General features: G+C 41.2%; 2 protein-coding genes across 3 annotated transcripts; one reads left to right on the forward strand and one right to left on the reverse strand.

Annotated features, from left to right (window-relative positions):
* Positions 1 to 44,934: 44,934 nt before the first annotated feature.
* On the reverse strand, positions 44,935 to 45,986 carry LOC148758462 (uncharacterized). Its single transcript, XM_088796473.1, has 2 exons — positions 45,724 to 45,986; positions 44,935 to 45,324 (listed from the first exon to the last, which is right to left on the reverse strand). The coding sequence occupies exons 1-2, from the start codon at positions 45,739 to 45,741 to the stop codon at positions 44,968 to 44,970; spliced, it is 375 nt and encodes a 124-aa protein (XP_088652599.1). The 5' UTR covers positions 45,742 to 45,986; the 3' UTR covers positions 44,935 to 44,967.
* Positions 45,987 to 46,247: 261 nt separating this feature from the next.
* On the forward strand, positions 46,248 to 119,862 carry NPR3 (natriuretic peptide receptor 3). Of its 2 annotated transcripts, none has more exons than XM_019737286.3 (8): positions 46,248 to 47,496; positions 56,638 to 56,760; positions 70,887 to 71,053; positions 104,282 to 104,417; positions 109,790 to 109,884; positions 111,567 to 111,702; positions 113,284 to 113,368; positions 114,415 to 119,862. In XM_019737286.3, exons 1-8 carry the CDS (start codon positions 46,689 to 46,691, stop codon positions 114,524 to 114,526), a joined length of 1,662 nt encoding a protein of 553 aa, XP_019592845.1. In that variant the 5' UTR covers positions 46,248 to 46,688; the 3' UTR covers positions 114,527 to 119,862. The 2 variants fall into 2 exon arrangements, with proteins under 2 accessions (XP_019592845.1, XP_019592844.1); XM_019737285.3 differs by having other exon boundaries at positions 46,249 to 47,496; positions 113,281 to 113,368.
* Positions 119,863 to 144,179: the final 24,317 nt, after the last annotated feature.

Here is a 144,179-nt window from a genome sequence, read left to right on the forward strand (position 1 = left end):
CTTTCTATGGCCTCGGTTTTCAAATGTTTCAGAACTCGGACAGTCTTCTGGGACGGAATATATTTGAAAACCGAGGTACCACTGTAGTTGTAAGAATGGGACAGAGAACTCCCATATATTCCTTCACCCAGAGACCCCATTCACATGTTGCCAATTGTTCCAATGTCTGTAGAAAAAGCTTCCAACCCATTTGATTGTTGTTATATCTCTAGTCTTAAGTCTGACACACAGTTCCTCAGTTTTTCCTTGATTTTTACAACCTTGACAGTAGTGAAATTTGGGTAATTGGTAGGTTAGTGGTGATGTTGAGAAGGGTGGGAAAGGCAGAGGCTGGGTGAATGAGTGGAGTCTCAGCAGCTTGGTTGTGAAGGATGAAGAGAAATGGGATGGTGGCTGTGGAAGGACCTTGGCTGCAAGGGCGGGGTGTGTGATTGAACACAGTGTCCAGCATCTAAGCGGCAGTGCAGACTTGGCTGCGTTCAGTACATGTTTAAGTTGACCTTTGGTGTCAGCTACGGTTACACTCACTTCCCACTTTTGTTTTCTGGTGACTTCTTCCTAAGTGCTACCAGGACTGTGAGTAATTTAAAAAAAAAAAATTTATACCTACTTCATTTTAACACCAAGAATCTGATCATTGTGGTTCTCAGAGCACTTTTGCCTCCTACAGCTGAGCTTGTCACATGTAGACCACGGGCTTGTCCAACAGTGCATTTGAGCGTTGTAGTCAGGAGCCTCGTTCATTGTCTGTCAGGCTTGAGCTTTGTTTCCTCTAGTCACTGCTTGGCCTTGGAAGATGGAAAGGAGAAAGGACGTTTTCATTTGTTCACACTTCAGTGATACAAAAGGATGAAAGGGGTAGTGAGAAAGGGATATAACAAATCTGAAGATTTTGAGGTATTGGAAGATTTCAGCCTTGATCGAGGATCAAAAGTTTTCTCCTGGTGTTCAAGTTTGAGGACTATATTATTAATTGAAAAATAATTTCAGACGTCCTCTGGTTTTCCTTAAATTTCTTTATTCGGAAATAAAGGTCTTCTGGTATCTAAGCACTCAGGTATTTTTCTTTCCCCTGAATATGGAGAAATGCTTCTTGCTCACTCTCGAGTTATTAACTGGTAGACAGAGAAAGCCCTTAGAAACAATTGAGGACATTTTCAACACACTGGAGTCCTGTAACGGTGGTTCTTGAATTTTTAAGTAGAAAGGAAACTGTTGCTTGCTGTGAAAGGTATTCAAAGCAATGTCAGCAAGTCCTTAGAAAACTGCTTCCAGAAGCTTGATGGATATGATAACTAAAATTTAAAAATGCTTTGAAGTCTGAGTTTTGCAACCTTTTCAATGCTAGCAATCTCCAAGGAGGGTAAAATTCATACTTAAAATTGTCCTATAAGTATTGAAAAGAATTTGGGCTAGACTCTTTCGTCTTTGGAAATGTCTTAGGAGAGGCAGAAGCACTGTGCTACAAGTTTATATAAACCATCCCTTACTATCAACTACCCAGTGGATTAACTTATTTTCCCATTTAATATTTATCATGCTGTGGGAATGCACTCTTCATACTCACATTTTACAGGTGGAAATTGAGGTTTCCAGAGACGAGTTGATCTGGTTGTAGTAACACAAGTGGCAGAGGCACAATCTGAGTCCACATCTGGCTAATTCCAAAACCTGAGACCATGTTTACCTCACTATGTCCTATGGTATTAACATAGGCAAGGGTCATGAGGACTATTTTTACAAAAGAAAAAACTAAGAGGTTGAATTCCAAGCCTGCTGCCTGCGTGCTGCCAGACACAGAACCTGGGCAGATGTTAATGAGTCACACAGAACAGATCATCTGAAGCCTATTGAACAGAGATTCCATTATGTCCATTCCTGTAATTAAACCGATTACATACTAGCCACACACTGTACCTTACAAACGTTAAAGTTACACCTGCCCCTATTGTACCTTGCAGAGGTTCCCCATACCAAGTTTTCTATGGAAACAAGAAACAGAAACCCTAGCCTGGTGGAAAGGGGGGGGGGGTCTCTCCCACTAGCGATTAGAGACTGCCGCCCAGTCTGTGGGTGGCCTTTCTTATTTACTCTGCCAAAACTTTCACTTTAAACTCTGTATTGGCTCATGCTTGAATTCTTTCTTGTGTGAAGCCAACGATCCTCTTTTCCCATAAGAGTATAGACCTTGAACAATGGCAAAATTCACTTGGTTTGTTGTTTTAGCAGTGACTCGACTGCAGTAACTCTCACCCTGATTTTCACTGGCATCGTAAGCTAGGATTAGCCTCTGACCCAGTGACTCTTGTTTAGAGTTTCTTAAAACCGTTTTATCACAGTCCCAGCAGCAACAGAAAGGGCAGTTGTCCACACTTGCTTCACCAGCCCATGGTTGCAAACTAGGGTTAGGTGGCTGTTGAACCTTTAATCAAGGCTAACCTCGAAGAACGTCTGTGTTGACTTCATCAGTTGGATTTCGCTACTGGCCAGAACTGAAAATAGAAGTAGATTAAATTATTCTTGAGTTAGGGACTAGGATTTCCTTTGGCCTGGTCTCTACCAGTTTCCGGGCACCATACGCTTTGTGACTGTGTAGGAAAAACGTAACTAGTAATGAAAATAATACTGGGAAAAAGAAGAGAATTACATAAAATCTGACCCTTCTCTCTTCCCTCCTCCCAACTTTGTAATGGGTAGTGAAATTGGAACTATACATAGGTGTCTCCTGCTACTCAATGTCGAGGCTCGCTCTGCCTTCTGGTGCTTCTCCAGATCACTTCCCACCCTCCAGCCCTGGTGGGCTGGCCTGCGTGGACCCAGCGACAGGTTCCTCTGCTCTCCGGTTGCTGGCTGAGTTTGGCCAGTTCAGAGCCGTGCTAGAAAATTGGAGAGAGAAGAACAGCGGTCAGATATTCCTCTGGCTCCCCTCCCTCTTGTCAAGGTCATCTTGTGTCCCCCAACTAAAGGTGACCTCTTAAGGGCCCCTCTACCCAATTCTCTCCTGTTTCCAGTAATCACTCCCTTAACCTTGTCCCTTTGGGCCTAATGGGTTAACTCTCCCTGCGTTTTTCCCATCCTCCACTCATATTTGTAAATGGTCTTTATGAAATCCTCAAGTTGTGATTTGAGTGTGCCATCTGCTTTCTGTTGGTACTGTGATTGCTACAGTCATAGGTACTGGAAACAGCCCCAGGAAACCGACCTCTAAGATAGTATTCTGGGATTAGGTGGCACCTACATTTGGAGAGGACAGGGCTAATGTCAGTGTAGGGGCAACGGGACAGGAGTAAACTTGGTCTATGGTGGTGTCACAACGACTTAAACCAGTCAGCGTGATAACATGGAATGAAGGGCAAGTCTGAGGGCAAGACTGACAGACCAAATGGCTGTGGCACTTCACCGTGGTGAGTTGTGACTAAATATTTGGCAGGAATCTTATTTCTGACAGCCGGAAAAGGTGCAAAAGAAGGAAAAAGTAAATATTATGAACACGAAAGGAAGACGCGTAAAGAGCTAGAGAGCCTCCATGGTAGCTTTGAAGGGGGGTCTCATCTCCTGTGCTCACAGAGCCGTTGAGCACCAATGAAATGCTCAGTCCTGCTAGATCTCTAAGGGCACTGAGGACAGGAGAGGACACTTGGGCCGAGAACTCCAATTTCCCTGGCCTTCCATTGTCTGCAGTGACAGGCCACTCTCCCCGCTACTGCCTCCAGCTCCATAACCAGAAGTAGATCCCAGTATTTCCCTGTTAGAGTTACAGGGCCTGCTCCAGGAGGAGAGCCGGTGAACAAAGAAAGGAATTTTAACACTTCCAGTCTATGGGAGGAGCCCGGAGAGCATTTGTGGGAGTAGCTCCTAAGTGTGTTAGACCCGTGGGGTCATAGATGGGAGTGGCCCTGCTCTGTCTCTTAAATCTGGGATGTTTGTGTTTGGACTTGATGCCCCCTTTCCCTGTTTTATTTTAAAAATTTTCAAACCTATACAAAAGTTGAATGAACAGTAAAAGGAACACCTTTATAGCCTTCACCTATTATTTCACATTCTGTCTCTTGCTGGATTGTTTGAAAGTAAAGTACAGATACATACATACATATATACATATATAAACATATGTACATATATACACATATACACATATATAAACATACATATATAGACACAATACATGAATCTTTTTGGATGAACTATTTGAAAGTAAACTGTAGACATTTCATTGCTACAGTATGTATTTCTTAGGAATAAAGACATGTTAAAATAACACTTTTTAATGGAAAATAATCACATTTTTCAAAACAAACAAATGAAAAAATTAGGGGCGGCCGGTTAGCTCAGTTGGTTAGAGCACGGTGCTCCTAACAACAAGGTTGTTGGTTCGATCCCCACATGGGCCACTGTGAGCTGCACCCTCCACAACTAGATTGAAACAACTACTTGACTTGGAATTGATGGTTCCTGGAAAACACACTTAAATAAAAGTTTTAAAAAAAATGAGAAGACTTACATTATTTTACTTATTACCAATCTCTTTAATAGAAGATAGCTGGATTCTGCTATCTGCTGCAGATAATTTTTTGTGATACGTTGTTTAGGTTAAAGTATGTGAAGAAAATTCAGCGTCACAGAAATCTGTCGTTGGAAAATGGAAGAGTATTTTAATAGCCTTTTCAGATAATTGTGGTTATTTTTTTGATAACAACCACAGAACTTGACAAGTGGTATTTTCTTAAAGATTAGTTGCACTATGTAATTTTTGCTTGAAAGCTTGAATTCCACCATTGGCAGCAAATGCTGTCAGTTGTTTTCCTTGAAGTGGCTGGCTCCGTTTGTTCATTTCTGAGAAATAGCTGCCAAATCCACATGTCTTCAGAATCATAGTTTGTCAATCATTCTTGAAAGTAAAAATGGTGGTCCATGGAAAAAACAGTAGTTCAGTTCACAATCCAAACAATTGTGCTTATGCTTTTCATTGAGACAGTCATTGAATTTCAATATGCATTTCCCAAGAATAAAGACATTCTTCTACCTAACCTCACTATTATCACAACTTAGAAAAATTCAGTAATTTTACCTACCATTCAGTTTAAATTTCCCCAGTTGTTCCCCCAAATGTTCTGTTTCTTTCCCTGATACACTATCTGATCAAAGTTCCTGCCTTCATTCAATCTAGAATAATTATCTACTGTTTTTGTTTTCCGTAACATTAACTTTCTAAAAAGAGTCTAAGTGTCTTGTAGTATGTCTCACATCCTGGATTTGTCTTTTCTCCTGGCTCAATTCAGGTTAAATATCTTTACAGGATACTGCATAGGGGAGGTTCTGTGCTTATTGCATCACGCCGTAAGGCATATCAGGCCAGGCTGCTTCAGTCTGATCACTAGGTTAGTTAAGGTAGTGATTGCCAGATCTCCCCATTTTAAGGACACCTTCCTCCAACCTTTTAATTCTTTGAAAAGTATGTCAGTTTTGGGGACCTGGTGTGGAAGGGAAGAATGGTTCCAATGAATTGGTGTGTTGATTGCCCTTTGGCCATCTTGGGCTTCTCAGGCCACTGAACCAATAGGCAGAGTGTTTGTGTGGACTGAGTTGATTGATCTTTGATTGTCTGGAGGAAACTGGGCTGTGGAGAACTATGGAAACCAGGGGATTTTTTGGTGATCTTTTATATTCCCTTGACCAGTTGTCCGGGTGAGTGAAAAACTGCAATAACTCACAAAGAAAAGTAGAGTTTGGACACCCCATCTGGTAAAGAATGCTGGTCCAGCCAAGATGCTGGGAGAGGTAAAGGGCTACGCAGAATGGGCAGTGGGAAAATGCAGCCACAGTGACCAACACAGGCCTCACAGAAGTCAGGAGTGTCACAACAATGTTTTGTGTAAATTATTTCTTGTCTCCCTCTGTTTTCTCTGAAATGAATTATATGGATAACACCAATATTGGCTAACGTTTGAGGTTTAGGTGGGAGTATTGAGAAAATTGATACCAACTTGCAATGACATACTAGGTGATAGAACTTCATGTCCACACTATGCTGGGGACTCAATCTTTCCACCAGATGAAGGACCAGAGAGGATGCTAAAGGCAAGAAGACTTGGGTGGTGCTGTGTATATATTCTGTCTGCCCCACCAGATCCATCAGAGCCATTGTACATTGTTCTCTCTCGGGAGGCTGATGTGTTTGGATTACATCAATGGGCTGTGCTCTCTAGTTTCTGGTTGGGCTTGGCCCATGGTGAAAGGAGAGGGAGGTGGAGTGGGGTCTCCTCAGGCTGGCTGGGTTTCTCATCTCTACTCCTTTCAAGGTGACTTCTACGTGAGTTTCCGTTTTGGGTTCCAGTGACTGCTCCTTCCTCTCACCTTTTGGCGATGGGATGGTAACAGTTCCTCCATTAAATTGGGAACCTGATTAATGGGCAAGTAGGATTAGCAGAGAGATTATCGGGGATGAGAAGTCTGTTATCTGGCCCTGAAGACTAAAGTCAAAAGTCAAAAGAAGAGCAAGTGAATGTGTCTTCAAACCTGTCTTGGGCCTGGCAAAGCACTTTGTTCAGTGGTTTAGTGTGTTTGTTCTCCTTGGGCAATGTGGCCTCTAAAAACAGTCATATTAATGTAGGGAGATCGTCTTTCTGTTGGCTGTGGATCTCAGGCAGTGGTCCACGCAAGGCCTCCGGCCTCTTGAGTCTGTTCTATGGACTGATTTCAGCCAGTTATTTTTCAGAATTCTGTTCTGCCATTTCACGTCCCTGCAGATTCTGGGAGATGTGGGCTTTGAGAAGGATTTATAGATTTCCTTTGTAATTTGGCCTGGATGTAGTTGGCTCCTGTAATTATTATTGGGTTGGTGCAAAAGTAATTGGGGTTTCTGCAATTATTTTTAACCTTTTAAACCGCAACTACTTTTGCACCAACTTAATATTAGACATAGGGATTTCAAATAGAGTTTTCTTCATGGCAGTAATGCTATGGTGTATAGATATGCTTCTATTTACTCAGAAGCCTAGCAACAATTTGCAAAACATCTTTTTTGCTATTTGTATACGTCAACTTTAATATTTGTAAATGTCCCATACAAGGGAGACTGAATTGCCTTCTCTGTTGGCTTGACAAATAGGAAAGGTATGACAAATCTTCCAGACTGTGCTGGAGAAGTTTGTAGTAGGAAGTGCCTTATTCTCAGTTGGGGGTGCTATGCCAAAGGGTCTGCAAGCGTCTGGGAGAAGATCCTTGGGCCCCACCTAGTGGCTATCTAGGGAGCAGCAGGGCAGCTCAAATGCTCTGTCAGACGTGTCATTTCCAAATGGTTGTGGACCAATATTTTTGTAAAATAAAACAAAAAATTATTAGAAAAATTATATAAAAACATATACAAAAAATACAAGTCTCAGTTTTTATGATTATAGTCAAGAGACAAAGAATAACTTAAATATAATCAGAACAAACAGAATGTAGGGAAAAAGAAAATAAAAAATACACATTGTTCATTGAAAGTAAACAAAACTAAACAAAAAGAGTGAAATAGCTATTTCCCCATACTAAGTGCCAAAACACAGTTTCCGGTAAGGCTGGTACCCACCTGGCACTAGATATAGTTATTACAATATCATTGACTATATTCCCTATGCTGTACTCCTTTACATCCCCATGACTGTTTTGTAACAACCAATTGGTACTTTTTAATCCTTTCATCTTTCTCACCCAACCCCCCAAACTCTCTCCCATCTGGCAACCATCAGTGTGTTCTCTGTATCTGTGAGTCTGTTTCTGTTTTGTTTGTTCATTTATTTCCTAAACACAGTTTTGAACGAACACCATATGTACCAATATTTAAGTTCAGTATCAACTATTTGGTACAAATATATACCGATATTTAAATTATGTGTAAATACTAAGTTTTTAATGTGACAAATAAACTTTTTTCTTGCTTGTTAAAATATCTAATGTAGATTGAATTGATGACAATGTTACTCACGGGATAACACTTTGTTTTAATAACTAACACAGTCAAGAAACCAGCTCACAGGGGCATATTAGTGGGAGTGGGAGAAAATACAGAAATTGCAGCATGTTCAGGATATTAATTTTTATGCAAAACGAAGCAAGTGTCATATTTTCAAAAGTCATCTTCAATCTTCATGAGTAGTCAGTTCTAATAGGTTATCTTGTGTTGTTACAGTTAAATTATCTTTTGATAAAATAAATGAATTCCAGATCCATTTTAATCTTTTGATGGAAAATAAAATTCAAAGCACTCTATCTAGTATCTGAAGTATTGGTAATTGTTAAATTATGGTAAATTTTATTACAGTCTGTATAAATTTTGCTTTTCCAAAATATAACTTTGGTTTTTGCCCTTAGATCTTATTTGCCGTTAGAGAACATGTTGCATGAAAGTATTAAAATCTTTAAAAATACTGAAGTTATCAGGCAAATAAGTAAATATGGTTATTCAAGTATCATCTTTAAAAAGTAGGAACCAACTTGTAAACTAAGAATTTGTTCCTAAGTTCAAACGTTCTCAACAGAGCTCTCCCTTCCGTCACCTGTGTACCTCAGCAAGCAATATGAGTGGTTTCTGATCTGCTTCTAGATTATCACGTATTACAGAGAATATTCTTAATGTCAAAGCATTAGCTTTTACGTCATTCACAATTTTTGCTATGTCAATAAACATTCGATCATCTGACTTTTTAAAAGCAAAACCTTCTCAATGAAGGGAGCAGTATATTGTATTGATTTGCAAGGGGAAATACAAGAGTGTAATGGATAAAGGAACGTTGATCTCTAGTGATTGAGGGGAAATTTTTTGTATACACACCCAGACAAAATTATAGAACAGACTCACGAAATGTTGAAAATTGGTGAATCTGGATAAAGGGTATGTGGGGATTCTTGCCACTTCTCTGGAAGTTTGAAATTATTTCAAACTTAAGAAAACACGTAAAAATATATAATTATTCAACTGGAAAGTAATCAAACTGCCAAAAACTTATGTCTACTATGATTATAAACATTAAATTCTTTAAAACAGTAAAAATAACATAAATGACTTCCTTTCTTGAGCTGGTCGTATAAAAACACAAATTAAAAAACATTAACCTGATTAAAAATTGAAATAAGTGTGAAAATGATAAGTTATAAAAAGAAAGACTTATGTTTTCTAAGCTTTGTATATGCTTTAGTTTATAGTGACAAAGAAATGTAAACTAGTACAGGCTGTAATGTGGTCCTGCGGCCCACAACTCCTGCTTGCCTCAGGCGTGCAACCTCACCATGTGAGACGGACAACACTGAATGGTCTGTGAGTTTTGCAACAGACCCCATGCTTGGCTGTTGCGCCAAAGTCCAGTTACTGTAAGTGTTTCTAGGCCCCTGCTTTCCATTTCTGTACTTAATTGATTTTGGACCAATACTACACTTTGATCAGCACTGGTGTAAGAGATTTTCTCACACCAAGCAATTTTCCAATTCTCTATGAACACCAACTAGGTGTCCTATCATTCAATTCAATTCTGACACTACCTGGAGTTAGTGGCAGATCCTACAGGTTAAGGGCGCAGTACCATCGACTACCCCCCCCCCCCCCCACTGCAGGTGAAAGCAAGTCCGGGTTGTCACCTGTGTGTTTGACAGACTGGTTAGAAATCAATGGTTCAATAATTTGCTCAGTCAAAGATCATAAGCTGTTCGTTATTTTTCCAGAATGTGGTAGCATAGTTACAATTAGACCTTGGGTAAAAATTTTCGAAGTGTCAATACTCAGTGAAAACTAAATGAAAACAAGAAACAAGAACAAACCAGGAAACAATGTCACCTGCTTATTTAATATTTGATTTTTATCTTACAGTCCTTTTTCTGGAACTCAGTATTATTGAAATAAAAGAAAAAGCTGTAAAATAAATATGATTCTTACTCCTTAAGTTTGATGAAATGAATGATTACTAAAATTCTTTAAGAGTCAAAGGCTCTTTATCAAACTAAATTTCTACTCAGTCAGTAGTACTGTCTACTGCATTAAGAGGCTGGAAGTGAAAGTAAAATTAATGGTAAACTAATAAAGTTCACTGCATTCTATACATTTTCACAGTGGTATGCCATTTGGTGTCAAATTACATTATTCAACACCTTCTCCAACAGGAAAATGTTGGGAATGAGAAAACCTACGCATTATTGGCATAGTTGCCGTTTCGAAAATGAAAAAAAATTAATAAAATAAAAAGATGAAGAAGAGAACTGAGTAAGGAAAATATTTATGTATTTTCTTCTTACACGTCTGTTTGGGGAGTTGAAAGATACAGGATGGGAAGGAGCAGCCTGTTAATAGATGCAGTATCTGTCAGTGGTGATTGAAATTCGGCCCTGCCTTTGGCAGGACTGGACTTGGAAGGTTTCTTTTAGCCTGAAAATTCTGTAATTCTATTTCCACAGAACAAAATTCCACAGACGCCTCTGGCAACAGAGCCTCAGTTTTCAATGTCTCACAAGTCTTAGAGTCAGGAAATTTTTCGTGGAAGTCCTCAAAGATGGTATAATCCATGGCGCACTTCCAAGCGTGTGTACAGGGCAAAGTTTCTTCCCCATGTGGAGATGTGGGCTGTGCGGAGCACCAAGAATTAATGTTCTCTGCATCTATGAACTCGTTAAAAGCGAATTCTCAGCCCTGCAATTGGGATGTTTTAAGGCGAAGAGGAAAGCCTCTGAACGTGAAACTCAGGTTGCTGCACACGCTTTGCTTCAGAGCTACAGGGCCTGCCTGACGTCTGCACTGGGAGACTTAGCTCCCAGGGGTTTCGGACGCAGTGTGGATGCCCCGTAGTTAGTGCAGAAGCCACACGTCCACCTTGGTGCTTGACGTGGACCAACCCTGCCTTTCAAAATGCCAATGTGTTGCAGAATGCCTTAGAATGCATTCAATGGCGTTTGCTTTCAGAAATGGCTCCATGTTTTACCGATGCTTAGCTTTGTTTACTTGTATAGTGTTGTCTTCTTTATAATATCCTCACCATGACACACACAGGACTTGGGGTCAGGAGACCTGGATTTCAGGCTTACATAGATCTGCCAACCCTTACCAGGGAGTCAGGACTTTATCAAGCTGCTTCACTTCTTGGAGCCTCAATTTTCTCATGTGTGGAAAGAAGATGCCATTAGTAATAGTATTGAAGTGAAATGAATGTTTTCTCGTATATGAGTGTGTATAGTAAATACAGTCTAAAGGATTATTCTTGTTTTTCTCCTTCTGGGAGCTTAGGACAATATAGTAAGACAAGCGGTAATCAAACCAGCCACATTCCCAGTGTCCACCAGCTTGTACGCCAAGGCAGTGCTGGCTGGCATCTGTCTGAGACATATTTTAGGAGCAGAAGGGGTCAGTAGAGAAAGAGTTTCTGTTCCAAGCATTTTGATGGAAACACAAGCAGCCGCCAGCTTTAGGAAACCATAGCATCCTGTCCAGGCGGGGTTGTAAAGCACTTCTGCCTTTGATCTCTCCTCTTGAAATACCCCTCTACACCTTGGGGACTGTCCCCTCTCCTGCTATTGCTCTTCAAGGGTCCCTGCCTTCCTGATTAGACCCTGGACTCTCCTAGGAAAAGTCCTAAGATCAACTTTTCCCTCCCATAGAAATGCCTCTTGTCCCTTTCTCTCAAAGGATTACTTTGTTTTCTAAGCTGGTCCATAGAAGACATGTTAGCACAGTTTAGGTCAACAAGTGAGGAGGGGCCAATGCATTCTGTCTCCCAGTTACCCTCCGTGCTTTCCCACAGATATCTTTCGTCGTCGTGAGGGACTTGAAGGCAAAACGGCAAGCAGGTAGGGAAGGACTGCTCTGAGACTTGGGCACTTTTGTCCCCTCTCAAATTTCAACATGACAGCCTTGTGATTTTCTGCGGGCTGCTCATTGGAAGTAGAAGTGAGAGGATTTTGAGTCATTGGGCCTGATCAACTTCTCTGCTCAGAAGAGGTGGAGTCCTTGTGGTAGAAAGGGCCTGAGAAAGAGCACCTAAGATGGAGATGCCTGCTCTGATCCTAAGGAAAATAAGAGAAGACAACATTTGCAGGTGGGTAATGAAATCTTTCAATCTATCGTTTCTCTTGGTCTAGACCAGCACTGTCCAATAGAACGTTATGCCATCATTTTAAACATTTATCAAAAATTAAATTTAAAAAATCTGTTTGTGGTCACACTGGCCACATTGCAGGTGCTCGGTAGTCGCCTGTGGTTAGTGGCTGCCATTTTGGACAGTGCAGGTTTAGATTAGCAGCCCTGTGAATGCAGGGTAGGTGTTCACGTGCTCACGTGATCATCTTGAAGCAGCAGGAAGTCATAGCCTCAAAGGCCTTCAGGAGCCAGACAGGTAAAGAAAACCAGCACGGTGAGCCGGTTGGCTACGGGAGTAGTGGGGCCCGTGTCAAGTCCAACGAGCGGCTGTTACTCGGCTTCCGCCAATGGTTGCCATTTGGAAATGAAGGCCCAGAGGTACCAGATCTTTCTTTCTTTCTTTCTTTTTTTAAATTTAATTTTTTATATTGATAATGAATTTTAAAAATTCAACATTGTATATGAATAAAAACAACAAAAGCCAATAACATCCCCCCCAACCTAATCACGGTGAAACCTGGATGTAGCCCATGAACCACCAAGTTTCAAATTCTGCAAATGGACCAAACCATTGCACCTGAAACAGCTTTTGTGGAATCTGCTTCCAGGTGGAGTGAGGAGAATGTAAGAATGCTGGCTGTAAGAGGACGGAACTTGGGTGCGAGCATCTAGAATTGGGCAGACTACATAAAGAAGATTGTGGTAGGAGTGAAAACAAACAAACAAACAAAATCTTGCTTTTTTTTTTTAAAGTGTCAAAACTCAGAGACATTTCCAATATACACACAGGCTGACAGAGAACAATGGCGGGGACTGGCCCCCAAATGTGAAGGATCCCTAATTAGAGGCAACGATTTTCCCCAATCATAAGTTTCATCGTGTCAACATTTCATAAGTGCTACGACTCATCTCCGGCAAGGAGAGGGAAAGTGGTTTCATGTATCAGTGCACATGCCGTTGTTAGTTGCCCCCCAAATCTTCATTGTACGACTCCAAAGTTAAAGCACAGGAACATGCCTCAAAATAAGAATACAAACATTTCGATAAAAGGAATGGATGGGAGGAATAGTTTAGTTTAGTTATAGAGACTTCCGTTACCTTAATGAATAATCATTTGATTATTGAGCTCACCTGCTGTTCTGTGATGAAAGTTATTGCATATCCAATTCAATCCATTGTTTTCACTTAGGTTAGAGACAGCTTTCACATGATGAAAAGTAAAGTGCATCATGCAGAAAGTATCTATTTTTACTAATTCAACACTGCAAGAAGAAATAACTATCTTAAAGTTTCAGTCTTTCTAACCATCTGTATTACTAGATTATATGTACTATCTATCTTTGGTTCAGATACTTCAAGAAAAAAGTGGTTTATTTACATTTCAAATTCCTGGGTCCTGTCTTAGTTATGACTCAGATGTTCTGCTGATTGTCTTAAGACTACTGTTTTATAATGTTTTTCTGACATGATGCCAGGAATGTTGCAAAAAACAAAACAAAACAAAACAAAAACAAACCAGACTAAGAAACCTTAGTCAAACTGAGGCAAACATGAGCAAATTTCATCCAAATGAGAAATAATTCTGTTTTTAGCACATATTTCAAATGGCTGCGTTTTTGTTTTGTTCAATTTCACTGCATAAGCCAACATTTATTGAATGACGGTTGTATACCCTCCAATAAGTGCCCTTGGGTTGGGATATAGGGATAAAATCAACACTGTCATTCTTTCCCTCAGCAAGTTTGAAATTCAGAAATGCAGTCATTGATATTTTCTTCTGAAGTTTAGTTGAAGTTGACAAATAATGACTGAGGGCCTAGTGTGTGCCAGGCAACAAGCCAAGAATTTGCAAGACCCCCACAGGATGCAAAAAGGAATACATAGCTTACTGAGTTAGACCATACAATGCCACCAAGGTGTTTACAGACACAAGAATTAAATTCTCTCTCAGAATGCAGATATTTTCTGCAAAAGGAAATGTTCTTAAACCACAAAGGTGCTATTGTCTTTTGATCATGGAGTCCCTTTCCCCTTGGAGCCTTGGAGCATGTACTGTACTTTGTCCAAACCATTAGCAAGTTTGCGGAGATGCCTGTCTCCCCGTGGAAAACTTGCATTAGCCCATGAATACATTAAATTTAAAGAGCACCTCAGCCAGGAGCAACACTGTTCCAGGAGCCAGAGGCCTAGCCTTCTGTAGTAGTCTGCTTGGACTGTGATAACAAGATCCCATAACCAGGGGTCTTAAACAACAGACATTTATTTTCTCACAGTTCTGGAGGCTAGAAGTTTGAGATCAAGGTGCCGTCAGGGTTGGTTTCTGGAGAGCCCCCTCTTCCTGGCCTGGTAGATGGCTGTCTTCTGGCTGTGTCCTCAGATGGCCTCTTCCCTGGGCGCTCAAGGGAGAGAGAGAGAGAGCTCTGGTGTCTCTTCTTCTAATAAGAACACTAGTCCTACACCCATGTGACCTCATTTAACTTTAATTACCTCTTTAAAGGCCCTACATCCATTGAGGAGTGGGGGCTTCAACACATGAATTTTGGGGGGACATAGTTCAGTCAACAACTTCTTTTATTTTGTATATCAGATCACTTCATCTAGGAAACAGTGGTGCCTATAAGGAATTGTCCTCCACCCCCAATTTTATAAAAAAGTCAATAACCAGATCCCTCAAGGTTAACACTGGAAAGAGAATTTCCTGGAAAGGAGGAGCAGCTGGATCCAGAGCCCTGTTGGTTGCCCTCCAAGTTCCGCAGTGCTGCGGGGATCTCTCATAGGCAGCCCAGCCACCATCTCCACCCTGGATGGGGGTAGGGGTGGGAGTGGGGTGTATCATTTCCCTTTTAACAAAACTGGCCTCAATAGGGAAATGTGACCCTTCCACTCGTGCCCTGTAGCACAGCTGAGCCAAGGTTATATCATTTCAGAGAGACTTTCCTAAGAACTAGGAAGCAACAGAAAGCAGAGAATTACTGAATGCAACAGGAAGGACAGTAACCCTTTGGCCAAATCTTCCCTTTATGGTCCACTGGAGTGAGCTGTCTTGCTCCCTAGTTCCTGGGAGTGTTAAAGATACCTAAACCTTCCACGTTCTCTCCCGAGAGAGAATTCCCAAACTCCTTTTTCCATTTCCCATTCTCCCACCCCGCCCCAGCTGGTTACCCCAGCAGTGACCACTCCTCCTCTGTAGAGGAAGTCATGGAGGGCAAACCCCAACATGATAACCATGTCAGAACACAACATTTCCTAACAGGACGGCCCTTTGCTGGGAGCCATCCATGGGAGTTCATGGATGTGACTAAAGGGTGCGTCATCTTTATCTCCCCAGTGCTCCAGATTCAGCACCAAGGTGTGCGAGGCAGCCTGTGTGGAATAAATGGGTCACATGTCATCGTTCTGTCTGGGTCCTATATGACCTCTGCCTTAAACTTTGATCTATTCATTCCTGCACCATTCTTCCTTCCTAATGACAGACATGCAGTGCCCCCAATGAAGAAGTCAAAAGAGACAAGACCAAATAATTACATCAGCTCTTGCTCGGAAAGATTTTTCATAATTAGAACACAACCTCACACAACATGAAAACCGACCCTGATCCTGATGGACTCCCCCATAGACACACAGCAGTAACGAAAGGACGAAAACACTATTATTTACCCGTAGGCATTAGGGGCATCTAATCTTTGTTACAACATTAAAAAAAATACAATTTTGCACACATGAATTTTATCCAGCAAATAAAAATTGATAGGAAATGTTTTCATCTAGGAAAGGAGAATTTTAGCAGCAAAAGCCGAGGGTTCATTTATTTGTCTAAATCAATTGAATCTATAGGTCTCAGCGTTCTGCCATTATTCTTCAAAGCAGGTCCCCATTCTGAGATCTGGGAGATGATGCCAATCACCAGCTCAGCTCCTGACCTTCAGCACACAGGATTCTCCTTTGAGCACTCCCTTGAAGAGAGGTAGCCCACTTCCTCAAGGAGAAAATTACAGAAACTGAGCACAGGGCTGTGATCTTAGTTGAGACATGTTCAAAAGGAGGGGTGTGTGTGTGTGTGTGTGTGTGTGTGTGTGTGTGTGTGTGTGTGTTTTAAAAGACAATGATAGAAAAGACCAGGAAGACAGACTCAATATTACTTTGAAAATTTTAAATTTCCCTGTCTCTAACTTTGGGTACCTGGGCGTTCACTCAGTAAGCATTTATCAAGGGCCACCTGGTGCGTAGCTGTGCACTAGGTAGATCCTGAGAAATGCAGAAGTGAGAAGTGATGCTCTCCTTGCCAACAGAGGGTATACAGTTAGGACCTACAGTGGGGTGAACATTTCCCTCAAGGAATCCATTTCAGTAACATGGCCAACTTGGTGGCCTTTATGGGGAGAAGGGTGGCTGCAAGGTTTAGAACAAGTTTGGAACAAGTGGAGTTGTGCATCTTTTAGGATCTGAGCCGTGGCTGATGTATGGTTATGTGACGTAGGATGTGAGGGAGACTATGGCTGTGTGGTTGCCCAGGTTCAGCAGGAGAGGTCAGAAAGAAAGTTACTTAGATGACTCACTCAGTAGAAAAAAGAGATAAGAACCCTGTCTTGATCAAATATGGCTCCTTTTCAAGAGAATAAGGCAGGAGAGGAGAAGTGGGGAGAAAAGCAAGCATACGTACATCAGTGCAAATGCAGAAGAGTCTAAAAAGCAAATGGAATTGACTAGAAAGGGAAAACCTCAAGGTAGGTGCCGTGGGAATGGGCTGATGGAGCTAGAAAGGCTCTAATAGAGTGTCTAGTAGATTTAGAGCACCTCTCCTGGAAAAGACTCAAAGGACTTTGTAATATTATCAAATTAATTTTGATTGTCTTTGAAACTCTATAACGCTGTTTAATTTCTGCCATCTCTCCTCTGCTATTAATCCATCCATGGGAAAACTTTCTCCTCATTTAGCATTCTGATGAGTCTTCAAAATTTGTCTAATTCTTGTTTCACCTGTAAAGTGGCAGTATGTAACACAGTCAGTAGATGTCACTGTCGAATAGTTAAGGTGTCCACACAGCCAAGCTCTTAGGTCAGAAGCTTCAGGTTCCCTTTGATGGATTTACTCCCTACTTGGTTGGCTCTGTAAGATCTAAAATCTGTGCATAATATTTACTTCAGACAGTGCTGTAGCCACCTCTCCGTTTCAGACATGACGTTCAAGACATGATTTGCCCAGGCTCTGTGATCACTGGCTTTCACCGGCCTCCAGCTGTAGCACATTGCCTCATGCACTAAGAAGCCACAGTTGCCCTTCAGGGCTGATTCAATGGTATCTACCCCTGGCCCATTGCCCTCTGGACTTAGATCTTCAAGTTGTGGCCAAAATCTTAGCTCTGAAGATGGAGACGGGATCAGGTACCACATGGTCCTGAGCGTAGGAGCCAGTCTGAATGTGTCCTGTCACTTGATAGCAGACAGACACTCTTCATCAGCTACTCAGGACTCCAGGCGCCAGGAAGTAAGTTGAGGTCAGGGAGTTTGTTTTATCTACTGATTTGGAAAAATATTTAGCCTCCCTGGAACAGAGATGTGCATTCCGTGTGCCTGAAGCCATGAAATTTGGCAAGTCTCATATCAGATGCCTAAAACTGTTATACAACGCAGTCTAATTTAGATTATAAGGCTGCTAGAGAAAACCAGTCTCTCCCATGGTCCAAGAGTCCCCTCTGACAATTATTAGGGCCCTACAATCAATCTCAATCTATACTACTACTACTGATGAGGATGAGGATAATACTATCCATTGCCCAGATTTGACCTACAGTTCAAGACACACAGCTTTGGATAATCAAGAAGCTAGAATGTGGCCCAGGGACATGTGAGCACTTGTGCAATAATTTGGCCATCTTACGAATGAAGACAAAGGTATCTGACAGTGTGAATTAGAATGAAAACATCTCCCAGGCTAGTGTTTCTTCCACAGTTGGCGCTGGCAACCAGAAAAGAAATACCATCTTTCTTGTAGTTTTTCAAAGAAGAGGCCATTGCCTGTCTCAGACAATTTTTATTCAAAATTGCCTTAAAAAGATTTAATTCTACTTAATTTTATATGGGCTATGTGAATCTTCAAGAGCAAGCACTTAAGACTTTGTTCTCTGGGAAAGTAACCCTGAACATGGATAAGCAAAATCAAACCCAGCATGTGTAACACTTGCTTTCCAAATGGTTAATGACCTTGTGTTTTGTGTATGCATTCTGCTTGGAACTGTGGAAAGAGCATACGTTTTCGATTCAAATAGATCTGGGTTCAACTTGTCACTCAGGAGATTCTTCAATTTTCTCATCTTTATGTTCTGTTCATCACACCAAAGTATATTCTGTGGAATGCTAATTTTGTAGAATAGAAAAAACGATACCAGGAAAGAAAATGGGAACTGATGTTAAGTAAGATTGGAGAGTGCTAGGCTGACTAAAGTTCAACTGGCTTTTTAACTGTAGGGTCATTCAGAGCCTTTAATATATTAGACTATAATGAGACTATCAAAGAGGGAAGCAATATACAAATATATAAAACACAATGAATATCCAAGAGTTGCCAAAACTTATCTATGGAAATTTTTTCTCCTAGAGCATCTCATGGAATTCAGGATTTTAGGGCAATAATGACTACCGTATTTTGCCTGTATAATGTGCACTTTTTTGCCCAAATTTGAGAGAAAAATAAGGATGCGCATTATACATGGGTTGTACTAATTCCGTTTCCCTGAAAGTTTGGGCCAAAAACGTGGATGTGCATTATACACGGGAGCGCATTATACACGGGAAACTACGGTGCATTCCTTAGGACGCTCCAGCTTGCAAATAATGGAGGCCAAGCCGTAGCTTAGGCAAAAAGGAAACCATTCACTCGAGCAACCAAGTCAAAGTCAGGACAAAGGCGGGGATAGCCTGGAACAACTGGAGTGGCTTATAATAGTATTTATTGTGTGATGACCATGTGCCAGGCACCGCTCAACATGTTCAATCCTCACAACTGCCCCACGAGTTAGGTACTATTATTACCTTCTTCTTCTTCTTCTTCTTCTTTTTTTTTTTAATAAAAGTGGAAACTCAGGTTCAAGGAGATTGTTTCCCAAGGTTACGTAAGTGGTCTGACTCGATTCCATTATGCATTGTGCATCTCCACGGATTTAAATGCTGTCAAAGTTTACTTTCTTCGTGTGATTCTTGGGTCTATTTTATTCTCTTTAATCAGCCTTCCTTATGAGATTAGCCATCTGGCTTCCACCTTTTAGCTTGCCCCCTCACCTTCTTCCTAGGAAAGGGCTCCTCCCTCTTAATGTTCTGTTAAATACAATTTGGAGAAGGGCTGTGATTAGCCCGAGTTGAGGTCACGTGCCTAATCTTGGTGAGCAGGTAGGTGGGGTATTCTAATCAGCTCAGCTCACGGGCCACTGCTATGGCTGGGAGAGTAGAGAACAGTGATTAGCTGCTTGACTATATCATCATGGTCTGAATGGGGTGATGGGGGTCACTTCTCTGAATGAAAGAAGGTGTGTTTTCCAGAGGAGGCCTTGGGCACTGATACTCCATACTCTGACACACCCCGGGGTATTTTAGGATTGAATGGGATGTGTATGGGGAGTTGCCAGTTCAGGTTGTAGAAGAGAAAGACCCTCTTTGTAATGGGGATGCTAAACAAAGCAGGTGAAAGAACTAGCTGGGAAGTATGCCTTGTATAAAAGACAGAGAGTTAGAACAAGAAGTGATTGTCAGGGCAAGGTCTAGGTCTCAGAGGTCAGGCCAGGCTGCAGGACAAACAAAACCAGGTCAGAACTCCAGGGAATGGAGCAGCATGATACAAAGTTGTCATACAGCACAGACATGCTCAGACAAAGCAGGCGAGGAGTCAATATCCAGAGGTCCAATCTAAGTGAGAGGACACCGGCAGGAGTCCAACCAGGCAGGAGGTCCAGCGTGAAGCAAGGTCTGGATGGATCCACTGGGGATGGAGTGCAGGATCCCAGCCGGGTGAGATCAGGTCAGGGAGCAGTCCTCAGATGTAGAACCGGGAGACAGAGAACAGTGCCTCAGATTCCAAACTCAGGGATTCACTGTGGAGCCAAATGAGGCTAGAGAGAATTTCCTCCATTTCCTAGAAGGGAAAGTCACACAACACACTGATTTACTTCAACCAACTATACCCACAACTTCTAAAGGTCGTCTCAGACTATGTGCATGAACGGGTTACCAAACTACCAATAGTGCCGCGGAGCATTGTAATGTACATGGATTCAGTCCTGCCAGACAGTCTTTTTCAGGTCAGTCTGCATAACCAGCCAGCTTGGTTCATAGGACCAGCAAGGAGGGGTGAGCCTCCTCTTTCGTGATGACCCACATGGTGGGTCCTAACCCACCACGATTGGTGTCAGTTTCCTACTGCTGCTGTAACAAATTACCTCAGACTCAGTGACTTAAGACACGGATTTATTATCTCACAGTTCTGGAGGTCAGAAGTCAAAAATGGGTTTCACTGGGCTAAAATCAAGGTGTGGGAAAGGCTGCGAGCCTTCTGGAGGCTCTAGGGGAGGATCCCTTTCTTTTTCCTTTCCAGCTTCTAGAGACCACCTGCATTCCTGGTTCATGGCCCCTTCTTCCATCTTCAAAGGTGGCAGCCTAGCATCTTCCAGTGTCTCTCTAACCCTGATCCTCCTGCTTTCCCTTTTATAAGGACCCTTGTGATTACACTGGGCCCTACTCCCCTTCTAGATCCTCCAGGATAATCACCTCTTCTCAAGATTTTTATCTTACTCATACCTGCAAAGTCCCTTCTGCTATGTGAGGAAACATATTCGCAAGTTTCAAGAATTAGATGTGGAAATCTTTGGGGGGGGGGGGCCTGTTAATCAGCTTACCACCACTATCACATTCACTTTGAATCTCTAAGCAGCTTTGGCTGTTTGTCACATGCACACACCATTTTCACAGTGTTTCCATAGGTCTGTTCCAGATTTTATAAGCACCTACCTGGGTACCTGCAGGATGAGAGCTGCTCCTTTGTGGAGGAGAGACAGGGCTGGTATAGCTAAGCAGACTTTATGGAAAAGTAAATGGGACGATAGATCTTTCTGGAAAAACTCTCATACCTGTGCTCCAGGAAAAATTCAGGAGAATATTCATCACAGTCTTTTTGCAATGGTGCAAACTTTCAAAGAACGAAAATTTCCTTCAGTAGCAGAATGGATAAATACACTATTGATAGACCCTATGGTAATACACCATGGATGAGTTAGAAGTATGTATGTTGATATGGAAAAATATTCAAAATGTAATGTTAAGTGAAAACAATTGAATTGTATTGGTTATATGCATAGGACATAAAAGTGTAAAAATATGCTTGGGATGGACGCTTCAGCTTCAGAAGAGTAGATGTCACTTCTGGATTGGAGGAAAGGGACTGACATGGGGTAAGGCCCCATAGAACAGCAGCCACATTGGTAAATTCCACTTATTTAACAACAACAGAAACAAAGAACTGAAGTGAATAAGGCAAAATTGAAATATTTGTTATAGCTAAGTGGTAGAGACCATGTGTTTATTATATCATTCTTTATACTCTTCTGTATATTTTGAAATATTTAATAATAAAGCAATAATTAGTTTAAAAATCTAAGCATAAGATATAGTGTAGCTATTGGATTACTTTTAAAAGCAATTATTTTCTATAATTTGATGTTAAAAAGAAATTTTTTTTAATTTTATTTTTTAAATTTATTGGGGTGACAATTGTTAGTAAAATTACATAGATTTCAGGTGTACAATTCTGTATTACATCATCTATAAATCCCATTGTGTGTTCACCACCCAGAGTCAGTTCTCCTTCCATCACGATATATTTGATCCCCCTTACCCTCATCTCCAACCCCCCACCCCCCACCAAAAAGAAATTTGAAATAGTTCCATTATGGAGTCAAACTACATACTGAGCCAATGAATGAGTTATAATTTTTCAACACTGTTCCCGAACTAAAAATTGATTTAGCATTCAAACTTCAAGTTTGTCAATAATTATATGATTAGTAATTTGTCTCCTTGTCTTTTTAAACAACATGGTTAATGAGAATGTGATCTCTTGTTTTTCTTTTAACATAATTCCACTTGAAAAGGGGACAAGGGAGGTTAATACCAGCACTAATTCTTATTAAAAGCTTCTAACATGATAATTCCAGCATGAACTTACAGGGTAAAGTCAATGTTCCCGAATTTTTTTCCTCCAGGGACTTGTGCAACAGATATTAATTTTCTCTATGGAACTAGATGGAAACATATGCTAGATAAATCTTTTATAATGAATACAGAATTATCTCTTCACTATGATAATACTGAATATTGAATATAACTTTATCCAAATAATGATATGAGAATCCAACTTCACCAGTTCTACATTTCTGCCATAAACAAATGTTTAAAAGTAACCACCATTGAGAAATTTAATCCAATCCTCCTGCCCATTCTTTTCTAGTCACCTAGTACTTTGTACAGTCTTTCCTCTGCAAGTATCATGTTGTGCTATTTCTCCAATCTTCTCATCTGCATGAGAAACCTGGCTCCATTATCTTCACTTTATTTACTCCTTTGATCAATCCCCTGGTATGTAAACAATCTACCATCTCTCCTGCCTAGATGTCCTCCTTACTCGTAGGTGCTGTCACTGTTTGTTGGGCTGCCTTGTCACAAAGACATCCTTCTCATCCCTGCCCCAATATCCCGCCTGGTGTCTCCCCTGTGGGGATGCTCTCCTCTTCATGCTAGCACTCTGACACGCCCCACAGGGCGGTCCCCACGTGTGAACACTGTTCTCCTTACTGAGCTCTGACACCCTGCTGCGGCCACCATGGCTCTTCCCTGTCTGGTGCAGTAGCCACCTTGTTTTGCCTCACCTGATTGCTTTAGGCCTGAATTGTTCAAGAAAGAAAGGGAAGGGAAATGGAAGGAGGAGAAGTTATATGTACTATTTAATAATAAAAAGCCCCTACCCCTAACCCCACTAAATAAATGCTAAGCCATTTTAAAAATAGCATTGATTTGGAGACGTGCTACACTGTAGGCCTTCCCAGGGCACTTTGTGTCTCTGCTCAGCCTTGGCTGTCAAGCCCTCTTATGTATGTCTTAGTTCCTTCCTTCTGTGCAACCCCAGAGTACAATCCTAAGGAAGTAGGCTTCTTTCAGCTTCCTTACCCTCCTACGGCTTCATTGCAGAAATACCCTATGATTTACCTTCATTTTCTATTTTCAACAATCCCACTTCCACCCTCGTTCTTCCTTTTCTAAATATGCCTATCAGGAATGACTTGGGTTTACTGGAATCAAAATTCTCAGGCTTGCCAAAGAGACGTATAGCAGTAAAGCTTTGCTGCTAGTATTTGTTTATCAGGAACTTGTGACTGATGTTCTATAAATGTTTATTCCTGAGGCTGGAGCTTCCCCCCCCCCCCCATAATTAGTTTTGTTTTCATGACTTGGCATTGTACCTGACACATAACAGGCAATCCGTGTATGTTTGTTGGATTGCAGTCAGTGAGCCTGATGGATAGTGCACGCCACAACGTTTGAACACTGGATGCGCTGAAACTAGAAAAACTGTCATTTTCAGTCTCCTGACTTTTAATTTATTGAGTGGGCTGCTCTTTGTTCCAGGGGAATTAGTCAGGACAGGCCTTTAGTAGTGAAAGGTGGAGCAAAGGCCCTCTTCCGGAATGGAGAGATGTGAGCCAAATGGTTTGTTTTGCACAAAGGGCCATTACTGCTGCCTTGCTGCTGTTATCTTTCCTTTAGCAGAGGTTTTGCTAGGTCCACATCCAGGCCGTGGTGTTTGTGTGTCCCTGCTCCTGACACTGGAGCTATGTGTGTTCTTGCTCCCATATCAGGAGCAGAGACCCTCAAGAGTCTGGGAACACCCACAGGCCACAATCTTCTTCCTTATGTGGAGGAGAGGCTATGCCAAGGACCTTTGTTTAGACAAAGGCATCAGGATAGGATTACGGCTGATCCCACATGGTGTTATAAAAGCTTGAATAACTCACGTGGCAAATATACTGATACAGTAATGTGTTCTGATGTCTTTTGGGGCTAAAGAACAATACTACAGTCCTGGGGGTGGAGGCTGGAGTTTCCCCTGAAAGGAATAGGCAGTCTGACCACCATTTGTCCTGGGAAGAGGTGGTGGAAGAAAGTCCTTTTTTCCTCTGAGGCCTCAGGTCCATTAGGCCTGGATGCTGGCAAGTGGGGGTGTTCAGAAGCCTCCTGTGGTGGTGGGGTGTGCTAGGCCATGTGCCCTAAAGGCAGATGAAGGGGGATCCAAGACAAGATGTAGCATTTTAATCGATTCTCTATGTTTTGCTTTTTTCCCCATGATTTTGGACACACACTGTGGGGACAGAGTCCCAGAGGTCAGTTTCCAGGCTCTCGGCCTCACCTGGAAAGGTGCTGGCTCAGTTATTAGATGGCCATCAGCTGTAATCAGATGGCCACTCACTGTGGCTGGTTGGTGGCCATCAGCTGTTAGTAGTTAGCCATTAGCCACTAATATAACTGTCATGGCTACGCTAGGGGGTTTGTTGGTTGGTGGAGAAGCAGACGGCGGATTGCGGCTAGGAAGCGGCGTTAGCAAGCGTGGATGGCAGATTGCGGATCGTGTGTGTCTCGCCCAGCCGCCAGCGAGAATATAGTGGTATGACTCCCCTATCCATGGCTCCGTTGTTGTTCCTTTTTGGCCTCACCATATCCTGCGTTCTTGTGCGGGGAGTGGGACTAGAGACCCTGCATTACAGCCAGAAAAGAAACCAAGTCCAACTCCTACATGGAAGTCTTATTATCCTTTTTACCTGGATTGAGAAACAAGTTCAGAATGGTTAAGGACATGCATAAGATTTAGCCCCATGCCTGGTTGGTTTCAAAACCCACCCATTATACTCCGTCCCGTGATTCTCATAAGCTAGCTCCCATCCCGTTAGAAAATGAAGACCCTGATATGCTTGACACTTTCTCCACTCCCAACTTACAACTAACCAAGGGATGGTCCACAGATTTTCTGATATTTCTAAAATTTTCTAATTTTCCTCTTATGAGGTAGAAAAGGTGATATTTTAAAATGATATAGGATGCAGAAACCTCTAAAAAATATTTCTTTTGTTGTTACCCATCTATTAACTCATTTTGAATTGTGCAAACGATTAAACTTGTCCAAGTCATGACCTGGCCCTGCTGTCCCAATGTTTCCCAGTGGATTGAAGGGATAAAAGTAGTGGGAGAATTGAGTCATCACAAGGCATGCAATAGTGCAGCAATGCTGAACTCCAAAATGCCTGTAATATAGTGGTCACATTGGGAACAGCAGCTCAGTTCCAGAAAAATATCATCTGGCAAGTTAAAGTTATGTAAGTAATTTGAATTATATTGCTTTTGTCATTTTGTTTGAATTGAATTTTAAAATTTGTTGTGGCTTTATAATTTTATAAGTGCTATAAATCCAAAGGTTTTCCACCCCTAATTTTATGTTTGTACACATCTAAGTAACGTAGTAAAAAATAATCTAAGATAACACTAGATGGTTTATGAGAGTTTTTCTTCTAAAATCTTCTGTTATTTTTTAAAATTAAAAGCGATCCTATTAAGAAACAGTGCTCTAAACATTTTGGAGCTTTTCTTTAGAAACTGCCTCTACAGTGTGCTTCCTTGAATATTTTCAATAGTATAAATCTTTCTCCTCTGATCACGAACGTGTTCAAGTCATTGCAGCAGATGCTTTGTATTTCCCTGACTAGCACCCATGAAGCTGACTTTTGATTACTGTCCCTCTGTTTTTCTTTCTTGAATGCAGTCTTGGTGGAACTGCCAATCACTGTGCCCCATCCCTCCTCCACCCTTATTCACTGGCCTAGGGCTGGACAGTGGATCCAAACGATGTCAGTCAGACTCTCACTGGTATTTGAAGCTTGAAGCAATGTGACACAAGGACTGAAAATAGTTGAAGCTGATTCATGCCAACTGTGGAGGCCCAAAGAGGCTGTCTATTAGTTCCTGCTACTTTATTTCCTGGTTGTTACCTGGATTCTGTCTTTTCCCAGATGTGTCAACCAGTTGTTGTTTTAATTCTATGGGCTAACCTTTATCTTTCAACAAATCCCTTTGTTTTTGATTAATATACCCATAGTTGGTTTCTGTTACATGCAACCACTGATGCAGTCATAAGAGTGAATTCTGGTTATTGATAACGACAGGAAGTTTTGTTTGGAGTCAACAAAATAATGTGGGAATAGTCACCCCAATAAACTTTAATTAAAAAAAATAATGTGGGAATGAAGTCATATGTGTAGGATTTATTGGGGCTCCTCATCTGGCTCTTCATTCTATAAACACTTATTGAAAGAAGCCGTGGAGTCTAGGGGTTTTAGAGCCAAATATGGCTGGTTCTCTCACATACCAGCTGTGTGTAACCTTGAGCGTGTTACTTAAACTCTCTAAGCCTCAGCTTCCTCACAGGTAAATTGGGAATAGTAGTGGTAGTAATAGTAATAATAATAATAGAAATAATAATAATAATATATAGTTGTGAAGATTAAGTGAGATAAGTCATATAAAAGGTACAGAAACATTCAAAATATAAAGTATTATTTTTGTTATTATAATTTTGATGTGTTCTATGTGACAGTCATTAAACTACATGCTGGGTATGCAAAAATAATGAGAGAAAAGAAATTAAATCCACCTGTATTGTTCTTATAAAAAACATTGACTTTGAAGAAGTACATTGATGTTCTGTTTTAGGTGGAAAGCAAGGAATGAAGCGCCCCCAAGGTAATGCTTAATTGGTAGTCCAGTAAGGATGGGAAGAGAAGAGAAATCAGCCAAAGACAGACTGGAGATTTTAGAGTGAAAAGTGATATAATCTGATCCAGTTTATGTAAAATGAGGGAACAGTTGTAATCTGTATTTTATTTCTGGCATTCTCTGTGGGATTATTGACAAAGGGACAACACCCAGTTATGACTTCTATTAGTTCACTTTATACTCAGAAAACAGACGCTTGAGACAGGATTTGGGGATTGGGTTGTGCATATGTTCAAGAAACAGAAATTACTTCCTTGACAGGAGGAGGGGAGAATGGGACGTGGATAATGCATGGCCTATCGCGGCATCGTGACCACTCAAATTATCGCTGAAGGATATCAAGAAGTGCAGGTGGAGGGCAAGGCCTGGGGAGATCATGTAGCTGTGGGACTTGGTCGCTATAGTGACCAAGTGTTTGTAAAGATTGTGGAGTCACCTGGCTTCTTCTGAGAACCCTAGATGATACAAGAGAAGTGAAAAGCTATGAATGTAGACTTAAGAATACACATATGGAACCAAAGGCAGCTTTGAAGGATCTTTTGTAATTGCAGGATTGATACAGCTGAGGGGTAAAGGGTGAAGCGTTATCTCACCAATTAAAGCAGAAACCTGCTGGGGTTCTGACCTAAGGGTAAGGGCACTGGTAGGGCTGGAGTGGGATGTGAGGCAGATAGGAACAAGGCTGAGAACTTTGAACCTGTAAATTCCACTTAATTCCCTTGCCAGCAGAGGAAATCCCACCCCTTTCCAAGGGAACAAGACTTCCTCTGCTAAAAGCTTTTTAAACGGGAACACCTGGCAATTGCCTCCCAAACTAATGTCACCATTCATTGCCTCCAGGCCCATAACAAGAGTTAAAACCCAACAGAGCCCCAGTGGAGAGTCACAAAGCCCGGTCTGGGAAGAGAGCTTATACAGAGAGTTTTAAAATGTCACTGATTGGTGTTGGCAAGAGTCTGGGGAACATACGTCAGAGTAGATTCGAAAGGTGTTAGACCAAAAAGGACAACATTTAGAGCTCTTTTGGCCTGAATTTATTAATATTGGAGCACTCATCCAGGATTCCAGATTTAATGTGTTGGCATTCGTTTGCTAAATTGGGTAATCCACATCTGGACCCAGACATAGTGTGGCAGATTGTACTTTCCAAGGTGTTTGGAATATATGTATATGAGGTCTGACAATTAAGTTTGCGAACTTGTTGCAATGCTGTTGCTAAACTTTTCTGATATCAGAGGGATTATTCATTATGAATTTGTACCAACTGGACAAAGAGTTAACCAAGTTTACTGTTTGGAAGTGCTGAAAAAGTTAGATGAAAATGCCCTGAACTTTTTGTCAACAATTCATGGCTCTTGCATCACATGGCACTGTCTGTGAGGGAGTTTTTAGCCAGTAAACAAATAACTGTATTGGAACACCCTCACTATTCACCTAATCTGGCCCCCAATGACTTCTTTCTTTACCCGAAGATAAAGGAAAATTGAAAGGAAGACATTTTGATGACATTCAGGACATCAAGGGTAGTATGACGACAACCCTGATGGCCATTCCAGAAAAAGAGTTCCAAAATTGCTTTGAAGAGTGGACTAGGCGCTGGCATCGGTAACTGTAGTGATATTCAGCAATGAGGCATGTAGCACTTTTTCTAGGATGAGTTTGCGAACTTAATTGTCCAACCTCATACATATAAGGGGGAAGAAGATGGGTGAAGCATCTATCTATCTGTCGTGACAATAATGTGCAACTTCCTGAACTTAATTATACTTCTGTGATTTAGATGATTAGTTCAGTAACACATCCCACCAGTACTGAGCAATGTCTGGGACACAACCACATGGAGTAACCACAGATTGTATAGATTTCCTCTTGTATTTTTGATAAGAGTTGATGAACATCAAATAGCAGTTCTACTATGACATTTCGTTTTTGGTTAACTCTGCCTAAGAACAACTTGTCTAATAGTTACCTTCTGTATTAATCATGACTTTTATTTTCTATATTTTATAATGCTTTGACATCTTGGGGGGCTTGCTAGCTGGGGAGAGGCCGCTCCTGCGCAGGGCTAGCTGATTGTTAGATAGCAAATAACTCCCCTGTGAGCACGCCTTTCATATGCAAACCTACCAATCCAGAGCCCATATCCCCAACCACCTCCGTTATCTAATTCTCTCAATCCAAACCAATTTTTCTCCTGCCCTAAATCAGGTACCAGGCAACTGGAGACCACGCCTGTAGCCCATAATCTCACAACATTATTCAGATGATTCAATCCTAAACTTTCTCATACCTGTTTTCCCATTCCTTCTCTGGAAAACCACTGTAAAGGCTCTGGGCTATATTTTCTCCTTTGCTCCTCTACCTCCTGATCAAGGACCTTGGGGCTTTCCCATGTAGCCTTGCGTGATGTTGCCTGCCCCCTTCTCTTGGGTAATGTAAGTAACAAACTCCTCTTTCTAAGGCAGTTGTGTTATGTCTGTCACCTCACCATTCCTGACTAAAACATTTTAGAATACATTCCTTCTCTCCTTATCATAAACATTGTAAAGCTGCCCAGGGTCCCAATTGTATACCCATTCTCAGTGGGCTTTCGCCATTTATAGCAATATCCATGCAGGGCCAGTATGCATCTGAGGTTTTAGGATTGCCCAAGCCCCGAGTCTCTGCATGGACAAAGGTTTTTTTCCTACAATGTTGAATGCCCTTTGGGTGTTGCAATTTGTTTTTTATTTTTATTGTTTTTTAAACTGGGTTTTCATGTTTTTTCCTTGTTCAAAAGAAGAAGAAAACAATCCATTATTTTGTTTCATCATCTTTGAATAGATGCATGAAACAAAGAGGCTCCCTGGATTTTATAGGACGAAAGTATGTCTACGCTACTCATATGTAAACTTTATATAATGTGACTCTTTCCCCAAAGCCCAGTAACTGGACATGTGAAGGTGGGTCAACCAAAGCCTCTGCTTGATCTCCATAGCCATGGCAGCTTAAAAAGAATTCCTGTTGAGAAATAGAAGCATCCCTGCTCACAATGAGACTAGGAAAATAAGTGATTCACTAGGAGAGAATAAATCAAATAGAAATAGAACTCAAGGAATTAAGTACATAGTAAAAATCATTCTTACCTTCAAAATAAGCTTGGTAAATTTTTTAAAAAATGACTTACCTGATAAAATTTTGAGTTTAGAAAATTTAGGAAATTGAGTCAAACACTAAATCACTGAGTAACACCTCTACACACTTCAGGCTCAGAACAAAAATCTCCAAAGTTCTTAACATAATGTATGATACACAATAACACGTATCATACTGAGGAATGAGAGAGTCATGATACCTTGGTTCTTGGCTTGGCTTTATTGGTAGCAATGGATATTCACTTAATTTTCCAGTCCTTCATCCATGAAATGAAAGGATTGGACTGGCTGAATTCTTTCACTTCTGATATTCTAACATGTTAGTAATTTACTTGGGATTCTTTCTATAACTATTCCAGGCCCATCTTTAGGTTTTCAAATAGAACCCTCCAGCCTCAATCCCTGTGGAGACCTTTTTCTTCTTAATTTACTAGCAGTACCTACGATTTTTGATATATGTCAAAATATAGATGCATGCACTTACATTTTATAATCTAGAAATGAATAAAAGATTAAAGGCTAAAATGGAAAACTCTTTGACAATGATTTCTCAAAGCAATGGGGGTAGCTGGTGCTTAGCACAGTTATGGAGTCAGGGAATCCATCATTTAGGTAGGCAAATGGAGGCTCAGAATTGCTCTCCAATATGGGAGTGACAGTTGACATGGGCAAGTTCAACCCTTGTTTTGGTTGAATCCAAACCCATTGTTTTGTCTGTGGAATACTCCTTAGGAATATGGGCTTTAGAGTTAAACTACTAAAATCTCAGCCCTGTCACATATTAGCAGTGCAACTACAGACAAATTATTCCATTTTTTGAAGGTTCAGTTTCATCATCTGTAAAATGGAGCTGATAATAATGCTGACGTCAGAGTTACTGTAAGGATTAAGTGAGATAATGCATGCAGAGCTCCTAATGCCTTGTTCTTACTGAGCTGTGCTCACAAAGTAGTAGTGACTCATGCTATCTTGTCTTCTTGGATCTCAGTCTGTGCCCTAATTTTCTAGGAAAATTAAAGAAAAAATGAGATATAATTTACAAGTGATATGAAGGAAGTTGGGGAAAAATAGAGTGTCTAATATTTTAGAAAGATGAACTATTTTGCAAATGTACAAAGCAGATCCCAATAGGGTTTACAACTTAAGAAATGACAGATTACAGAAAAATCAGTATCAGATTGGGAAGGAACATAACATTTTGACTCCCATGAAATATTAATGCCATAGACATCTTGACAAGCAGAGGGCAAGCAAAGGTCTGATTGTCATTGATAGGTAACAACAGGAAACAGTTGATTTCACACACTCTTCATGACGCTGGAGAATAAAATGAAATCGATGTGAAGCGAACTAGGTCTTGTTTTACTTGGAGTGGACATTTTTTTTCTTTTTTCTTTTTTTTCTGTCTTTGGAGAGCTCAGCCCTTCTTCACAATAGCAACCAACTCACATGACAAGTCTGGCCGGGTGGCAGCACTCACCTCCCACCTTGGAATCCAAAGGGAACATTTTCTCTTTTTCAACCTGCATTCACAGGCAGGCCTTGACTTATGCTCTGCAAACTGGACTCATCTCTCAGATTTGGGCTCTTCCTTGAGGGATACAGTGACGTGTGGCTGGGCTCCTCAGCTGCAGGTCCTTGCCAGGCCTACCCCTCTTTAGCTCCTTGGATTGTCTAGTTCCTAGGCCTGGTTGTGAGCTCTCTCTCCTCTCAATACTTTGAGCCTCCAATAGCCCTCCAGTGAAATCCCTTTCCGCCAAAGAGAACCTGTTTAGCTTGGTTTCTCCCAGAAGCAGAATCCAAGAGAGGAATTTGAATGCAGGTAGTTTATTTAGCAGATGTGGGAAACGTTGGTTAGAAGAGTGGAGAAGTGAGATGGGGATTAGAAGGCAGCTAAGAAAGGGAATGAAATCACAGCTGCTACTGTGGGCTCCTGCATGGATCCCGCAGAGGAACTCTGGGAAACTGTGGGAACAGGGGTCAGAGTTATCTTGCTCAGCTAGGGCGGGCACTGGGGTATTTATGCACCGACTTCTGTTAGTTCTAGCCTCAGGACTGCTTCTGGGGGTGCTCCCTGTCCAGCCCCTCTGGCTGCCATTAGCGCAGGCAGGGTAGCCTTCTCCTACTTTCGGGAAAGCCTCCAAAGAGATGCAGGTACTGGCAGTTGGCTCTGGGCTGGAGCACACAGAGGTGGTAAGACCTGGGTGACATAGGCAAGGTGCTGACAGCATCTGCTACAGGGCCACAGCTAGTTCCAGTTGCTTGAGAATCAGAACCAGGACTGAGACAGGCCATAAGTAGGACTGCAGCCAGACTGGTCACTCCCAGGTAAATGATGCCGGCATTACCTGTCTACCTGACATGCCCATGTTTTCCTAATGGTTTCCGATGCCCAGGTGCCCTCCTTTCAGATTCCTGGTCCTGGGTAAGAACAGGCCAGACAGTTGTGTGCTGGTTTCCAGCAAGTGCAGAGAAGAAAGGCTCTGTCTGACCAGATTTCCGCAGTGGGAGGCAGTGCACTGAATCACTGAAACCATCCTAAAATTGGGAAGGGTGGGGAAGGCCAGGGGTGGGGTGGGGGATACAAACCTGACAAATATTCATTGCAGCTATCACTTTGGCATCTCAAGTTCCAGTCTCAATAGTATCCCCGTACTGCACAGCTAAACCAGAGAATCAGCTGCCTACCATGATGACTTACTGCTCAGGTGGCTAAAACTGCACTCACTCTTTTTCCTAAGGAAGAACAACTGAAATCACATCGGTTATGGTAACCTGCTTGTGGACCAGGATTTTGTGATCGGGTCCATCATTTCTCCAATTCTGTGGTGATCCCATCTCAATATTTCACAACTGGTGGACCATGTTGAAAAGCTATCAACACAACATACCCTAAATATGACTGGATTATACAGAGAGAAAAAAAGGAAGACAGGTCACATATATAAACATAAATGGGATAGAGTGAGGATGGAAACAGGTGTAGAGATTAGAACCCTCATATCTGTCCCGAATCAGGAGGCTGTACTTGGGTTTAGGGGACTTCACCAAGGCATGGTCCCTTTGTCTTTAGCCAATATGTCAGCTGGTTGCTGTGCTTTACCCACCAAGTTGACACAAAACCTTTAATCCACAGGGATCTGAGCACCCCTGTGACTCAGATATACAGCCTGTGTTCCAGGGGTTCTGATAGTTATCCATTGTCTTATTGTTATGTGAGGTGGCATGTGGTGGGAACACCTGTATTTCCTCGAATTCCTTCCTGCTCCTGCTGTGTTTCAGCATGCCTAGTCCCCCTTGATAGGTTCAACATTTCTAGAAAACTTAGCCCCAACTTAGGACTCATCCTTTTTTGCTTGTTTGAACAAGCAAAAATTTCTGGCATGAATTTCTGATTGCTTTTGTAAATAAAGTTTTCATTGGAACACAGCGATATTGTCTACGGCTACTTTCATGCTACAGTGGCCAAGTAGTTGAGACAGATGCTGATGGCCTGCAAAGTCTGAAATATTTATGATCTGGGCCTTTACAGAAAAAGTTTACTAACTCCTGGGTTGGAAAAATAACTTGATAGTCAATAATTGTATAACTGTTTCCAGGGGCTGTTTGGTTTGCCAACATCTGTTTAGACAACTACAGATGCCGTCTCCACCTGATTAAACATCAAATAATTCATTGTTATTTTTCCAAGATTAATCTCTGCATTTCAGCCAAATTGGACATATAAAAGAACATGTGATAAGCACCATCCTCTTTGTTCACATATAAAAAATATTTCGTTCCGTGTGGGTCAGACCACTTTGAATACAATGATGGCTTGACTGTCCAGAATAGCAGGAGTCGGAGGAAGGCAAGGCAAGCAAGGTGAGTAGGATGCATAATTTAAGGAGGCACTCACTGTCGGGGTAACGTGTGTGCTAAGCCCTTCCTTGGCACAACCTTGAGAGTAAATGTCTCCCTAGTTGCCCTGATTGCCTCAGCCTAGACCTCGTCCTGTATAATAGTAATTACATGTTTCTACTTTACCTCTGATGGTGAAGTACTGATTCTTCATCTCCAACATCTCTAACATGTCGCATTCTTTCATTTCTGTTGGTATCGAAGAGATGATTTCACCTGCAGTGTTTCCCTGGCTCTAGTGAGTGTGTGTTGTGCTGCCCAGACCCTACTTTAGGACACAGGCACTCATTCCACCAGATGTTGGGAATGTTGGGAGCTGAGGGTTGTCCACGGAGTTGCTCTCTAGGAATTGCTTTCAACTGAAGAAAACCACCTCATCCAAGATCACGCCCATCCCTGAGGTCAGCCGTCAAGGTGGAGCTGGACACCTTGCTTCAAAATTGGACATTCCAGCTTCAGAGCTCTTGGTGGGATTGTATTACAGTATATCCCCCACCCACTGTCTAATTCTCCTGCCTTCACTCCCCCACGGAGGTTGATCATGAGAACATTTACCAATAAACTTCCTGCATGCAAATCTCCTCTCAGAGTGCCTTTCCTGGTGAACAACATCTATGACCATTGGTTTCAGGTGTGGTATGAGGAGGCTGACCCAACAATGAGATTTAGGAGCAGGGCCACCTGCCAGCTGACTGGCACTGAGGCCAGCATCAGTGGTGGCAGATGGGACAATGATCACCTTGGCTTATAGTAGTAATGCATTCATTAAAACTTTCACTGCTGTGTATTGGGATGGGGATACCTATGGAAAGGAATGTATTGGTGCACTGAGGAATGCAGAAGTAAGGGTAATGCCACAGGTGTTTGAGAAGTTTGGCGGAAGTAGTAATTATAAGAACTGTGGAACTGGATGGCTATTCCTGAGGCCAATTAATGGAAACAGACTAAGACAATGAAAAACTGAGGGGTATTAATCACTAAAGTCTAAGTGTGAAAGACAGAGGGTCTCTTTGGCAGCATATAAGTAGACTCCTGTAGCCAGAGAGCAGAAAAACCAAAGGATTAGGCCTCGTGCAGAATTATAAGAATGCCAGTGCCCCAGAGGTGGTTGAATTCTCAACATTATAAAGTCTGTGGCACTAAAGTCAAGTTCCCGGTTGGGAAACAGTGGCACCTGTGACATGGGATAGGGAAACTGGGTCAGTACATTAGAAAATCTTGAATCCCTACATTCCTCTGAGCCTCCTGAGCTTGCAGCAAGGGCACACTACTTAAAGGACTATGCTCCCTCTTGCTTGAAAACAATGCAGAAGCCTCTGCCACTCAAGACAATAAGCAGCCCCCTTATGATCTCCACCCATCTCATATCCTGACTATCAAGCCAATAATTAGGGTTGAATCACAATAAAACTCCGCGGTGGAAGTTCTAGGCCTGCTAAGGAAGGACAGGGACTCGGAGCAAGCAATTACAGGAACTCACCACATGGTAACAGCAGCTGGGAAGAGCAGTATCTGAGGCTGGGTCCTGAGGGTGCTGACTGAAGAGAATTAGAACATAATAAAGGACAGTCATCATGGGAGCATTCTTCCATAATACATGATTTAACACCTTTGGCAGTGACCGTGGGAAGTGATAGCTCTTAGAAGTTTGAAGAAAGAGAAGGCCCACACCATGTGAAACAGAAATTCTAGAACGGCTGTGGTGGACAGTGGAAAAATAGATTGAAGGCTAAGAGAAGAGGGCATGCTACAGTAGATATACAATTTAAGGCCAGAAAGCCCACAAGCTGGGGATGGCCCAGAGGACAGTCCGTTTATCAACATATTAAAGAATGCTTGGGTGGGAGGGCATTAAGTCACTGAGATTCTCACTGGTATTTGTCTCTGTAGGACAGGGCTGAGGATAGCAGATGCTGATATACAGCTGTGCTTCCTGATAACAAGGAGATAATAGGATTCTAAAATAATAAAAACCAGCTGGTCTTTAATCATCGGAAGCAATGAGGCTACATAATTGGAGTGGCATGGGGATACGTGGATCTGACTTCTAAGGCTACAGAATTGGTTAATAGAAAATGTCTAGGAGCAAGAGAGATGACAGGCAATAAGGGTATTGCTTAACTTATGCAATCGAGAAATCAAGGATAGAAGATAAAAAGGCTGAATATAGCCAAACTGAAAAGGCGTGATCCCTTGCTCCATTTCGAGACCTGAGCTATTTTAAGACCCAGGACCACAGAATTACGGAGAGGCCATGTCTCCAGGAGGAAGGAACCTGCAATACCATGGCAAATATATATGATAACGATCCCTCTAGTCTGTTCCCAGAGAGATTTATGGCCATTTACTAAGATAACCAATCACTGGAGAAAAGGGAATACTCAAACATTTCAAGGACTGTTGGACATAGAGTACAAGTCAACATTGCTCTCTGGGAATCAAAAGCATTATTGTGGACCACATTTGTAGTGGAAGCAAATGGGAAATGGGAGACCAGATAATAAATAGAGTCCTGACTGTGGTCCATTTCACAGTTGGTCTGCTGGGTCTATAGACTTTTCTGTATAATAGGAAACAACAAAAGGAAAATAAATACCAAATTTTAAGAAGCCACAATCAGCCCAAATTACATATTACAGGTTAATCAACCAAGCTTGATGTACTAGTTTGGATTAGTTCAATGTATTGACCAAAAACTCAAAGAATGGCATAAAAATATATGAGTTTGTTCACTCTTGTAAAAGAAGGCTGCAGGCTTCTACAATTGGGGATTCAGGCACTGATTTTTCTACTCTACCACCCTTAGCATGAGAGCTCCATTTCAAGGTCATTTCATAGTCTAATAGGACTGCTGGAGCTCCAGCCATCATGTACAATTTCCAGGAAGGTAGAAGAGAAAGGGCCAAGGGCCTCAGTGCGTGCCCTCCTTTTAAAGAGCCTTCCTGGAATCTTTTTTTTTTTTTTTTTTAAATTGGGGAATATTGGGGAACAGTGTGTTTTTCCAGGGCCCATGGGCTCCAAGTCATTGTCTTTCAATCTAGTTGAGGGCACAGCTCACGTCCAAGTCCAGTTGCTGGTTTCAATCTTAGTTGCAGGGAGTGCAGCCCACCATCCCATGCGGGAATTGAACCGGCAACCTTGTTGTTAAGAGCTCATGCTCTAACCAACTGAGCCATCTGGCTGCCCCCTTCCTCGAATCTTTTTAATCAACAACTTCCACTTACATTTGATTAGCTATACTTAGTTTCAGATGGCCATACTTAGTGTCACGGGAGGATAATCAATATAGTTCTTCTTTCTTTAACAGAGAAGATTATTGCCTTGAATAAAACAGATTCTGTTAATAAAGTGGAGAATAGATACTGGATGGACAACTGGCCCTCTGCCACAGATTGCTTTCAGCGCTCAGAAGCCCTATTTAGTAGGTGTCCTCCAGCTCCAAAACGCTGGCAAAATCTCACGGCCACATTGCCAGTATTTTGTCTGTAGCTTGAGCTTCTCTCCAGTTTCCATATGGAGGTGTCATCTTAGAATCCATTGCTTCAGTGCTTTCTCAGTCTCCTGGGCTGACTCAAGCCAGAAGAGCCAAGCATTTCTCTAGGCTTGTCCTACTTGGTTTCAGTTTTGGGTCAGAGAGTTATGACTCTTCCCCAGGTGACTCAAAAACTCACTATTTTAGTGTAGTATGCTTTGGGTGCTCTTATCAAAAAGATAAGAGATAACAAATAGCAAAGGTATGGAGAAAAGGGAACCCTTACACACTGTTGGTAGGAATGTAAATTGGTATAGCTATCATGGAAAACAGAATGACAGTTCCTCAAAAAGTTAAGCATAGAAGTACAATATGATCCCTCAATTCTACTCCTGAGTATATATCCAAAGGAAACGAAATCTGTATCTTAAAGAGCTATCTGCAATCCCATGTTCATTCCAGCATTATTCACAATAGCAAAGATACTAAAGTAAACTCAGTGTCCTTCAGTGGGTGAATGGATAATGAAAATGTGAAACACACACACACTGTAATATTACAAAGAATATACAATGGAATATTATTCAGCCATAAAAAAGAAGGAAATCCTGACGTTTGCCATAACCTTGGGGAAAATGGAGGGCATTATGCTAAGTGAAATATGTCAGACAGAGAAAGACAAATACTGTATGGTGTCCCTTGTATGTGGAATAAAAAAAATTTGATTCCATAGAAACAGAGAATAGAATGGTGGGGGTCAGGTACTGGGGGAGGGGAAATAGGGAGATGTAAGTCAAACCTTCAGTTATGAGAAGTTCTTAGGATCAAATGTGCAGCATACAGCATGGTGACTATAGTTAATAATATGGTATTGTACACTTGAAAGTTGCTGAGAGTGGATTTTAAGATTTCAACAACAGACACACACAAAGAGTTAACTATATGAAGTGATGTATGTGCTAATTAGCTTGATCTTGGTAACTATTCCACAATGTATATCACAGCACCAAGTTGTACCATTTAAATATGTACAATTTAAATATGTACAATTGTATTTGTCAATTATTTCTCAATAAAGTTGGAATAAAGATTACCAGTTCTAAAAATTAAACAAAACCAAAGTAATGATGTAGATTTTTCACTTAATAGTTAAGATCTATCCATGTTACTCTCTGTGAAGATGTGAAATAGCATAACACAATTTCCATATTGGAATAGCACCTTGCACGCACAAGCAACACTCTATTTCAACAATATACGGGGTTGGACAACTAAGATTGCGAACTCATCCTAGAAAAAGTGCTACGTACCTCATTGCTGAATATCGCTATGGTCACCTTTGAAGCACTCCCCTTGGGAAGCCTATGCACTGATGCCAGTGCCCAGTCCACCCTTCAAAACAATTTTGGAATTCTTTTTCTGGAATGGCCATCAGAGCTGTCATCATCATATTACCCTTTATGTCCTGAGTGTCATTAAAATGTCTTCTTTTCAATGTGTCCTTTATCTTCGGTAAAGAAAGAAGTCATTGGGGGACAGGTTAGGTGTGTAGGGAGGGTGTTCCAATACAGTTATTTATTTACTGGCTAAAAACTCCCTCACAGACAGTGCCATGGGAGCTGGTGCATTGTTGTGATGCAAGAGCTATGAATTGTTGGTGAAAAGTTCAGGACGTTTTTGTCTAACTTTTTCACGCAGCCTTTTCAGCACTTCCAAATAGTAAACTTGGTTAACTCTTTGTCCAGTTGGTACAAATTCATAATGAGTAATCCCTCTGATATGAAAAAAATTTAGCAACATCGGTGCAATAAGTTCGCGAACTTAATTATCAGACCTGGTAGAACTATCTACAGCATATATTAAAAACAAAAATGAGTCTTATGGATTAAAAGGAATGTAAAGAGAGCAATGACCGGGAGAATTTAAAACAAAACAGGAACCTTGCAGATTGACACTGAATGTACCAAGCATTGAGGATATGGTTAATTAAAAAATTTGTACCTGAGATTAAAAAAACCCAAAGTGATTCACTAGAACATGAATAATTTGCAATTTGAGGTAACTTGTGCACTTATATACACTTGAATATGAAACATTGCCCAAGTAAGAAGTCATTTTCATGTCATACCTTAAGTCTTACAAGAGTCTGCAAAGCAACGGATTTAGGTTAAAATAATCCTTAGTATTTTTTTCTCCAGGCAGTTAGTAAAGGGAGAACGAACATAAAGACTGAAAAGAATATTTTTGTAGGATGGATGAAGAGTAAAGAACATTTAATGTGAAAGGATTTACCAACCATTGAAAATTAACAATGGCAGCTTGATGAAACAATTTTCTCCACTAATGTCAGGGTGAAATTTTTTTATTTTAATTAAAGTTTATTGGGATGACAGTTGTCATGTCAGGGTGAAATTTAATGTTACAAGATGATCACCCAAACCATGAGAGGGCGGATGTCAAGAATTTTCCTGATGTTTTCCTCATGGCATTCTATTCTATTTTAGCCTCATGCACCAGATCAACTATCCAAGATTGAATACAAATGGAATGTACTTGCTGGAAAGAAATAAAAAAAAATCTCACAACATTGCACATGGTGGTAACAAAAATTTTTCTTTATCACCTTTAATTTTTGTTCATAGCATTACAAAAGATAATGTAACTGATTTTTTTTTTTTAAGGATATGGCATTTTTCCTGTTAGCAAGGAAATAATCAAGAGTTAAGTTTAAGTGATAAGGTGTTGGTATATCAGTGTCTTAAGACCTCAAAGTTGGTATTTAGGATCTTTGGCTTATTAGATTGTTTGCATAATCATAAATCTAACATGATACCATCTGAATATTCTGAAAGTTATAAATTTACATATGAATTTATATATGTACTAATTTCTTTTTGGATTATCATCTTCCTTTCATTGCTTCATTATTTCTCATCTAAATTCTGTTTTATAGCAATCTTTGCATTCTTTGGGTTTATCATTGGTGGAATAAAACTGTAAATGCCTACTACGTTTATCATTCTTAAAGGAGGGAATGCAGGATTAAAGAAGAAAAAATATCCCAGCTCTCATGAAGTTTGTATTCCAATGATTAATGCTGGTTAATTTAGAGTATAAACTGTTCAATATTGTGATGTAATAACAGGAAAATGATTTTTATAAGATGTTTTTGAAATTGGATATATTTTTGTCCTGATACTGCTTCTGTTAAACATAGCTCATTTGACTGTTATAACATAATGTGATTGACTATCACACATATTTAAATATAACTTGGGTCAAATCACATCCCCAAACAAAACAAATGTATGTCTGGTCCAAAAGGTTTAGACTAGAACACCACGGTTCTTGACATACTGTGGATGTTTAAAAGGTTGCATTGAACATTAAGCCCTTTGCCTGACATTTTTGTAGCCTGTGTGTTTAGTACATTAAGATACATTTCACCCTTTTCTCATTATTTATAATACACCTGATCTAGATATTAAATACATTCCTTCCAGTATAACCCTCTTTTTCTTCCATACAATCTGCGTATTCCTCCCTCTCATCCTCCAAGTCCAACCCCTTTGCACAGCCATTTCTATTTTTTTCCCTTTTAAAAAAATTGCACTCTGATGTATCCCTGTCTCCTCTGGCTCCCTCTCCCTTTAGATCTCTAAGGCGAGAGGCAGCCTGAGTTCCCAAAGGAGCCTTACAGCTGTTAAGGGCAGCTCTGGGGCAGCAAACACGAGCTCCTGCTCTCTTTGCCGCACTATGTAGAGGAAGGAATATTGAACAAGCTCTTGTCTCAAGCTTACCAGGACATATCTGAAGCTGGGAATCCAGGGCCAATATCAAATTGATAGCCAAAGGGTTCACCTCAGGGAAGCCACCGTTACCAAACCAACATTATTAAATAAGGTCTGTTGTGATCAGTCAACAGGTAATTTCAAACATGTTACACATAAACTATATCGTTTAGGATTTTGAATTCATTCCTTCATAAGCATGTATTGAACACTTAACTTGGTATAATACTCTTTACCAGTCACCGAAGGGAATATAATACCAAGAGCTGCCATTTGTTAATTTCCTACTGTATTCGAAGCACTTTGCGTCTATTGTTTCTGATTCTTACTCCTGCAACATCAGGATGATATTATTACCTCCATGTTAGGTGTGAGGACATTGAGGAAAGTGAGAAAACTGAAGGTCAGATAGGTTAGGTGATCACCAATCTCCAGCCATGTTTGTGAAGCTTCTAAATGCCTGCTGTTTCCATGGGATACAACTCAGAAGACTGGATGCTAACCAAGACGTATCTCTCTGTAAGTGGAAAGAAAATTGAGTGTGATTAGGAATTCTGTGGAAACTCAGATGGGAGAGGAAAATGTTGTTGAGTCTTGGCCCATTAGTAAAGGCTTAGGAACAAAGTAGGATCCAAGAGAGTAGGATCCAATGGCTGTGCATTTTGCCCTGAGGAAATTTTCTAAAACTCCATGTGCTTTCTCAAATCCTTTCTGGAATAATGCAATGTACAACTAAACAAACCAATTAAATATAGTCAGTATTGGTGCGCATGAAGTTGAGGCACAGCCACTGTTTTTGTGAATGTAATAATCTACATTAAATAACTTGCCTATAAGTCAGCAATATGAGAATTCTTCATGTGGCTTGCAAATCCTAGAAAACCCATGCCAGTACTCACGTTAAATCACAGACCAGCTCTGTATTTTCTGGAAGTCTTTATAATGTCATTTTGTCTCAGAAGACAAAGAAATCGCCAAAGAAATAAAAAAAGTTTGTAGTTGATGGAAACCTTAAGAGGACAGTAATACAGAAACAAATTTGACTAGAAGGAGATAAATCTGTCAGAGCTGTGGTTTCAAAAGCATTCCTCAAGGCCACATTTAACTGTAGTTTCTGATGAAATTGAATAATAAATTTCAATAGAAAAAATATGTAATCACTATTATTTATAGTGCTGGCAGAAAAAAAATCATAGATTTGTATAATAGAAGAAAAAGGGTCAATTAACAGTCTCTGCTAAGGAAAGCTATGACCTGGAGGCCAAGTTTTAATTTTTTGGCATTCATTGATTTTCCTCCCACATCTTGAATGGTTCCCTCAAAAAAATCATCTATATGTTAAAAATAAAATCTCAACACTCATTGAGTTACAGAAATATTCCTGAATTAAGTGTAATATTCTTTCATCTTTTCTGCCTCTAGGGGGAAGTGTGTTTTCAACAATTCGAAAATACAGAAGGTATTTTCTTTGTGGGCTACCGCTTCACAGGGACATTCTTCAGCGTGACTTCAGGGCTGGCTTAACCAGGAAGAGATTCTCTTTGAAAACTGGGAAGGGCTCTGTTTTAGAGGTTGCCTTCAAAATTCTGGAAGGACACACAGGCTATTAAAATTGGTGGAGAACACTTCTCTCTGATAGCATTTCTAACACATTTCAAAGAACTGCATGTTAAGTAAGGTTCCCTATATAATGCTGTCTTTCCTGGTCGCAGGAGAATAGATACAGACACTAGTTTCATTTCGCAGAGCTGAAAACAAATAGTTGAATACTTTAAGGAAAACTTGCCAACTTGTTTTAGCAACTTAAAAAGAACGTGATTTGTAGATATTGATGAAAACATTTCTAAATCCTATAAAGTCTCTTAGATTCCGTCACATCATGTTTAGGGCTAGCACTGTCCTTAGGCTTTTATTTGGCTAATTCTTTTTTTTAAATTTTATTTTGCAGTATTTCCTTTTAGCTTTCTTTTGTTTTCATTCAGCAATTGTGGCCTGAAAGAATGCACTCAGAGAAGGTTGGCAATTCTTTGAGTGTTAAAAAAAGTGCTCCTTCTCTCTCTTTCTTTTCCATGTCAGTGTTTTACAGAATTAAAAAGAACAATATTTAAAAATTGAGTCTAAGGGCTGAATTATTTCACTTTCCCCCCTTCTTTCTGGGTTTATCTTCATGATTAGAATGCTGCAAAAATTCTATGATAAATGTTAGTAATCTTATTGTGCTGCATAGCCTCAAAACTTAGCTACACACAAAGAAAAATTTTGACATAAAGAATGTTATTACTTAATGTGAAAGTTAGTTTTGTTCCCTCTTTCACATGGTGTAATGGGTGGTACATGCTTTATTTCTACTCCAACTCCACATGAAAATATTCTCAGGGGATGAAGAGGTATTTAAGTGTGCCATTTATATTCTTTGGGCCTCAGTTCTTCATCTGGAGAGCGCCAGGTGTCAGGCTGGGCAACTTCTAAAGTCCTTTCCAGCCGTAAGATTGGAGAACTCCATGACATTCATAATATTTACACAAACTTTCAGCTGCTTGGGAAAAATCGAATTTGATGGAAAGTAAACAAACTTGTAACATTAAAATCCGTATACTTATATTACTTGGGGGGGGGGGTGTTCTATACTTTCGTGCCTATTTTCATTTGAAAAAATTTAAAAAATCCTAATTTCTGCTCTTTGGAAAAATTTAAGGGCTTTTCTGGTTCTGCTGTCCATTTCGGGGCTCTTCCGGTCCACAGCCTGGTTTGTTGGTACTTTTGAATGACAAGCTGGAAGTTGAGAGCTCTGATCCAAAGGCCACCGAGAGGCTGAAACTCACCCAAACGTAAACTTACTGCCCGGCGCGTGACCCTCGGCGCCGCTGGGCAGCGCCTGGGAGAGGAGAGGCGTTCACGCCCGGTGCCACTGAAACTCCAGACTCTCCGAATAAGCCCACGCTACACAGTGTGCAGGATCATATCGCCATTGGCTGGTGTTCCCCAGACACACGGCATAGCGAACGGTAATAGGAAACCCCGGTTCCTTGACGTTTCCTGGCAACCGGTTTGGAAATCCATTAAACCCCTCGGATTAAGCCGTTGTTCTCTTTCTTCCTTCCTTCTTTCTTTCTGTTTCTCTTCCTCCCTCCCTCCTTTCCTTCCTAGGAGTTCAGGGAAGATTTAAGTGCTGTGAAGCCCTAAATCTCAGTATCCAGTGTGTGTGGATTACCCGATTTGTGGAATTAAACCTTGTACAGATGCTTCTTTTCCTACTGGTTAGCAGCTCTAATTAAACAAATGAAATTCTCCCAGGAGTTAGAAGCTCCTACATGAAGAGTCAGGGATCATAGTGCATAACCTGAAATCTAAATGACCCAGAGGATGAAATGTTACCCATACACTATTGGTGCCAAGAAACAGCGGTAAGGAGGGTGCTATTAAGGCGGCGAGCGCTGATGCCTGAAGCTGCCACATCTCCGGAAACCCCAATTTGCATTTTCACGGTCACAAACGAGAGCGATTGCTCTTTCGGGCCTCGGCATTAAAACAAAACAAAACAAAACAAAAGAAAACAAACCAAACCAAACCAAAACAAAACACGCAGAGCCTGGAGCCGCGGCACTCTGCATACCAGTTGGCTGCAAGTTTCTGCCGAAAGAGGGCGTTAGTCTAAGACTAATAGAAATGTGTGGACACGACGCCCAGTCAAATGGAAGACCGTTTTAAAACATTTCCAATTTATTTTAATTTGCGGGACTTAAGTGTCAGAATTCTCCCGTCCGATGTAGCACGTTCACATCGCAAATGACCTCGAAGTGCTACAACGTTCAGAAGGTCAAGTTCCATTCGGACCGGCTTTGCAGCGCCGCGGAATCCCGCGAGGCTCCTCTGGCCACGAACTTCCCTGCGGCCTTTTCCATCCTTGTCTCCACTGCTCTTGTGGCTGTGACCAGTGACGGGACTGGGTCTCCCAGGCAGGACCCTTTTTGGCATTGCAGGACTCAGACCACAGCGTCTCGCGCTCCCCCGAGGAGAAGCGGTTGGATTTCCAAGCGCTCGGGTTGGAGCGGAGAGCGCGCCTGCACCCAGGGGACCCTTGGGGTAACGAAATGGGGAGAAGGTCTCTTTATTTAGTTACCTGGCTTAGCAAACAACCCCCGAGGACGCCTTGGAGATGCTTCTCAAGCTTTTTGCCACCTCCAGAAGCCGGACCATTCGCTTGTCTTTGGGAGCAACAAGTTTCGCTTTCCTGCTCGCAGTGCGGCGGCCGAGGGTGTGTGCGCGGGATCCCTGGGATCCCAGCGACGCTGCGACTCCTGCGCGAACCTGCGCTGCCCAGAGGGAGGGGGGCCCGTGCTGGGATGCGGAAGGAGGGGTGCGACTAACGCCTGGGCTAGCAGGGCGTTCCAGGTCCGCGATCAAGCCGCCTGCACTGGGTCCTTAGCCCCAGTTCCCTTACCTAGCGCCAGGGGACAGGGAAGGTCGGGTGCTCACCCGGAGTTGGCGCGTCATGAGGGAATGTGGCCGGAGTGAGAAAGAGGTGAGAGCGAGTAGGACCTACGGATTTTTGCACCGAAACGACCAGTTTCTAGGACCACTCCTTCCTCTAATCCTGTTGTTTATTTTTGCACGTTGTGTTTGTGCCTGCGCGCATTGCTTTACTTTCAAAAGCATTTCTTTTTTTAGAGCCCAAGGCTGGAGAGAGCGCTGCCTCGTGCGGGGCCAGGGAGAGGCGGGGACCCTGGAGGAGGTGCGGTGCGGTGGGGGCTCCTGCGGGTGCGGACGTGGGCGACTGCGGCTTTAAGGAAGAGGTTGAGAGCTGGAGGGGAGTGGGGGTTAGGGAAAGGGGAGTGGTGGGAAGGGAAGGGGTGCGGGGAGGAGCCCTGATGTAAGAATGTTAATGAGAGGCTCCCCCAGCCCAACCCCCCACTACTCCCCACCCCCACCTTCCCCACCCGCTGGAAATACAAGGCCGGCCTCGGCGCGCCTTGTGTGGTAACACGCTCCGCCGCTGCCACGCTATTTAAACGCTGGTTATGGATCCAGGAACCGGCGCGAATCAATGAGATCAAACGCGAAGGAGATGCACCGTCAATTACAAGCACTTGGACAAGTCTAACTTTTTTTTTCTTTTACAAATATGCTTTCAAAAGCAACCTTAGCAACGCCCAAATAGAAGCCACTCTAAGCAAAATAGTATATATAAAGGGAGGGCGAATATATATATATTTATAATAAGTATATATATGTATAAATATATTACAGGCGTACAGGTTTACACCCGGTGAACTTTTTCTTATTTTTCTTTCTCTCTCTTTTTTTTTTAAACGAGTGACATTGCAAAGAAGGACTCTTCCTCTCTATCTTTTGGCGAGTCAGTGAAGGGGTATTCTGTTTTCTTAGAGCGCCCAAGGGGGCGCAGGGACCTCGGAGAGAAGAGTGGGGAGGAAAGAGGAAGGATGGGTGGGGGGCAGAGGGCGAGTCGGCAGCGAGGGCCGGCGCTTTCCTGCGGCACGATGCTGTCCTTGCTCACTTTCTCCGTGTTCGTCCTGCTCAGCTGGGTGTCGGTAGCCGGCAGCACGGGTGGAGGTGGCAGCGGAGGCGAGGGCCTGGGCGGCGAGCGCCGGGAGAGAGAGGCGCTGCCGCCACAGAAGATCGAGGTGCTGGTGCTATTGCCCCAGGACGACTCGTACCTGTTCTCCCTGGCCCGGGTGCGGCCGGCCATCGAATACGCGCTGCGCAGCATTGAGGGCAACCGGACCGGGCAGCGTCTTCTGCTACCCGGCACTCGCTTCCAGGTGGCCTATGAAGATTCAGACTGCGGTAACCGTGCACTCTTCAGCCTGGTGGACCGCGTGGCAGCGGCGCGGGGCGCCAAGCCGGACCTCATACTGGGGCCGGTGTGCGAGTACGCCGCGGCGCCGGTGGCCCGGCTTGCGTCGCACTGGGACCTGCCCATGCTATCCGCCGGGGCACTGGCCGCCGGCTTCCAGCACAAGGACACGGAGTACTCGCACCTCACGCGCGTATCCCCCGCGTACGCCAAGATGGGCGAGATGATGCTCGCCTTGTTCCGCCACCACCAGTGGAGCCGCGCCACGCTGCTTTACAGCGACGATAAGCTGGAGCGGAACTGCTACTTCACCCTCGAGGGCGTCCACGAGGTCTTCCAGGAGGAGGGCTTGCACACGTCCGCCTACAGCTTCGATGAGACCAAAGACTTAGACACGGACGACATCGTGCGCTACATCCAGACCAGTGAGCGAGGTGAGCAAGCGCGTGCCCCAGGCCCCCGCGGTAGCCCAACCACTCCCACCCCCCCGGCTTTCCCTACACACCCATCCGCTCCTCTGTGGACCCCACTATCCCCTGCGGCACTAAGGACTAGGGGAGGGCGCACTTTCGGGAACGAGCTGTCTGGCAGCTACAACCTTTAATCAGCACCCATCGCGGTCGCGGGGTGTACGTAGAGGGTCCGGGGAAGGTGGTGCAGCCTGGGGGAGGGGCGTCTGAGCTCGCAGCTCCCGCGTGCCCAGGTCCGACAGGTGCTGTCAAACTGCCTAGGTTTTTCCTTCCTCCCTTCCCCTTCGCCAGCGCCTGGCTGGTGATTAGGGGCGTACTCCCGGTGCCTTGCTCCAACCAGGGTTTGAGACGTGCAGAGGCCAAAAGAACTTGTCACCCAGTTCTTTTCGGACCTGCACCCCTTTCTGGGCTGAAGCGTCTGAAGACGCTCTAAAGCCCGCACACCGCCACATGGCTAGCTCAGGTCTCCGGGTTTCCCCGCTGCTCCTTCCACAGACCCCAGCTTTCTTTTAAAAACTCATTTATCGCCCTTCTCATTCCTTCCACGGCCCCTCCAGACCCTTATAAACGAGCTTATGTGGTTTCCACCAAAAATGCCTCTCTGTGTCTGGACTCAGGCGACACTCACTTCCCCCGGCGCGTTGGGCATCGCGGTCTCTAAAGCACCCGCAGCGAGGCTTTGCGGGCGCGCGCGCTGGAGAAGTGAGCGCTGAACCTCCTTTCCATGTGTTTCCCGCCCCCGCCCCTACAGTTTTCTTCGCGGGTCTGTGGGGGTTTGAATAAGCACCAAACTGGACGAAGAGCTCAAGATTGAGGATGGTGGCTATGGCTACAGGGAGCGGGTGGTCGTGGATACGCAATCGCGAAAGCCCCCAATGTGGCTCATTTTACAGTAGAGTACAGCGGAAAGGCTGGCTGAGATCCCAGCATAACGCATTTCCCTCCCTCCTGGTGTCAGGTTTGGGGTGCACAGCGCTGGGGGAATCCCGCCTCTGTTCCCGCTAGGCGCGCACGCGCCTGGATTCTTAGTGGTGCAATCCCAGTAAAGCTCCCCACGACCCAACGCCGGGAGACCCAAGGGGAGAGGGGCTGAGCCAGGCGCCAGGCTAGTCCACGACTTGGTACCGCCCGGCACCCGAGACAGAGCAACCGGAGGCTGGAGGTCTCAGGAACAGGTGAGAGTGGGCCGAGGAGCCTCAGAGAATGGGGCTGCGGCCACCTTCCCAACGTGGCCATCTCCGACTCACAGCGAGCGCACTCTTTAGAGCGAGGAGGAGGGAGGTGTTGACAGTGGGGGTGCATAGCCAAGTTTTGAGCGTTCGAACTCCAAGCTGTCTGCGCCGAATCCCTAAGCAGGCGGGGCGCGGGCTTTGCGGATTATGAAAAAGGGCACTTGTATTCAACGGCTGCGAACTCGTCACGCCCGGTGGAGAAACCCACTTCTACTTCTCTCCACACTCCCAGTCCGCAGCTTACTGCAGACCCCTGTAGACCGCAGGCTGCACTGGTCCCCGATTCCTGAGTCTTCAGCTCTCAGCTTTCGAGGGCCGGGAGCTAGGAGTTGGAGACGTTCCAGGGCGCGCTAGGGTTGGAGGTGGGTCCCCCTATCCGTGAGATCCAAGTTTTGCCAACGCGTCTGTGCTGCCATTGCCCTGAAGGTCTTAACACCGGCAGTGACCCCTGCGCACGTGGCCTGGGATTCATGGCGGAGGGGATGTCAGCCCAGATGCAGGCAGATCGCGGCCACTGGGCCCCTCAGCCTCACAAGGGTAGTTGAAGCCAGGGGTCAGGGAGGGCGTCAGTGCCCTGGAGGACCTGGGGGCTTCAGAGTGCTTGGGCTACCGTCTGCTACTGCTGATTATTTTTTAATTCCAAAAGCCTCGTAGATGTCTATTTTCCTGTTTTTTTTTTTTTTTTCTCTTCCAAGTTTGAATTCCGTGGTGAACGTTTGCTCGGCTGAATCGTATATTTTACAGGTGATAAGGTTACCATTCTTACTGTAAAATATATTTTCAGCAGTGACTTGGCAGCTGTTCAGAAATACAAAATAGTTTCTCCCCTATTAGACTCTCCATCCCCGAAATTCCCTACTCTCAGGAGGGAAAGTTGCTTGATAACAAAGCTCTGTCTGGGGATCTTTTACCTTTTGCGAATCACAATTACTTTACCACAAGCAGTTAAAGAGTTAACTAGGGGTTCAGTGGAGTTTGACTTCCGGAGAGCCTGTCCTGGCTCAGCCTTTCATTGATGGGGGAGCTTGGGTGGCTTCCAAACCTCTGTACCTCAGGCTCCTCAGGTAAAGTGGGGGTTAGTGAGGGCCCCCCATCTTGGGGATGCTGGGAGGATTAAAGGAGCTGAAACAGTGCCAGGCTCATACTAAGTGCTCAGTAAACATGAGGTTTTATTAGAGTTGTTATTATTTTATACATAGGATGATAATCACCTTTACTAGAAGGTGAGGCTATGCCCTGGGCAAAGAACCCTGGAGTGAGAAGCAGATATTCTGGATTTGGCGTCTCCACTAAGGAGGTGCTCTAGGCAAGTCACTTACCTTTTCTGAGGCAGAATTTTCTCCTCTGTGAAACAGGGAGGGCCCATGAGAATCAGGCCTCTAAATTGATGTTCCTTGGTCCCGATTTGTGCTCACTCAAGTGTAAAAATGTAACTGGTCTTGTTTTTGTCTTTGAAAATCCCATATTAAACATCGTAGAACTAGAGAGTTCCCCCCCTCTTATGGAGATAACATTTTTAGCACTTTTTTGGGACTTAAGTTCATCTTTAAAAATCAGATCACAAAGGTTTGAATCTCTTAAAGGGTAAAAACTGACAATGCCATTGTCTTAAATAGCAGTATGACTAAAATTTCATTGGACTATGTGCTGTACTGTAAAAAGAAAAACTAAGGGATATTAATTATTCTTTCATTTTAGAGATTTACCATTGAAGTGAATAATTAAAATTTTTTTCTCATGTCTTTAGCCAACATATAATACCACTGACATACACATACATGAGTATATATATTATTAAAAAAAGATCTTTATTTAAAGCTGATTCAATTATACAGTCAACTACTGCCCTTAACATTCTACACTCAATGATAAATTTATTTTTAAGAAGACATGTTTAAAAATAAATATTTTTTCAAGCAGTAAAAGCCAGTAGTTGTTTTGTCTATATATCTGATAAGATACAGAACCAGAAGTATTATACACACAAACATTTTTGTATGAAGAACTGTAGTTTTATCCCATTAGTTGTTAATATGTTATTAATCTGGGACTCCAATAACTACTGTAGAGATAACAGTATTTAATCAGTACCAGAGTCATTTATTTTTAGAATTAGGCTGGGGTAAATGACCAAGTGGTTGATCAGCAGAATTTTTAAGCAAAGAACCCATGCCAAGTATAAAATAACTAACACACAACAGGGGAAAAAGAAGCATTGTAAGGCTGCTGTGTGGACATTCTGTGAGCCTTTGGAGTAGGTGGAGATTTGTGAACAACAAAAATAAAGGTACAATCTCTATTTTGCAAATGAAACCAATTGCTGTGTAATGAGAGGGTTAAAAAAATTAGAAAATTACACAAATCTTATTAGGAACAAGAGTTTCCTGTCTCCTACACCCCATTTCTCACTTCCCAGAGGCAACTATTTTCAACTCTAGTAGCTGTTTCTGTGTTTGACTTTGTACCTCTAAATAAAATGTTACTTTTGACTTTTCTCAGTTTCAGGTTTTGTCCCTTACCATCCCAGTGGAAGATTAGGATTTAGTTACCTCCTACTATCTGTTAATCACACACTCAAGCCTTCCTTGCAGTCATCCTTCCAATATTGTTGTGCTAAAATTATTGGTTAGATCAGTAGTATTCAGTATCTACATTATTATTACCCTTTTAAATGCTATTGTAGCTGAGCCATATAGGCTACTAAAATGACATTTCCTTTCTTGCCCTATTTGTTTTCCTTGGGGTTTTAAAAAAAAGTCTATTTTTGTTTGTTTCCTTAGTTTCCTATGGACTTATAACTACCAATTCTCTATTTTAAGTCTCCTGAGCTGCTCCAGTTTAGTTATTTTTTTTTTCAAATTAAAGTTTATTGGGGTGACAATTGTTAGTAAAGTTACATAGATATCAGGTGTACAATTCTGTATTACATCATCTATAGATCACATTTTGTGTTCACCACCCAGAGTCAGTTCTCCTTCCATCACCATATATTTGATCCCCCTTACCCTCATCTACCACCCCCTCCCCCCTTACCCTCTGGTAACCACTAAACTATTGTCTGTGTCTATGATTTTTTGTTTCTCATTTGTTTGTCTTGTTTAGTTATTTTCTAAACATGCTGCACAGTTGTCACTCTGGGTTCTTTTAACATCCTCTTCCAACTCCCATCACCGCTCTCTCTGGCTGGATCCCTGTGTGTTCTTCTGTCACGTTTTATATTCTTGTTTTGGTGGAGCATTTCCTCCAGGAGCTTTCTGAGAAAGGATGGATGAGGGGTAAAGTTCGAGCCCTATCATCACTGAAAATTTCTTCACCCTACGGTTAAACGTAATTACAGAATTATAGGTTGGAAATTATTTTCCCTCACAATTTGAAGGATTGTCTTTTAAATTCCGATGCTGCTATGAGGAAGCTTAGATTGATTTAGCTTCTTTACCTATTGTTTGTTGTATTTTCTTTTTCCTGGAAATTTTTAGAGCATTTTTGCTGCTCCCGAATGTTTTAACATTTCATTATGATCTACTTTCATGCCAGTATTTTGCCTTATGCATTTGAGGGTATTGAAGGGTAGGCCTCTTCAATCCAGAAATTCATGTTTCTTACTTCTGGGAAAATTTCTTAAATTATTTCTTTGATAATTTTATCCCCTTCATTTTCTCTTCCTAGAATTTGTTTTATTTGGATGTTAGATCACCTGGACTGATACCCTACTTTTTTTTTCCTTTTCACCTATTTACCATATGTCTTTAAAAACAAATTTCTCTTGCTTAGCTATTTCTTTGATTACTCCCAAAGTGACTATTGAGTTTTGGTTTTTCATTTCTGTTATCATATTTTAAATTTGCAGCACATGGCCCATCTTGCTTTGCTCCCATGCAGTAGCATCCTGTCCCCCTTCTAAGTTTAGTTAAATGGAAGATGGATGCACGAGTCCGATGGAGAATATAAAAATATCTTTTTTATTATTGACAAAACTTTTTGGAGAACATGGATTTAGATCTGCTGCCAAAATGGCTGCTTGTTATTACTTTCTCTCAGAATTAGATAGGGTCCTTCACTAAATCACAGATAGTGCTGTTCAGCTGCAGAGACCCTCTGGAACAGGCCCCTTACCACTTGACAAAAGTCACCCATCATGTGTGCAAGTGGACACATATCAAAGAGGAAGGAAGGGCTGAGTCCAGTGTGCCAAAGTTTTAATTCCAGGCTCACTGATCAGACAAGTCACTTCTTTTCCTCCAGGAGTGGGGGAAGAGGGGCAAATGAAGGCACTTTCAGAGATGAGGAGTGTCACCCTGTTAGAGTTCACTCTCAGTGGAAACCTGAAACTGGGGAAAGGTATGCATGCCCCACAACTCAGGTATGCTACCTGGAATGTTTTTGGTTTTCTGAATTGACTTCTGTAGCCAACGCTTTGCACTTCTTTCTGCATTCTTACAGTGATGCAAGAATGTGCTGCAGTAGTGAGAAACTTCTTACAGAAGACACTGTAGAAATCAGGTAGAGGAAGATAACATAGGACATTGCAAGGTCTTTGGCAAGTTGGAGAAAATAGAGCAGAATGATGAAAAGTCTATCCAGAAACTTAAAATCACACCATCACTCCCCCATTTAAAAATTTTAACAATTTGACCAAAAAATTAGTATTTACATTTTTAGGTATACTTAAATACAACAGAAACTGTCTTAACTGACCTCCACTTACGCAGCTTTCAAGATTAGCCGAGGGTCTCTTTTTCTCTGTAAATCTTATTGACTGTTGGTGAGTACTGGCAGCTAATACACTTCTGAGTATGCCGGCACACTTCTCACACTTGTCCATGTACTTTCCAAGAGCTGTCCCCAAATCTGTTTATGCCAGTTATGCTTATTATTTTAAGTAAGTAATTTAAATAATTATGTAAACTGATGAGACATGAGTAGGAAGAGAAAGCTATTTTAGTGAAAATATTTTAACGTTCTGATAGATTGTATAAAGGCAAGTTGCTAAACGTACTTGCTGTTGAAGTAGGCTTGAATGAAACAACCATAAGAGATTAGGGAATATCCTGCAAATCTACAAGGATTCTGCCCAATGACTGATTTGCCAGAATCTTTAAGTACTTGCTCCAACTTAAACTGGATGATAATGTGCATTGTGGGTTTGTTTTATGCAAGAAAAATAATACCCTGCCCATGAAGTTGGAAGTTAGAGGTTCTTTTTGAGAGTTAAACCACATGGTCAACACAATGGATGAGATCTAAAATACTCGAAGTTTGATCAGTTAGACACAATGCCACTTGGGTCACTCTTGCTCAGTCCAAGTAGGTACTAACATTTAAACCCCCTTCTGTTTCCATCAGAAGGGGTTGGTCTTGATGGTGATAGGGATAGAGAGAAGGAAATGGGCCAGGACTGTAAAAATAGAAAAATAAGTGATAGAGAAGCCAGTATTGGGCAGAGCCCAGCCAGGACTTAGGGAAGCTTATGCTCTGGCCTGAGGACCCAGACTGTTTGGCCCTAGGCCAGGCATATATCTCTTAGATGGACACTTAGAGTTATCAAGCGCTGATGCCTTTGGATGCCTAAATCCTCCAACTGACCTCCCTGGTTCTGATTTCATCCTCACTAACATCCCACTACTTATAATTTTGCTCCCCAGTTAGCACACCTAGGTAAGTGTTGACACAGATACGTTCATGACCATTGTGGTCCTCCTTGAAGTTAAGTAATCTGCATTTCAGATTATCTAAAGATATCTGAGTTAGGTTATTGGGACTTTGTCTTCAAGTATTGACTCTATTCTTTACGTACTGACAGAATCAGATTCGCGCCTTGGGGTTTAGAGGCAGACTTCAGACTATGACTAATTGATCAAAAATGAGCAGGGTTGTCTAGTGGACAGTTTGCCCGAGCCTACTGGACTCTCTTGGAGATGCCCACTCTTGCAATCCACACTTTTTAAACTTGTGCAGCCTTAGCCCCTTATTGGCTGTTTTGTGGGACACCTTGGATCTTTTTCTTCACTTAAGGGGCTAGAATTGAATCAGAGCTAAAACAAAGGTCTAAGTCATAATGAGTCATGAGGAATTTCTTCGAAAGCTTTCTTACTGAGGCATCTTGGAATTTGATTATGTCTCTTAAATATATAACTATTAATATTTCCAGGTACAAACAACACCTACTTCCCCAGTTATAGCTGTTTAGGAGTTTTGTATTGTTTAAAAAACTCGTTCTCCAGAGCTGTTAGCCTGTACACTGAGCCCCCTTGCAGTAAGAAATGTCAGAGTCATGATCTAACACTCTGAATGAACGTTGCAGTCAACGAAATATCAACAAGCGTCTAACCCTCTGTGCAGGTTGCCAAGGCAGCTTTGGCACAGCCTGAAGTTTGTTTTACGTCTTTCAGCACCCATGCTTTTACAAAGAACATACACATCTTTGTGTGCTGGCATGCGTGGTGATAACGCTGCTACGGCACCCAGCTCTCCAGTTCTCTCCTCTCCTCTGTGTATGCAGCAAAACACAGTGGTGCCCATCATGAGGACCAAGGGTCAGCAACAGTGATCAAATTAACTGGGTAATGGCCAGGTCTCCACTTCACGCTAGCCTGTTGTAGCTCTTAATGAGGCAGGCAACACTATTCCGGAGAGGCTTAAAGCCTCTCGAATCTGACAGTGTGGGAATAAACTGAGACAATATTGGGAGAGACCTGAAATCTTGTTAACTATTTCCTATATATGATGACACAACTTGAGAAAAATGTTCCAAAATTCGAGCAGCCGAAAGCCTGTACCACTCACTGCATCCTTTCATTTGCCAAATGAAGGTTCTCCCTAAAACCATTCAGTTTGTGTTTTTCAGGAAAATGTATTTACCATGCTAATAAGTATAAAAAACAGTTGGCATTCCTCGCTATCTTATATTGGGCAAATATGGTGATTCATTTGAAATAATTTTTGGAAACAATTTTACATTTTTGGAAAAGATGTAAGAAAGTATTAAAAAAATCTGTTATAGACTTCACCCAGATTTTTACCAATTGTTAATATTTTGCCACGTACACTTTATCGTCCCAAATCTCTCCCTCCCTTGCCCCTCCACTTCTTTCCTCATCCTTTCCCCCATCCAAATACGTACACATATACATCAGACACAAATATTACTATGTTTTTATGAATTACTTGAGAGTAAGTACAGCCATTGTGCTCCTTTACCTCTAAATATTTGACTGTTTCCTAAGAACAAGGACATTCACTTACATATCCACAGTAGAATTATGAAAATGTAAGAACTTTAACACAAATGCATACTATTATCTAATTTTCAGAACTTATTCAAATTTCTCCAGTTGTCACAATAATGCCTTTTTATAGCAAAACTTTTATTATTATTTTTTTAAGGTCCAGGATCCAATGCAGGATCACACCTTGCATTTAGTTTTCTGTTCCTTTACATGTCTAGAACAGTCTTCATTAGTCTAGAACATTCTTCATCCTTTGTTTTTCATGAAATTTGCCATTTTAAAGAGCATAGGCCAACTCTTCTACAGACTGTCCCCCAAGCGAGGCTTGTGGCATTTCCTCCTGCTTAGATCCAGGTTGCCCATTTTCATGGTTTTGGTCCTGGGTGTGTTACATCAGGGGGCTTTAGAGTCTGTTCCCATGGTTGGTGACATTGGCTTCCATCCCTTGCATGGTTGCGGTGGCATCTGCTAGGTTTCTTCACTGTAAAGTTGTCATTCGTTCCCTTTGTAATTAATACGGAATTTGTGAGGAGGTAACTTTAGGACTAGGTAAGTAGCCCGTTCTTTGCGAGACGCCCCCCAGTGGTTTCAGTGTCCTCGCTGTGCTCTGCGGAGCGCCTCTCACGCGTTTGTTCTTCCCTCCGCAGTGGTGATCATGTGTGCGAGCGGCGACACCATCCGCGGCATCATGCTGGCCGCGCACCGGCACGGGATGACCAGCGGAGACTACGCCTTCTTCAACATCGAGCTTTTCAACAGTTCTTCCTACGGTAACTCTGCGTCCAGTTTCCCCTCCCGCTACCAGGGTGTCAGAAAGGGGTTGTGAGAAAGAACCAGTTATGGGAGTTACGTCAACAGATTTGATTTCCGTAAATGAGATATTAGAAATTTGTGATTCTGAACACTCCCAGGTCTCAATCTTTTCTTCTCTGAGAACTCAAATAGAACCAAAAGATACCATTGTACCTGTGATGCCAAGGGACTTATCTCCACGTGATCATAAATCCAGGCCCTAAAGACCCCTCCCCAGTGCGTTTCCAACTGCAGGTTGCCACCATGATGGACTGTTGGAATAATTTTAGTGAGATTTGGAGCAGACTACAACATATTAATGTAATAGAATAGAACATGTCAAAGTGTGTCACGTGTAGCATATGTATTGTTTCATAAAACTTTTATCTTAGTAATATGATTGTATGTGTGTATATATTTATGCATATTACACATGTAATGGGCAGCAATGTGAAATAAATAAAATAACCGTCACTGTAAACTAAGGTAAGATATTTTGAAAGTCACTGTTCGCAGCCCCCCTTCATTTCAGTTTATTGCCCCTTAAGCTTCTCCCATATAGAAGTTCAGATGCCATCAACATATATGATTAAAAGCATTTAATTTCTTAAAATGGATCTGGGGAAGTTCCCAGGGTTCCTGTGATGGAGGGTGTTTCAAGAGGTCATCAAGATCACAGGTACAAAACATTTTTCTCAAATGTGGTTTGGGCTCTCTCTGCAGTAGACACTGTCAGGCTATGTATGGAACACTTTCTCAGATACTACACTTTGGCGGTTAGGGCAACTGTAGGTGTGCATGTCACAAGTGGCATGTTTATGCTGAGCTCCACTTCCTAGTTCTTGCTGTTGAGACATATTTAGACAGACTCTAAACCTTACAACGTATACCTCAGTTTCCTGCTCTGTTATCCTGGCTTATTTAAACAATAGATCACTGTGCATAAACAGATAGTAAAACACACTACTCATGGGGGTAAGGAATAGTCGATGAAACAAAAGTAGCCACTGCTTCCTTGTAGTGGATAAAATGTGAGATTTGAGGCTTGCAGGATAAACACTCAGTGTTTTCCTTTTTGCTGCCATGATCGTCTTTCCCCTCTCTTTTCACAAGCAGAGTGGTAGTTTCATTCCTTGACCGAAGATCAGAATGTAATTATGTTATTGGCTGCAATACTGAGTTTGTTGAGATAGTGGTAGAGACTGGTGAAAATGAAAAACATTTATTCTGAATTTTGCAATTTGCAACCATAGAATTTGGAGACAATGCATGTGAATGCACATTATAAATGGGCAAGTGCAATACAAATATTAGGTACTGGAATTCCTTTCATCCACAGATAAAGCTTGTTTTCCTTTCCCTGGTCATTATAGTACATGAGTATTATAGGAAATTTGAGAAACATAGACAAGCACAGGGAAGAAAATAAGTTACCATAACTCTATCACCAAGATAAAGGTACATTTATAATATTCAGAAGTGTGTACATCTTGTCTATTTTATAATATATATATTTACAAAAAATATTTTTTAATAAAATGATCGTACTGTTTACAGTTTGTCTACATATAGTATTTTATAATGCTGATATGCCGTCCTTGCCCAGTCTCTTATTTTTAAATATTTATGTGGTTCCCAGCTTTTTGCTATAAGAACAATGCTATATTGTGTTGCACACACACGCACAAAATATATATGCTGTAAGATAAATTTCTAGAAGTAGTACTTCTGGGTCAAAGGTTATATGCATTTAAATTTTGAGAGATACTGCCAAGTTGTCCTCTAGAGAGGTTTACCAATTTACACTTTTGCAACAGTGTATGAGACTGATTTCCTACATCTTTGTCAACCTTGCATCATCTAACTTTTAAATTATTATATTTATTTGAATTTCTTTTCATGTTCAATAAGCAAAGTTTTGCATTTTTCCTCACTTGAATTCTGCACCATTCTTGTTGAGTTCATTCTTAGATGTTTTGTGTTTTCTGGTTGTTGTTAAGATCGTGATCTTTTCCCATTTGCATTTCGTAATTGTAGTTGTTATATAGAAAAGCTGTGAGTTGTGTTAATTTATTTTTCAAGAATTCTTAAATTAAATCCTCTGTTCCAATAGTTTTTATATCATTTTCAAATAGTAAGTTTTCTTTTTATTTTGATAGTTGAACAGCTGTATTTCCTTTTTCTTTTTTTATTGCATTGGCAAGAGTCTCTAGCATAATATTATATAACAAATGGTAATAATTTAATTTCTGACTTTGTCTCAAAGTAGATATTTAAAAAAATTTTAAAAAGATTTTTATTAAAATATAGCTAACATACAATATTATGTTAATTTCTGATATACATCTTAGTTATTCAACAGTACCCACTTAGCACTACAGAGTTATTTTTACATTATTGATTATATTCCTTATGCTAAAGAAGTGATCACCATGATAAGTCCAGCAACCATCTGACATTGTACTACGCTATCACAATATTATTGATCTTCCCCCCCTTTTAAAAATTTTCAATTAGAGTTGACATTAATATTATTTTACATTAGTTTCAAGAGTATAGCATAGTGGTTAGATATTTATATAATTTAGGAAGTGATCTCCCTGACTAGTACTACCTAGCACTATATAGAGTTACTATCATATTATTGATTATATTCCCTATACCTTACATCCCTATGACTGTTTTGTAATTGCCAATTTGTATTTCTGAATCCCTTCACCTTTATCACTCTGCCTCCCACCCCTTCCCATCTTTCACCCTAATAGAGCTAATACCCATCTGACACCATACATAGTTATTACAATATTATTGACTATATTTCTTGTGCTATACCCCACATCCCCATGACTACTGTATAACAAGCAATTTGTACTTAGTCCCTTCCCCTTTTCACACACTCCCAACCCTCCTCCCATCTGGCAACCATCAAAATGTTCTCTGTATCTATGAGTTTGTTTCTGTTTCATTTGTTTATTTTGTTCTCTAGATTCCACTTATAAATGAAATCATATGACAGTTGTCTTTTGATGTCTGACTTATTACACTCAGCACAGTACCCTCTAGGTCCACCCATGTTGTTGCAGGTGGCAAGATTTCTTTCTCTTTTGTGGCTGAATAATATTCCATTGTATATACAAATATGTACCTCTGCTTTATTCATTCATCATTCAGGGACACAAGGTTGCCTTAATACTTTGGCTTATGTAAATAATGCTGCAATGAACATATGGATGAGCATGTCCCCTTGAAGTATTTTGGGTTTGTTCAGATAAATACCCAGAAGTGGGATTAATAGGTCTTTCTTTGTTTCTTGTTATAGTCTTTGTTTTAAAGTCTATTTTGTATGATATAAGTATTACTACCCCCAACTTATTGTTTGTTTGTTTTTCCATTATCATGAAATATCTTTTTCAATCCCTTTATTTTCAGTCTGTATGTGTCTTTTGATCTGAAGTGTGTCTCTTGTAGGCAGCATATGTAAGGGTCTTGTTTTTTTATTCATTCAGCTCCCACCCCCATCTTTTGATTGGAGCATTTAATCCATTTCCATTGAAAGTAATTGTTGATAGGTATGTAGTTATTGCCATTTTATTATTCATATTTTTTATTTTTTTTATCTTAAAGAAGTTCCTCTAAGATTTCTTGTAATGCTAGTTTGGTGGTGATGAACACCTTTAGCTTTTTCTTGTCTGGGAAGCTCTTTATCTGTCCTTCAATTCTAAATGATAGCTTTGCTGTAGAGTGATCTTGGTTGTAGGTCCTTGCTTTACATCACTTTGACTATTTCCTTCCAGTCCCTTCTGGCCTGCAAAGTTTCTGTTGAGAAATCAGCTGATAGTCTTATGGGGGCTCTCCTGTAGGTAACTAACTGCTTTTCTCTTGCTGCTTTTAAGATTCTCTCTTTGTCTTTAATCTTTGGCAGTTTAATTATGATGTGTCTTGGTGTGGGTCAATTTGGGTTCATCTTGTTTGGGACCCTCTGTGCTTCCTGGGCTTGTATATCTATTTCTTTCCCAGGTTAGGGAAGTTTTCTGTCATTGTTTCTTCAAATAGATTTTCCATTCCTCGCTCTCTCCCTTCTCCTTCTGGTACCCTTATAATGTGAATGTTGGTATACTTGATGTTGTCCCAGAGGCCCCTTAAACTCTCTTCAAGTTTTTGGATTCTTTTTTCTTTTTGCTGTTCTGATAGGGTGTTTTCTGCTGTCTTATTTTCTACATTGCTGGTTTGATCCTTTGCTTCATTTAATCTACTATTGATTCCCTGTAATGTATTCTTCGTTTCCATTATTGTATTCTTCGTTTCTGACTGGTTCTTTTTTGTGTTTTCTATCTCCATTTGTATGTTTTCTATCTCTTTGTTGAATTCTCCCTGAGATCACTGAGCATCCTTATAACCGGTGTTTGGAACTCTGTGTTTGGTAGGTTTCTTGTCTCCATTTTGTTTAGTTCTTTATCTGGAGCTTTGTTCTGTTCTTTTATTTGGGACGTGTTTCTTTGTCTCCCCATTTTGGCTGCCTCCCTGTGTTTGTTCCTATGTATTAGGTAGGGCAGCTATGTCTCCTGGTCTTAGTACAGTGGCCTTATGTAGTAGGTGTGCTGCGGGACTCCGTGGTGCAGTCCTCATAGTCTCTTGAGCTGTCACTCCAGATGTGTTCCTCGTGTGGGTTGTGTGTGCCCTCCTCTTGTAATTGAGCCTTGATTGCTATTTGCACATCAATGGGAAGGATTGGCCTTCAGGCTCATTGGTTGTGAGGATTGGCTATGATTACAGTGGAGGAATTGTGGTGCAGGGAATGATTCTACAGAGCAGGGTCTGACTCAGCAGGGCTCTGGTGCCTGCCTAATCTGCCCCTTGGGTGTATCGTTCTTGGAGGCAGCTGGGTGATGCTCCAGCTCCTTTTGAAGCTGGCCACTGGGGGCGCTAGTCCCAGGACCGCCTTGGAGGGGATCTGCTGCATGTCAAGTTCAGCTGCAGCCTGTGCCCTACTGGGACCACCTGGCAGGAGCCACAAAGAAATCCACAGATGGGTGTCACCCATGCCGTGCTTGGAAGTGCCTCAAGAGGCCAAACTACAAACCAAGGCTGGCTGTCACTAATACTGAGCTTAGGGCTGCTCAGCCAGAGAAACAGGACATGCTCAAGCCAGATGCTGCTTTTCTGGGTTCTGCGAACCTTTGAGAGACCCTAGAAAATCTGCAGCATGAGCTAAGGCAGGTGGCTTGTATGAAAAAGCCACTGGAAGAGGCTTGAGTGTGCCCAAAAGTTGCCCAAAAGGGCAGGGTCTTGAATCACCAGGGTGTGGCGAATGAATGGCATTAGCCAGCACAATGGAGACTCAGATATGGCGGCTGCCTGCATCTACACGCAGGGAAGGGGGAGGGCTCAACAAAAAAGCAGTGGCCACCGCCAGCTCCCCTATCCAGGAGAAACTGCCCTCCAGCCCCCATCCCAAGCCAGACAACTCAGTTTCCCACCATATGTCCCTGCTGCCTTTCCAGCTGCTGCCCCAGCGCTGGAGCTCAGAGCCAGTAATCCTGTTGGTGGGTAAGTCTGTGCATAATCCTTTTAAGAGAAGCACCTGGGACAGAGTAATACAATCTCTGCTGGTTTTCACAACCCAAAATTATGGGGACGTCTCTCCCTGGCGCTGGAATGCTGGGCTGGGGTGGGGCTGGGACCTCTTGCTCCTTTGGGGGCGGGGAGCAGGGTAGACCTCCACAGCTGATATCCCTTCCAATTTTTAATAGTCACATATGAGTGTGGGACCAGCCTGTTCCACGTTGCTGCCCCTCCTACTAGTCTCGGGGTGACTTCTTTTGCATGTCCTTAGTTGTAGGGCTTTGGTTCAGCAAGATTTTAACTGATTCTCAAAGATAGTTTTTTTTTGTAGTTTAGTTGTAATTTTGATGTGGTTGTACGAGAAGATAAGCAAAGTGTTTACCTACTGCACCAACTTGACCAGACCTCAAAGTAAATATTAAAGTATCCTTTTATTCCTAGTTTATTAGTGTGGTTTTAAAAATCAAAAATTGGTGATGAATGTTGTCAAATACAGTAGACCTACAGTTTTAATAAATTTCCTAATATTGAGCCATTATAGTGTTCTTGGAACTAAGTATACTTTGTCATGATGATTTTTTATTTATTTATTTATTAAATTTATTGGGGTGACAATTGTTAGTAAAATTACATAGATTTCAGGTGTACAATTCTGTATTACATCATCTATAAATCCCATTGTGTGTTCACCACCCAGAGTCAGTTCTCCTTCCATCACCATGTATTGGATCCCCCTTAATGACGATTTTTTTAAAGATGCATTTCTGATTTTAAGTTGTTAATATATTTTTTAAGGATTTTTTGAATTCATATTCATGAGTGAGATTGGACAGTAGTTTTCTTTTTTCTTTTCTTTCTTTTTTTTTTAAAGGTTTTATTGGGGAAGTGAACAGGACTTTATTGGGGAACAGTGTGTACTTCCAGGACTTTTTTCCAAGTCAAGTTGTTGTCCTTTCAGTCTTAGTTGTGGAGGGTGCAGCTCAGCTCCAGGTCCAGTTGCCATTGCTAGTTGCAGGGGGCACAGCCCACCATCCCTTGCAGGAGTCGAAACCAGCGACCTTGTGGTTGAGAGGACGCGCTCCAACCAACTGAGCCATCCGGAGCTCAGCGGCAGCTCAGCTCAAGGTGCCGTGTTCAGTCTTAGTTGCAGGGGGTGCTGCCCACCATCCCTTGCGGGACTCGAGGAATTGAACTGGCAACCTTGTGGTTGAGAGCCCACTGACCCATGTGGGAATCGAACCAGCAGCCTTCAGAGTTAAGAGCATGGAGCTCTAACTGCCTGAGCCACCGGGCCGGCCCTGGACAGTAGTTTTCTTGCCTTTAGGTGGTATCGCCAGATCTTAACATCAGGTTAATATTAGTTTTATAAAATTAATTGGGACACTTTCCATTTTTTATGCTCTAAAACAGTTTATATACCATAAGAATATTTCCTGAAAGATGGAAACAATTTCACTCTCTATATGCACCTAATTTCTTTTTAGAGGTAATTTTTGGAAACCTTAAAAAAATTTATTTTTGAAATAATTTTAGATTTACAAAAAACTTTCGAAAATAATATAAATTTCATGCATATCTTTTACAGAGCATAGATTCCTCTGTGCTAACAATTTAAATGACCATAATACAATGATCAAAATAAGGAAATTAAAAGTAGTACAATACTACCAACGAAACTACAGGCCTTATTTGAAATTTACCACCTTTCCTCCTCATATATATATATTTTTTTGGTTCCAGGATCCAATTCATTTAGCTGCTATATCTTCTTAATTTCCTCCAATCTGTGACAGTTCTTCAATCTTTCCTTGTCTTTTATGACCTGACACTTATGATGAGTCTGTTATTTTGTAGAATGTCTCTCAATTTGGATTTATCTGGTGTTTTTACATGACAAGATTGAGTTTATACATTTTATTTTTTTTGGGTAAGGATATTACAAAAGTGATGTGTCTTCACTGCATAATATCAGTGCATAAGAAGTCATATCTATATCTATATATATAATATCTATCTATATATATGTATATGTATACAAGTATACTCACACACATATGACTTATTGTCGGTGATTTTGGGACTTTTAAAACTAATGTTTCTGAGTTCAATTTTTGGACTTCTTGAAAATTTAATTACATATTTATACAGTGTGCTTTTATACAACCTACAAAATATCCGTGATGTTTCTGATTAGAGTCCCCTTTCTTTTCCCTTTTACAGCCTGTGCTCAGGTTTTGAGCTCAGGTGTTAGTCTGCTTGAGAGGCTGTGCCACGCAGTAGCTCGTGGCAAATTGACCTAATCTTGTCCTCCCTTACAAGCCTTAGTTTCCTCTCATGATAATAATAGCATTTAGTATTTACCTCATGGCATCAGACTGAGTAATAAATGAGGTGATATATGTGAGATATATAGCAAACTTCTTGAATATTTAATAAACGTTAGTTATACTTATTATTAATCTTGGTTTACTTTGACCATTACACATCACACTTTAAAAATAAGTTCAAAAAATAAAAATAAGTTAAATCTGTATGTTTTTCTGTGGTGTAGTTTTATAGATTGATATAAGCCCTACATTGTTACCAAATTAACCAACTTTTATCTAATACATCCTAACGACCTTGGAGCAGTGGGAATTACATCTGCATGCAAATAACCAAGGATCCCAACAATAGTGATTTAAATAAATGTAGAAGTTTATTCTCTTACCTGTAAGAAGTCCAGAGTGAGTAGTTCAGGGCAGGGATGGTGGCTTCAAATGTCATCAGGGAACAAAGCTTCTTCTGTTTTCCTGCTCCCATCCTTAAGATCACAAAATGGCGGCTACGCCTCCAGTGGTGGTGTCATAATTCTAGACAAGACAAAGGGAGGAAGATGAAAGGCAAAAAGAGATCCTCTCAGTTGACTTAATTCTGTTTGAAGAGCTCTCTGGAAGCCCCACTTGGTAACTTCTGCTTACATGTCAGTGCCTACTCCTAGTTGCGAGGGAAACCAGGAAACGTTTGCTGGAGTTACTGCTACCCCACATCAACTTGGGGATCTGTTACTCAGGAAGAAGGGAGAATGGGTGCAGGGAGTACACTGTCCATGTTTGCCACAGACCCTGGAGCACCTCTCCTCCTCAGAGTAGAAGCAGTAAACAGAATCCTATGCCAGGCAGAGTGACCTCAAGGAAGGTTCTGGCGTCCATCATTAGTGAAGGGTATTTTCTGAGATTTTGTGCCTGAAGAAACAGATGTATGTTCATGAAAAGTTCTTCAACATCCTTGTCATCTTGTGCTTCCTCACACCAATCTCTATACCCATTCTAGAAAAAGGCTCTATTTTCATTCTTACTTGATATTTGATTAAAAAAAAACAACCACAAACCATATTGATCGTGTTTCTATATTTACTGATTGTTTGGTTTTGGTGAGCACTCAAAAATAATCTCAGATCTGCCAAAATTATATCGTTACATGAGTTCAGAATATATTATGGTGGAATTCAAGGGATGGAAAATAAGATTGAAAAGATAGGTTTAAAAATATCTAGAGAGAAGATGATACGTATTGCCCTGGAGAGCCTTCTCATTCATATTGTCTTCTGAGGATGTAAGTTAGGTGGAAAGTCATTTGGGCAAATCCATCTGGTGCTGTTAAGATTATTGTAGAGCTTTGCTGCCTTCCTGAGAATTCAGAGGAAACTAATTAGGGTAGGGATGGAAGTATAGTAGAGTTAGGCGATGTACATAAATTATTTGACTTGCTAAAAGTGGAAAAATAGCAGAAAAACTGAGGTGGGATTAGGTTTACTATGTTTTGCTATAAAAGTTATATATGCACATTAAAGTCAGTTTGGGAAAATGAGAAAAGGAAAATGAGACGCAACCTTTCAACTGTAAGAGTTGTTAAATCACATTTAGACACTTCCTTTTCCGATCTTTCATCCTTTGTTACTTTTGCTTTTGACATTTTTGTCATCCCACTGCAATTGCCGTTTTAAATCTTGCATCACCTCAAACTCTGATGAAATGTGTATGCAGCAGGCACGACAGGAGCGTTGGGACTCTGGCTTGCATTTGCATCCTGCTTCTGTTGTTTATTAGCTAAATGACTTTAGGCACATTAACCTCGTGAGCCTCAGTTTACTCATCTGTGAGATGGGGAGCATACTTAAATCTACCTTGTAGAATTTTTATGAGGATTAAACAGTGAAATGCTACAGGCAAAGCTGTTCACAATGGCATTCCCCAGTAAGTGGTGCTGTTTTTACTGGTGGGAGTAAATGCACCAGCCTACATCATGGCATGCATGTAACACCTAGACATTTGGAGAGGCAAGGAGGCCAATGTGTTTCTCTCACTTACATGGCTGCCAGAGGTTAAGAGACATACATAGCGCTATGCAACCAGCCCAGGGAAACCTCAGGCATTCATTTCTTGGATGTATTCTGTGATGTCTCAGCTAGTCATTCAGCCCACATTTATTGAAGGCCTACTATGTGCTGGGTCCTTGGTAAGTACTGAGACCTACAGTTGTCGCACTGTAGGTACCAACCCTTACCAGGGCCAGCTCCCTGGCCACAGGATTGCTGAGCACAGGGCTTGGTGCTGAGCAGGTTATTTCGTCTTTCACAAATATTCTGTATTCTTCTCACTCTAAATGCAAACTTGGGACCCTATGATGTTTAAAACAACAAAACAGAATAAAGCAAAGCAAATTCACTTTCCCTTATTACTGTTACTGAACAACTGTTAAGGATCATCTTCTCTGTCTTACTTTCCACTAGCAGACTTCTTTCTCCTCTTTTTCATCCCTTTTTCGGGACCACTGTAAGAATATGATCTTAGTGCCCACCACTCCTCTGAAAGTGCTGTCCTTAAGGTCTCCAGTGACCTCATTACCAAGGTACATTAGCCTTACCTCCGACCATACCTATAAAACAGTGATGTCCAGTGGAACTTTCTGCAATGCTGGTTGTGTTCTGTTCTGTGTTGAAATGTGGCAAGTGCACTTGGGAAATTGAATTTTTAGTTTTATTTAATTTTACTGAATTTAAATGTAAAGAGTCACACACATGGCTAGTGGCTACTATATTAGACAGCATAGCTCTAGAGCACTGAATGTTGTTCCCACCCATGTTTTTCTGGAAATCCTGTTTTTCTTAGCTTTCATGTCACAGCATTCTTCTGGTCCTCTGTTAGCTCCTCTGTCTCCTCTTACTCCTTCTGCCCACTAAAAACACCACCCCCAAAGTGCCTGTGCTCAACCCTTCTCCCTTCTCTGCACTCTCTTATCCAGTGCAGTTAGTCCCTGGGTTCTAACTATAAGCCATATGGAAATGACATTCAACACTCTCTTGAGCCTTCACTCCTCTTTCTGGCTTTAAACCAGCATTTCCAACCCCAGCCTAGTGTTGCCACTTGGGCATTCTGTAGTCAGTCACCTTGGACTGACCATGACCCTAAATGAAATCATAATTTCCACGTCCACCTAACCCCTCCTCCTCCATCTGGCTCTGTTCTTTTCTCTAATGACAACCCGCTTTCCTTTCCTCTTTGCATCTTTGGTGATGCACCTCTCTCTCTGTTGTCCCTCATTCCGTAACTCTTGTAGAGTCTTGAGATTCCTCTTGCATAGTCCTTTACTTTCATTCTCAAGGGCTCTCCATCTTTTTATGATTATAAAAGCAATAAATATTTATTATTGAAAATTTCCTAGATTCAGAAACACACACACACACACACACGCACACACACACACATACGCACACCCAAAAAGGACAAAAAAAAGAAAGAAAAGAAAAGGAAACGTGCCATGATTCTAACCAGGCAGTGAACCATGTTTAATTTTGGGGGGTATGACTTCCCACTTTTAACCTCTCGTAACCTCTTGCCTGGATTACTATGGCTGTGAACCCTCAGTGTCTCCCCACTCTAATCCACTGCTATTTCCCAAGGCATGATTCTGATCATGTCATTCCTCTGTTCCACTCATAAATCTCCACAGGCACCCAGTTGTCTACTGAATTAAATTTGTCCCTACTGATGGGGCGTCATGCCAAGCCGACCTCTGCTTTCCTAGCACTCAACAGCCCCATATGGGAGATGTTACTGACACATTACAACGAGAAACACAAAAGGAGGAAGTCATAGTATCAGTTATGTTTATAGATAGATACCTATTTATTTTGGCTTCAATTTATTAAGTACTGTTGTTTGCATTCTTTTTTCTAGAAAACAAAACTCCAAAGTTATTATCTTTTAGATTGCGGTAGACAAGTTTACTGTACTGGATTTCACTTTTTCAAAATAAAAAACCCCCGAATTTTTCCCATTTTAGTAACAGAGATAGTTACTGTTTCCAGTTGTGTGTATGTTTTCTAATTACACAGCATAACACCCGATAGGGTTAAGTATTTCCTGTCTTATGCCCCTGGAGATAACTGTTTCCCAGAGCTGAGAGCCTCTGACCCTCTTTGTCTAAGACACATCACTCCTGCTAAGTCTTGAGCGCTTGAGTCAATTAAAAATGAATCAATAAGTATTGATTGCATGCCTATAAGAAATGGGTTCCTCCACAGAAGATGTTCTAGACATTCTTCGACTTTGGGGTCTTCCTGGCAAATGGATTGGGCCCCTTCACAAAGGCCACGTTGTCTGGTTCGAGCACCCAGCTGGGTTTACCCTGGCTGAGGCAGTGACACGCTGCTCACGGGCTCTCATGCTGTGGTCTCCTCGGTGTTTGGGAGGTTTCATATGGGAGGAGGAGGACTTTGTCAAGTTTTGTTCGGTGGCTTGAAATTTAATCTTGTGCTCACTGAGAACAGATCTAGCCCTTAATGAATTCTGTCCTCAGCTCTGTCTTATTTATCTTTTAACAGCTCCCTGGCACATAGTAAGCAATTAATAAACAGTTGCTATTATTAGGAATATGATTATACAGAGGCCTCCACAAACAAATTCTTTGTCTCTGCCTTTTCTCATGCTCCAGACCGAGGTTCCCAGCTGCCTACTGGATGTCATACACATTTTCACCTTGGCCCGTGCTGTGGGCTCTGGCAAGCATACTTTCCCATCCTCCTCTCCTCCTAGTCACACGTTTAGGACCAGGCTGATGCTGCCTCCTCACACGAAACCTTCCCTCATTGCATCTGGTAGCCTCTTCCTCTACACTCTGCATTGTTTCTTTGTCTCCCCAAACTCCTCCCCCCACAGTAAGCTAACTGTTACCCTGTAATCACCTCAGTTGTCTGCGTGTCCGTCTTTAAGTCCCTCTCTAGAAGGTGGTGGGGACTGTTTAAGACACTTGTGATATCGACTGTGATGTCCATCCAGACCTTTGGACATAGTTCAGTGAATCCGTGTTTGTCTGACTTAAGCTGTAATAGAAATTCCAAGGCCTCCAGCTCTTTGCTGAACGTTTTCTGTAAGAGTAGAGCGAGTGCCATGGAGCCCTGGTCTTACTCTCCAGAACCGTCCTCACTGCTTGGCTGCCAGCCTTCCACTGTCTGACGTGGACTGGGGGCTCAGCTCGAACAAATGACTTTGGTGTTGAACTCCAGAGGTTGAATTCCTTGTATTTCCAGAGATCTCCAGGGATCATAATGATAATTCATAGAAACAGTATCTTATTGTCAGAAGGTAGAGGTCCACATTTCCTTTTGGGGCCCTGCAGGTCATGTGTTTTCTCAGAAATGAAATAATAAAGAGAAGAGTAATGATTCTTATCCACATAATTTGCCTTTGCTTTTGTGACAGGGAGCAGTGGGGTACCCAGCTTCTCAATGGCTTGGTTTCCTCATCTGTTAAATAGAGAGGATAATTGTACCCCTGCCACAGGGTTCTGTGCGGATTAAGTGAATTTCTACTTATAAAGTGCTCAATAAATAGAGCTTTTATTATATATTGGATCAATAAATGTTAGTCATTTTCATTTTATCACTACTGATGCATGACGAACATTGTCCAATAAATAATTCTTATGATGTTGCCAGCACTAGAGAGATACACGCCCTCACGTCCACCCAAGCTACTTCTCATCCTGAAGAGATCCAGAAATATTTCAAGAAGTATCAATAATCTCCAACTTTTTTGTTTTAACAGTGCCAACTTTGTCACACTTGTGCATATGCATTGTCATACACAGCCACTCCCACCTCTCCACACCTACATAACATCAGCAACATGTTTGACTGCCACAGTTGACTGTCGGTATTAAAGGCGAAGTGTGAATGAGAAGGAAGAAAGCTTACTGCTTACTCCTGCAGTGCTGCAGTTCTTGGGGGCTGAAAATTACCGTCACATGGTTATTATAAGGCAATTAACTCCACACTGCTTTTCTTTTTCTCCCACATTTCCAAGGAACACATGTCCAAAGGGCCTTCTCCTCTTTTGAGGATCGTGACATTGTTACATTACACCCAAGTGCAAAACTATGACAATACCTCTTATCCTGGCTGCCAAGAATAACAGGTAGAGACACATGGCAGTTGAAAAGGGAGAATGGCCCCTTTATGGTGACTGGCTTGGAATTATAAATATTTTTATTTCTCCCGTAGGAGATGGCTCGTGGAAGAGAGGAGACAAACACGACTTTGAAGCTAAGCAGGCGTACTCATCCCTCCAAACAATCACTCTACTGAGGACAGTGAAACCTGAGTTTGAGAAGTTTTCCATGGAGGTGAAAAGTTCTGTTGAGAAACAAGGACTCAATGAGGAGGATTACGTAAGTGCTTGATTATGAGCCTAGACCTTTAGCATTCTGAAAACATTCTAATTAAATCAGAGGTGACAAAGTGTCCCATTCTGAACCATTCAGAAATTCCTAGGTTCATGTCTGAATGTCACTAAGCTTTCTGTGTGTGTGTTTTTTTCTGGCCAGTTTCCCTCCCTCCCTCCCCCCACCACACCCCCATCACCCCCACCCTTCACTTAACGCTTTTCCAACTGCTGTAGGAAGGAAAATTGCTTTTTGTGGGTACTTGTGGTAACGCTGAGCAGATGTCTGTAGACTTCCATCACTTATTCGGCTAGGAGCGTGTTGGGGGAGAAGATGGATGAAAGAATGCCAAAGTTTTGTATACCTAATTTTTCCAAAGCTTGGTGGCAGAAGATATTTTGGGTTTTAGAGGGCTCTTTCTTTTGGCAGTTGGTCTTAGCTTTATGGCCAGTCTGCTTCTCTCTTGTGGCAGTGTCATTGCCCCCTTTGGTTGCGAGCTGTTTCCTACTCAGGGATTTCAAAGCTTCCCACTCAATTAGTGCTCCTGTTACTGATGCATTTCCCAAGAGTGGACCCGAGTCAGAAGGTTAGTCCAGGCGAAAGATTAAACAGAGGGACTCATCTAATTAGTGGCACCGACAGCAGCTGACTACACCTGACTTGGTGCCATTGTTTTGCTGTCTCTGGCACACTTTGCTATATGGTCCCTCAAACCTCCGTGTCCCTCTGGTAACCCCTTTTTCAGAGGAGGATGAGCAGTGGGCCCCTCAGGCTGGTTGGGTAGGTGTGTTGGTTTTCAAAACTGTTCACTCCACAGCATCCAGAGCAGAATAGGAGCACCTTCTTAATGATAGATATATGGCTTGGATAGTCCCTGCCCACGGGGGATAACGACCAATTTCACAAGAGATGGTCGCTTCCAAACGGGCCTCTCCCAGTTTCTTTATTTGAAATACTGCGGGTACAGGCACTGACCTCCAACAGACCTACATTCAGAGCCTGGGCCTAGCACTTCCCAGTGTGATCAGGGGCAAATTACTTAGTCTCCTTGATCCAAATTACTCCCCTGTGTGCTAACTATGGATGGTGTTGGGTGGTTACTAGATTTATCGGGGTGATAGATGGGAGGAGGTTTGGGGGGCAGGGTGAAAAAGGTGAAGGTTTACAAATTGGTAGTTACAAAATAGGCATGGGGGTATAAAGTAAAGCATAGGGAAGGTAGTCGATGATGTGGCAATGACTTGTACATATAGTGCCAGGTGGGTACTAGACTCGTCGGGGGACCACTTCTTAAATTATATGAATGTCTAACCACTGTGCTGTACACCTGAAATTAATATGAAATAATAGTGAATGTCAAAATAAAAAACAAACAAAACAAACACACAAAACAATTACTCTGCCCTGCGATTATAAATAATCTGTCTGAAGCATTAAGCATAAGTTGGGACTCAATGGAAGATGCCTCTTTATACCATTGTTACAATAATATACCTGTCTTTATAGGAATTTGCTATTAAATGACATAGAAAGGATCCTATAAACATATTTATTAGCATATTAAATGTTATATGTATATTATACACACATAATTTAAAATACCATTTGACTTTCTAAATCAGCATTGTCCAGTAGATATGCAATGTGAGCCACAAGTGAGCTACATACGTAATTTAACATTTTCTAGTTGCCACGTTTAAAAAGCTTAAAATAACCAGGTGAAATTAATTTTAGTAAAACATTTTATTTAGCTCAAATACAAAAATATCATTTCAACATTTAATCAATGTAAAAATTATGAATGAGATTGAATGTTCTTTTTTTATTGTGCACAGTCTTTGAAATCTGATATGTATTTTGCCCTTACAGCATATCCTCAGTTCAAGTACTCGGTAGCCGTATGTGACTTGTGGCTACTCTATTGGACAGTGCGTTCTGAATTATGGAAGAAGTAGGGCGTCTGCAACAGAGCCCAAGTTTAAGGAAACCTATGATAACATTGTCATCATCCAAATCCTTTGCCTGAGGAACAGGAATGAACACAAATGGCACTGAGGTTCCTTTTGCAGTGCAGCCGAAGGTGACCTGTGCCAATATTGCAAACATCTGTCTTTTACATGTGCCACTGTATTATTTTACTTTACTAGGTTCATATTAATTTTATGGTTTAAAAACTCAACAATGGTGTCATTTTGTCTGGCATCCTTCCTGAGGTTGTTGAAGTTCCAATATTTCAGTACAGGTTGTCCAACATAATAATACAAGGTCGGCAAAAGTTGGCATTCCAACACACTACTACAGCATTCTTTTTGGTGATCAGTTTTTCTGTATTTCAAATATTAAATCCGATTTTAAGGAATGTCTAAGAGAAATCTCACTAGGAAGGTATACCTACTACAAAAATCCATAATACTTTCCAAACTAAATGCTTTAGAGATTATTTGTAGTCGTAGATTATAACACTGTTTCTCTCCAATGGTGGGATCATTGAAAACTGACTTTATAAAAACATAAAAATGAAAATTTTAAGTAGAAATTAGAGCTCATTGTAATGACTTATTGTAGTTCTGCATTTGTGTCTATCTTTCATGTTTATGTGTGTTATAATTGGGCTCCTTTGAGTGCCCAGTTGCAGATGTTTATCAGGTTCGTTTAGATTTTTGGTTGTGATGAGTGTTGTCATAGAAGAGGGAGATATGAGAGCCCCGGAACCAGGAGCTCGTGTGGCTGTGATCGCACAGGCTAGACTTTGATTAAATGCAGCAGGAAGTACTTCACAAGGCTAGCAAGACTTGGTGGTCTTCATTCTAGAGCTCAGCTCTTTTCAAGGTCTTTCTGCTTCTCTTATTTGTACTAATAGGTGTTTCATCTGCTTATGTAGATCGTGACACCCATCATGTGCTCTTCAGCCCCGGCTGTTGATCTCAAACCCAGCAACTTAGACGGACTCCCCGATTAGTTCTAAAATTTACCACACATTTTCTAACCAATCACATGACCTATGAAGAGTGACAAGTTTGTTGCTTTTTAATTCTCCAAAGTCTGCTTAATTAGAAGTATACTTAATTAAGGATATTAAATTATATTAAGTATAACTAATTAAAACTTTTGATGGCTCTGGCTAGGATCTCAATACAGTACTGAATATAAGCAGCGATAGTGGGCATCCTTGTCTTGTTCTTAACTTTAATGTGAAGAACACACCGTGTTTCCCCAAAAATAAGACCTAGCTGGACCATCAGCTTTAATGCGTCTTTTGGAGCAAAAATTAATATAAGACTCGGTATTATATTATATTATATTATATTATATTATATTATATTATATTATATTATAGACTTGGTCTTATATTATATTAAAATAAGACTGGGTCTTCTGTGAATTTTTGCTCCAAAAGATGCATTAGAGCTGATGGTCTGGCTAGGTCTTATTTTCAGAGAAACACGGCATAACAGATTTCAAATCTGTTCATCTCACCATGTAAGCATGATGTTTACTGTGGGGTTCTTGGGAGGGTTTTTATGAGGTTATGGAAATTCCCTTTCATTCACTGAAGATTTGTTTTGGCAAAATTACGCCTTTTATTTGGATAAATGAAAGAAAAATAGCATAACAGACATCAAGGTTTATATAATACAGATTAAAGGAAGGCTTTGGATACAGGTTTTTATTGTATGCATTATAAATTTTATTATGTCCCTGACTCTATGTCACATGTTAGTATAACATTTGATGTATTAGCATGTTGGCAGCATCCATGGAAAGGTTGTGATCTCAAAATTGCAAAAATTTGAAACTTTAAAATTTTTATAAGGCTGTACTGAAATACTGGAAGGATGGAGTGGCTATGAGTTTTTAAAATAAAATTATTAGTCTATATTTTTAACTTACCAAATTTTGATGGATGATGCAATTTTGTTTCTGTAAAATAGATCTCTTTTTTCCCCTCCCTCTTCCTCGTTCTACCGCTCTCCCTTCCTCCATCTCCATCTCTTGCCCTCTCTTTTTAAAACTGACTTTTTAATTGAGATAATTGCAGATTTACACGCAGTTTTAGGATGCAATACAGAGAGATTGCTTGTATACACGCCCAGTTTCCTCCAACGATAACATTTTACAAAATTATATATAAGAGCACAATACGGATATTGATACATACAATACACTGATCTTACTCAGGTTTTATCAATTTTATTTGTACTCATGCATGCGCACGTGTGTTTGTGTGTGTATTTGTGTGTATATGTTAAGTTCTATGCAATTTTATCACCTGTGTAGGTTGGGGTGTTTGAATTTTGTCAAATACTTTTTCTACATCTATTGAGATAATCAGATTTTTTTTCTTTATTCTGTTACAGTATAGTTTGCTGCATTACTAGATTTTTCTTAGTTTAGTTAATAGCCATCACCTCACAGTTACAAAAATTTTTTTCTTGTGATGAAACTTTTAAGATCTATTCTCTTAACAACTTTCAAATGTATGATACAGTATTGTTAACTATAGTCACCATGCTGTACCTTAGATCTCCAGAACTAACGCATCTTATAATTGTAAGTTTGTACCTTTTGATCGCCTTCTGTCTAGATTTTTCTAATTTTAATAATCTCTGCACTCCTGGAATAACTCTGGTCTTTCTGTACCTCAAGAGTTGGAGCTTCTCTATTTCCCAGGCCATATTTTAGAGATATAATTACAATTGAATCTATACACATTTGCCTAATTGGAGGTTTCCAGGCTGGGTTGTCTCAAAGGCTATGACAGCCTGTAGATTAGCATCTCTGGGTCAAATATCTAGTTCTGTTTCATTCATATCTGGTGGGTGCTTGGGTGGATACATGAGTGTGTTATGATAGAAAATAAGAGCCTGGCTATCTTTGGGGCTGTATGTGTTGCACGTGCTGCAATGGTCTAGTTATTCGTACGTGTATCTTATGACAGTGTCTCCATTTCTATGCATAATGTGATAATATTTTTAACAGTACCTTTGTCCTCTTGCTAGTAAACCAGGTGGAAACTTATTCCATTCTGACATGTCATGTTTTAATGGGGCCCAGTGGTCCACACTGGAGCCAGTACAGCCTAATGGTTAAATATGCAGGCTTGGGGTTTCATAGACCTGGAGGTGCCTCTTACTGTTCTTATCTCAGGCACATCTCTGAATTCTGTGCCTTAGTTGATTGACTATAAAATGGCGATAATAATTTTTTAACTGACAAGGCTGTTGAAAAAAGAACTCAAGAATTACATACAGGTAATATTTAACGCAATGCCAGGCACTTAGTAAGTTTTCAATGAAAGGTAGCTATTATTTATCCTATTTTCGTTCCTTAGTCTCCAGACCAATGCACATGATGTCTCTGCATGCCTAATATACCTAGAATTCCTACTCACCCTTCAGATCTTAACTTAGATACTATACCTTCTCAAGATGGTCTTTCTTGACACTCTGGACTAACTCATGGCACTCTGCTCCTTTCCATCAGAGCATGCCTCTCAGGTTGTAATCACACACACATGTCTGGGATTTTCTAATTAACTTGGGCCTCTTCTACCAGACTATAAACTCGGTGGGAGCAAGAACCACGTCTATTTCTGCTCACTCTTGCATTCCCTTCCTGTATGCTTGGCACGTAGGAAGCAGCCAATAAAGGTAAGCCATCATTACCATGCTTATTATTTTAGTTATTATTGAACCAGAGGACATAAAACCCACCCCACTCCCTGTACAATGGTGGAAACCAAGGCCCAGGGAGGTGAGGTGGCCTTTCCAAAGGTAACCAGTATACTGCAATCAGCACAACAATGTTGGGTGGTGACAGAGTCCTATGTCTAGACCTTATCAGGTACACAAAGCCAGGAGCTCAGTTTCATTGATACCGTGAGAGATGGTGTTGGGGGATAGTAATGCGTTTTCACCATGGGGGTTCTGAAGACCCTCTGAGGGGTCATCAGAAATCTAAAGTTAGAAGTAAAGCCCCACAGGAAGGGCCCTCAAGTATCAGTGGGGTGCCTAGTGTGGCTCAGACGGCGTTTGCCAACTGCCTGCCTGGGCTTCTCTGGTGGTTCTTATTGGGTGGCCACATGTGCAGTGGCTTGGACTTAGGGTAACTTAATGGAGGTGTTTGGCCTCTGGTACACAAGTGGTTCCAATTCTAGAGTCCTGGTGTTTGGTTTTAGAATGCGCTGAATGGTAGCCAAGCCAAGATTAGTTGCATCCCCTGGCTCCTGGTTCAGTGGCTTTCTTTTTCCACTACATCAGTCTGACCCTTTTAATAACCTTGTGCCCAATGTGGGGGTAAACCCATGACCCAAAGATTAAGTGTCTCAGGCTCTACAAGTGAGCCTGGCAAACAACAAAGGCTGTAGTACTTCCTTCCTTTCCCTGCACCCTGCCTGCCCACTTTTAAAGGTATCAATTTCCCTTTACTCTTTCACATACTTGACCAGGTCTGGCTGGGACTCTGTCTCCTCTCATCTGCAGCATCCTGTATTCTGTTTTCTTCGGAAGTGTAAACCATCATTTTCTAGATCATCAGATGCTATTTATTGAGTTCCCCAGGGAGTATGGCTGTGAGCTTGATCCTGGACCCTGCAGTGGTCCCATCTGGGATGGGATCCTCATCACCTAAAAATACTGAAGCAGGTCTATAAATATCCATGGCCATGAACTCTGGGAGCGCACAAGAGCTCCATTCCTGTGCTAGCATGGACATAAAATACCATGCACCTCAGTGTAAAGCACTCTGGCCCAGTGATGGTCCTCACAGAGTTCTGGACAGTTTATGTTGTGGCAGACCAAACGTGACACATATCTGAAAATATCCATGTTCCCAGAGAGATGAAATTAAACACAATGGAGTAGGTTCACTTAGTGCTTTAGTAGGAAGCTACTTCCAAATTCATCCAAGTGTCCGAGATCTCTTTAAGTGGATGAGGGTTTTTTGACTTAAGGTGCATTAATTCTCTATGTGTAAAGATTTTGTGTGTAAATGCCCATGTGTGTATTTCTGGAGAAAGGGTCCAGCACCCCTCATCTGATTCTTAATGGGATCAGTGTTGCAAAAAGGTAAGACTCGTTGAACTAGACCATGGCCGATCAACATGCCATGCATGCTGGGCTGCATTGAAAAATCATTCCACTGGAAGAAACACCCAAATGCTCTAATATTTCCTAATCTTACATTCTGGAGATAAAAGACATACTAATTCATTTATTAATTTCTTCCTTCTGGAATAGGGAGTCAGTCCAGTCTTTCCAATTCCCTGGGTTTTCACATTATGTCTTCAAGAGGTAGACTTAAATTTGTCCCTGCTATTTGTCAGTTTAGACTGAGACAATGTTGGAGACATATTTTCCCCTCTAGTAATCTCTCTGACTTTTTGGTCCTGTAAATCCCACTCTTGGCCTTGCCCCATTCTCCCTGCTGTGTTTGGCATTTCTGAGATCCATTCACTGGCTAGCCCTTTAACAGTTGGCTCTGCTATTGGGTGAAGCTCTGCTTCTTTCCCTGATATTGTCATTGTTTAAATCAAAATAATGCATGACTTTCCAGATTGAATACAATAAGTGCAAAAAGATGCAGACTAAATTAAAAATAAATTCAAAGTACTGTAAGAGTTAAGGCAAACATGCGTCTTCTGTTCTGCTCTTCTTCACTTCTGACTCCCACTCCCTAGAAGCAATAATCCTTAATGTTTTTATTGGCTTCTTCGGCTGTTTCTCTCCTGTGCTAGCATGGACATATTTCTAAAGTAGCTTACTTGCATTGCTATTTTTGATATTAAAAATTTTGATATTATCTCTTGATTTTCTAAAGTAGAAAAAGATTTCACTCCTTTACACACTCTACCAATACTTCCTTTTCATCTTATCCTCCCAACATTTTATAACAAAGTTTTAGTTAAAGGTATTTGAAGAAAAGCTCCCCCCCACAAGTTTTTAGTATTATTATGGCCGTATGTATTTGTATTTATAAAAGAACCATGTAGTGTTGTATGATTACATTTTCTTTCCTGTATAGCTTTTTGTTTTCTCTGGAGTCAATAATTTATTTCGTTGGTCTTTTATTTGCTTCCATGTAATTCTCACTATTTCATTCTCATTCCCTCAGTTAAAATTTTAGATAATTATATTAGTGTTTTGTTTTTAGCCCTTTGTCTTCCTGCCCCAGTTGAGAGTAATTGTTTCCTTCAATAGCAACCTTCAGTTCTCTCTTGTGTTGAATCCTCTTTTTAATGGATATAAAATCTCCTTTGTTGAAATTTTACCTTAGTTTTGAAGGACAAAGAGGGTATGAGTGGAAAATCTTTTGAGACTTTGCATATCAGAAAACATTTTATTTTTATATTTAATTGATTATTTAGTTGGGTATAAAATTTTAGTTTGAAGATTGTTTTCCTTCAAAATTTTGATGTCATTGCTATATTGTTTTGTAGCTTTTGGTGTTACCATTCTGATTATTTATCTTTTTCATGGTACTTTTATCTTATCTATTTCTAGAAGCCTTTACTATTTTCTCCGTATTTTTAATTGTTTCAGTCAGGGTCTAGTCAGGAAAATAGAGTCTACACCAGGTAATTCAATAGAAGAAATTTAATAGGAGAAACTAATGTTAAGGTATAGGAAGAGTTGAAATGACAAATAGAAGAGTAAGGCAAGCCAGAGATTAGCTACAGCAAAAAGCCATTACCACTTCTAGAGTCAGAAGGACCAGGGGAGAGATAGTTTTACCAGGACCCAAAAGTTAGGGCTGCTCATGGGAGTAGAAGCACTGAAGAAACATGACCTCTGCCAGAGATGCTACCTTAGACAAAGAGATAGAGGGAAAGATATCCTGGATTTTCTCTTTTTCCTGGCTCTTCCACCAGTGATTCTTGTTGGCTGAACCAACCAGAAATCAGCTGATGGGGAAATGCAACCTAGAAGAATCACCCTCCTATGATATAGAGCCGAGCAAAGCACATGTAGGGAGGAGAATGAATTGGAAATCAAGTAGGCAGACAATTGGCTCACTGTTGTTCTGAAAATTCATGATGATGTGTCTTGATGTGGGTCTTTTTAAATCTTTGTGCTGGGCACTTTGTTTACTCTTTCTGGAAATTTTGAAGTTGAATGTTGGTTCTCCTTAGTCAATTCTTTAATTTTCTCTTGTTTTCCAACTCTGCCTTTTTCTTCTACTTCCTGAGACATTGCCTCAACTTTCTCTTCCAACCTATTGAATTTAAAATTTCTGCAATCATTTTTTAATTTCCAAGAGCTCTTTTTGTTCTCTGAGTACCTCTCTTTTAAAAAAAATAACACCCTGACCTTGTTTTCCAGGTGCAATACCTTATTTTTTTCTGGGTATACCCTTTCATCAGTTCTAGAACACACTTCTTTCACATTTTAACTTATCTAAAGTCAGGATTCATTTTATAAGTGGTAGGCTGTCATAATTTTTCTAAATGCATGTAAAACAAAGGTGCTTCTTATAATTGCTGGTACAGTACCTAATATTTATTGAGATACATTTTTTTTAACTTCCTGTATTGTCTATTTCTTTCAAGTTCTTTTTTAAAAATAATAATTTTGATTTCTCTTTCATATTACATACTTTTCTTAAACTATTGGTAATCCTTAGCTGTCTGTTTATATTTAAGGGTGAGCCATTAAAGAGCTCTTGAGAATGTCTGTGTGTATGGCAGTTTGCTTAGTGTTAGACTTTATTGTAGGGTAATAAGGTGTCAAGCTAGCTTTTTCAAAGGGTTGTCCTAAATATGATTATCTGGAGGTTATTTCTCTTAGACTGATCAGTTTCACTAAAAGATTCTTTTCCAACCTCCTTCTTGAGAATCATAAGGCTGCCCTATATTCTGGGAGCCCAGGGACAGGCAGTCTCACCTTTAGGACTTTTCACTTGAACCTTAATTTTCAGTTTCATGCTTCACCCAGTCTGCAGCTGTGCCTGGCACCTGCCCATTCAGATCTTCTTTATGTCAACATATTCAGACAATAAGTCTGTATTCTCCCTGGATGGGAAGGGGCAGTTTCCTCTCTGTGTAAGGTTTGGGAGTAGAGGCGTATTTAAGTGCTCTTTATATAGACTTTCAACTAATCCTACTATTTGCATCCCTCCTCTCCTCCCAACCTCCAGAGGTAAGTAGTATGTCCAATTTTAGAGCCTCTGGACTGGAATTCTTTGCTTCTTGCTGGAGTTCTCTGCCATGCTCCTGTGAACACTTTGGTTTAAGTTTTTCAGGTCTATTGAGTCAGTTACTCCTTTCTAACTTCCAAAATTTGTTGACTTTTCTCATTACTGTTTCCTTCATGTATGCTTTCAACTTGTAAGTTTACACATTAAAAAAGTTCATTTATTGTCATTTTACTGGGGATTTTGGAGACAATATGGGTTTTTAAAATTACATTAAATTTATTGGGGATAATATTGATTTATACATTACATAAGTTTCAAGTTTACAAATCTGTAACACAAATCTGTAACACATCATTTGCATCACCCAAAGTCTAATCTCCTTCCATCAACATATATTTGACCCCTTTTTCCCTCATCTACCACCCCTACTCCCCCCTTACCCTCTGGTAACCACTAAACTGTTATCTGTGTTTATGAGTTTTTATTTGTCTGTTTGTTGTCTTCTGTTTTATATCCCACCTATGAATGAGATCATATGGTTCTTGTCTTTTCGTTTGACTTACTTGTTTAGCCTGATAATCTCAAGATCCATCCATGTTGTCACAAATGGCACTACTTCATCCTTTCTTATGGCCGAGTAGTAGGGAGTGTGTGTTTAAATGGATGTAATTCACCAGAAGTCTGTCTGGATTGTTGAATCTCAATACCATGGATGTGTTCAGAGATGGTGGTGCCGTCTTTTTTTTTTTGGGGATGGGGAGGGGAGTAATCTTGTTATGTTCAAAGCAAGAAAGGAAGAGGGAAAGAGAGTATGTGTTTGAGAGAGGGAGGCCAGCATGTTTCTTTTGGTCCAGAATGCTTTCACTCTTTCAGAAATTCCCATTTGGTTATAATTTCCCTACTTTTTCTTGATTTACTAGCTCAGTGCTTACCTTTTTTACCCTCCCAGACACACCTAACTTCTGTGCTCCTTTAAAAGCAATGATACAGAAGCAACATACATTAACAACAATGCATACTTACTAAAAAAGGGGTTGTTCTTTTACAGGTGTGCCATACTGGTGTATGAGGGCTTTATTTTACTTTACGTTCAGGGCTAAACTGTTTCCTTTAATATAGCTCTTATGCTACTTCCATTTGAAAAAGGAACGTATATAGGAATATCATCTAGGAATCATGTTGCCAGGGTAAGTAGAAGTTTAGGTTTTAAAGTGAATTTTTAAAAACGTTGACACAGTTTTAAGGTTAAAAAATGGGAAATTTACATAAAAATAATTGGATCTGTTTGTGTCTGGGCCGGTTATTTGTAATTTATCACAATGCAGTGGTAGCAATTTTATACCCTTTCTAGAATCTATTAGAAATCTTTTATTGTATAACAAAATACTTCAGAAAAAACGTTGAAAAACATTTGAAGACATAAACTTGTAGGAGAGTTCCAATGTGGGGTTCAGTTATCTTCCATGCAACCTTCCATAGCAGAGACAATTTCTCTTGACTAGGCCACTCCCTAGTTATCGCCAATGTTGTAGGCAGTGTCATTCCAGAGTCAAAGGCAATCCAGCTGGAAAGGAGCTGAAGGAGAGAAGGCAGAGCTCCTGGCCCTCGACTAGGTATTGCGGTGGACTTGGGTTGACAAGGCCCTTGGCCGGGTCTCTTTAATCTTGGGGCTTCCTCTGTTGTAAAACCCAAATTTGGGCCACCACCTCAAGGGCCTTTCCTGTTCCCAGGTTTCTGTTATTACATGTTAAAAGTGTTTTTCTAGTTTTAATCTTAATTTAGAAGCTGCATTTTCATTGTCATTATCTGGGTATGGACTTCACTTATCCTTTACTGAAAGATCACAGAGAAACAATCATCACCACCCGTCACCATTTTAGGAGAATTTTATTACCGTAAGGTATTCTGCTGCTTGTAGCATTATATCAGAAAAATCTCTTTGAAATTTTCATTACTGCACCTTTAAAATACAAAGGACCAACTTTTCTTCAGCTTCAAACTGGTCACCATTCTATGGCGTGTAACTGTTTGTATACACAAAACTCACCTTTGTGTACACAAATTAAGTTATTGCAATGGTCTGTGTCTAATTTGTGTTTGCAAGGATACAGCTGCAAGTGTAGTTTTACACACACAGAATCAGAGCTTAGTTTCTAAGAGTGGATCACAAGCATTTTTTTTAGTATTTCTCCAATTAATCTCAGAGATGGGTTTTTGATGTTATTGTTAAAGAAAGATGTTTTAGTTATAAAGAGTGTGTGGAGTCCCATTTTTTAAAAATGAAATAATGCTGCATCCTTAGTACTTTAGCTTTCAGTTTCATACTTCTTAATGCGACCTCTGTTCTTGACTTGGGGTAGAATTTGGTAAATGCTGTTTTTATTTCTAACCAGGTATTCTGAGCAGGGGGTGATTTTATAACCTTGGATATTTGCTCTTTTGAGGTTAGCGGGCCACCCATAGCTTGTTTTTTCTCCTATTTAAAAGCTGAAAATTTAACTAATTAAACAAATATTCCGGCAGTGTTCTAAGCACAGCCGTATTGTCACTGAGGTGGGATGTATTTGGGCATTCCTTCTCTCCCAGGTCTCCCTCTGACACTAAACGTGAAACGGGAGCCTGGGGAATAGGCGATTTATCTAGCCAAGGCATTTAAACAGAGACAGGATTTAATAAATCATTGTTTAGATAGGCCAGACATTACAGTTTGGAAAGTCCAAAATGCTGAAAAACAACACTTTCGTTTTCTTCAATGAGGGGAAGGCCCAGCAGCAAAGCTGTCTAAACCAGCTTGTGTTTTGACACTGGTTTTGCACAGAACCAGTGTGGGAGGTGACATCAGTTGCTACGTTATCAGATCATCAATAAAACCTTGGCCAGACACTTCGCTCTCTCTTGTCTTACATAATATCATTTAATTGGAACTGTATATTCTTACTGAAATTTTAAAAAGTTCGCTATTCGGTAAAACTAATGAAAGAGAAAGAATGCAGCGGATAAAGGCCATATTTGCCCTCTTCTGGTGAAATTGTGTTCACGCAGGCTTTTGTGTCTGCCAGAGCTGCAGCAGAATAGAATGAGACACCCCCCTCCATCTACCCCCACCCCCACCCCCAACTTTGCCCTCATCCCTTTTCTTTAAAGTCAGCCAGGGAATAATTTGTCCGAATGAAAAGGCCTTTTCAGGCACTGGAGAGCTTTGCTAATTGTATTTGAAAGAATAAAAGCAAACCACAAGTTGGTGGTTAACAACAGAAAAATAATGAGTTCACATGCCAACATATTAATAAGATTAGTTTTATTAGGAAAATGTAATCAGGCGTCACCGGGCGCTGCAAGAGGAATGGCTTATTAAAAGCCATTGTTTTTTTCTAGCTAAAGAAGTATCAGTTGGCTTTCAAAACACACTTAAATTTTTTGAAATAATAGAGAAAATTGCTTTAAAATCGTTTTTTCCTGGAACTTTTAAATAGCTTTGGTCGTGCAAATTAGAATATTAAAAAAACAACAACACAAAACTTGGGAATCTCCTGATTAAAGTTTTCTCTGTTTGATTGTAAATAAGGATCCATTTACTAGTGATTTATTAATTGCAAAAATGTATTGAACTGTATAATCTGAAAATGTTCAAGGAAGAATCCCAGTACCTATGAAAAATGACTTTTCCAAACAATAGGCTTCATTTTGACCTTTCAAAAGACAATCACTGTGGGTTTACTTTTTTTTTTTTCTATTATGTGTGGTGATGTAATTTCAGTTAGAAAGATATTTTGCAATAACGGCGACAATATACTCAAATATGCATGACTAAAATAACAATGCAGTGTGGAAATACTTTTCACAATTGAAAGACTAGGCTGTTCTCCTCTCCCCTCCCATATTGTCACTGCTTGGAGTAGAAGGGCATTTCAGCACATTTGGCCAAATTCTTCACAATGGAAGCACAAATTAAATTTTTTTTTAGAATAGTCAGATCACTTAAAATAAGGACTGCAGACACATTACCAGTTCAGCCGTCAGAAAGAACATGCATCAGCTCTAACAATTATACCCATTAGTGTAAGTGAGGAAGCACAGGGCAAAGTTATACAGAATGAAAGCTCAGATTTCTGTTTTTGCAGTTCTTCCCGCTTCCAATGCCTCTGTGCTCCTGGGGCCTCAGGGTCTCAGCATCCCTCTTTCTCCTTGGTGAGGAACTCATGGACACAAAGATACTGGGTGTTCAGTAGATGGGCTTTCCCAGAATATTGCATGTAAAGGAGGTACCTAGTAAAGGGAGGCGTAAAGTAAACAAATCTAAAGGTGGTATTTTGCTGTCAGGTGGAGGAGATGAGAGGCAGGATTTGACTCTTTCTACGAGTGAGCTCTGCTCAGGAAACAACAGTTCTTTAGTCCGGCCACCCCATGGTGAGAGCAGCGTGGTACTTTCCGAACTTAAACTCCTTGATATCAAACTTTGCATTTTACTAATAGAGCAGCAACAAAAGGACTCTGCATTTCACGTAATTTGACAGGAACCAGACAGGAACGACTGTGTGTGTTCAGCCTTCCAGCTTGGACGAAGGGAGGCGGACAGGCCCCTGCCAGCTTCCTTGGCCATTGCACTAACAGAGGACTCTGGTGTTTGATGCTGACAGCAGCCACAGGTTTTTAAAGTTTTAGGGCAGAGTTCTGGTGCATAAGGCCTGGCCATTGATGCTGCTATCCGTGTGGGTGGATGTGGCAGAGGAGCCCCAGGTCGTGGTTCAATAAATATTAATTGATGGGCATTAAAACAATCGATGACCCCAGGGCATGCCACCTTGAGTGCCAGAGACTTTAATCTGTGAAATGGAGAAAACCACACTGAGTTGCTCTTGGAAGTTATGAAAGATGATTGTAAAGGGGTTTTATAAGCTTAAGCGCTGGGAGCGATAGTGTCCAAAGAAAACAGCCCCAGCAGCCGAGAGCAGAACATCCCATGGCCCTGCAAACTGTGTACAGTAGCGGCTTTCAATGACATCCTTTCTGGGCTCCAGCCAGTTGTTAAAAGAGAGAAACTAGAATCATATATGGTTGGGGACTCAACCCCTTTCCCAGTTATGAAATTTGAAAGTAGCTCAAACTGTAGGAAATTATTTTGGATTAGCCTTTATCTTCTGATTCCCCCCCCTCCTTGCAATGAGTTTGCTTCATTTTGTAAAGTTCTCACTTCCACAGGCTATGATTTGGAGGTACTGTGTTTCCCCGAAAATAAGACCTAGCTGGACCATCAGCTCTAAAGCGTCTTTTGGAGCAAAAATTAATATAAGACTTGGTCTTATTTTACTATAAGACATGGTATAATATAATAAATATAATATAATATAATATAATATAATATAATATAATATAATATAATTAATATAATAATATAATACTGGGTCTTATATTAATTTTTGCTCCAAAACACACATTAGAGCTGATTGTCTGGGGAGGTCTTATTTTCAGGGAAACACAGTAGGGAGGGGGTAAGCAGAGGATTATTATTTTTTTTTTGGTATAATAAACAATTTGACAATTGGCCTAAATTTGGGGACCTGTATTAAATATTTCCTTTACCCAGTTATCTCTATGTGGGGTAATTACTAAATCACTGAAGTTAGATAGCTGTGTTTCTACTCTATCATAAAGATCTTAAAGAGATTTATTAGTAAGTAATCCTGTGTCAGATTGGCATCCGAGTTTGCCCACAAATTACATTTATTTCAACGTTAGTCCATTTTTCCTTTTCTGTCTTCAGCAGTGACATATTTATGGTAACCATATGTCCAAGAATTTCTTGGGTAGAAGAGATATCAGACACAGTTCATATGCCCACTAGGCGCACATGTATTTTTATTGACCATCTGTGTATTGCCTCGCATATAGTTAAGCCTGCAGATGGTTATTGATTGAGCGTGTATGCATACCAATGCGAACTTACCAAGTTCCTCCTTTGGGCAAGGCACTGTGCCAGGTTCCGTGAGGCTAGTTCAGCACCTGTGCGGGTGGCTGTGAGAAGGGATGGGTACAGATGAGCTTCCCGAGTGAGGCAAATACAGGGAATCCAAGCTTAAAAGTAGGACTGAGTTAGACACATTTAGGGACTAGTGAGCAAAACAACCGAGCTTGAATGGAGGGATTTTGTAGAGGAGTAGTTTGGAGAGATCCCTCTCTTTTTCGAAAATTGCCCCTCCCTTGGCTGCAAAGACAACACCGTCTCCAAGTTCTCTGCCTACATTGCAATCCTTCCTCGTCTTCTTTCATGACTCCTCTTTTCTACTTGCTCCACAAATAGTAGTGTTTTTCAAGGTTCTTCCCTTGGCCCTTTTCTCTCTAAACACTACTTTTGGGCAGCACATACACTAGCCTGGGTGGGATGTTCATCTCTGTGTGGGTAACACCTAAATTTATATCTCTAACTGCAACCTCTCTCTGAGGGGCAGGCCCCGCTTCCAATTTCCCCCTGGCACCTCTTCCTGAATAACTGTGTCTACCTGCCCCATCCTTCCATTGGCACCTGCTCCATTCTGAGCTCTGCTGGACTAAGCATAGCGGGGAGTCAAGGAGGATGGAAGTTTGAGTTCCAAGAATTTGTTCTGCATACAGAAGGAAGCAGGAAGTGGGAAACTGCAGCCAAAGAGGTTTTCAAGGATTGTGGAAGTAGAACAGTTCCAGGTAATGATAAGGTATAGGGTCTTGATACTCAAAGGGTGGTCTATGGATCAGCCACACCAGCATCACCAGGAAATTGTAGAAATGAGCAGTCTTAGCGCCCATGCCTCAGACCTACTGAAGCAGAATCTGCGTGTGAATAAGATACCCAGGTGAGCTGTATGCTTATGAAATTATGAGAAGCATTGGTTTAGTGTATATGTGTGCATGTGAGTTGATGAAACTGAGTGGAGATGAAATTCATCAAATAATAGAGGGAGCGTGTTGAATGAATGAATAATGCACAGGGACACTGAAACAGCCCAGTTTGAATGCAATAACGTGGGTGGAGAGAAAGAATGTGAGCTGACTGCCAACCTCCTTAATGAATTCATTATGCCCTGGGCTTGAGGGAGTGTCCTTGCATCAGATGACAGTGACATTTGACAAAGGATTTTTGACATTTTAGTTCTTTGAGAACAGAGATCCTGATTAGGATTTTTCCATATCTCAGCTCTTAAAAAAAGTGTAGCAGATCCTTAAATAATGATGAATTGACTTTATGTGCAGTGAGATAAAGAAAGAAAGCCTTTCCTTCCCCCACTGCCTGTATGTCAATTTGTACATTAAAAAAAAATTTTTATTGGGGAATATTGGGGAACAGTGTGTTTTTCCAGGACCCATCAGCTCCAAGTCAAGTTGTTGTTTTTTTTCAATCTAGTTGTGGAGGGGGCAGCTCAGGTCCAAGTCAAGTCGTGGTTTTCAATCTAGTTGTGGAGTTGTTGTTGTTTTTTTCAATCTAGTTGTGGAAGGCGCAGCTCAGGTCCAAGTCAAGCTGTTGTTTTCAATCTAGTTGTGGAAGGCGCAGCTCAGGTCCAAGTCAAGCTGTTGTTTTCAATCTAGTTGTGGAAGGCGCAGCTCACTGGCCCATGTGGGAATTGAACCAGCATCTTGGGTGTTATGAGCACTGTGCTCTCTAACTAACTGAGCCAAGTGGCCTCCCTATACATTTTTTAAAAAAAGCAATTCTGGAGCTGACTTTAACGATCTAGTATTTAATATTATATTTTTCTCTCCCTTGACCCTATTGTCCTGCCAGTTACTTAAAAATGTGTTTGCTAGGGCAAACTTTCTCACTCTTTTTTTCTCCCTCCTGATAGGTAATATCTTAGAATCTTATACATGTCAGAGAAGTCATAGTAAGTCTTTGACAGAAGAGGCTGTTATCCTTGGTGCTTTATTCCTGAGTGTGAGTTTGGTCTTTATGGAGTTGCCTTGCTTGATACACAAACTAACACTGATGATGAAGGTGCTGGTTTGGGGTCAGGAGATCTGAGTTCCACTTGCAGCTCTGTCCTTACTATCTGTGCAACATCGAGTGAATCAGGCAACTGTTGTGGGCTTCATTTCTCATTTACACAATATGCTGGTTGGACTTTATGAGTTCTAAATTCTTTTCACGTTATGAACTTTTGTGATTTTGTAATTCTTTTAGGCTGTTATGAATGCCTATGAGGTTAAAATAATGCATCTCCCTAAGATATGTACCCAGCGGTCTCTCTTGTGTTGTGGCCAATATATTTATTAAGCTCTACCTTTCAAAATATTGGGACTGTCTCCAGGATAGTCCTGATACATCTGCATCTTGCATACTCTGCATAGTTTTGGGAACTTTCTCAACAGAAACGAGTCTCCTCATATTAGTAGTGTATGTTAGCCCTAAACATTTAAAAAAGAAATAGAGTATCTTTTAATTGCCCAAGGGACTGAAACATGTTTCTTATGAAATGGACTTAAAAAGATCCGTCTTTTCAAAATGTGTAATAAGATGTAGCATGATCCAATATTGTGAAAACTATGGGGGTATTTCTTGAAATTTGAAGACTTAACTGAATTCTCAAACCGTAGACCTGAAGGGATACTTTTGTGATAATTACAAGGAATGGCTACTTTTCCTGGTAGTTAGTAAGCATATGAAACTCATTACTTGCATAGTTTCCAAAGGCTGTCTTAAAATGGGTTCCAGAATGATTTAGATCAGTTCATTCTGATGGGTCCCAAATGGGATTGAGAGCGCGTTGATTGTTTAGCGTGTTGCCCTATTTCTTTAGGTTGATATTTGAAATCTTTTAATGTCTTTTTAAAAAAATGTCTTTACATAGTATTGTTTTAAAATTAAAAAAAATTGGTTAGCCAATACATGGAAACAACCAAAATGTCCTTCGATAGATGAATGGATAAAGAAGTTGTGGTATATATACACAATGGAGTACTATTCGGGGGTAAGAAAAGATGAAATAGGACCATTTGTGACAACATGGATGGATCGTGAAATAAGTCAGACAGAAAAAGCAGAGAACCATATGATTTCACTGATATGTGGTATATAAACCAAAAACAACAAAAGAACAAGACAAACAAATGAGAAACAAAAACTCATAGACACAGACAATAGTTTAGTAGTTAACAGAGGCTAAGGGGGCTGGTAGATGAGGGTAAAGGGGATCAAATGTATGGTGATGGAAGGAGAACTAACTCTGGATGGTGAGCACACAATGGGATTGATAGATGATGTATTACAGAATTGTACACCTGAAATCTATGTAACTTTACTAACAATTGTCACCCCAATAAACTTTAAATTTAAAAAAATTGGTTAAATGATAGAAAACACAACTAGACTTAACAAAACAGGAATGTTGACCGTGTTATGAAGTACTTTCATGTTTTAATAGCACTGACTGTGGAAAGGTTTCCACAATTTTTCAGGCTTTGGTTATTCATTTGGGGGAATTGATTAATAAAGAAAACTTTTTCTTATGGGGAATTTTAAATTTATACAAAAATAGAGAGTGCAGTATAGTGGAACTCTGTGTCCCCATCACTCAGCTTCAACAATTATCAACTCAGTCTGCTTTCATCTATAACCTTTTTCCCACCCTTACCCTACCCCGATAATTTTGAAGCAAATCCAAGGCAAATCCAATTCATCTGTAAATATTTTTGTATGTATCTAAAAGTTAAGGATTTTTATTATTTTATTAAAATAGAATTTATGTACAGTGAAATCCACAGCTTGTAATTGTACAACTTGGTCAACTTTGAGAAATGTGTATGTCCATGAACTACCACTCCAATCAAGATAAATTCTGATACAGTTCCCTCATGTCCCTTTCTAGTCAATTTCAACCCCAGTAAGCCACCACTTTTCTTTTCCCCCCAACTTTATTGAGTTACAATTAACAAATAAAATTGTGTAAATTTAAGATGTACAATATAATGATTTGTTACACATATATGTTGTGAAATGATTACCACAATAAAGTTAGTTAACACACTCATCACCTCTTATAGTCACTTTTTTTTTTTGGTGGTGGTGAGAACATTTAAGATTTACTGTCTTAGCAAATTGTAAGTGTACAGTACAGTATTGTTAACTATAGTCACCATGCTGTATATTAGACCCCCAGAATTTATTCATCTTATAACTGAAAGTTTATACCCATTTATCGACGTCTCTCCATTTCCCTACTCTCTGGCTGCTGGCAACCACCATTCAACTCTCTGTTTCTATGAACTTGACTTTTTTAGATTCCACATAAGTGAGATCATACAGGTATCTGTCTTTCTCTGACTTATTTTACTTAGCATAATGTCCACCAGATTCATCCATGTTATTGCAACTGGCAGGATTTCTTTCTTTTTTATGGCTGGAAAATATTCCATTGCATATTTATCCATTCATCTGTCGATGGACACGGTGGTTTCCATGTCTTGGCAATTTCAGATAATGTTGCAGTGAACGTGAGGTGTAGATATCTCTTTGAGATACTGGTTACATTTCCTTTAGATATATACTCAGAAGTGGGACTCCTGGATCATATAGTAATTGTATTTTTAATTTTTTGAGGAAGTTCCATGGTGTTTTTCCATAAAGGCCATACCATTTTACATTCCCACCAGCAGTGCACAAGGTTTCCTTTTTCTCCACATCCTCACCAACACTTACCTTTTTTAAAAAAATACAATAGCCATCCTAACAGCTGTGAAGTGATATCGCACTGTGGTTTTGACTTACATTTCCCCGATGATTAGTGATGTTGAACACCTTTTCATGTACATGTTGGCCATCTGTATGTTCTCTTTGGAAAAAATGTCTATTCAAGTCCTTTGTTCATTTTGTTAATTAGGTTGTTTGCTTTTTTTGCTATTGAGTTTTATGAATTCCTTATATATTTTGAATATATCAGATACAAGAATATATCAGATGAAAATATTTTCTCCCATTTCATAAGTTACCTTTTCACTTTGTCGATGCTTCCCTTGTGTGCAGACACTTTTTAGTTTGATGTAGTTTTATTTGTTTAATTTTGCTTTTGTTGCTTTGTGCTCTAATGCTATGTCCAAAAAATCATTGCCAAGACCAATGTCAAGGAGCTTTTCCTTTGTGTTTCCTTCTAGTAGATTTAGGGTTTAAGGTGTTATATTTATTTAAGTCTTTTATCCATTTTGAGTTAATTTTTGTGAGTGACAGGGTCCAATTTCATTCTTTTGCACGTGGATAGCCAGTTTTCCCAGCACCATTTGTTGAAGAGACTATCCTTTCTCCATTGTGTATTTTGGGATCCCTTGCAAAAATTAGTTGACCATATATGTATGGGTTTATTTCTGGGCTCTTGATTCTGTTCTATTGGTCTGTTTACCTGTTTTTATGCCAGTATCATACTGTTTCATTTACTATAGCTTTGTAATATAGTTTGAAATCAGGAAGTATGATGCCTTCAACTTTGTTCTTTTTCAAGATTGATTTGGCTATTTGGGATCTTTTGCCATTCCACACAAGTTTTAGGATTATTTGGTCTAGTTCTGTGAGAAATCTCATTGGTATATTGATAAGGACTGTATTGAATCTGTAGATTTTTTTTGGGTAGTATGGGTGGATTTTAACAATATTAATTCTCATCCAAGAGCATGGGATATCTTTTCCTTTTATTTGTGTCTTCTTCAGTTTCTTTTATCAGTATCTTATAGTTTTCAATGTACAGATCTTTCACCTCTTTGGTTAAATTTATTCCTAACTATTTTATTGTTTTTGATGTAACCACTCTTCTTATTTCTATTAGCACGCATTTGTTTTGCCCATTCTTGAGTTCATATAGTGCATAACTGAGTGAGTAGAATCATGCAGCATATACTCTCGTGTCTGGCTTCTTCCATTCTATGTACTGCTTTTGAGATTTTTGCATGGTATTGAATGTATTAATATTCATTCTTCTTTTTTTTAAATTGTTGAGTAATAGTCCGTTGTATAAATATACCATAATTTGGCTATTTATTTTCCTGTTGATGGATATTTTTTCTTCTAGTTTGGGACTGTTATGACTAAAGCTAATAAGCATTCTGGTATAAGACTTTTTGTGGACATATGTATTCATTTCTATTGTGTAAATACCTAGGGATGGAATTGCGGGGTCATAGTGTAGATGCATGTTTAACTTTATAAGAAACTGCCAAGGTAGTATGGTTTTACAGTCCCACCAGCAGTGTAGGAGAGTTACAGGTGTTCTACAATCTCATCTACATTTGGTGTTGTCAGCTTTTTAATTTTAGTGATTCTGATGGATGTAAAATGGCATCTCATTATGGTTTAAAATTATATTCCCTTAGTGACTAGGGATCTTTGACCCTCTTTTCATGTACTTGTTGGCTACTTCACTTTTGTGGTCTGTCTGCTAAAGTATTTTACCCATTTTTAAATTGGGTTACTTATCTTGTTGCTATTGATTTAAATAATTCTTCAAAAAATATTTTGGATTTGTCAGATATATGTATAATAAATATTTTCTCGCAGTCTTTCATTTGCTTTTTTATATTTTTCATGGTGCCTTTTGATGAGCAGAGGTTTTTTTACTATTGATAGTCTTTTTATAATATGTTTAGTGCTTTTTCGTATTCTCTTTAAGAAAAGTTTGCCACCTCAAAGACACAAAAATATTCTCTTATTTTCTTTCAGAGCTTTATTGATTAATTTTTATATTTAGATCTGTGATCTATTTCAAATGAATATTTGTGTATGTTGAGAGGTAGGAGTCAAGGTTTAGTTTTTCTTATATTTTTAATCAATTTGTTCTATCACCATATGTTGAAAAGACTTTGTTTTTCTTATTGCTCAAGTGCCTTGGTCAAAACTCAGATGACTATATAAGTGTGGTTTTAGATTCTTTGTTTTTGTTCCATTGATTTGTCTATCCTTATATCATTTTTATACTGTCTTGAATAATGTAGTTTTACAGTAAATCTTGAAATAAGGTAAGATGAATCCTCTAATTTGTTCTTGTCTTTCATGACAGTTTTGCCTATTTTGAGTTTTTTCTTTTTGTGATATAAATTTGAGAATCAACTTATCAGTTTCTACAAAACAAAACAAAAAAACCAAACCAAAACAAAACAAAAAATCTTCCTGGGATTTTTTATTTAGATTATATTGAACTGTAAAACCAATTTGAGGAAAAACTGACATCTTAAAAATATTGAATCTTCTAGTCCATGAACATGGGACACCTCTCCATATATTTGAGTCTTCTTTAATTTTTCTCAGAAATGTTTGTAGTTTTCTGTCTGGCAGGCCTGCATATCTTTGATTAAATTTGTTGCTAATAATTTTATGTCTTTCGATACTGTTGTAAACAGAATAAAAATTCACTTTCCAATTGTTTGTTGGTAGTATATAGAAATACAATTGGTTTTTGTATATTGATTTTGTTTCTGTTCTTTAGATAGGGGTATTTACTATTGATATATCTTTAAGATCATGGACTCAATCTGTTTTTAAGCCTACCTAGTGAATATTTCTTTTTTCAATATTGTACTTTCTAATTCTAGAATATCCACTCGCTTTTCTTTACAGCTTCCATTTTTCTGCTGAGATTCTCCATTTGGTCTCTCTCTTTGGCCGTCTTTTCCTTTAAGTCATTGAACATGCTTAAACAGCTGCTTTAAAGTCCTTATTTGCTAATTCCAACATTTAGATCATCTCAGGGTCACTTGTTATTCACTTTTTTTTCCTTTACTATAGATCACCTCCCTGGCCACTACATGTCCTGTAGTTTTAAAATTTTTATATTGGATGTTGTGGATGATATATTATAGAGATTGTATTCAGTTATGTTCCTCTGAAGAATACTTTTTGTTTTAGCAGGCAATTTTACTGACTGGCCACTTTGAATTTTTGGAAGCTTGCTTTTATTCTTTTTCACAAGAAAGAAAGTGGCTCTATTTTGGTTTGCATTTAGTCTTAGGGTGAGTCCTTAGTCTTTGGGCATAGTCTTTACTCCTAAGTTGTAGCACATACAGGGGTTTACTGGGAAGCCTGAGGTATTTCGCAAGTTCCTCTAATTTGGTGGTATTCAAGCTCTAAACTGTCTTCTATGCAGAAGGCAGCAGTTCATATGTTCTTGAGCTTCTTCGTCCTTCCAGTTGTTGCTTTCTGTTGGACTCCTTGGTATCTACCCCGTGTGTGCAATTTAGGAATTAACCAAGACAACAGAAGTTTATGGACAGATTTGAGTGGTCCCTTCTCTGTGGTTCTCTTTTCCCCAGGATTTGCTCCCTCATTGTACATCCTCAATATTAGCACTGACCTATATCCTCTGACCTCTAAAAGCAAGAAGCCTGTGACTTTCTGCTTGAGTCCCATGCCTCCCGGACCAGGAATGCCATCAAAGAAAAGCCATTACATTTAGTTCTCATGTAACATGGTCCTTTCTTTCAAGGGGTTCTACCTATTCTCTAGTTTCTACCTATTTTTGGTCACTTTTCAGTACCTTCAAATTAGTTATTTTAAAAATATATTGTCGAGAGTATTTAATTTTTTTGGAAGTTAAACTGCCATTACTAGAACTCTTTTTTAAAAAAACATAGCTATCATACTTTTATTATACCTGGAAAATTTCAATAATTCTGTAATTTAATCAATCAACCGTGTTCAGAATGTAGGGATTTAAGTTTATTGTGAGGGAGATAATATTCAGTTTTGTTTCATTTGTTTTCTTGGTAGCAAACTTGGGAAAAGATTTCTCAAAAAAAAAAGTCCATCCATTCACTGGCCGAGAATTATATTGTTAGTTTCATCATAAGCATCCTGCGTTAGTGTTAAAACTTAGACGTCTTTCCCTTAGCAGTAGCTGCTGAACCAATTTTTATGGCAATCTCAACTTTATGGGATCCAGTGAAGAGCAAAAAGTATGTGAAAAGGCTTTTGAGCAGTTAAAATGGACATATACTCTGTTAATTTTATCATAGGGGAAGCTCTCAAATTCTCACTCAGAACCTATTTACCTCAATTTTAAGTATAGCTATAACACACTTGGAGATTTCTTCCCCCAGTTTACAGAATATAAGTAGTAGCAAGTACAAGAGAAGAAGATGACATGCTAGAGGCAGGCACACTGAGAGCAGCAGGTAGTGACAGGTGACAATGGAGTCAACTCAGGTGAGTGGAGTCTCTGTATTAGAGGCAGGGTTGGGTTCTAGGGAAACTAACATCCCTACCATATGGCTTGCACAGCAGGGAGCTGGTGGAATGTCAGGGTATGCAGGAATGCAAAAGTAGAACAGACCCATGAGTGAAATAATACAAGTTTGCACTAAGTGTACTTATGGAAAAACGGAGGAATTAGATGATTCAGGGAAGGTTCCAGCAAGAACAAATTTGAATGGCTCACAGAAGGTTGACGTATCCATTTGGGTTCTGGGAGGAAACAGAAGACACATTGAAAGGGGATGAAAGAGACCTTAATAAAGGTATTATTACAAAGGTGTGTGCACAGTTAAGGAAAATCAACAAAGGATGGCAAAGAACCCCAGGGCCTGCAAAAGTGGGAAGCTGTTCCTGCCCGTAGATCAACAGGGGCAAGAAGAAGGAGAGGTTACTAGAACCCGCAAGGCCTGCAGCAGTTGGGGAGGACCACCTGTGGCATCTGGTGGAGAAGTGCAGCCCGTGTCATCCTGACTGGTATGTCCTGCTGGATCCACCCAAAAGCTAGAGGACAAGAGGACCCAGTTGATGCTGTCCATACATGTCAACCTTCCAGGGCACAGAGCTGACTAGAGAAGGGTAGTAGGTGTATCTGGAGCGGGTAACCTGAGAATATCTAGCAAAGTTGAGTAGGAGTTTGCTTTGGATGAGGCAAAGCCCCTGGGGAGAGCATTCTAAATCCAGGGGCTAGTGTGTAAAGGTACCCAGCGCCACACTCAGAGAATCCAAGAGCTTTTGCAAGGTGTAGGGCTGAGAGTTCATTTAGGGGTGTGGCTAACAATGGAGAGTGTTTGTCGTGCAGGAGACCTTGCTCGCTGCGCCATTTGTCGTGCAGGGGAGTCATGCAGGGTCTCTGGTCCCGCTCCCCACATAACGCAGGATATGGTGAGACCAAAAAGGAACACCCACGGAGCCATAGGTAGGGGAGTCATACCACTATATTCTCTCTGGCGGCACTATACTCTCACTGGAGGCTGGATCCACACTGTCCGCAAACCGCCATCCACGCTTGCCAGCCCAGCCGCCATCTTCTTGCTAGCCCCCGTTCTTCTCTCTTCGCTAGCACAGCCACGGCAGTTATATTAGTGGCCAATGGCTCACTGGTTACAGCTGACGGCCAACTAGCCACAGCTGATGGCCATGCAATCACAGTTGATGGCCATTTACTACCTGAGCCAGCACCTGTCTATGTGAGGCCGAGAGCCTGGAAACTACTTTCTGGGGCTCTGCCCCCACAGTGTTCTTCACCATCCTGAGGCATTCATAGTTAATTCTTTAGCTGTTGAGAATCCTGGATGTCACCACTAGGCAGGGCTGGAGGAGGAGATGCAGAAGAATCTGCAGTCAAGGGAAGGAAGCACGTCAGGAAGGGAGGTGGCCCCAGTTCATGTCCTATCAGCTTGGAAGAAGAAAGATTGTCTGGAAACATACCATCTGGTGTCAGCAAGGTGCAAACAGCACAGTCCACTCTTCAGCAGTGATGGAGGCTGCTGGATTGATGGCTTATTGTCATAGCCTTACATATAGAGAATCACAGTGAGTTAATATCACATTTGGCACATTTCTGTCACCAAGGCAGTAATGTATGTGGTGTTTCAAAGGTGTATCAAAGGTGTTTACATTATTCAAAGAGTTCTGATACTTAGAGAGAAAAAATACCTTTAAGTACCTGGAATATTTGCGTATAGGAATCATCTTTTTTTCCCTGAGGAGGCTGGGTAAATGAAGCTTTACTACATTCATTATTATTCTTTATCAAGGTTGTTATTATCATCATCAAGAATCAAGGCCACACAGAATAAAGACCCTCCCAAACCAAACTCACCATATTTCATATTAAGTGCTAGTTAGAAAACATTAAATCAGTAGATCTTTTATTACCTGGTTTGGCTGCTAATGTGCTTGGAGCAGACTGGTCTCTGAAGTAGGACCGTCATCCTTCACATCCGATGTGTTGAGATGCTCCTGTGGCACAGTAGGTCTTTTCATTCACAGCTGGAGCAAGGTCAGCGTTAGCTGGTCCATGGTTTATCAGAAATCCTGATTCATTTGATCTGAGTCATACTGTATCAGCTGCTGGTCTAAAGATTTGTTTAGGAGACAAGTGACAATTAGCTTGTTTCCTCATGTCTCCTCTTCTTTCTTCTTCCATCTTCTGCCCTCTCATTCTTTCTCCAGGTGTATGTGGGTTCTGTTCCTCCCTCCCCCTGAAGTGCATTGTCGGTCTTTCATAGACTCGCATTGGTATTTCCAGCCCAATCTATTAAAAACAGAAACTTGAACAGACGGCTGTTTTCCAACATTAGCTGGCTGAACACATGTGTCAACTGGACAAATGTCATAACTAGGCAGGCCTGGTTTGGACCCCTACTTAAGGACATGCCCACGCAACATTTTCTGGAGTTTTGACTCCATCCCCTGACCAAGATCTCTTCTTTCTGTTAAGATGTTAGTTATTCTCCTATCATAGGATAATAACAGTCCCTATCTGCGAAAGTTTTATAAGGACTAAATGCAACAGAACTTAAGTTCTACTTAGTTCAGCTCCTAGAATATAGAAGATGCTGAATAAAAGCTACGTAGCTATTATAATTATTTCCTGAAAGTAAAGAGAACTGCTTGACTTTATTCACTCTAGCATTTTATAAACCTGTTTTACCACAATACTGGCATTTCTAGGACCATCTGTTAACATTTTAAGGAATGCTGCTGCTCTATGGAATCCAGCTTGGGAAACTCTGAATTAAGAATCGAACAAAATTGGGCTGCTCACAGTTCACAGTGAGCGACCAAATCAATGATGCTTGAACTAGGAGTCGGGGTTCCGGGTCTTAGCTCAGTCCTTACCACACCTTGAAATAAAAAGGGAGAGGTTTCATTTTAAGATACAAACCATAAATGAAAAAAGTTACCCTTATCCAAAGTCTGAATATTTGCTCATTTCTTCCTTGTAATCACATCTCCAGGTGACACGGAATTTAGGGGAAGCTCTGCAGGTCTCAGGGCCAGGTTAGAAGGATATCATGAACTTGGATACATGAGAATTTACGTGCTCCTTCTGATTTTGGCCTTTCAGAAGCAATGAGGCCAGGAGTTCCCCTGTGTCCATGTCCCTCTGACCCGGGCATCCCTCTTCCCCTCTTGGATTGTTGAAGTGCACTTGCTGTGTGGCCTGCCCCTGCCCGTCTCTGTGGGATTTTGGTGTATGTGTTTACCTCCCTCACCACTGTGCCTGACGGGACGGCAGACCCCTGGGACAGAGGCCAGCACATGTCCAGAGCAGTCTGTGGGGGTCAGGTCACCAAGCGCTCCAGAGGCCCATGTGGCTGGGTCCTGGTGGGACAGGACGTCCAGGCTAAGACAGATATCACTCTTTTGATCACTTGAAAGCCAGGGATGATTATGTCATTATGTATGTGCATTTCCTCAACTAGTTCTTCAAGAGTGATGGGTGATGGGAGGCATCTGTATATCTGTATATGACGTGTACGTGACAGATTCAAAAGGCGTGACTAAATTCCCTGCATGAGCATTGGGAGGATTTAAAAAAGTCATTCTCATTTGCTTTGCTCCACATGCACCAATTCCAAGAGTCAGATGCCATGGAGTTCTCCTCGTTTCTCCTCATAGGCAGGCCCTGGGCAGCTTTCCTTGCTGAGGTTTGCTCGTGTAAATGGAAGCCAGATGCCAGCACTGCTGTTCCATTACAAGGGCAGCCAGCTGCTGTGTATGGGAGATGAATGAGGGGTCGTAACTAGACTTAACGATCTTCTCCCAGGGCTGCTTCTGTTTATGATCCATTTTGTCTTAGATGATGAGAGAGAAAAAAATATGCTTCTATCTGCAGCAGCCATGCTTCAGGCTGTAAGATCTGAGGTCTAGGGCATTGCTACAGGGGAGAGCTGAGCCCAGGATGGCTTTCTCAGATACCCAGACCACCCCGGGAGGTAGATGACTGCCGTGTTATTCACTCTCAGTTCACAGAACAGCTGAGACATGCAGCATTCATTGCTAACTTGTCTGGAACACAAGCATTGAGGAATCATCTATGAATTTGCCTCCCCAGAGGAAAATGAGAGACTCCACTGTCACACATAGGAGCCCTGTCAGGAATGGCAACTCTCCATGCTCAGTTAAAAAAGTAACACGATTTCTATTTAGCTTTTCCCCTGATAGAGTTACACACTGGTAAATAGACATGGCTGACAGGTGCAATCAGAGAGTAAGGCCAAAAGCAAAAACGGCATTCTTTCATTTGGCACACCTGCGGCTGGCCAGCTACAGAGGCAAAAGCAAGAGAATTGAGATGAAATGATGGGAGAGTTAATGCCAGGGTGCTACCTTGTTCTGGCAAACTCCCTAGGATGCGTGGAAGGTGGTGAATGAGATTCATCTTGTTGAATGATAGACATTTTTTTATTGGCTGCACGGCACAGATAATGATTACCCTCATGGCGGTCCACTTCACAACGGCCTTCGTAGCATCTGTGTTTGTGTGGAGTGGCAGCCTGTTTGGTTGAGACTATAAAGTGCCAGGGCTCGTAACTCTTTGTTCTCTTAACTCTGCTTGTTCAGCATCCAGCAGAGGATTGGCTGAATTTAGGAATTTAATTAAGACTCATGGCTAACGACAGTAAGGACGAGCTTTCTGGCTAGAAATGATGCTAAATACTGGAACAGGTCGGTCAGAGGGGGATTCCTAATTTCTGCGATCAGGAAGAACAGCACGATCTGTCAGTCAGGACTCTGAGGTCCAAGTGTTGTTCTGACCAGAGGCAGTGGGACAGGCCAATGACCTTGTTCCTTTTAGCCTGGAGGTCCAGTGGAAAGTGTTCCAAAGACAACTTAATACTCTGGATATTTTTTCTCCCCCCTTTTAAATAAAAATTGCAGTTCCAATTTTCAGTCTCTAATGTGCTAACGGGCTTTCCTCCCACTAAAAGACACACGTGGATGTGAGAATGTTCTCCTTGAGAAAAGACGGTCTCTGGGGTTTTGTTTCTGGCTTGAGGTCCTATGAGGTAGGTGTTATGAAACCTCCTCCGCAACAGGCTGGGGTGCCAGCGAACCTTGGTGGGGGTCAACAGCTCTTCTGCTAATTTTGGCAGGAGAGGGAGACACTCAGCTACTTTAAAAGGAAAGAAGGTAAATTTTGTGATTCATTTGCCCATCAGGATAGAATGAGTTTTCAGACATGCGCATGTGTTCAGAACCTAGCTATTCTCTTCGACCATTAAACCTGTTAGGACAAAAGTAGTTCAAATTCATGTTTCTCAACTAGATGATCGTTCTTCCCATCCTGGATTGTGGGAGGGGCACCTCAGATGGCATATCAAGAAAGAAGGAAGGGGAAGGGTCAGACGAGGGGTGGTACTGGGGATACATCCAGTGGTTTAGGAGGCCAGCGGCAGCATGGGGGCCCTGGGTGAGGATTTTGAGAAGTCAGGAGGAGGAGGAGGAGGAGGAAGACAGGCAGACGGGTGACGCCCAGCAGTTGGTACGTCACAGTGGAAGCAGGGGCTGTCCTAGGCCCCGCAGGAACAAGTTTCACAGAGTGCAGGAAGGCGAGGGAGAGTATGCTCTTTGGGTCTTTCAGGTAAGGAGCGGATTAGCCCAGAGCTTGTCTAAAGCACCTGCCATCTCCTGTTTTCCACGATTCTGTGATTCTGTGACTTCCCTCTGTAGCAGGGTGGTTTTTACATAATTATCAAAGAGAACAAAGATCTTTTGAAAAGATTTTTAAAATTGTGGCCTGAGAATTAAGTTACCCAGCTAACGTTCACTTATGAAAAGTCATTAACTCATCAGCATGCATACTTTCTCAAGCCACAATGACTTCATGGTCTAAGTGAAAATTTCATATTCCTTTGGAAAATTGAATGAGCATAGTCAAATCAGCAGAAAATTATCTTTGACTAGTAGATGTTATTTCTACACATTCTGCTTTGCCTAAGAAAATAATGACTCTGAGACTTATGTTTGACGGCTAAAGAGTAAGAGCCATTGTCTACTATTTGCTTTCACGGTCCCAGGAATTATCTTAGATGTTTTACATGCACTCATTCATTTAATCCCCAGACGAGCTCTAGGAGATGAGTAGGTACTAAACCCCATTAACACATGAGGAAATTGAAGAGAGATTAAGTAATGTGTCAGGGCTAGGATTTGATTTGGGGTCCAGCAGGAGCTCAGAGCTCTCCTGTGAACCAGCACTCTCTACCATCTCCTACTTGTCCCAGAGGGTCTGTGCAATTGACCAGCTGGGCTGTACCCGTCATACTGGGGTGGAATTAAGGGCATGACACTGTGGAAGTAGAAGAATTGCTTGGGGTGTCAAAGCAGGAACAAGGAGTCTTAGTGTAAAGTGGGTCAGTAAGGTTTGTTATACCAGTCAGTTGATGACTTATTTTCTGAATACTGCTACTAGGAATTAGAAGCTACCCAGGAGCCCTAGGTTTATAATGTTATCTCTAGACAATAACAACAGCAACAGCTAACAACAGTGAGTGCTGACTGTCAGGTACTGTTAGAAATCTTTTACATCTATTAATGTGTTTAAATCTAACAGCAACCCCATGAGATAGGTATTACTATTTTCCCCATTTTCCAGATGGGGAAAACTGAGACCCAGAGTGGTGCAGAAACACAGCTAGGAAGTGGCAGGTAGGTGCTGAGCCCAGGCTCTTTAACCATTATTTTAACCTGCTTCTCAGCAGTAGGCTTTGGCAAATCTGAAATATTTGCTTCTGGGATGCAAACAGGACTGACCGTCCTTCAGAGAAGGATGTTGAGCCATGTCTCTGTGAATGTTTGTATATTTGAACCAGGTGATGCAGACCAGTTGTGGCTCTCTTCCCATGGGGTCTCTTTCTAGGGGTGGGGCAGGAATCGCCCTCATAAAGCCTCACCATGGTCGTCCATGGGATGCCCAATTCATTCTGTGGCATGACATTCTGTTCTTGGCACTTTCTCCTGAAATAAGAAGGTTCGATTTTTTTTGGTACTTTTATACAGAATTTGTGAGCTACTCAATATTTCAAGGTTGTATTTTCTCATTTAATGTTCAGTGAATGTTACAGTGGGTTTAAAGGCGGTATTAGAACTTGCCAAATGTTGCTTATAGGACATAAGGCTCAAAGAGATTTAAGTGAATTCCCTGAGTTCACAGGCAGCTGTAAGTTTCTAGCGGGCAGGGGCTATCTTACCTGAGCCAGGACTCAACTGGGATAAACCAACGATCCAGGCCTGTTTCCACTCCTGGCCTTGGAGCGTAGGATGGAGGCAGGGAGTGGTCAGATGTACTGGAACTACTCAGAACGCAGATTGGAAAGAAACTGAGGTATTATTGCTGGTAGAATAGAGAACACCAGTGCTGGGCAGGCAGGAATGGCAGTACCCACTCCTCTTTGCATCCTTCGCATTCCAGTAGGCATTCAATAGTCTTTGGAGATGAATGAATGGATCCCTAGTGATCTTTTAGTCATGTTCCATATTTAGAGCATGGAGAGATCAGAAGGGCTGCTGAAGATGGAGAAAACCTCAAGGAGGAGGTTGGGCTCAAGTTGGCTTGAGGGAGAGAGCAATGTGGGGAAGAAGGAGGGTACTTGTGCAGAGGGAACTATGGGCAAAAGCTGATGCACCTGGAGTGCTTAACCTAGTCAACAGGTACCATTTCCTTGACTTCTGTAATATCTTGTTTCTTTCCAAATTCCCAAATTGGGGAAGGGTTTTCCTCACCAAGCCACTGCCAGGACGATCATGGCATGATTCTTGTTAGCTACTCTTCTGCCCACCTCTGTCTTGCTTATGGGCCTGGAGCCGAACTTGTTAACCATTTTGATTTGCTTACATTACTCCTGAGCATGAGTCATTTGGTGTTTGGTCTCACCCAACTGGGGTTTCCTTTGCAGGTTAACATGTTTGTTGAAGGATTTCATGACGCCATTCTCCTCTATGTCCTGGCTTTACACGAAGTGCTCAGAGCTGGTTACAGCAAGAAGGATGGAGGGAAAATTATCCAGCAGACGTGGAACAGAACATTTGAAGGTGAGATTCAGTCTGTAAGGCGATGACACTGCAGATTGAGCTGCTGCTTTGCTGGTTCTGTCTTTTCTCTCTTACAACTGGGGGAGCTTGCGTTTTCTCAGCTGTAAAGTAAGGATAATAAGTCAAGGTCAAACCACTTCACAGGCTTGTTGGGAAAATTAAATGAGATAAAGCACGTGAAAGTGCTTTGAAAGAATTCCACTGAAATAGGAAATGCTTAGTCTCCTTCTGATTGTTAGGTCACAACTCGATGCTTCTTAAAATTAAATTTATCCCAAGCTTCATTCACAACAAATGATCAGTTTGTGAAGAGTTCTGTAATTAATTTTAAGAGGAAAAATCCCAGATATACGTTTCTCTGTTCAAACTTGAGTGGTTTGAGACGATGAGCAGATCCAATAGAGCCCTTTGCTTTTATTTTATTTTTAAAATGGTGAATATTAGCTGTGACTTTCTTAGTAACAGAAAAGTATAAGAACAACAACAAAAAAATGGCCCATCATCTCATCACTCAAGCAACATGTGTTGACATTTAAAAACTGTACAAGAATGAGACTACTCTTGGCTGGAACATAAAAACAGTACAAAAATGTACAAATGAAAAGTGAAAGTTTTCCTTCACACCCTAGTCCCTTCTCCCCAATGTGATCACTATGAACAATTCCCTATGATTTGGTCTCAAAATATTTTGTGCCTTCTGCCAGAACATACGCATTTGTATTATATCTTATCTAAAAAATTTACACAAAAAGAATCATACTATGAATGCCATTCTTCATCTTACCTTTTTTTACTTGTATGCCAAGAATTTTCCATATAAGCACTCATAGATTCAGCACACTTTTAAATGATAGTTCCATATTTTTCCACCGTATGGCTGTACAGGATTTTCTTTAACCAATCTCCTACTGATGGACACTTTGGCTGTTTAGTTTTTTACCGATTATGCAAAATAGTATCACTAACATCTTACACATCTTGGTGCATTTTTGGAACATTCCTAATTGTGGACTATCTGGGTCCAAAAGTATGTTGGCGCCTTTTAAAGTGCATTAGATACTGCCAAATATCTTCCAGAAAGGTCTACTAGTCTGTATTCTTACAAATAGTGTATAGCATGCTGGTTTCCTCTCACCTCATCAGCACTCAAAGAAAATTAACATGAGGCTCAGTATGAGAATGATCCAGCTGCTGGAGCCCTGCAGATATCAACTTCATATTCATTCATTCATTCATTCATTCATCAAATATTCTTGACCACCACCTATGTGCCAGGTACTGTTCAAGGTGCTAAGGATTTAGCATTGAAATAAAGACATTCCCTGAAATTAACTGAGCTTCCATGGTAATGAGGTGATAAACAAATAAATATGCCATTTCAGGGGCTATAAAAAGTAAAGCAGGATAGGGAGATGGACCGTGACAGGAGGGGTGTGGTGCTAACTCAGACAGAGTGGTCGGGGAAGGTCTCCCTGATAAGCAGCAGTTGAGTAGAGACCTGAAGGAAGTGAAAGAAATTATGTAGATGTTTAGGAAAGAACATTCCAGAAGGAGCAGCCAATGCAGAGACCCTAGTGGTAGAGTGCTGAGTGTCCCCAGAAGAGCAAGGAGGCCTGTGTGGCCGAAGCTGAGCACATGAGGGGCAGTGTGACAGGAACCAAACTCAGAGAATCCGTGGGGGTCAGATCACGTGGGCCTGGCAGGTGTGCTGAGGACTTTGGGTCCCCAAAGTCTGAGTGAGACAGAAAACCACCAGAGGGTTTTGAGAGACATGATCTGCCTTGAGTCTTTAAAAGGGGTCCTTATGGGCGCTATATAGAAAATAAACGATAGGATGCTAATGGGTATCCTGTGAGAACCACTGACATAGACCGCAGATCGCTGGGCCAGGAAGCCTGCATCCCAGCCACTGACTCTAACCTCAATCACTTGGGCTTGTCTTTCTTCACCGGTACTGAGGGGCTGGACTAGTTGATGACCGACAGGGGCCCTTTTATTTCTGCATCATTCTAACACTTACTTTGAAACCTTTAATGCATTGAGGCTATGTTTATGTTTGTTTGCAGTCCAACTAATGAAATCTTCAATGAGGCAACAAGTACTGCCAAGTCTAGATTTGGGGTACCCCCCCACTTTGTTTTCCATTTGGGATTCCTATCCACTCCACTGCCTCATCCTGCCCTCAGTTAATGGACGGGGCAGCATAGTACAGAAGAATCACGTTCTAGTTGGAATGGTCTGGGCAGAAGCTGTGGTGACAATTGGTGGATTTCATTTCTTCTTGGTGATTTTAGTGGATGTCACATCTTACTCAAAACTAGAGTGACATCTGCGTTAACTTTAGACAGATTGTAGGACACAAACAAATAAGCCTCCAGGATGGTCTTGCTCAAACCCTGTCTTGCTTTGGCTGAGGAGCTGGAATCAAATCGGATAATTCAGGGGGCATATTAGGACAGTCAAATTTCCCAGAAGTTATGTCCAATACACTGAGAAACTGGTGTGTATGTGGACACAACCTTGGTAGGCCACATCCCGTTCTTAGCTCTTCCTCACTACGTGGTGTGGTCATTTGTTCTTGGTCTTCTGAGGGAGCTTGTTAAGGGAAGGGCAGGTGTCCACAATGCCTGGAATTCAGTTTTGTTTAGAGGGCATGGACTAAGTTTTCCCATAGTCTGTCTTCCATTCTAGGGCCAGGCCTACACAGGCAATATGAAATGATCCCTAAAACAATCAACTGCATAGTTCGGTCTAAACTTAGAATCTCCTTTGTCCAAATGTAAAGATAACTGAAGCCCGGGTAAGTTTCCATTTTACTTGCTAAACAATGATCAAGTTGAGGGTAGCCCCCAAAAGAACTGTAAGAAAAACTACCCTTCCTAAAATTAAAAACAATTTTAATTTTAATGGTCACTGTAAGTGACCATTAAGTTCTCAAGGGAAAAATACTCTGGATGTTATTTGACAAATTTAGATTTTATTACCGAGAAACCTATGACCAACTCTCAACCATGGCCTGAGAAGAAGCTAAATTTCCTCTCTGTGTGAGAGGTCAGAGTGACAAGGTAAATAGGCCTGTGGCTCAGACCTTGAGCTGCACTACAGGCCCATAGAAATGAGGGTGGAAAGTCTCATTACTTATGTACAGGAAAATTCTGCTGTCAGCCTGACAATCTCACCTTATGTACAATTTTTTCGGTGAAGTCTCACTTGCTAATCGGTCACCCTAAGGGTTATCACCTCATTTCTTAGCAGAATTGTAATAGCTTAAAGTGTAATGAGGTCTTGGGTTACCAGGGCCACCTTGTCTTATAAAATACTCTGCAAAACACTTATAGAACACATCATCATAAACTCCTGTAAACAGAATGAAAAAAGGTTTTGGATAGCCACTATGCTTGGAGATCAGTCAATTGTTAAAAAATGACATTTATTACTTGAAAGTTGTATATGTTGTCAAGGATAAACAACTTTGAGATAGGTGTATCCTTTGTAACCCGTCTATATTAAGAAGACAAAACATCAAAATGAAAGGTAACTCCATTCTGTTTCTGGCAAAGTAGACCAAAGTCTGGAAAAATAAGCGGGCCTTCAAACCACAATCCAAGGACAGTAAACCCAAATACTTGCCCTCTCCAAACCACACTTGAGGATGGAACTTTCCCTTGGGATCCCTTTTCCCAGACATTCATTTTACTTCCGGAGAGAACCAAATCAATGGAAACGTCAATTAAGAATTACACTGTACTCTGCCACAATTTAAAATGAAAGAAAACAAATAGCCTTAGTTACTCAGAATGTGGCTGACATATGCACTCTATTACTTAACGAAAATTACAGTATAGCTATATTTAATATCAACTAATGATACATATTTGCTCTTATTGATTAGCTGCTCTGAGTTACCATTGCTAGCTAAAGCAAAGTTAAGCCCTTCATGTGGGCATTCAAGGTTCTCCATGCTCTGGCCAGTCTGTTCCAGCCTTATACGGTATCTCACTGATCCCTTCCGTACACACGGGCCACCTCCCCAAAACCTCATGGGCTCCTGCTCCCTTTCAGCCTCTGTGCCTTTGTGAACATTAACAAGGCTAGCCTTTATGCCTCCTGGATGGCTGCGTGTCCAGATCACAGCCTCAGCAACATTCCTATAAAAGCCCTGCTTTTTCACTGAGTCCTCCTTGAGTCTCCAACGAGATAGGCCAGCTCCCCCTCTGAGTGGTATGAGCACCGTCAGATGTCCTCTCCCAGATTCCAGGCATAGCGATAGTAGTGATAACAATAGAAGAAAACAACTAACTTCTCTGAAACCTGTTTTGAAAGTGCTTTCATCTCCTCAACAGCCTCTTGGCAAGGAGGTACTGTTATGACTTTTCCAGTCCGGCAGCCTGAGGCTCAGAGGGCTAAGTCCTTGCTCAAGGTCACTGAGCTAGTAAATGTGAAAGCTGGGATTCAAATGCAAGCCTTCAGATTCCACTGCCGACAAGCTAAATCCCTAGTGCAGGCTGCCTCTCTTTTGTACAGAGACTGTGTCCAGTTCATCTTTGCCTCAGTGGAAGCATTAATTTCAGCACCTAGTAATCACCTAGAAAACATTTGGATAAACAATGGATGATTTATTGTATCTATGTGAGATGATGGATGTTAACTATAGTTATGGTGGTGATCATGTCACAATATATGTAAGTCAAACCTTTATTCTGTACACGTGCAATTCCTATAGTAATGTATGTCAATTGCATCTAGATAAAACTGGAAAAAAACCCACCCCAAAACCAAAACCAAAACAATAAATGAACACACATGGGATAAAGACTAGCCCTTCTTTAGCTCTTGGGTCCTGTGGTCCTTGAGGCAGGCGCTCTGCTCTCCTGTGCATCAAAACAGTCCAGAGTAACGCACAATCACCGAGTCCAGGGCCTGGAATGGGTTTTCTTTTATAATGTTTGTCCAGTGATAATACGAACCCATGAGAAATCTAGGAACACACCACATCTCCACTTCTCAATCTTGGCAGTTTTGTTTTTGTTTTAAATTAATACAAAACTCTAGGATAAGCACGCTGCTTTTAGGATTAGCCTTAATCTTTTTTTCTTCTTCTTTTTTTTTTTTAAAAACATATTCCCCAAAGAAGGTCATTTATTTCTTTTTCTTTTCATTTTCAAATGGAGAAATGTTAAGAATTTAGGAATGCAGACACAGATGAAATTACAATGTCTTTCCAAATGCCAACACAAATGCTCAGTGTCTGATGAGATTCCCTGTGGCATGAGCTTGTTTAAAAAAGCCTGTCAATTCATTTTCTTGTTTTTGTTGGCAGACAGAGGTATTTTAAGTAACTGACTTGGAGCTCTTCCCATCGCATCCTCTAGGTATTGCTGGGCAGGTATCCATAGATGCCAACGGAGACCGGTATGGGGATTTCTCTGTGATAGCCATGACCGACACAGAAGCGGGCACCCAGGAGGTAAGGGAGTGAGGCTCTGCGCCAGCTGCTCTTCTGCTTATTGAGATTCCAAGGAATGTATTTATTGGTGTCCAAATAGTCCCCAAGGCATCCTCCATATAAAAATGAGCCAAAACCCCAGGAGTTTCCAAGTAGGGAGGGCTCACTTCTGGTTGGGGGTATCAGAGAAGACGTCAGGAAATGGTTCCATGTTTATCCCAAATGGGGAAATCCTACCTTTCAAATGACCATGAATCACATCTCAGTCCTAAGATGCAGGAAGGATCAACGGATGAAAGGTAAAGTGAAACTATATTTATTTCCTCTCTGAACATTTGAAAAACATTTTTCGAGGGGGGTTACATGCTGGTCACGAGTTTAAATTTCAAAATATGATGGAATTTCAGGACAGCATCATGAAGAGAAAAGAGTGCCCTGGACACAACAATAAGTCTCTGACACTTACTGGGGTGTGAGTCCTCTGCCTCAGTTTCCTTGGCTGTTATGTGGAAATCATATCTTCCTTGTTGATCCCACATGATTATTGTGAGCACCAGATACAATGAAACCTGGAAAAGTATTATACAAACTTTAACTGATGAAGATATAAGTGAAGATATACAAATATGCAGTGTTTCACGTCAAATAATGCTACGTGGCGTGGTCTGGGTCGCGTGTATATTCTAGTCTCTCCCTCTGTAAAAGGTGGATAGTAATTGTCTATTATAAGGTCATTGTGAGGATTCAGGAGTGAATGTGTGTAAAGTACTTGGTAAGTTTCCAGTACATGCCAGTGATTGTTATATTTTGGTGATTATCTAGAATTCTTTTTGCTATGACATGAAACAGCCTGTGAGAGCTTGTTGGGCCTCCTTCAGGACAGAGAGGGGAAAACATGTCACAGGCTACTTAGCAGCATTATACTGGACAAAAGAGAAACCTATCTTGAGAATCTGGTGGGAAGGTATTTCTAGACCAGGGTTCGGGTAGCTAATGAAACAGTCATTTAAAGGAGAAACTGAGGGAGAACCTTGAACTGAGCCGTAAAAGGATACTGATTTTTCGGGGGGCCAGAGGAACCAATTGAAAAAGAGAGTTCAGCCTAGAAACGGGGGTGCAAATAGGGTAAATTCGTCAGCAAGGAGAGTGTAAACCCCGAAGTCAGGATGGGGAATAAATAGCTTTCCAACTAGAGGAGGGTAAAACAGGAAGTTCCTAAAAGATACTCTTTAATGCTATAATTACATGTCGAGCTGATTGAGTGGAGTGAGGCCATGTACCTGTAATATGCTTAACCTAAGTATAAGATGGACCCTGACTTTCTCTTACAGCCCTGAAAGTAACTAGGGCCTTACAAAATGGCCGACTGCGTGGGCTGCTCTGTGGCAGATGGTGGAGCAGCAGCCTCTCCGATAAGCCAGGGAAAGGCCATGAGTCCTAAGATTAGTGTTTTCTCTATGGCCACTTTTCTTGCCTTGAGGAGCCACAGTTCTCTCTCAATTATGCTCACCTTAAGAGCACCATTGGTGACTGCAAATTTGACTTAGAAAATTCTCAGAAACACACCATATGGTCAGAGTGAACAGTAGGGTAGCCCACCCTATGCATTTTTTCCCAACCATTTAAACTGCAATTACTTTTGTACCAACCTAGAACTAACTTTGACCTTTCAGTTTGTATATTTGTTTTTTGCCCTTATATAGGTTATTGGTGACTACTTCGGAAAAGAAGGTCGTTTTGAAATGCGGCCCAACGTCAAATATCCTTGGGGACCTTTAAAACTGAGAATAGATGAAACCAGAATTGTGGAGCACACAAACAGCTCTCCTTGCAAATCATGTAAGTTTAGAGACTTAATTTGCTCTGTGCTGCTTCATCTATAATATCAGTATAATGCAAGCTTAAAAGACAGGCAGTGTCCAGGAGCTCATATTCTGAACGTTCAGATTTCTTTTTCTGATGTGGCAAAACCCAGGGGAACAATTCATAAACTGGTGTCCCGCCTTCATCAGAGGATTCTACATCTTTCTTCTCTCTTCCATCCTTTTCCAAACTGGTAAAAGGCTTCTCCCTATTTTTACACCTCTTATTATAACCTTACCAAAAGCAAACTTTGAAAATCCGAGTGCGAGTCACCACGAGAGATGAGTAAGTGAATGACATTCAGTACTTGAGGTTTACCCTTTTAGGGGAAATCAATATGTTACACACTAGACATCACTCACTCAGTCATCTCTTGTAACAAGTCTTATTCTAATTTTCAAAGTTTGTGGCTAGCCTCCTACCCCTCAGAACCAAACACATGATGTCCCTTAGACACCTACAAATTTACAACTTGGCAAATAAATGTAAAGTCTGTTCTTTAAAGTCTGTCATAACTATTGAAGCAAGTTGGACATTCTTTAAGGAACTTGCAAATAGGAAAATTGTTGGAAATCATTGCTTTAGGAAGACCCTTTTATAAGCTAGTGAGGGAGAACAAAGCGAATATGTGTCCTTCAGGTCAGTTGGTCACTTTAGGCTAAGATATGTATGCACATTATGTTTTGGGAACAGCCTTCAAACTATGGGGTATTTTTGTGTATGCAATAATTACAGGAAGCAGTACGGCACAAATGTGTTAAGAACACAATCTCTGGAGTTATTGGGCTTGAAGTCCCACCCTTGTCACTTCCTTGTTTTGTGAGCCCAGGAGCATTCCTTCACTTCTGTAAGCCTCACTTCGGTTTTCCCGTATGTAAAACAAAGGAGATGTCCCAAACTCTTAGGACTATTTTAAGGATTAAATAAGATCGTGCATTAAAGGCTGTGCCCTGAACTCTCTATAAATAAGCTATTTATCATTTTTATATAGTAACTGGGACGCCACTGAACTCGATTGTTTCCAGTGGTTACTCACATTTTCACAAAGCTATATAGGACATTTTGACATGAAACTCTGGCTTTGGTGAGAGAACATCTAAAAACAGAACATTAACCCAATGAATTTTTCACCAAATCTTCCAGCACTTTGAAGTGTCACCATCCATCTGTGAAGTGCTGGGTCAGGCCCATATCTGTCCAGTTGCCTTCTCTGACTAAATTCCAAGAAATGTGGATAAATCTGAAAACTTCAGTTTCCAGTTTTCCTCAAATCCTTCTTGAACCTGCTTTATTCCCATTTTGCTCACTCTCTTGTAGCGGTGTGTTTGTTCACCTAGTACTTTCTTATATGCTTTGCACTTGGGGAGGGGTGGGGGGAAGGGGGAGAAGCAGGATCCCCTAGAAAATCTTTCTTAGAAAGAAAGCAAAATTTGCCTCAAGTGGGAAATTGAGAAATACCTTCCAATGAACGAAACTTTTCAATGAACGAAAAGTTAGAATGAGACATTTCTGTTTCTCAAAATGAACTCTGATTATCTATGTTTCTTTTTCAAGCAGGTGGCCTAGAAGAATCAGCAGTGACAGGAATTGTAGTGGGAGCCTTACTAGGAGCTGGTTTGCTAATGGCCTTCTACTTTTTCAGGTTAGGACCTCTTTATAGGGTTTAAAAATTCACTCTACTTTCTTGCCTTTGTCACTTGTCTTTGCATGATCCTTCCTGTGATGTGTGTATATCTTGCTCTTACCCCAAAAGCATGGCGGTTAGAAGAACAAAGCCATCTTTTGGTGTGATCCCTGGTTTGGTGGTCGGTGGGCTAGCATTACGAGGGAGTGGGGCAGGTGTTTATATTGCGCCCCCCGCCCCCTGCCACACACACACAGTGTCAGCCACAGAGTAGCTGCTATCCTTTCATCACAAATATTCTCACCCCAACTCCCATGACCCACCAAATGTGTAAGTGGAGAGGGAATCTGGACAAAGGAGAACTGTTACCCCATTCTCAGGCTTCCTCCAGTTCAGATAGGTGCCTGGCTTCTCCTGAAGAGGAGGAGGGAGCTCTGAGCAGGCTGTGCTCTCAGGTTGCTCTGTGCTCAGTATTTGGAGAACCTACACACTTAGTTACCGCTGTGACTAAGCCCTAAGACTTGTAAAATTGTAATATTTCTGTGTGTCTGAGATACTGATAGTTCTGCACCAGGAGGAGGGTCCATTCCTTTGTACCTTTCAGTGACTGAGTTTGTGGCTTATTCTTAAGTCATTAGACCATGATTTCTTCATTTCTGCATGGAAATGTAATTCTGGGTGTATGTGGCTCTTTGTGGGAACAATTGTCTTACTGTTCCTCTGGTCACAGTACACTTAACCTGATCTTTATCTAGGGCATATCCTGGGAGTTGGGGAGAGCTTCTGTGGCAGAATAGACAAGACTTAACCCACCAGGCGCCCAGGGAAGAAGGGGAAGGCTTGTTCTATGGCATTTTGGAAAGCAGGCCAATTTTCCTCCTTGAATAAGGGCATAACGCCTTGGGGCACACTACTTTAATCTTTGACCAGGATTTCATATTCTGTCACTTCTCATTTATCAACCCAAACCCAGATGTCCCTTGAGGGCATTCTTTGTAAGAGAAACCATAGTAGTTTGAAGCCAAGTGAGGTTTTATTACTACATTCACTTTCTCTTTACCCAGGAAGAAATACAGAATAACCATTGAGAGGCGAAACCAGCAAGAAGAACGTAACGTTGGAAAACATCGGGAGTTACGGGAAGATTCCATTAGATCCCATTTTTCAGTGGCTTAAAAGGAAGGCTTTTCTTTCGGCCTGAGATTCTCTAAGGAGATTGATGGAGTGAAAGACATCAATGGAACAGAAGGGGTGCTCTTGAAGAATTCATTCTTTTAAGCAGTTAGTCATTTTGTTGTAAAATTTCTTTAGAAGCTCAGGAACTATTATTAATCACCATATGCCCCCCCGTCTTTCATCTCATGACAAACAAATGTAAGACTATAACGTCACTCTGTTAAATATTCATACTGTTTCAAGGGCATATGATTAGATTTATGTTTTGAAAATCTGATGTCTCCATGTCTTGATGGCTTTTGGGGGCATTTCACACAAAGCTATAAAATGTGGTTTTCTTAAATGAAATGTTTTATAGCTAGAATAAAATCATTTTTACAAGTAGAATATTCTTGGAAAGAATTTAACACCCAAGAAGAGGAAAATAGAATGAAAAATCTCAAGGTTGGAAATAACCGCGCTCCTTTCTCTAGTGCTGGCAGGCCGATTTGAGGTTGAGGGCGGCTCTGTCCAGTGTATACATTCAGGTCCTGACTTCGTATCTTGAAAAAGGATTTTCTCCCTGTCTCCTTCAGTGTCTCATAAAAGCTGCTCTGGACAGTTGTAACTATTCATGAGATAAGAGGACTTATACAAGAAAAGCAAATCTAAAATGTTTCATTTTTTAATGTAAAAAAGCCCTATTTCACACTAACTTTTTTTTTTTAAGTATTTTAATCATATATTTTGCTATTAGAAAATGTGTCTATTTTTTCATTTTGAAGATTAAATTTCACTTATATTTTAAAGACCTGGGTAAAGTGTACAACAAACCAACAATGATGAAAGATGCTTCTCTTTTTCTCTGTTTCCCTCTTCCCTTGGCCATATCGAAATGCAAATTGCTGCTTTAATTACAGAGATCTAGAAATGTATTGAGATTACAGACTACAGGAGTACATCGATTTACCTGTATTAAATCCAAGCTATTTTAGAGCGAGAACCCTTCCAATTCTGGCCAAATGATGAGTTTTAGGATCAAGGGTGAAATTTACTAGAATTAAGTAGGACTTTACAAAGGGAGGCAACCCTTTTTCCTCAACAAGAACTTTATAGAGTTAGAACTTGACAGTCAGCACAGAAATGATGAATTAAAAACAAAAATTCACACATGACACTTCACTGAAATTTACAGTGAAGATTTTGGTTACAGGAGGGAATGTAAATAGCCTTCATATTCCCTTTCAGTGAGCTCCATAAAGTTTTGTCGTCATCTACTAATCACCCACGTAACAGTGGGTTGGGGGTGGATGTAAGGAATTTGGACAAAGTTGAATAAGTATGTACTGAATGCCTACTTTGCACCCAGTACTCTGCACATAGATTTAAATCCAGGTTGCCACTTTCATTGCTAATTTGTGGAGAAAATAGGCAGTGAGGGAAGAATGTGAAGTGGCTGGATTAGCACAGCATTTTGTAATTATGTCACTAGGTCCTTGATAACATTTTGAGCATCTGGAAAACAAAATAGTCTTAAAAATTACATTGATGTTTATAAAAGACCATGGGTAGGGAGGATAATAGAGCAGTTGGAGCAATTCTTTGGTAGTAAAGGAAGTGATAATTCACACAGGTAACGCAGGAGGCAGAGTGAGTGAAAGCTGAGTGTCTTGGAAGTCGGCCTCAGCTCGCTTCCCTGGAGAAGTCTGCCTCTGTCACTCCCACTTCAGCCAGTCAAAGGGAATGGATTATTTCTATGAGGTACACGTCTGCTTTATTGTTTAAAAATGGAATGCAGGCAGCTGGAGAACGTGATCAAAGAATGAACTATGACCAACTGAAACAACTATATTGTAGTTCTCCATGTTGGATACAAAGGAAAAAGTGCTGAATTCAAAAAAGGACGGATAAAGAAGGCCAAAAAGGCAAGCTCTAGAAATTCTAATGTAGGAAGAGAGTTTTGGAAGTAAAACCCAGGAAAGCAAAGCATTTAACAGCTCAGGACTCCTCAAAGTGAAAACGGAATAGAAGGTTTGCATCCGTTTTATCTTTGTCAATTGAGAGCTTATTTCTCTCTCATTTTTACTTTTCAGTGCTGTTTTCCGTATATTTTAGAGACATTCATTTTCTTTTATCTTGTGTTTATAAAAAACATTTAAATTTCGAGCCTATGTGCTTATTGCAGGAGGAAAACACTCTACCTGGTTACAGTCTTTGGGTATAAACCTTTCTAACCTTTCTAGAATCTACATAGGGGCCCAATGTTAACTCTAACATTTTTAAAGTAAATATCTTTTATTTCTACTTTAAGTAGAGGAATAGTTCTAAACTAGATATTATATCCCCAGATAAAATCGTAAAACTAAGCAGGCATTTAGTCTTTTAAAAATGGCAGAACAAATCACGAGGTTTCTCATATGTGGATGCCATTCTCTTCCAGTCTTAAAGCAATCCTAAGGTTCTTAAGATTGATCGCTTATTTACCTGTCAGTTGTCTATTCTTTCTGCCTTGAAACCATCATATGAGTTACCAAAACTCTGTTAAGTTTTGAAAACTCTAGAAAGTTGGAAATCTTTACTGAAAGTGTAAGTGTTTGGCCTAAGGTTACCCTGGGTTAGGACCTGTGGAGATTATAACTTGGGCTTTAAGTTCCTAACTGCTAAGCAACATCTCAGACAACCCGTCCTTCCTACTTTGCCAGCAGCCACGTATCATACAGTCAAATAAACAGGGCTTTAGTTCTTACATCGTTCTATAAATCTTTAGGGTGCTCAGATTTAAAAAGGGATACTTTATCAGTATTTTCTTAACTGGCCAAACATCAGCCGACATTGATAAAGGTCAAAATGAGTATATACTTCTTGTATACACTCATGGTGTTAGAACTAATTGTAGGTTTTATGGTCATCATTGTCATCTTAGACTTTTTCCCCCTGGACTCAGAAACAAAAGCTTTCTCCACATGATCACTTCTATCCAGAAAGCACTTTCCGTATAGAGTGAGTCGTTTCCCCCAGACTGACCACAGGGTCTGCAAGGAAACCCCTGTAAACATTATATTTTCTCAGAAGAACCATTAGCTTGTCCTTTCCTGAACCGCAGACATGGTTCCACAGGCTTTGAAATAGTTGTTTAAATTTCAGAAGCAACGCGTAATGGAGAGAGGGGAGCAATGGATGGAAAGGGAATGCCTCCTCTTCTCCTCTTCCTTAAAGTTCAAAGTCTATGTCCAGACACTTCTCCCTATTCACAGGCTTCTAGGGTCATAAACTTCTTCAAGGCACCTGTGCCTTCTTTGCCTCTAGTTTACTACTTTCCTTCTGGTTGCCGCTCATTTGGGGGAGTGTACGAGATGCCACTGGCAGTGAAATGAAGGCCATTGGCTAGCTCTCACACAGACAGTGGCAGGAATCCAGAAAGTAGGTTCCAGTGGCATCACCTTCTGAGTGAGGATACAGTGGCTATTTGTGGAAGTCTGTTTAGGAGACCAAATACAATATTATGCTACTGGTACATATTAAGGGAGTATTTATAAACTGAAAGGAACACATACCTATGTTTCTTGGGATACAAAGAACTTAGATGCTGAGTGGATGCAGTCATAAATCCAAATCCGACCAAAATTAGGCTCCTTGATCTATGTTTCTGAGTTTCGTTTAGTTATGCCCTGTGGTTCAGTGCTTCATGAGGAAGCTGATAATAAACTGAACTTCTTCAGTGAAAAAAGCTGCAACTGTCTGTAAGCATGGAATATGTTTTAGGGGTAGTGAGGCAGCAGAGAGAATTGGAGATGGTGGTGTCCAGGGGGATCTGTTGCTTTTTTCAGTTGCTCTTCAGAACTACAGAATAACCAATAACTTAGTCCCTCTTCAACAGCCAGCCTCAGCAAGGGGCTTGGGCCACACCCAAAAAGAGGAATCAGGAACTCGGTTCTCCAAAATAAACTGAAGAGGGTACACGTGCAAGCTTTACCACCCCTTTCACCATCCATTCCCCATCCTCATTCCCCATCCATCATGGCACCAGAGATGTGTCAGCATCTTGCCCAGTCAGGCAGAAACTTGTAGTGGGACCTCCATACTTCCTCAGAGGGAAAGAAGACAGAACGGTGCCGACTGTAAGAATGCAGCTGGCTTTTGATCAGAACCCTTAGTTAACTTGACCGCACACGCTCTCGGGGTTAGTTCAAGCCTGTGATGTGCATAGCCTCCAACAAGCCTGGCTTTGGTTTTCAGCATGCCAATCTCACAAATAGCTCTTGCAGGCGTACCCCACAGCCAGACTCTAGGATTAAAATGACTTTCAAAAGGTGCTGGATTGGAGTTTGTTCAAATTTCTCATTAACCACTAATGTTAATTCATACCAAAGGCGAAGCAATTCTAAACCAGCTGATGAGGTTGATGTTCGTGTTTTAAGCGACTTCAAACACGGGGAGGGTTTCAGTGGGAGCCGAGTCTCAGAAGTAAACATCCATATGTTATATGAGCTCTCTGATGTATCAGGTGTGGGATGATTCCCAGGGGAGAGATTTGAACAAGCAGAATTAAGAGTTAGCAAAAATGCTGCATTGCTTTGACTCACGTGTTTCGAGACCTAAGTTTTTATGCAACGAAGAATAAAGGGCTCATTCATCAAGTGTAAGTCACAGCACAGCCTACCAAATTGTTTTGCATTTGCTCGGAGGACAAAGCTGTCATAGCACATAGTAATTGGGCAGAGAAGATTGAGAAACAGGCAAATTTGGATTTTGAAACAGGATGTCCTAGTTATTATTCGGTGCCAAGGTCTGAAAATGTTCCGTGTGGTGTGTCTTACTTTACAAGACAGCAATGAGGTGCTGTCTGGAGATGCTTGCTGAGTTTGCAGACCTTTTTGCAGGGTCACGGGACTCTGAGATTTGTTTCCTGTGCACGGTGCATAGGTGAATCCAAGTGGGCAGGGTATACACACTGTGGAGGGTTACTTCTGCAGCCCTTGTCTTCTGGGCCGTACTAGTCATTGTTAAGTTAAATATAAGACTACCAAACCATACAAACCTACCATGAGTCTGGTAGAAAAGTAAAAGCTGCACAAGCTACATACAGTTTATTATTGTAATGTAAGTAGAACTATCTGCATATAATGTGATTTAATTTATTGTTGTGTTGTGTAGAAAATGAGAATTAATGACTGTGGATATAACCCCTGTTTTGTATAATATATTTTATTTCTGGTGCAAACTGATCATTTAAAGTATCTACTTCATTTGGTGTTTGGATATAAATGTGTATGTGTTCTTGTAAATGTTTCTATTAAGCAAGAATGCCATATGCTCACAGTATAACAATGTGTTCTCATTAAAAAATACATCCCACAGGAAGCCTTTTCTGCTTATAATTCAAGCACCATACGCTGCACATATCCACGTTCTCTGAGGTCTTACTGTTCTAGGATGAGCTTAAACAAAAGGTCAACCAGTGGGTGTGAGGAACTTCATTGTTTCAATTGTACCTATGAAGGAACTCAAGTATTTCTGCCCCGCAAAGGCAAATTTTCAGGAATAAGAACATATTGTTAACATTAAAATGAGGGGCAGGCAAGGGACGAAATCTTCATGAATACTATTACCTTGAGTCTCCACAGTTTGAGAATACCACATAGTCACACAGCTGGCCTCACTGACTCATCGTGATGATGTCCCTTACCCACTTGGAAGAGGCCCTAAGTTAGTTTAGTCACTCTGAAGAGCGGCGTGCTAAGCGGACTAACCAGCCTCAAGCATCCCCAGTTGCCTCTGGGTTGTAAAAAGTTGCTTCACTATGTGGGATGTTACTCCTGGTTTATTTTAAGCCCCAGAAACACATGGCGATTCTCACGGTTGGAGCAGTGTTCCCTGGGTCCTGCTGTGGCTGCCACCACCAAAGAGGTGACCTGACAATACTACAGCCACTCCCACTGGGGGCCAGTGTTTGAGAAGATTCTGCAGCAGGATGCTGAGCTGGGGGTTGGGGGTGGGAGTGGGGTCTGGGGGCAAGGTGTGGAGGGGCACTGCAGGAATGAAGGGTGGGCCAGGAAAATCCAGGAAACACAGGATGTCTTAGTCTACTTGTGCTGCTGTAACAAAATACCACAGACTACGGGGCTTAAAGAACAGACATTTATTTCTGACAGTTCTGGACTATTTGGAGCCTGGTGAGGGCTTTCTTCCTGACTTGTAGACGCTGCCTTCTCACTGTACCCTCACATGGCTTTTCCTGCTTGTGTGTTGGAGGTGGGCAGGGGGTAAGGGGGGTTGGTTGGTGGAGAAAAGGAGGGATCTCTCGTATCTCTTTTTATAAGGACACAAATCCTATTAGATCAGGGCCCGACATTTATGACCTCATGTAACCTTAATTACTTCCTTAGAAATGCCATCTCCAAATCCAGCCACACTGGGCTTCAACATAGGAATTTTAGGGGAACACAAATGTTGAGTCCATAACACAGACTATCCCACTATTTTCCCATATCACCTTGGGAACCACGGCTTCCTTGAATCTTGCCACCTCCCATTTTACCTTCCCACTCCTCCTGAACTTCTTCACGTGTACCCAACATTCCACTATGGGCCAAAGATGCCTCGTGACCATGGCTAGTGGCGGGGGTGGGGTGTCCCTTGAAGGAGCCCTAGGGCGCTCCAAATGCCATTGATTTAGGGCCCCACCGTAACCTGAAATCATGGACTTCTGGGGCTGACTGACACCAGTAACTACTTTTGGATTGGGAGAGATACCCATGGCTGCATGTCTTAAAAAAAATAGTAATTTAATGAACCATCTATTAGCACCAAACTAGAACCAAGAAAAATAATTCCTTTTTCAGGCTCTGTGTATCCCTGACCATCATCATTGGCTGCTGAAGCTCTAGTGTTCCCATTTCACAGATGAGGACACGCTAGAGCCAGACTCCTTGGGTTTATAGCCTGGCTGATATTTGTGGCTGTGCAGAGAGTGTGAAAATAGGGATAATCACAGTCCCAACCTCACAGGGCTGCTGTGAGGACTTCGAACTTAGCACATGATGAAGCATTCAATAGGATAATTATTAAAATCTCCTGTTGCCTTGGATATGGAGACAAAACCATCAGTTGGCCATTTTTGAGGCCTTTCAAGACGATGTGGCTTGATGACTAGTAGTCCTGCCCTTTTGGAGGATGAGATGAAATACAACAAGGAGGAAGAGATCCCTTTCTGCACACTGTCCCCTCCCCAGGGTCCAGACAAGGGCCAAGAGGGGGCCAGTGGCAGCCACACTGCCTCGGAAGCTCAGAGGGCCAGAGCAGCTTCATTCAAATCTGCTTTCTCCTTGGAGTGGAGGTGCCACTGTTGGGCCAGCGTGTCACTCCTGCCGCACACCTCCTGCTTTCTGCCCCTGGCTGAGAGGGCCCTCAGAACTGCTTCCCGAACTTCATGCCCCTTGGAAAACGACGTCAGCAGCTGCTGCTCCCTTATAACCCAAAGAGCCCTCATGTGCCCTAAAGAGCATCATTCCCTCCCGTGGCTGCTCTCACGCCAGGTCCCCCTTGAGAATGCTGGCATTTTGTCCCAGGGTGACAGTGGCATCTCATAAGGTGTCAGTGGCTGGGGGATTTTCCAGTGTAGACAAAAGGGGGTTCTTACTCCACTGCTACTCCAGTGGGTCAACAGAGACCAGGTGTCATGCAGCCTGCTGGAAAATGACTGCATCAAAGTCACAGTGTTCGTGGTACTTGTGGGAGCTTTCTTCTCCTGGGCCTAGAGGCCCCAGAGACCAGATGGAGACAAAACAACTCTTCCAAAAGGGCCTCTGGCGGGCGGAATGAGGGTAGGGTAGGCAGATCCGGGAGGCTGCATTCCAGGCAGTCAGCCTCTCCATTCCCTTAGTCCCTTGGCCAGTGCTGGGTACCTGCTCGTGGGTGGGGATGGCCTGGCTTCATGGAACGCTTGAGAGAAACCAGCTGCGCACGAAAACCCAGGCTCTCGGGCAGGAGCGTCTCGGGTGGTGTCAAAGGTATTTTATGTTTTCAGGCAAAAATCCAGCAAGAGACTGTATCTAAATAGAACTTGCCACCTGGTATCTTAACTGAATACCAGTTGATGACTATTGTTAGCATTTTATTCACAAGGAAAATGAAGAATGAAGAAGAGCATATGCTTTTCTCAATTCAATAATGGTAGCTCTTCATTGAGCGTTCTCTACACGCCAAGATTGGGCTCAGTAACTTAAGTGTGTTCATTATTTAGCCATATATGGTTGTCTACCTGTCACTCCTATGAAGTAGGACTATGGCCATTGTCCTCACTTTAGAGGTCTGTAAACTGAGACACAGAGGGGGTAAGTAATTTGCCCAAGGGCTCCCAGCTACTAAGTGGCGTAACTGGGGTTTGAAATCAAGCTGCAGCCTCTAGACAATGACTATGCCAGGCCACTCACTCCAGTAGATGCAGGTCACTTTCAGCCTTTTATATGTCACCTTCTCCATCCAATCAGATTCCTACCCATGTCTCCCTTGTTCCCTGCCTCTAAACAAGGCCTTCATCACCTGACTCCACGTTGGCAGAGAGCAGCCGCCTAACTCTTCTCCTTATTTCGAAGCACTCCTCTTGTACTCACCCCTGCCGTGTCATCTTCCTGTGACTTTGGTGATATTACTCTACTGCCCAATAAACTTCAATCACTCCCATTCCTCACAAGTCAGATTCCATATTCTGTGCTTGGTATTCACAGCTTTATGCCCTCAATCTTGCTTTATTAACTTATTATTCACTATTCCTTTGGTTCAGACAAATTGTGCTGAATTTGGCTTGCTCAAATGGACGTACTCATCACCCACTCAATATTCCCACGTGCAACTTTTTAGTCCCACTCTGCCTGCCGCCTGGAAAACCCTTTGCTTTCTGGTCAGATCCATCCTTCATCTGCAGCCCACATCCTAGTTCCTCTGTAAGCACCCCTGTCCACCCCAACCCCAGATGAGCTCTACCTTATTGTGTGGTGTTAATTGTTTCAGGGGTTATGAATGGGTGGTCTGCAGGCCCATTTTGTTTGGCCAGCCAGTGTTTAGAACAAAAAAAAAAAGGAATTTGAATGCCTTGCGATGGGACAAATGCTCTCTAATTTGCCAGAACCCCTGCCCTCCCGATATTCTTACATCCAGCTTTCTTCACTGATTTCTGTGAGGGCTTTGGGCTTGCAAACTCTGCTTGTGCAGTTAATGGATAATCACGTAGGTCTTAATGGTGGCTTCTCTTTATTGCCACCTTATTTCTCCTCAGTTTATAGACCTCTAAATCATAATTTCCAAGCTGCTGGTCTTCAAAGAATTCCCTGACACTTTAGATTTGTCTCTCACCCTTTAACTTGTCAAGTATTAAGTGATTCCAAAATAAAATAGTTCCTGCATCAGGGGACTTGTTACCCAAAGAAACTCCTTATAGTTATTGCAACGTTAATACTCACTCCATAATGTTTCTGCTTTGAAATTTTCTTAAAACAGGGATATTCTTAAATGGCCTCCCGTAAGAAGGACCCTTGAGCTTAAATCCCTATTTTTCTAATTACTATCTGTGGAACCTCAGAAAATCGCAGGTCTTTCTGAGCCTCAGTTTACTCCTTTGTAAATCGGAAAAGAGTAACTCCTTTGTAGAGTTTTTAAGTGGTGGCTGCTATGTAGCGGAGGCTCAGTGAATGGGAGCTAGCACTGTTTTCAGGAGGCAGCCCTACGGAGCTGTTCCTGGTGTCAGGACTGGCTGTGGGGTCTTTTGGGCATGGACTTTTCGGGAGATACGTGTCTTTCTAACCCTTATCCTCATTTCATAGATGAGGGCGCAGGGACATACAGAAGGTTGTGTGTATGAAGTTCCTGGCACAGAACAATGACGATAGCTCACGTGTGTGGTGGGGACCCTCCACAAGGCACTGGCTTACGCCTGTATTTCACTCAGTCCCCACCACAGCCCTGTGAGGTAGGCATGGTCATCCCTGAGACACAGAGCGCTTAAGAACCCTGCTACCCTGGCCAGGAAATGACAAAGCCGGGGAGTGAAAGTGGGAAATGGGGCTCCGGAGCCCAAACTCACCCTCAGTGTTCTCATTCACACCCTGAGTGCCTAGAGGAGCCTCAAAGACCTTCCTGCCTTTAACCTTCTGTCACCCCTGCCCTATCACATATCAACTGTGATGATACGACAAAGACAGGGCCTTCATGGCAGAATATAGGGCTGCTGCTCAGAATTTCCCAAATGCCAAGTGCGGACAGGTGTTAATCGGGAGTTTCACTGGTTTGTGCTGAAGTAAGAAAAACTAGGACGCGGATAGGCACATGTCATCAACAAAAACTGATTCAATGTTGAAAGCACTGGCTTTCCCCCCGAGATTATAACTTTGTGATTTTGTGTCTGGGTTGTGAACATCTTTTCTGTTATTAAATGGTAGTGATACTAGTTAGTGGGCTTTTTCTTTTATGTCTTTACTTGACAAATAGTTTCTCTTTGTCCTCCTTTGAGCGATCTCTCCTGTTCTGAGTAGTCAAGTGATTAACAAGTCATTTTCAAACCCAAACTGTTGGCAATGCAAACAACTCAGACCACTGCTCTTCCCTTGAAAGGTTTTCATAGCTGTTCCTCAAAACCAGCCTCCAGTGTGGAACTTTCAGCTACACTTACAAGCAGCTTCTATGGTGAAAAAGATCACTACTTCTCTGTAATAACAACAGTAATGATCGTGATAATCACGCCTGCCGCAGCACATTACAGACTTCTACTTAGTGTATCCTTCCAAACAAAAACATTACAACTTTTTTTATGTTACTTTATGTCTTTTCTAAACTGAACTTCTTTGACTGAAGAGTAGAAAAGAAAGTCCCTCATGCAGAAACCCTGCATATCAGTGTGGATACTTTTCTTGCATTTTAGTCTCATTTCTACCCATCCACGATCCCATATCTTCTTATTCAAGTAAGCTTTGGCCCAAAGCCTTTCTTAGATTTTATTTAGAACTTAATTGCTGTTCTCTGGTTCATTTCTGTCATATAAGAGAAACCAAACCTATTGGCTCATACTAGCTCGTGAGAACAATTTGTTAAATATTCTGGAACTTTGTGAGATGGTTGGTAAACAAAGCCATTCCTTAAAACTAAATTATATAAACTCACAATTAAATTGTATTAAAAGCAAAGGTGAAAAATACTGAAAGCATCACTTTCTAATTATTTCACTATATTTTACTATTATGTATACATTTCAGGTCATTTGTGTCTACTCTATCTGTGAAGTATCCATATGCAAATGCAAAACAATGTTGTGCTTCGTACATCTCTTCCCAGCTCCATATTCAGTGATATCACATTGGTCGCTTGAAATCAGCCATCGTACGAATATTTATTTATAGCACAGAAATCAACAAATGCTACAAACCATGGCACATTCCCTTCAGAGACCCGGGTGTTAAATGCTTACCAGCACACCACTGTCTACCATTCCCTTCTTCCTACCGGATGGACTCAGAACTCAATCCATCAATGAGCTTCTCTTTCACAGATAAGGAAATTGACGTTCTGAGAAGCTAGATGATCTATTAAAAATCTCACAGCTGATAAACAGTAAACCCAGGACTAGAGCCCCAGGCTTTAAAAGCCTACCCAGTGCTCTTTTCATGCTGGAGAATGAAGGACATCTCAGACCCTAAAGAGAACCTTGGAAGTTAGGATGAACTTCCCAGCTTACTAATGGCCCTGGAGAAAGTTTTGCCCTGAGGCTCTGCCGGGAGATCAAACATTTTGATTCCTGTAACAGAAATTCTTAAAATACAAAGATGCTTTTATGACTTCAGCTAGTATTCCCAAATTGATATCTCACAAGAAACCCTCAGTGAGTGAGGTTTGTGTATACATTGCAAGTTGGGGGATGGGAAGGGGAGGGTGCCACAAAAGGATGAGAATCACTGAGAATACAATTGAAAGCTTGAATCTTTTAGACCCTTTACCGCCTCCTAAATTTACAGCCCCAACCCCCACACACCACATATCCATAGATGGCACATATGGTAAAGTTGGAAACATAACATGATAAAAAATATAGAAAATAAAAATTCAATGAGAAACAATTGAAATATAGTAGGCCTTCCAAGTAAGCCTTCAGTCTACATCTGTTTGCACAATACTCTCTTGTGACATTTTAAATATTATGTTTATAATGTAGAACCAATCTAAGCACAGTCATAGTAGAGCAGAGAAGTTTTACAGGCTCCCTCAAGAAAAATGAATGTAATTTCCTACATAGAATGAGGAATTCAGCGTCAGCTTCCATTTTGGAAACCATTTGTGCTATGTACATGAACTCTCAGAGAACCACCAGTATCTTTTTTTAATGTCTTATAGAGCAGTGTTTTTAATATATTTAATTTTATCCCATTAAATCAATAAAATAAATGTAGTAATTGATAATGAACTAATAGCTTGCCTCATTTTTTCAGGATGTTATCTGCATGGCCCAACTACTGCCCTCAGAAGATAGGTTTTTTTTCTCTCTACCCTCACTGGCCAACCACGGTCACTGCCACACTTCTGTAATGGTATTTCTGACTCCATATTTGATTCTTAGTTTCACACCCAGCCTCCCACCACCCAAACTTTATCTTTTTTTCTATCTTAGGAATGCAGGTACGTTGTAAATGTTTCCCTTGACAACCACGATACACAGCGTTAATAACAGAGTGTTTATCTAGAGTCAATGGTATGCTACTTAAAAATGGGCAAAGAATGTTCTCTATGCCAAGCCAAAGACCTGAGTGTTCAAACTGCAATGATTCCCTGAGTTTTTTAAACTATGAGTGATGCTTTCTGATATATCAGTGAAGGACTGTGCCTAGGCCAGAAATGGCCAGAGTGCACCCTGTGGCCCTCTGGAGGGAGGGGGTCATTTAGATGTTCACATGATCTCCTCTTCACTATTATTGTGTCCAAACATAATACTGAGTGCGGGAAGCTCATACTGTTTAGTTTAACACGGAACTTTCAGTGAAGAAGAGAGGAGATCTAGCCGGATAACCTTGATGGGCTTTGGTATTGCTGTGCCCATATGTCATGTAGAAGATACAGAGTCCAGGCATGCCCTATGTCAATGAAAGCCGCTTTCTAATTCCTGCACTATACTTGGTAAGGAGGGTTGCTGATATGACCTGGACTTCTCACCCTTTGCTTGAGGAGCCCATGGTAGCTCGGCTGGACTGCTAAGTCCCCAAGGGTTTCATTCCTTAAATCCCTTTCAAACATGTACAGGAGACATTCTTGCAGCCTACTTAGGAAACTATTTCTTGAGGAACAGTCATCACATTTCTGAAAAATTATGGTGGCAGCTGATCCAAAATCTTGGCCTTGAACTCCAGCCAATGTTTTCTTGACTCCAAAGTGTCCTGCCAAAACAAAGTAATTGCACAGCTGACAGAACCTCTCTTGTTACCTCTAAGGAATGACCATAATTTATAGCCTGCAATGCTAATGGGGGTCTCCCAGTGAACGTACAGCTACTCCGGTGCATTTCAGTGAGTCCTCTCAGGGCTGATGACCTCATATTTACCTTCTCAGGAAAACACGCAATTCCTTGTTTGAGGAGGGTAAACATCTCCGATAAGGAGCCCTGTTTTCACTGGAGCTGTGTGTTCTTTTTTTTTTTTCTTTCTAGGTGTCTACTGGTTTCCTGACAGGACAGTTTGGTGCCATTACCTGAGACCTCTGATTCTTCTCCCAGGTGCTGGTTCCAGATTTGAGGTGGCCATGACCAAAGCTGTCACTATGGAGATTTGTTAAAGGAGAGACATCATATTTGGCTTTAAAAAATAGGCAGTCTCCTTCATTTTAAAAGGAGTAATTTTTCTGAAAGATCATTCTAGGCTCGACTGCATTTTAAGGCCAGGTAGGTTCTAGGCTCAGAATCATCTGGTCTATAGATTCCAGAACCTAGAAACCTTGTAATGGGGCAGTCAGGGAGAGGTCTCTTTAAACTTTTGAACCTGGGTGAGAAGATGAGCCAAAGGCTTATGGGTGACTAAAAGTGGGAGGCCTTGGAGGGTCTCCAGGGCTTGTTATTGTACTTAAGAGGCTCTGACGTCCTCTGCTTTCTGAGATAAACATTTCCGGAAGAAGCACCAAAGAAAGTTCATTTTGTCCATCTTTAGGACCAGCCAGTGGGAAGAAATATGTGGGGACTAGGAGTCACCCAAGGACACCCAAGAGACATCTAACCATAGCAAATTTTCTCTGAAATATTCATTCTCTCTTCCTGCATGGCTGTTAAAGCCCAAGTCCTGGATTCTGTAAACTGGAAAACTCGCCACCAAGGTAGCGGCCCTTTGGCTAACACTCTTAGCTCTGGTGTTCATTCAGTTCCTGCCGCATTTTGGGCCCCTGGAGCTTTCCTTTAATTTTTTGGTGAGTTTAGCTACACATCTGCAGGACTGTTTGTTACATATGTCCAGTATGTCTAACTATTGTGTAGTGGGCAGTTTCCAGGTAATGATATCTTCCATACTGCCAGAAATAAAGTGTTTGCAACCTAATGTAAATGGGATTGAAAGAGATCAATAATGGGTGCCTTTTCTTACCCTTAATCGGAAGAGTAAGGCATTGGCAAAGTCCTGAATCAGTGTCTTTGAGGTGAGGTGAGGTGAGTTTCTGTATGGGACGGTCTGTATTACTCCTGGAAGATCTTCTTGATGAGGCATCAGTTACATTTTGCTGCAGGGCTCTTGGGTCTGCTGCTGGGACCACCAGACTGAGTCCCTAAACCTCCACTGGCCACACTTCCCACTGGGGGAATGGAGGTTTCTACTCACTACTACTAGTCTCTGTGTCGGAGGCTCTGACCCACTGGGTGGCCTTGTTTTAAGTTCTTTGTTATCCTGTGGTTTCTCACTGACTGAATGTTTTGAAAAATTCCCTTGCTTCAACCGAAAGAACCATGAATACCAACCCTTAGATGGCTCACCTGATCCCCAGCTTCCCCACCAGGCCCAATCCAGTCTTGTGTTTTAGCTCCCACGAAGTACTATTTTCTCTGAGTCTTCCTTCTAGCATGGATGAAAACTCTGCCTTGACAGTTCAGGTAGTATAGATTTTAAGGAGGACCGAGTGGGTGGGTCTGTGCTATCAAAAGATGTGGATCCATCAAGACATTCAGAATTGAAGAGACCTGAAATTAGCAGAAAGGAGGTCTTGCATAAACGTTTTCAATCTCTTTTGTATTCTGAGGTTATTATCTCAGCTCTAACTTCATTTACAAGCCTCAGCCTATCAATAGTTTCCACGTTACTGGGAAGGTCCGACAAGTCCAAAACACTCTGTATTCTTTTCCCGTCCATCTTCCTGTTATCTGTCTCTCACCCAATCTCTCCTGAAGTTAATTGCCAATGAGAGAATTGGCAATATCTTCTTGTTGTGGTAAAAACCACATAACATAAAATTTACCATCTTAGTCATTTTTAAGTGTACAGTTCAGCAGAGTTACATATATTCACATTGTGAAACTGATCTCTGGAACTTCTTTATTTTGCAAATCTGAAACTCTGTACCCATTAAACAATAGCTCCCCTTTTTCCTTCCCCTAGCCTCTGCTCACCACCATTCTTCTTTCTATTTCCATGAATTTGACTAGTAGATAATTCATATAGATGGAATCATACAGTATTTGTCTTTTTGTGACTGACTAATTTTACGTAGCATAATGTCATCAAGTCTCATACATGTAGCATGTGACAGGATTTCTTTCCTTTTTAAGGTCAAATATTCTGCTGAATGTATATACCACATTTTGTTTTTATACTCATTTGTTGATGGACATTTGGGTTGCTTCTGTCTCTTGGCTATTTGTTAATAGTGCTGCTATGAACATGAGTGTGCAAATATCTCCTTGAGACTCTGCTTTCAATTTTTTTGGATATCTACCCAGATGTGGGATTGCTGGATCGTATGGTAGTCCTATTTTTAATGTTTTGAGGAAACCTCTACACTGTTTTCCATAGCAGCTGCACCATTTTACATTCCCACCAACAGTGTACAAGGGTTCCAGTTTCTCCATATCCTTGCCAAAACTTGTTATTTTCTAATTTTTTATAGTAGCCATCCTAATGGATGTGAGGTGGCAATGTCTTTCTTATACATCTTCATAAGATCCCTGGAATTATGGATGTTTTGAAAATATCTGATCAGTCAAATTCCTGGGTACTCAGTTCAACTTTCAATGGCAGATGGGCATTCAAATGATCTTCAAAAGTCAAAGAAGCTGTAATAAATTAAGAGTTTTCTGATCAAGAGTGGAAAACATCCAGAACATTCATGTTTGCTTTTCATCCAAAATTATCACTCAATTAATGTTCACCACTAAATTCCACCTGGTTTCATGCTATAAACTTTATAGAGCTCTCCTTACAAGCTTTCTGTGTGTTTTCCTAATGATGGAAAGGCCATTTCATTTGGCTTCTGCTTTTCTTCTGTGAGCTCATGCTGGAGTCATTGTGCTGTGTCTTTTATAGGTTTGGGCTACACAAGAACTACAGGAGTCCATTTCCTTCTGATTCTAAGTCTAGGTCTCTCCTCAAGCTGGGGTGATTGGCTTTTTTTGGAGGTCACAAAGGTCACCTTGGCTTCAAGTAATGGCCACAAGCAACATATAATTTTCACTGCAAATGACTTTCTTGTTTATCAAATTTTATTTGCAGTTGATATTGGATCAGAACCTGGTGTATTTAGCTTGGCAGCCTGTGTTCCTGTCAGCATCATGCCATTCCCAAGGAGGGTATCTTATGATGCCTTTTTGCCTGCTGTGCCTCTCTTCTAACTCATGGCTCTAAAATAAGAAATCATACTTCTTACATTCCCTTTTATTTCCTTATTATGTCTTGAGTTACAGCCCTGTACCCACTCAACACAGCAAAATACATGGCAAGGAGAGAATTTACAATTCATAATTGATGAATATTTTATCTTATCGGGAGGTAGCTTGAAGGCAATACAGTGTGTCAACCTACGCTTGATCAAACAACATTAAACATTGGAGTCCAGGACAACTGAATGCTTCTGACATCGAAACTCATTAACTGCTGATGCTTTACAAAGTTGGTTTGGGAGCATGGTACTTTTTGGTCATGTGACCTGGATGGTAGTTCTCAAAGTTGTGCACCCTGGTGAGGCAACAGTAGGCTCACCCTACCTACTCACACTTGAAAATACCTTGCTAAAGTACCCTTACCATAATTAAGGGACAAAACGAAGGCACTTTAAATAACAGTTCAAGGAGGGATTAATATGGAAAGAAATTTTTTCCTTCATGACCAAAATTATGGTGGTCATAAGCTAGAAATCTTGAAGAAAAATTTGATGGCAGAGAAGAAAGGTGGAAGGAAACTGGTTGCTTGAAGATACTGATGATCCTTCTGGAGCCACCACCATTTTGAAGACTGCTTGTTAAGTGACATCATTACTATTTAAGCTAGTTGAGTGAGGATTTTCTGTTATTTGTGGCCTAAAGTGTCCAAAACCATGAAACCCTGTGTAGGGTTTGGTCTTTAACTAATGAACAATGGGAAGCTGCTACAAGGTTTTAAGAGAAGTGTGACATGGTCAGATTGTGGGTTGAAAAAGATGTTCTAATTTAGTTTCAGTATGTGGAGATGAGGTTGTCGTAGTTTAAGGATGGATATAGGGGGTAAGGATAAAAGAGAACCGGGTTTGAGGCAGAAGATTATGAGGTACATCTCGGATATGATGAGTGTAACCTGCCTTTAAGTTTTCCTAGTGTAGATGCCACGTATGCAGTGAAATATATGCAATATAGAAACGAGATCTTGTCCAGAGAGATAAATTTAGGAGTCATTGATATATAGAGAAACTGAAGTCATGGATATGGATGGATGGGCTTGGGATGAATCCTTGAGGAGCTTCAATATTCAATGACAGTATAGAAGAGGATGAGTCTCCAAAGGAGATAGAGAATGAGAGGTAGAGGATCTGAACACCCTAAAGTTAGCCCTTGGATTTCCACTTAAAAGCCCATGGGAGGGCTGGCCTGGTGGCTCAGGTGGTTGGAGAGCCGTGCTCCTAACGCCGAGGTCACCGGTTTGATTCCCACATGGGCCAGGGCGCTGCGCCCTCTACAGATAAGATTGTGAACAACGGTGCTCCCTGGAGTTGGGCTGCTGTGAGCAGCTGGAGGTCGGTGTGGGCTGCTGTGGGCTGCTGGGCTGCTGGGTTGCCGCCGGCTGCTGTGTGCTGCCATGAGCAGCTGGTGGCCAGCATGAGTGGCCGGCAGCCGGCGAGAGCTGCCGTGAGCTGCTGTGAGTGGCCGACTGACGACTGGTGACCGACTGCCTCAGCCTGGGGGCGGGGGGGAGCGCAAAGCTCATAACACCAGCATGGGCCAGGGAGCTGTGTCCTACACAACTAGACTGAGAAACAAGGGCTTGAACCAGAGTGGGGAGGGGAGGCGGAAGAAGTGGGGAAAACAAAGCAAAAACCCATGGGAGATTCCTCAAAAAATTGAAAATAGAACTATCATACGATCCAGCAATTCCACATCCTGGTACTTAACTGAAGAAAATGAAAACAATAATTCAAAACCATATATGCACACCTATGTTTATTGCACCATTGTTTACAATAGGCAAGATATGGAAACTACCTAGGTGTCCATCGAAAGATGAATGGATAAAGAAGATGTAGTTTATAGTACAATGGAATACTACTCAGCCATAAAAAATGAAATCTCACCATTTTTGACAACATGGACGGACCTAGAGGGTATTATGCTAAGAGAAATTAGTCAGACAGAGAAAGACAAACACTGTATGATTTCGTTTATATGTAAAATCTGAAAAACAAAACTAACAAAAAATGAAACAGAACAAACTCATAGATACAGAGAACAAATTGATGGCTGCCAAAGGGGAGGGGGAAGGGGATTAAGAAGTACAAACTTCCAATTACAAATCCGTCATGAGGATGTAATGTATAGCATAAGGAACATAGTCAATAATATTGTAATAGCTATGTACAGTGACAGATGATTACTAGAACTTATTATGGTGATCACTTCCTAAGGCACATAAATATTGAATCACTGTTGTAGTGGGGACAGAGTCCCAGAGAGCAGTTTCCAGGCTGTCGCCTCACGTAGAAAGGTGCTGGCTCAGGTAATAAATGGTCACCAGCTGTGACTAGTTGGCCATCGGCTGTTACCGGTTAGCCATTAGCCACTGATATAACTGCCATGGCTAAGCTAGCAGTGGTGGCGTGGTGGCGTGGTGTAGTGTGGATTACGGATTGCAGAGAGGCAGATTGCAGCTAGCAAGTGAGGTTGGTTGGCAGAGACAAGTGGACGGCGGGTTGTGGATCGAGTGGTTCCTGTCTCCTGTGTCTCCAACCCAGCCGCCAGTGAGACTATAGTGGTGTGACTCCCCTATCTGTGGCTCCGTGGGCGTTCCTTTTTGGCCTCACCATATTCTGCGTTCTTATGTGGGGAGCAGGACTAGAGACCCCGCTTGTCACCCTGCATGACAGTTGTACATCTAAGATGAATATAATATTGTATATCCACTATAATTAAGGATAAATTAAAAAAAAAACAACTTGTGGGATAGAGGATTTGGACTTGATTTCTCAGAATTCTACTTCTGAGATCCTCAATTCTAAGATACTTTTGGTTGTTACATATTGTGGCATCAATGATAAATACTATTGAAACCTTTTTGAATCCCAAAAATCTCAAATAATCCCTGTGCCTTTGAACTCACACTGTATATTATCTGTACTCCTCTTATGGCATATCCTACCTTAGGCCGTGATTGTGTGTGATTATGTCCCATTTCTCCCAGTAGACTGCTGTTAGAGGCCAGGAATTAGGTCTTACTTGCTTCTTTATCTCTGTTCTCAAACTGCTCTCCCAAATTAGCAAGGTGTTTTGAATATATTTGGATACCAATACATTCTTTGGTGACAGTATTTGCTAGGTAATTAAAACTACTGAGTGAAATTTCTAAAATGTTTCTTTTATTGAATTTCTGAACACGAACTAGGAAGTCTGATTGAACTCAAAGGTAAATATAAAATTCATCCTGAAGGGATCTAAGGGTTATGGAACATTGCTCTGGAGTCCTCCAGCTGATGAGCACCCAGCTGTCTGTTTAAGGCAATAAGATCACAACCAATCATTGGCTTCCTGTGTTCTGATACAGGCTGATGATGAAAACATACAGAAGATAAAACACTCCTTACTCTGATCAGTCTTTCTTATGCCCCCAAAGTTGATCACTTTCTTGTCTCCTACAGTACTTCCCAACTGGATCCTGTATCAACTGAGGAAGAAAGGAATATTGCCTCTCGCCAAAGCAGGCTTCATGAATGGATTTAGTATCTTGTGTAATTTATCTTGTGTGATTTAGAGCGTGTGTAATCTGCAGGATAGTCAATATTATCAGGTTAGTCTTCCTGTGGTCCAGTTTAGTGACTGTGTTTTTAACTGCTGTCCATCCAAAACAACACATTAACTTTCAGCTGAGGTCAGCACAAAACCTAAGAGTTGGTGAAGAATTGGTCCATTATTATGGGACAGTTTAGTAAAGCACAGAATGGAAGATGAAATAAAGCCTACATATACTTTGTATTTGCTGGAATCTTAAACATTGGTATTTCACTTGACAAGAGGCATAAAGGTATATGTACATTTGTTTTCTGGTTCTACCTATATGTTTTAACTAATATGGATTTTGAATGTTATTAGGCCATTTATAATGATCAACTTAAAATAAAATTAAGAAATCTAGATTGGCTCTTCTGTTTTCACATACCCAACAGTTCCTCAAAAATTCTCTCTTTCTTAAGCCAGCAACCATTAAGTTATTCTTAAACTCAAACTAAGTACTATTTTAACACAGGGGACAGAAAGCCAGATAAGTCTGTTTTTTTGTATCAGTAGTGTCTTTGTTGTGGAAAGACGTCAGTTTTCAAATTCTCACTACACTGTACAGACCTGTATATCTCTGGAAATTTTATAGCTCAAACCCCACTCCTTGGGGACTTATAGCAACTTGTAAATCCATGAGGAATTTTTCAGCAAAGTTCTAGTTCTTAGTTTATTCATGGATTAGACTTGTAAGAGTAGATTCATTCTAAGGCTCTAATGAACAGGTTTTTTTTTTTTTTTCATGCCGAAAAGAACACTTGCTTCTCTTTTTCTAACATTCAGCTTATGATGGTTTTAGAATTTATGTTCTCAGTTATATACCCCATTGACTTTGAAATCTTAGAAAATACTCACCATGGTTCTTCCCAGAACCCAGCACTATTCAAAGCCTTACTTTATGTAGCATGAGAAAATGGAGACCCACAAAACTATTTCACATGAGTTTGTTGCTCTGGTTTACTTCTAAGAACATTGGCTCTGCTCTTCAGACAAACCAGAAGTCATGACAGCGGTTTAATAACTGAGCAATGTCTGTTATTAGGGGTGGAGAACATGAAGAGAAATTCCACGCTAAGTTTCTTAGAGTTGGGGTGAGGAGAAGTTCTTTTTTCTTTCACTGGAAAAGATTTGAGATAGTTTTCTCTTTTTAAAAAAATAAAAACAAACAATAGATATCTTCAGAATGAAATACATAAAACCAATCTGGGAGGTACTAAATGATCCCTTTGCTTACTTGGCTGGATGGGCCTGTAACTTGTCTGAGACATTTCATTTCATCGACTTCTATGGGGCTATCAGTATGTGGGCCTTTTGAAGTTTCTATTTAGAGCTGAATTTCCTTTTGATGAAGCAAGTCTTCAATACTTGCTCATTTCTGTTCCATTATTTCCAAACTCATTCCTTTCTGCTTCACCTCAGTTCAAATGCATTTCAAGTCTGTCTGTTTTTTTGGGGGGCGGGGGACGGGGAGAGACCATAGGACATAAAATCTTTGAGCTGAAATGAAAGATCCTTTAGAGTTCACCCACTAGGATGTCTTCATTTTACAGATGAGAAAAATGAGGCACAGAGAAGGGAAAGGAATTCCTGGTCATAATTTAATGGGATTGGTTTTAGATCTTAGATCTTCTGAGTACTGCTTAAAGAGGCAATCAAAGACAATAAAAGATCCCTGCTCCAGGGATCAGAACCAACGCACATGTCTGAACAGTTTGTTTCCTCACAGTATGACCCTGTATTAGTTTTCCATGCTATGTAACACATTGCCACACACGTAGTGTCTTAAAACAATATATATTTACTATTTCACTATTATATACTATGTTATAATATATATTATACTATATACATATTCTGTACTGTGTATATCTTACTATTTCTCAGGGTCAGGAATCTGATCAAGGCTTAGCCTGATTCTCTGGATTCAGGCTGCAATAATCAAAGTATCAGCCAGGCTGTGTTCTCATCTAGAGGCCCAACTGGAGACGTATCCTCTTCCAATCTCTCAAGTTGTTGGCAGAATTTATTTCCTTGTGGCCATGAGACTGAGGGCCCGAGCTTCCTTCTGGTTGTTGGCCGGAGGCTGTCCTCAGCCCCTGGATGCCATCCTTACCCCCTTGACACGTGAGTGTTCTAACATGCCCATTTACTTCTTCAAAGCCAGCAAAGGAGAAAGTGTCTAGCAAGATAGAGTCTTACATAACTTAACATAACCAAGGAGAGAGACACTGCATCACTGTTGTCATTTTCTATTGGTTAGAAGCAACTCACAAATAGGACCCAAACAAGGGCATGCATATCAGAAGACAAGAATCATTCGGTTCTGTCCCCTATCACCCCAGACAAACGATTTACCTGGGCTAACATAGGAATAAATTCCAGGCAAGCAATATTTTCACTGTGGATCAGTGTCAAGTTGCAAACGTGTTTCTAGCGTGGTGTCTCTAAGCTCTATGCTCTATCTCAGTCAATAATTTCATCCTTTTAATCAATCACTTCATGAACATACGAAAGACAAGAGTTTCAAATTTATGGGTGAATGAGATCAGAGTGTTAGCAAATAATTTGGATGACATAATTAGATTCCATTTTTATTTCTATCCTAGCATAATGGGGAATAATATTTTTTATTTATATTAAAATGATTTTTGTATTTGAATTTCCTTGTATGTGACTTCTTGTTCTGCCAGAGGCATCCATTTGACTTGGGGAAAATTCGGATTTTTGCAGCAGGAATGCAAGGACAAAAGCAATGCTAAACCTATCAATTCCAAAATGGGAGTTTTGAGTTCACAGACTGATGGTATTTTGAAAGACAGGCTTTGGTGAGAGAGACTAGACTTCTAAACTTCTTTAGCTACCAGTAATATTTTTTATCATTGGATTTTAATATAAATAATGGCAGAGGGAACTTAGGTATGATGTCACAGAAGCCTCTGCCATTAAGGAAGGAAAGAAAGCTACCCGTGCCATCTCAGAGGGCTGTGGGAAGGAGAAAGGAGCCAGTGCAGCACAGGGAGGTCAGGTGTTACGGCCCTTAGGGAACTTGTTCAAGGCCAACAATTCAAGGGCTACAGAAATATCCAGATAGGTAGGGATATGGAAACCCAGTCATATTGTAGTCACATTGGAATGATTGGTCAGTTTCCTTAGGTGTAGCCCGAGCTAACCTGCAAACTTCTGGAATTGGTCTCACAATTGTTGGGCAGCTATAATTTCCAATGTGGTGTGTCACTGACCGAGAGGTGGCTTGATAGATGGACCCAAGGCACCACTTCCAGCCTCCTGTGACCTGTTTGTATCATTCCTGGAGCACAGAAAACCTTATATACCCCAGGGAGGGCACATGGAGATGCTGAGAGGGTTTGAAGTGATAATGTTGGACTTTATCTGGAGGCCTGTGACCTTAGAAAACAAGTGAAGGGTAAGAATCCCCCATCCTCTTGTGTTCCAGGAAAGGGCTCACTGCAAAGGACCACCCTCTCCCACAGGACCTAGATAAGACTCTGATGCCACCTACTTACCTACCAGAAAACCAGACACACACCCTTGAAATTCCCATGTTGCCTCACAAATGATTAGCTGAACTGCTTTTGTCCACTGATCAATGGGAACAAAACACTGGCTATAGCCAAACCTGAGTTAGAGTTAGGACTCTCTCCTTCCCCCACATCTCTGAACTCTGGCTCACCCTCAGCCTGAGCTAGCATACGGCTCCTTTTAAGAATAGGCTGGCCTCAGGGTAAAATATTCTCTGATCTGCAACTCTATCACACCACCCTTTCATTCCATGTCCCCACATCCAGTTCTTTTTGGCCTATTGACCCCTCTCTATAAAAGAAAAACACTTTTTGCTGAACTCTTGAGATGCTTGTAGATCTTATGGTCAAGCGTCAGCCCTATTACAATAGCCCGTCCTCTTACTGCAGTAGCCTTCCCCCTTTTGCAACCATCCTCCTGAATAAAGTCTCTCCTTCCTAATTCCAGGTTTGTTTTCATTTGACAACAGCATGTGGTAAATTTATGACCAGAGGCAAATGGCCAGGCCACTGATGCATCTGTGGATGCCACTAGGATGAGCCAGGGCTCAGAGTGGGTCACTGACAGCTCAGGGACGAGATGGTTCAAGTTCCTTCACCATATCGATCAATAAGGACCAGAGGACGCCACTTGGATTTGGGGCCCCTTTTCCATCATCATGAGGCCTCATGATTCCCTCCTTCAGCCAGTCTACATCTTGGAGTAGGACTGGAGTCTCCAAAGGACTGACAATGTACTCAAAAGAACCAAGTCAATTTCTTCTGTCTTAAAAGTCTTTTTTTTTTTTTTTTTTTTAAATTTATTTTTTTAAATTTTTTGGGGTGACAATTGTTAGTAAAAGTACATAGATTTCAGGTGTACAATTCTGTATTATATTTAAAAGTCTTTTTTGAATGAGACACCATTACTGGAAAATTTATTTTTTTCTTGCCACTCGGCTGTCTTATGAGGGTGACTATTCTATTACCAAAAGTTTACAATAGCCAGATTTTCTTAGCACAACTGACAGTAGTGTGTGCGAATTTGTGACTAGCTACACTAGGATTATGAATCAAGTAAAACAAGGTGATGTTCCACAGCAGTAAACATAAGCTTCTGCCTCTCAGTTAAAAAACACGTAAGTACAGGATGCGGATATTTGGTTTAGGAACAACAAGGCAGCACTCAGGAAGAAAAAATTAGGGGTTGCATTAGTCAGGAATTTTTTGGTTACAACTTACAGAGATCCAACTGGAATTAGGCAAAAGGGCAAAAAGGGAATTTATTGGCTCTTGGAATCCAAGAACAACCAGACTGAGGGAAGGAAGGGAGGCTGCTGGATTTCAGGAATAAATGGGGTAAGGGACACAAAAGCCCTGGGGCTCTCTAGTCTAGTCTCCACCACTTCTCTTTGGGTGGCATTCCCTCTTTGGGTTTTCTTCTCTCACTACAGATCATCCCACCATACCAGGCAGGGTTATGGCCCTTAAATGTTGTGAGTGTAACCTCTTCTGACTTTTGCTACTGGACTTGAGAGGGGCTCAGACAAATTCTGTGGAAGAATTCTGTTAGGAAACCGGGTAAGGGCTCTCCCGTAGCCAGTAAAACAGAATCTTGTGAAAAAGGTCAGTTTTCAAATAGCCATTTAAATGTACTTACGGGAAGGGGGAAAGAGGAGGGTCATTACTAAATTTCAAGAAGTAAAGGGAATTACTGGGTAAATCACCCTATATGGCCCAAGTATAATTGGGTGGTCTGTGTTGCAAATATTATTAAGTCAGTGAGAGAACATGCTTTTCAGAGAAGCTGATGTGACAGTGAAACTGAGCGTCCTTATGACTTTGACTAAATTTAGTTTTAAATCCTAGCTCTAGAAATCATATCCCTTCCACCACCATGCCCCTCAGAGACCCAGACTTTCCCATAATCAGCAACCCCCGAGGCAGCAGGTGACAGTAGCCTGGACCTGACTAATGGTCACACAGTCCTGACCTCTCTCAGGCTGAAGGTAACATCTTGCCCTAAGTTATGTTTCAGCTCCTGAGCCCTAAGTTGGAATGACTCCCCCTGGCTACTTTCCCATGAGACCGGACAGAGGGAGACTGGACAGAGGGACGCCGGAAAAGACCTCAGAGCTGTCCTCAAGACCTGAAGAAATGATTTATTTCATCGCCTCCAACCAATAAGCTCCCAGCACGACCTTGAACCCCTAACCTATGGTGTCTTGTGATTTTGCCCCATAGAATTTGTAACCTGCTCGCCACTGGGGAGTTCAGGCTTGTGAGCATTGGCTTCTTGTTCTCCTGGATGGCACCAGTCATAACAAAATAGCCAGTATTTCTCCACTGCAATCCTCAGTGTTTAGTGTTTGGCTCTGCTAGTGCAGAATGGATGAACTCTTTCTGTTCTATAACAATGGAGCTTTGTGGATGTAGAGTTTAGGGTGTAGTGGCTTAGCACACCTGGAAACTAGGGTTTCATTATGGGGTCACACTTACAGAAGATTCTGGGCTGAATGGAGGGCTTTTTGAGGGAAGCAAGTAGATCTGCTGGGTCAACTCAAACCATTCCATGTTATTGCTGATGTATCTATCTTGAGCACTGAAAGCACTGAAGATGTTTACACTGGAGAGGTGGAGCCTGGGGCACAGCAGCTGTCACTGGCAGCTCCTGTTCTTTATGGACTAATACGCAAAACTTCAGGGCTACAGACTTTGGTTCAGTATAAGGACTTCCTCAGAATTAAAACTGTCCTGGGATGGATGGATGTGTATGCTAAAGCAGTGAGATACTATACGGCAGCATAGGTTTCTATTATTCACTCCTTCATCTCTGCCACAAATATTTATTAGCCAACAAATAGACAACATTAGTAAATAGACAACAAGTTCTACAAGAGCAGCCATCACTGCCCTCCCTACACCTGGCCCAGTGTACTAGCACTAGCGCTGTTAATATTTATTATGTGCATAAAAGATAAATGAATGCGTGAGGGGGAAGGTCACTGTGTTGGGTACATAGGACCCTCAAGGAACTGACAATCTAATAACATTGATGACGCTCTGCGTGCAGTGCTCTGATGGATGTGTGCACAGGTGGCTTTGAAAGTACAGCAGAATGTGCTCGTGGGGCTCAGAGAAGGGCTGGCACAGCTGGAAACTTCTTCATGGAAAAGGTGAACAAGGTGGAGAGGAATGGGAGGAGCATTCCCAGAGGGAGAGTGTATTGAAGGGAAAGAGGTAGGGCCAGGTGGGGCCTCCTGCTCCTGGATCTCTCCAGAGCCTGATGGAAGCCTCCTGCAGGCCTCATGTACTCTGATTCTGTCCCTTCCATTTCCACACTGCACTTCCCATTTCTGCCTCATGACATGTGCAGGAGTGGGCGGGGGCCAGGGGACTCTGGGTGTGCCGAGGGAGGAGACATTCAGTCTAGGTTCTTGCCACTTTCTACGGGGACAGGGCAAAGGTCTAGGATCATCTAGGATGATCTAACCTCAGAAGAGGCCCTGTACCATCTCCTTATACGGAGCAATTATTATCTCACTCCCACCCCCTCCCTTATCCAACCTGACTTCCTTTTTCTACTGTGATGTGATGTGACTGTGATGTAATATGCTCAGTATCATAAAAGTGTAAATGATGGACCAGCTTTAATCTCTTACTCGCTCAGGGCGCATTTACATTTTAATAAGAGAAAACACTTTTCACCAAGGCAGATCTCAGTGGGAAATTTTGAGCATCTTCAGTAGAAGTGGGAGGATTTGTGAAAAGGATTCACTTCTTTACCCCTGACCTTCAAGGGTTTTTTTCACACTGTGGGTTGTGAATTGGGAAATGAATTTTATAGGTCACAGCTAGCAGAATAAAATAGAATTGAATAGACTAGAATAGAAGTGGTGAAAATATCAGAGTTCATGGCAGTAAGGGAGTTATATTTCAGAAAACATATTTCAGGTAAATACATATGTGTGCATAAATGATATAAAATATATTTTTGCTGTGGATTGTAGTAAAAACAAAAGTTTGACAAATGCTGTCTTAAGTTAACTTACAGAAAAGTACAATTTGATTTTGCCCGAATGAGTTGGCTTTCTCTTAGAATAGGGACAATCTTGGCTAGTTCAGCCTGCCTTGTGGTGGGTTCTAAGCAGAATATTTTGATTTTTTTTCTGTATCCTATATCAGAGGAGTGGAAGTGTCTCAGTTTTTCCAAGTCCTCTCAGGAAATGAAACAAAATGAAATACTAACAACTGTTTCCTGCCTATCTAAGCAAATGGCTTTTGCCTGAGATTTTCCCAGGGACCATTATAAGAGATGAAAACTTGACTCAGTGTTTCTAAGTGCTTCGGAGGAGTAGAGTCATTAATAATGCATATCTGTCATCCACAGGAGAAAACGTGGATTTCCTACTGGACTTTCCTATTTGTTGAAGGCACAAGAACCAGCGTGGCTTGTTTAAATCAAATAAGGTCATTGTTTGAACAACTAATCTTGAGGAAGACAAACTAGACCCACTACTAGTATTGCAAAGAATTTCCTGTCCCCAAAGGCACACTGAGCCCTTGAGTCTACGGCACCAGGTGATAGGAGCAGAAGTCACAGAGGTATTTTTAGTGATTATTCTATTTTAGGGTCAGTGTATAGGAAAATGATTGCAAAAACTTTTTTTTTTTTTTTTTTTTGCCAGAAAGCTTTGAAAAGATGCATGGAGAATTCCATTTTACCAAGTCAAGAGGATGACTGAAAATACTAAGTCTATCTGGTTTAAGGTGAAAGAGATCCCACTGGAAATTCAGAAGAACAAGTCTGAGAGTCTCTGCCCCAGGGAAACCACCCAGAATCATAAACGTGCTGTTGATATGATGAAATTTGCCCAGAGTCTGTGCCACCCAGATAGAAAAACAAAACAACACAAAAAAACCAACCCACAATTCTTTGGCCAAATTGATAATGAGTAATGATCAACAAAATGTTCTTTTCCTTGGCTGTACTCCAGGAGAGAGGCTGACTTTCTCCCAGGTGGCTTAGAGAGGCGCTTGCCTTTGTGTGTTCTCCATGTCTCAGGAGAGGTGAAGGCAGAGCTGGTGCCGCTCCTACAGGTGAAGTTCCATGTCTCAGGTGGTCTTCAAGGATCAGGCTGCTTCCTAACTACCTCCCGATCATTTTAAAAGTGAAACTCTAGGAAGCAGTGGGCCAGTGAGCACTTCCTCTGACTTCTCAGAGCACTCACACCGACGCTAGGAAGTGGTTACCTTAATGATGTACTCTAGCAGGAGTTTCAGAACATAATCTTGATGCTCCCTCTCTGACATTCCACAACTGAAATACAATAGAGTGGAAGAAGTCACCTCTAAGTCTTACCTGTTATATAAATTTTATTTAGTATGAAAGAATTTTACTTAAAAGGAATAGGTAGGGGAAGGCTGAGACTGTCCAATGGTATTAGCATTTCTCTAATGTTTGGCCCTTGCAGTATGGACTTGTTCATGGTTCAATAAAGAAATATGTATCTATAAAGAAGCAGTGAATTAAAAGTGGCAAGCAGGGTCCCAGGAAGTACCATTTTAGGGAGATACAGGCCACCATGATTATCAGAAGGAGGGAGGATGGTATTGGCAACGCTGACTGAGGCGTGGCAAGCATGATCTAAACAGAGAGGTTTGCTTAGGAATCAATGCTCTGTTGCAGATTCTCACAATGTTACAGGAA

Source organism: Rhinolophus sinicus, chromosome 3 (genome assembly GCF_057876585.1).
Source record: "Rhinolophus sinicus isolate RSI-liver-muscle chromosome 3, RSI-T2T, whole genome shotgun sequence".
In the NCBI taxonomy this organism is placed as follows: domain Eukaryota; kingdom Metazoa; phylum Chordata; class Mammalia; order Chiroptera; family Rhinolophidae; genus Rhinolophus; species Rhinolophus sinicus.

What these genes read in the sequence shown, in the direction of transcription:
- NPR3 (XM_019737285.3), top strand. Translation starts at nt 46,689, where the DNA reads ATGGGTGGGGGGCAGAGGGCGAGTCGGCAGCGAGGGCCGGCGCTTTCC. An exon ending in GACTCAATGAGGAGGATTAC is followed by an intron (nt 71,054 to 104,281) that starts GTAAGTGCTTGA and finishes TTTCCTTTGCAG; the next exon opens with GTTAACATGTTTGTTGAAGG. An exon ending in CAGAAGCGGGCACCCAGGAG is followed by an intron (nt 109,885 to 111,566) that starts GTAAGGGAGTGA and finishes GCCCTTATATAG; the next exon opens with GTTATTGGTGACTACTTCGG.